The following is a 122,832-nucleotide window of genomic DNA, read 5'->3' on the forward strand; positions in this document are numbered from 1 at the left end:
ATACAAAAAATGTCTAAAAGGTGGAGCAATGGGCCAACTTACAATTACATCCACAAAAATATACAAATAATATAAAAAGTAACATTAAACTTAAAAAAAAAAATCTAATAACACCGAGGCTGGACAGCGATTAATCGGCGAGGAAATAGAAAGAACTGAAAAAGGAAAAAAATGCTGATTAGGACAGAAAGGAAAGAGTAGAGAATAAAAAAAGAAAAGAAAATCTTTCTATTGAAGCCACAAACCAAACTTGTGGCTCAGAATTAAAACAGATGCTGACATGGCAAAAAAAAAACGTAAAAACATAGACAAAAGCATCAAAGAGACACACACGTTGTCCGATTTCTCTCTCTATAAAGATTAAAAAAAGCTCCATGTCACACTCTTTATGTTTCTCTCTCTAAAAAGTTTACAGCTTTATAACAGTCAATTTCGTCAAATTTAAGTTAGTTTTATTATTATTATCCTCGGAGTAGCAGAAATGTTGGAGGCGAAAGACCCGGCAATTAAGCTGTTTGGGATGACGATTCCTCTGCAAGAGAATTCCACTGCAAGTACTCTTACTGCTACTTGTAGTGGAGTTGACGATTGTGGTCAAGATCATCCAGACCGTCCATCTTGTGGGAGCTCTACTGTTCTTGATGAAGATGAGGGCGGTGATGATTTTACTAAAGGAGATGATGGTGAAGAGAGAAACAGTGATGATAATATGGTAATAATTGTTTAGGTTTTTTTGATTGGTGAAATTTTTGGGGGTTTTTGTGTTTTAGAAATTGACCCAGTATTGAGAATCTGGGATTAATTAATGGGTTCATTTTAGTTTTTAGATTAATTTGAGTTTTAATATGGTCAATTTAACTAGCTTGGTAGTATTTGAGCTGTTGATTTGTTTGTTTTCTTGTTTTTAAATTTTAGTATTGAGCTTTTCTTTCGTGGTCTTTGAAGAGTCAAATTTAGTAGTACTTGATTATACTGAGCAATTTAGCTTTTGAACCCTTCATATCTGTTCAAGTTTCTTAGGGTCAATCTTTATTCATCTGGGTAATAAAATTTTAATGAATTTATAGGTATTTTTGAAGAAATAGAACCATATCTGATAAAAAAACAGTCTATTTGGTATGTTCTTACCAGTTGGAGTTAGATCTTAGGTTTTACTGTTTAAAAACCTCAATTATTCTTCTTTTGGCTGCTTTAGATTGTGTATTACTGTAGAGGTTTACTGGTATAGCTCAGATTGACTGTAATTGGCGTCTCCTTGATTTGTTTTCTTTGAAATAGTAATATTGGTTCTAGGTTTTTGTTTGTTGCTGCCTATGTTCTACCAAAACTTTTCTTGGTCTTACTTGTTAGCGTTTTGTTTCCAAGAATACTTTTGAAACTCCAAACTATATTTATAATTTATTCTTGTAAAACTGTTGTTTTGCCGTTTCGTGTTTCGCATTTGGGTGTTTCTATTTCCGTGCAACCCATGTTTTGCGTTTGGGCGTTTCCGTTCATTCTAAATACTGAAGATTCTATGTATCAGTTGATGTCTGTGTTTGGTTATTGTAGACTATGATCACCAACTGATTTGTTGATTCATTCGAACGTAGTGTCCTTTAAAATATGTGGACCTTAATCCTTACTCCTAATGTTGTGGTATATGTTAATTTAAATATGTAAGAAACCAGGATAAATTCTTACATGTTTTCCCTAATTTTTGATATGAATACAGGATGCAGAAGCAGAAAAAACAACAGAAAATAAACAGGAAAATGGAGCCCAAGCGGTGACTTCAGAAGAGTCTTCAAATCCAGAAGCAACTTCGGAGATAAGTGAAAACCGCAAAACATCTGCTGAGAACGACAAGGAATCAAAAACTGCAAAGACAGAGGAAGAACAGACTGATACAAGTAATTCACAAGAAAAGATTCTAAAAAAACCTGATAAGATCATCCCATGCCCTCGTTGTAATAGCATGGACACCAAGTTCTGCTACTACAATAATTACAATGTGAATCAGCCTCGACACTTCTGCAAGAATTGCCAGAGATATTGGACAGCTGGAGGGACTATGAGAAATGTTCCTGTTGGTGCCGGTCGTCGTAAAAACAAGAACTCTGCTTCACATTACCGTCACATAACTGTTTCTGAAGCTCTCCAGCATGTTGGAACAGAAATTTCAAATGGTGTTCATCATCCTGCACTAAAAAGTAATGGGACAGTCCTTACCTTTGGCTCGGAAGCTCCACTTCATGAATCAATGGCTTCCGTGTTGAGTCTTGCTGATAGAACAAAGCAGAACATCACAACAAATGGGTTTCATAAACCTGAAGCGTTGAGGATTCCCGTATCCTACGTAGGTATAGAAAATGGGGATACTCATTTGAAAGGAAATATATCCACAACATCAATTTCAAAAGACGAAGCTAGCAAAGATGGATCTCAAGATCCTGGAACACAAAATTGTCCGGCCTTTCCACCTCAAGTACCATGTTTTCACGGCACTCCTTGGCCTTATCCTTGGAATTCCGCTCAGTATAACTCACAATTACCACCAACTGCTTTTTGCCATCCTGCATTTCCTATGCCATTCTATCCTGCAGCGGCTTACTGGGGTTGCACTGTACCGGCCAATTGGAACATGCCATGGATACCTCAGCCACCGTCTCCCAACCAAACTGCACCAACTTCTGGCCCCAACTCTCCAACCTTGGGGAAACATTCAAGGGATGACAGTGTGCTCAAACCAAGCGACACTGAAGAAGAGCCAACAAAGGAAAAGATATGGATTCCAAAAACTTTGAGGATCGATGACCCTGGAGAAGCTGCAAAAAGTTCTATATGGAAGACACTGGGGATTAACAAGGACAAGCCTGACTCAATTGGCGGACGAGGACTATTTAAAGTCTTCGAATCAAAAGGCAATGATAAGAATCATGCAACCGAAACTTCTTCAGTACTACATGCCAATCCAGCAGCATTGTCTAGATCAGTCAAATTCCATGAAAGTTCGTAAATAGGCGGTAACTCGTACTTGTTCCTAATGGTGCATAAAAGGTCACAAGCATCATTTCCAAGAATTGGTAGTTGTTGCAGTCATGTTGAAAGGAAGAGTATCATAAATTAGAGGTAGCCAGTGAAACTAGCTATTTTGTGTTTTGATTGAGTGCTAGTCTAGGCAGCTGTTTTTTGTTCCAGTTAGATGGTTTGCTAGAGTTCATGTACATAGCTTAAATGTTACTATTATTATATAAATTGTTGAGAGATCGAGAGTTTAGGCATAAGACACTTGAATTTGTGTACCATAATCTCAATTGTTTAAAAATAAATTTGGGAAATGAAATCTACCTTCTTTTTGTTGGCATTTTTCTCTTGTATTTATTTATATTGCATAAAAATTTATCAAGTCTTACACCTCGGTATTTCATTTCTTTCTTTGGAAATGCTTTTGAAATTATAACCTATATTTACGGAAAAAAACTGTCAGCTTTCTATTTCGTTTATCTATTTCAGTATTTTTATTTTCGTGCTGTAGGTCTCGATCATCACGGAAAGATAAAAAGATGGGAGAATGAATGAACATAGATAGATTTTACTTGTTTTAGAAAATTTAAAGAAAATAAACATGAGATTGAAAATGTCAACTTCCATTGCCTATTATAAGCTCTTTGTAAAATAAATGCAGATGTTTGGCACAGTATGCAGGAATGGCAGGCCATAATGTTAAGTGTATTTCCATTTGCGCCTTTTAAAAGGAAAAAATGCAAAGAATGGAGATAAAGAAGTGGGGACTAAATTGAAAGACAGAAAAGTTGATGTATGACCTTTCTTTGACAGATATGTGTACTTGAATTCTTATCACAATAATTTGCATAAATAGTCCCTCAACTTATTTCTCTCTCCCATCACAATTCTTTTTCTTTAACTTCAAACAATATAATCTCTTAGCTTTACAGCGCCAATTTTGTTAACCCGATAGTTTGCTTTATATGACAGTCTTTTATTATCTTTTAAATTATTATTTCAACTTTAAAAAATATATCAGATAGTTTTTTTTTTGATAATTGGGGAGGGGAGAGCGTTTGTGGGAGGATTCAATCCCACGATCTAGCAGTTTGCTGCCAAGCGTTTATACAGTTTGAGCTATAGTTCATCAGTATATCAAATAGTTATTTTATTGATTTTTGATCACAGACTCCTAATATAGTTTTACAAAAGAATTTTAAATTTGCTAATTTATCATTTTGATTCTAGATAAACAAGTGCATCACACATATTATTATTATTATTATTACAAGAAAAACTAAATAATCATCCATTGGATCAGCTAGGTCTAATTTACTAACTCTAATGGTTAAATAAATTTAATTTCTTTTTTCAGTACATCTCCAACAAACAAACATTTTAGGTATTTTTTGCTATTGTGATCAAAGGTCGGCCAACATATTTTGTGGATTGCTGCAAATTGGACCCAATTGCATGTGATTCCATTCAACTTTCTTCCTCCGCTAGTGTCCTTTTCCTGCGTCCATGAACTAAAATTAATTTACTATTGATAACGAAATTAACATTTTTTACTTATGTATTCTTAAAATCCATATCATCAGATTTCAAATTTATATTTCATAAGTAAAATTGTATATAAAACAAATTGTAATTAGCTTTATGAGATATGTTTGAGATTTTTTAATATATAAATATTAATATTGCTATTTTTTTATAATTAAGATTACACATGTCCTGATTGAATATTATATTTGAATTTCCAATCGTGCATAATAAAACATGATATTGACTCAACACCAAAGTTGCTAGACCTACAGCTCTATCAATGAAAATATCAAAAATTTATTGTGGGTAATTTATTGAAAATCAGACTTATTAAAATAATCAAATATCTTTTCTTCCTTCCTCAAACTCTATAGATGGAGGCATTGTCTTAAAAACCTAACCAGTGGCTGAACCGCTGGCTACTGGTCCGTAGTTTAACCGGTTCTATTTGTGTATACACATAAATAATTCTTCAAAGCTCAAACACCTTTTCTTTTTTGAATTTTTATAATAGAACCTCGTCTCTTTTGTTACTTTCAAACACATCTTTAACTTTCGAAAATAATTTTTTTAGACCACAACTTGCCATTTTAGCAAATTCTTCTCTTCTGCATAATCAAATGTTTTATGGTTGAACCGGATGGTCCAAATGACTTAATCCATTCTATAAAATTCTGATTCTTTCGTTTTTTTAAGGTTCAAAAAGGTTTAACCGTTTTTCCAGTTCTAAAAGAGAATTGAGCTCTACTGACCTTTGATTCACGGTTGAACCATCCAGTACGATTTTTAAAGTCAAGGATGAAAGATTCTTCTTCTTTAGCGATTTGAAGGATCATTAGTATGATTTAGAAAATTAGAATTCCTCAAACTTAAGAAAGTTGAAAATTGTAATAATCTATATGGATTAATTTGTTTTTTTAGTATTTAGTCAACCGAGTCAAATGATTTAAAAGTAAATTAATTTTCAAACATGATAGACGAAGTCGTTGACAAAAATAAAACTGGAGACCATATCATTTTTCCGAAATTAATTTTTTTTAATTCAGTCCTTTCCATCGGTTGACTAACACCTAAAATGGACCTAAGGACTAAATCATTGACGGAAATAAATGTGAGATACTATATCATTTGATTTTTAAATAAAAATGACTGAAACTGTGAATTACTAGTAACATATATAGAAAGGCTCATAATAATTTGCTCTTCTGTTTTGCATTAAAAAAATACAATTGTAACTTTATAAACCTAACATTTCTATCTATTCGAGTAAGATAAGAATGCATGCAAAGCTAATGGCTTTTGATTAGATTCTACTAATATTCAAAAATAATTTGTTATTCTAAAATGCAAATTCTAAAGACTTCAATAAAGTTTAAAGTATAATGTCTCAATTTTAGTTGATGATTATTAAATCTATTAAACTGATCGCACTAAGTAAGATGCAGATGAGTTTATTCATTTATTAGCATCGAACAAGGATTTGGAGACGGATTAGGGAACAAGTAGGTGTTAATCTAACTACCAACGTTTGCTAATGGCTTGCACACGCTTTCATTAAATAAACTTTTGGTATCCTTGCAAAATACAGCTAAACCATTGGGATTGGAGATACAAAGTCAACCATTAATACATTTTTCCCAATAATTTTTACAATTTTTTCTTATCATAAATTGTGATGCAGACACCAACAATCTATAACCCAAATGCAGACACCAACAATCAAAGGTGTTTAATTACCATCGTCTGTTTTTAGGGTGGAGTTTGGGTGTTCATAGAGTTATTATAAAGATTGATAATAGAAAGATTATTAATAGGGCGTCTATAGCGGCACAATATTCTAATATTTTGTGCTATCCGTTTTCTTCTTAGACGGGATTGAAAAAAATAAAGTGGTGCATGTTTATAGAGAAGCTAATATGACTGTGATTCATTTGACGTCGATTGAAAATGAAAGTTAAATTAGAATCTTGATTCATGAATACCCTCCTAGGAGCGTTTTGCTATGGAAAAATACTTCTACAATAAAAAAAATTCCTGAATATCATGTAAAATTCATGGCAAAACGCTCCTGAAAGAGTATCCATAAATCGATATACCGAATTTCCATACACACCTCTTGGTTTCGCCTTTGTTAATGACTTTATTTCAATATTTTGTAGTTGAGCTGATTATTATATTTTGTAAAACTATATTCTGTAATATAATCAATGTAAGTTAATTTTTTGGATCAAACTGGAAATCTAGCTCTTAAGTTTTTTGAAACGTTGACTTTAATTCTATTCATGCGTCTTTTTTTTACAGAAATTTTGAAAAAAGTTGAGACTTTCTTTTAAAATTAGTCTTTAGTTTAAACTTTTAGTATTTGACTCGTTAAAGTGGTGACCTAAAATTAGGTTTATTGATAAGACTAGTCTATCCAAACTAATAAGTAAACAGAATAAAAAAAGTCTCAAATTAAAATAAAAACAAGAAAAAAAAGTCAACTCATTATACCAAATCTTTTCTTCCTACCTAAAAATAAATCCCTCAAAATAAAAGGAAAACCTTACTTGTAAAATGAGGCGACTATTCACTTTCATGTAAAGCAATAAAAGCATGCATCTGCGACGAATTGATATGTTTAAAATAAATTAAACTAAACAAGGAAAACTCAACTTATAATTAATGTGGCATCATTAGCTCCAAAACATTTCCATGGTTAGTTTAATTTCCACTCATGACATTTTGTTCGTTTAAATGTAATTATCAAATGACCTACTTTTATTTGTATTTTTTATATTTTTATTTCTCACATATTTTAATTGTAACCGATTCAAATGACTCATACGATCTTAAATATAAAAATGAGATACAAATAAAATTATACTGTAGTTTACGATTACAAACACATATTGTAATAATTTAGTGAAATGAACACCGAAAACGCCACACCTATTATCACGTTGAAATTTATAAATACACATCAAACATACCGTTTTACATTCAATTAAGATTACCTCGTCTTGATAATTCTAAAAATCTAAAACTAAAAATATATATACTTGAAAATGTTATGTATATTTAAAAGGATAAATTATGTCCTTTCAAAAAAGAGAGGATAAATTACATCAGTAATTAATTGGTATTTGACCTTTTCAAAATATAATATTTGAGTATTGATGATTTTTTTTTTGAAAGAGAAGACAGGCCAAGGCCATAAGAAAGCTAGAACGATCTACACATACGGGGCACAGAGACACCCGCTAAATCATCCATAGAGAATTATTATTTTTAGCAGTTTTTCAATCAACAGACTATTAATAAAACTAAAAATAGTTTTAGAATTTATTTATATAATTTGACATTTTAATTCATAGAAAAAAAATTCAAAATTTCAAACAAGACTAGTCTAATCTTACTTATCTTAAAGAATAACTATACAACATAATGAGTGCATCATGTGACGTTATTCGTGTAATAATTCAATGAAATGTTTATAATATTATAATATTTAATAATTAAAAAATAATAATTCTCTATAATTGATCATCCGCTTATTATAAGAATAATGTGTTACGACTGTTGTATGGATAGACACTACGCCCTCCGTTTTTTTAGTTGTCCATTTAGCCAATTTTATTTGTCTATAAATAGTTGTCCATTTAGAGATTAAAGGTGACTTTAATTTTTATCTTTCAAATTTATCCATACTTAATAAATAATTTTATGTTTTATTTTAAAAAACATTTATTAATTAATGAGTTTATATTAGTATTTCTTTTATGATTTAAAATAAAAGGAATATTATTTTAGTATGTACAATTCTTTTAACATGGACAACTAAAAAAATATGGATAGAGCATATTTTAAAATGAAAGAAAAGGTTATGACTTTCGGATCAAAGTGAATATGAAAGCACTACATAGCAAATCCCATAGTTGAGATAAGCCTAAAAAGACAAAGTCATGCTTGTAAGCTGTAACCACCCAAAAACTTGTGAAGAGAAAAGAAATGAATAAAGATGATCTTAAACAGATCCCCAATATATAAAAATTATACAACTTGATCCTTCAAATGCAACTACCAAGTAAAGTTAACCAACATAATAATTAACAAACCACTAATTTCTATTACATAATACTACAAGATTAGAACTAAACTAACATCTCTATACTTAAGTTTTAAACTAAACAAACCTCATTTCTTGAGTGTCAAAATATATAAATACCATCTCTCTTGGCTCTTTCATTTCCCAAAACTTACACTAAAGTGCCAAATTTTATTAAAAAAATCTCTTCCTTGGATCTATAACTTGGTCGGTTCAGAAACTCCAAAGCTGACTCTTTATAAATTCTAAAAGCTACCCAGTTCCCACAATTCTGCAGCAACTAATGGGCCGGTCTTGTTTTTTTAGAGTTCTTCTCTGTTTGATTATTCTGGCAGCTCTCTGTGTCTCTCATGGTATGTAGTTCTAAAGCTGTTCTCTCCTTTTTAACTTTGTTCTAATGAATCTTTTTTGTGTGGTTCTAACTCTATTCTGTTCTTTTTTGTGGATTTTAAGGATTTGGAAGACAATTGATGGAGACAGTTGAGGTTAAAGATTCCTTTGTTCAAACAGAGGTATTTAGTCCTTCTATTGTAATTGTATTGATATGATTTTGTTCTGTTTGAACTTTGAACATTAAAGATGCAATTTTTTTGTGGGATTATCAAGTTGAATTTTTCATTGTTTTGTACAGAAAATTGAAGAAAAATCAAGGGAGCTGATTGAAATTTTAGATTATCAATTGGATCCAGGGCCCAACACTAACAAAAATGCTGGGCAAGTTCCTCCTCCACAAGGCAGATAGAGAGATCAAATTAAATGACAAAAATGTTTTTGTTTTTTTGGATTTGTGTAACAAAATGGTTTGAGAAAGGTTGATTTTGGGGAAAATGTTGATTAGTGTTCTTAATTTTGTGAAATTGTAAAGTATGAATAAGGTGCTTGAATGTTTAATTCTCTTTCTTCTGACTATAATAAATTGTGATTTATAATTCATGGTCAATTAGTTCTAAATTCTTAAATCTGTTACTTTTGATGAATTTATCTAACTTTATTAATTTTAAAAATAGATTTAAGGCAAACTGAAAACATTTGGAGCTAATTAATTTTAGAATGCAAGTATTTGATGAGATCGTCCTTTTGGGTGTGTACAACTTATAGAAATAGATAATTATCTATCTCAGTTTATAGACGTTGAAGACAAATTTTTAGAGAAATTTTTAGTTTTTCATGTCATTTAAATTCATAAAAACATTAAAAATCAATTCCATACAATGAGTGTAGCCAATCAATTACTTTTGTAGATGTGCAAAGTTTTTAGGCTTAATTACTTAAAAACCACCCACCTTGAACTTTTTTTTCGTTTATACCCTGACCTAGAAAAAAGTTCATTTATACCTTGACGTATGTGTTTATGTTTCACCTCTACCCCAAATTTCAAAAAAAGAAGAATATTTATTGAAAACAACTAAATATAAAGATTATTTTATACTTTTTTCTATTAAAAAAAATACAAAGAAATACTTCATCTTTAAAAATGTTTAAAAATAAGGATTATTTAAAACTTTTTTCTAAATGAAAAGAGGTTAATTTAGTGACTCGGGGTAGAGGTGAAACATAAACACATACGTCAGGGTATAAATGAATTTTTTTCTAGGTCAGGGTATAAACGAAAAAAAAGTTCAAGGTTGGTGGTTTTTAAATAATTAAGCCAAGTTTTTGTTAGTTAAGTCCTAGTAAACCTACCAAAGAATTCTCTACTTCTTTGAAGAAAATTGAGAGCCACCTATTTTTTTTATTCATGAAAAATATAGTTAGGGGCAAAGCCACCTTAATTCAAAGGTGGATGATTACCCAACCTTTTAACTTTTTTTATTTAGTGTATAGTCTATTTTTCCAAGTGATGTAAACAAATTACCAATTTTTTTAAAATATATCTTACTTCATCCAGAATATACTCTATATAGTGAGAATGGAGACAATGGCTAAATAACATTTTTTTTGATACAAGATACATGAGGTGTTTTGGACGAGTTCTAACTATAAAATGACACATTTGTTCTTTCAATATCTACACTAATTTTCGCAGCCGAATACGTCTTTTACGGAAGGCAAAACTTTAATTTCAAATTTTAAAAGATTGTATACATGTGTATGGTTGGAACCCTCAACTTCACTTAAGTGAGGAGAATACTATATCAACTCACATAAATCTTAGAAATTATATGTGTACTTAATCTATTTTTTCGGAAGTAATATTGCATAACATATTACCAAATGCAAGGCATTTTTGGATGAGCTTACGACAGGAATGTTTTTGGATTGTTGGGCAATTCCATGGGCCAGTGAGGCATAAACTCTCAGGTAGCTGGATTGTCCATCGAATCAGGCCTTGCTAGTACTTTGAACTTAGTCCATAAATTCCATATGGGTCTGATAGCATAGGCCCAAAAGATCTTGGGTTAGAAGCATGTAGTATGCTTCAGGCCCTAAATAAATCCTGCAATTTTTTTAAAAAGTACTCTGTATTCGGTTTAAACAGAAAAATTAAACTACTGATAGAAAAATTAATGTGTTAAACAACATTTCCTTTTTTCTCTATTAATTTTTTTTCAGATATTCATTTTCTTTTTTACTAATTGATACGCATATTTTATATAGGGTCTTGGGTATGTGATACTGATTTTTTTGTCTAAAAAAAATAGCTGCATTTTTAACTATTTTTACAACAAGAAAGTCATTTCTCCGATTGAGATCTCATGATAAACTTAAATTAATTTAGTCATTCAATTAACGTAAACCGTAAATTCATCATCTTTGTCTCTCTATAATAAATCTTAAACAACCAAACAAACTAGAAAAGTATGTATTATATAAATAATTATTTGGAATATATATAATTGTTAAATTTTCTTGTCAACAAAGAAACATTTATCAGATTCTGGCATTATGATACTACTAATTAAACATTTTTTTTATAGAATTTGACATGAAAATATCTATGAATTTCCAGATATTTCTACATTTGAAAAAATAAAAAACTAGGATTTGAATGGAAACTAGTTATACAATATTTAATTACTCCATCCAAGACTACAAGTTAAAGTTTCCCTCTCTCAAGTTAGAAAGTTAAAAAAACGACTAGTGAAATTTTCTTCGAAAATAAATGAAAGCTGAACGTTTCCCATAAGTTTCCACAGATTGACTAAACTATTAATGACTTTTAACTTGTTTCTTGGTCTCAATTTTCACATCATATTATTATAGTTGAGGAAATTACACCCTATACATCAATTTCCCTAAATGTATACATTAGTGATTCAACATATTAAAAAGTGCAGAATTCTCTCATTTATTTTAAATACTTTTCATTTATACCTCATTATAATTTATATCCCCTTTTTACCCTTCATTGCCCATTAACTTTGCTCAGACCTTATACTCCAAGGTAATGACTGGATAAATGACGACCACCAAGCATACACCGAGGTCGCCGCCACCGGAGAAGAGACGACAGTCGCCATCCATCGCCTATGCTGCGATGACCTCCGTTTATGCTCTGATGACCGTCGTTTTAGTGAGGATTCGTGTAATTTCAATTCAGATCTGAAAGATTATTCATTTTGTAATGATAACAACGCTGAAGAAGGAGCTCCAGGGCGTTGCCAGTGGAGGAAGGAGACGGCGGTCGTTCAATTGTTATTTCTTTGTCGTCCACCGCTTAGCGGCTGAAAATCTCCAGTTACTCGCACAAGATTTTGTTTCTTGGATTATTCATAAAATTGAGGCTAGTTGGAGTACACTGTTGGTGGAGATTACATGAAATAATCACTGCAAATATGAATCTCACTTCTTTATTCTTAATACTCTTATTTAGGATTATAAATGTTGGAATGGGTTATAAGGCATTGAAGATTGTGGTTAGGATGAGGGACGTGGGTGTCAGGCCAAGTTCATATCAATTTCAATTTATTGTAGGCTGCTTCTTATAGTAGGTGATTATGGCAGCATTTTGAAGTTACTAAGGGGACTGATTCGTGAAGGTCCTTTTATTTTGCTTCATCTGGGTGATTATGGCAGTATAATTTTCTTGCTGTAAAACACTGTATGTTTTTTGCTTCATCTGGGTTTTCCTGATGTTGAGATTGAGTATGTTGAATTTATCGGATATATTATGGTATTATTTACGGAATAATAAAACGAAAGCAAAGCAGACATAGTCATTGTAACTTACATATTCAAATCAACTTTTAATTATTTAAAATTATTGATAATTAATAATTTTTTTTTATTCTTTTATTATACTTTAAGTGAAACTATAGTAAACTGATTTTAAATCGACTTTAGTTTTAGATTGAATTTTTTTATTAGCTTACCGATGTACTATTTAAATAATCATAAATCAACTCATGTCAATCTTAAATTTTAGATGTACATTTATTATTTTATCATGTGTTTATGTAACTATAAATCAACCTGTAGTCAATTTTATATTTTAAATATATATTTATTAGTTATCATGTATTTAAGTAACCATAGATCAACTCATTATCAACTTTAAATTTTAAATAAATATTTTATTATTTGAGCATGTGTTTATGTAAGAATAAATCAACTCGTTATCAACTTTATATTTTAAATATACGTTTATTAATTTGTTGAAATTTTTATGCAAAGTTCAAAATTATTATTATCATTTCTCCAACCTTAAGGTTGACAAGTGTCGATTTTAACTATATTAACGAATTATTTTTAATTTGTTGAAACTCTTTTTTTGTAATTTGTCAAAATTTTAAAGATCAACTAAATGTCAACCGAAAGTCAACTAAAGATCAACTGAATGTCAACTGAAAGTCAACAATATAATTCATTTTAAGTTATAATAGATTTACTTTTCATTTCTCTTACATGAAACAGTTCAAAATTATTATTACCATTTTCCCAACCTGATTATATTAACGAGTTCTATTTAATTTGTTGAAATTCTTTTTTTGTAGTTTGACAAAATTTTAAAGATCAACTAAATGTCAACTGAAAGTCAACTAAAAATCAACTGTATAATTCACTTTAAGTTATAATAGACTTACTTTTTATTTTTCTTACGCGAAACAGTTCAAAATTATTATTACCATTTTCCCAACCTGATTATATTAACGAGTTCTCTTTAATTTGTTAAAATTTGTTTTTGTAATTTGACAAAATTTTAAAAATCAACTAAATATCAACTGAAAATCAACTGAATGTCAACTGAAAATCAACTATGTATTTTACTTTAAGTTATAATAGATTTACTTTTAATCTCTCTTATGCGAAACAGTTCAAAATTATTATTACTATTTTTCCAACCTGATTATATTAACGAGTTCTCTTTAATTTGTTGATTTTTTTATATATAATTTGGCAAAAAATTTAAGATCAACTAAACGTCAACCGAAAGTCAACCAAAGATCAACTGAAAATCAATCAATGTCAATTTTTTTTCACCGATACAGAAGTGAGGACACAAACAGTTTCAATTTGAATTGTACGCAATTTTAATATTTTGAGAAAAAAATTAATAGTGCATATTAGATAATTTTAAGTTCAACGTGAAATCAACCTATAATCAACCTAATATCCCCAAATATTAAAATGAAGTAAGAAATTCTAACAACTCACACAACAAATATTAGAAAATATCAAATACTTAATCAATTATTAATTGAACTAACAATAAAATTTTATCAATTCCATCTATCATCAAGTTAATTTTCAAATTATATCAGCTAAACTTAAATTTAATTTTTAGTTTATACATATTAAAAAAAATTCTTACTATAATAATTTATTGTGTGTTTATAAAATCATGAATCTACTTATTATCAAATTTTAATTTTAAATATATATTTATTGATTTATTATTTATTTTTGTAATTATAAATCAACTTATTGTCAAATATCGAATACATTTTTTTAATTTATTATATGTTTATATAAACATAAATCAACTCATTATTAACTTTAGTATTTAAATATATATTTATTAATTTATAGTAACGATAAATCAACTTATTATCAACTCTATTTTAAATAATTATTAGTTTATCATGTGTTTACTATTTACTTTCTTTCTTTTCTTTTCTTTTTCGCTTTCAAGATTCATCATGTATATCAATCATGTCAAGATGGAAACTTATTAATTTTTGGGAAATAATTAAGTATCTGCATTCAAATTTATCAAATCTATTGAACTTAACATCTATTGACATTGACCTATTGATACTTCAGAGACGTAATAAACGCAAGGGAAAGAACAAAGGAAAAATATATGTTGTAGTAGCATATTGATACTTCAGAAGTTCATCATCACCATGTTCTTATAGCAGCAAAAATAATGGATTTTCATCTATACCAAATAAAACAATAGAAAAAATTCTCTCAATTGCCGATAAACTCTTCACTATAATTGATCATCCACTGGAATTCAGTAGTAGTGAATGTTAGTGTTATCCTCGCCATCGCCTACAAACTTCTCTCTGAAACTTCTCTTTCCAAATTTTTGCCGTCGTGGCTCCGCCATCATGATCGGAGATCCATTAAAAATAAATCATATTGCGATGTGATGCGGAACAACAGTAGCATGATTACTAAAATGACAACTTTCATTATTATATTCACCTTTAATAATTTTCAACAAAGCAACATCCTTAATTTTACTGTTACTACCGCCATTCTCCGCCACATCCTTATTAATCCCCTCCACAACAACCGCCGCCATATCCCAAACATCCGCCGCAACAAGATCCCATCACACATCTAACCAAATTCAACAAAATAGACATCCATTTTTGCTAATTCTCATACTAGAACCCATCGCCAGATCTAACAGACCAATTAAAATCGATATCCCGAAAAATCTCACAAACTCCGCCTCACTCTCCTCAGACCCCGCAATTAGCGCTATAACTGCCGTTGCATCCTCTACCATTCCAACCCTACCGTCTTTTAACAGCCGTCGCCGAAAAATTTTCCGTTTGATTGTTGCCGGTGATGGACCTCTCTCTGTGTAAAGTTTGCAGTTGTTAGAATTAAAAGATATTGAAGCAAGATATGATAATGTAAATAAAGGGTAAACTTGTCTTATTGTAATATTAAATTAGCTTATTTTAGGTTTTGAGGTATATGTGAAAAGTTTTATTTTATTTTGAGAGATTTCTGCATATTAATTATTCGCGAGGTATAAATGTTAATGAATTGCAATTTTGAGTCATCTATGTACTTAGCCCATTATAGTTTTGTACATGGAAAATATGTTGATTAAGACTAAAGGTGACCCAAAACAGAACAAAATTCACAAATTTAATTCACCCAATTTATGTAGAATACTAAGTTTATTCCGCGCGGTTCGATTTTAAGAATAAAAATTTACAGTTCAAATTTAGTGTAAAACGAACTGATTAATTCAATTCGATTTAGTTAAAAATAAATAAAACTGATTTGATATAATTAGTTCAGTTTTATTTTAAAAATTAGTTCAGTTTAATTTTAAAATTAGTTCAGTTTAATTTTAAAAAAGAATTCATAAACCTAATTAGGACATGGAAATTGCCAAGTAAGAGTAGAGGCAGCCACTATAATCAATCACTTCCAAGCAACTTCCTTAGTAAAATAAATTATTTATTTATGTCAATAAAATCCAAAGAGATGAGACAAAGCCAGCCTGACCCACCTTTTCCTATCAATAAAATTGAAAAAGACTCCCATTGTGCAGGATTTCAGAAATTTCCTTTACATTTCATAGAAAAATATTAGAAAATGACCATTTCTTGATTTTAATTAGACTTGGGCTGCTGTATGAAATATGAATGCACCATGGCAGCAATTTCCTTCACCGCCTTTGAAAGCTGACCAATCCTTATATAAATAAACTTCTTCTCCATTTAATTCATTCAAGTTCTTGAAAAAACATAACATTCTTTATTAATCAACAGAAATAAAAACTAATTCTTCAATTTTCGTTTCTTGATAATATACAGTTTAATCATGGCTTTATATCACATATTCTGCTTAATTAACTTGCAGAAGGGGTCATCCAACACAGATTTATTTTCTTGGTTATTGCTTCACATTGATATTTTATTATCTAAATTGTTTTTCAATAAGGTTAATGTTTGCATTATTCAGAAATTTTTCTCAAGATTTTGGTTCTCTCTGCAATCACAACTAGAGAGCAACAGCAAGAATCAAGATTCTGAGTTGTCCGATAACCAGCAGTGTTGCTTGGACAGCAAGAAAGATGACAGCAGCCTGATCTGCAGAGAAGAAGTGGAGATGGTGATGGGAGATTTAGGCCTTGTTTGCACTGTAGAAAGTGAGAAGCTTAAAGGTTCGATGGGTTTCGATGAGCTTTCGCAGGTGTTCGACGAAAAGGAGCCGAGTTTAGATGAAATTAAGGAAGCTTTTGATGTTTTTGATGTGAATAAAGATGGGTTTATTGATGCAGAGGAGTTGCAGAGAGTTCTTTGTATATTGGGATTAAAGGAAGGATTTGAGATTCAAAATTGCAGACATATGATCAGATCATTTGATGATAACAAAGATGGGAGAATTGACTTCAATGAGTTTGTGAAATTCATGGAGAATATCTTATCTTGATTGTATTATTTACTTATTTTTGTTTCTGGTGATTATCTTGATTAAAATCACTGGAAATTTGAAATTCTTCTTGCACTATCTCTTGACTTTGTTCTGCCTCTATGTAATTACTGTAGATAATGATTATTATAATAATATTACTAATTTTGAATTTATAAAGAACTTGAGACATAATGTCAAACAGTTTGTGCAATCTACATTCCAAACTAACCCGATAGGTTGCATCTTGAAACAAAAGAATTCCTCCTCCTTGAAATATTGCTTCGATCTAGATTGCATGAAAACCGAAACAATAAAACGTGGAGGAAATGACTACAGGGAACTTTGAACATGTTCTGATTTTGAAATAAGGATAACCAAATGAAATTCTTATACCTTATAGTATATGTTGTACGAAAACTAAAATGCTGAAATGAAAAATATTAAAATAGAAAATGACGAAATGATATTTTTTATAAGAGTATTTTACATATTAAATTTTAAAATTTCGGAGGCGTTCTAAAAATGAAAATAAAATGCTAAAACGTAAGATTTCAGAAGTTTGCAAACAACATAGCTCTTTGCTTTAGGCTTAAGCTTTTATCAGGATCTGTTCCATTTTGCCTCAACAATCTCACTGCTATGGCTCAGAATCAAAGTTTACATGAAATTATATCCCTTTCCAGCAATAATCTGGCAGGAGAAATTCCCAAAGAATTAGATAGTCCAGTCGAAATGATTGAACAGAACTTTCCAAGATATAAATCAGCCGGAACCATCCTCGGAGAATCAGACACGCTCAAAAGCATTGGTTTCAATAAAATTGTCCAATAATCAACTATCTGATAAAATATTAATGAAGCGTAAAATAGTAATTGTTAACATAAACTTTACTGACTGCAAACAAGGAGACATAAAACATAAGAATAAATGCTGAACGAAGCAAAGCAAAGGCAACACTCAGTTAACCAAATCAGACCTTAGAGCTTGTGTCAAAGTAGTATTTCGCTGTGAGCTTCTCTGTTATATTGCATGGAAACATTAAAAAGATACATTTTTTCAAGATTATGTTATAAATATGAAGTGTTCGAGTTCAAAAGTGTTTCCGACACTCACAACCTAAGGTAAAACAGGCAGCACATAACCACACTAATGAGAAAGTAAACACGAGTTTTACAAGAGGCACCAAAGGAGTTTCCCAAAAGAACAGGATACACAAAACAATGCGACCAAAGTTTAAAGAATTTATACAGCACAACCTGATCAGAATCGCAGCATTTGATCCGCCATGAGTATTTTGTACAAGGAACATATCTCACTTAAGAGAAAGGTAATTTGTGATAACTATCAAATCAAGCACGAGTTAACATGCAGCCATACTGTAACACGACTAAGGCAACTACATGAACTTGAGCAATACACTTCAAATATTCAGAGAGATCAAACTCATACCGTACTTAAACAGGGAGAACACACACGACTCTAAGCTCAACAATGCTTAACAATTGACAGTAAACTTTTAATTGTTTTTGTATACGTCTTCCTTTAAGGAAAAAACGTTCAATCGCAAGATAAAACAGGGAAGACAAATCAAGCAATCAAATGAACAAGAATCACAAGCATAAATAAGATAGGAAATCGAAAACAAACCTGGACATGGAAAAACAGCCAAATTAAATATGCTATCCAAAAAAGAAAGCCAATATAACATAACAGGCATTTCCACAAACATCACAAAGGCTGATCCTCTACTCATATATCAGTCAAATTCACTAGTAAAAAGATAACAAAGGAGACCAACTTTTCTTTGAGACATAACGCCAAACAGTTGGTGAGCAATCACAAATCTTTTTTTTTATTTTCATCGCTCATCAGGTCATCTGTTAAAACACTATAATTTCCGACTTCTTTGGATTAATAGTCTCAATGGTATATTTATCAGAGCACAGCCTTTGCCTCATGGTAGGACGAATCGGAACAAACGCAATGAAACCCGCGATAGCAACGGCATAACCTCCTCTAACTTTCTCAATCATAAACCCTTTCACCTTCGAATTCGTCCGCCAAATCTTGTTCAGTTCCAACCCAGCTCGCTTCTGCCTGAATTTCCGCGGAAGAAGCAGCAGCGGCTCACCGGGAACCACTGCATCAGTGGACCCCACCAAATCATTAAACCTTGCAGTCGCTCTTTCTTTAAAAACCGAATCACCGGCCACTAAATCGATAAACACTCTCTCCAGAATCTTCCCTCTGACGAGTGATTCGCCGGTTCTTACGCCCATGAATCCCACTTTATTCTCGAACCTGGAGGTGGCTCGACTGAGCGGCGGAACTCCGATGAGCTCGTCTTGCTTGCAGATTTTGGGGGTCCCCACTCCTGCGTTCACCAAGAAGAGATCTTCTCTTAAGCGCAAGACTTCAGATCGTAAGGCGTTTCCGCTGCATAAGTGGAAACTTGAATTAGACCTTTGGAATAATCGATTCATGTAGACGCTCATTTTAACGGACAGTTCTGTTGTTTCTTCCTCTTCCTATTGATGGACCGCAGCGCCGCGCTAGTATGTTCAGAGCTGAAATCTGTAGAAGAATGGTGCATAAAATGAGCTCTTTGATTGAGAAACATACGATGTCGTTTACTGGGCTGGCCTGACAACAAACATTATCGGTCTTTCAAGTAAACGGCGAGACGTTTCACTTCTTTGATAAAATGAACAAAGGATCAATTAACCCCTCAAGTTGGCATAAAGTATCAAAAAAATCAATCCTAAAAAGTTAGACAAAAAATTCAAATTTTTGACAAACCATTTCAAAAACACCCTTCTGAAAAAGAAAAAAAATCCTAATTAAACCCTAACTAACCCTTATAAAAATATCCTAATTATAAGATCAAATTAAATTTTAAATAAACTCATTAATCTAATTAACACCCGCTACTACAACTGCCATTTCCATTACAGTTGCCGATCTCCTCGTCTTTTATGCAGCAGACGACTCCTCGTCTCCTATAAAATGGCAAAATTGTAAGTAATAAATAAAATTACATAAACCCAAAAAACATAATAAAAAGATTAAATATAAAATGGACATAAAAGGTCACAAATAGGGTAGAAAAATAAAACAAATATGAACGGTATTATTAAATCTTTTTGTCTTTTGATTGAAGAGCGTGTTTCACTTTCAGAAGTGCGATTGTGCAAGGTTATTTTTGAAACGAAATGCCAATTTTAGGAGTTTGTTTGTTCGTTTAATACTTGAGGGGGTGAATTGATCCTTTATTCTTGATAAATCATAAAATAACCCAATTACTAAAGAATAGATCCTGGCTATTGAATGCCCAAAATAAAGAAACCAGATTGGTAATTTCTTCCTCCTCCGTCTGGTAAACTGTTTGAAACTTTGGATCTTTTCGCGTAGTATTCCAGTGTGTGTTTGAAGCATAAATTGAAGTGCCCAATTCAGTTCTCTCACTCAATGACCATGTCAAGAAAAGCAACAAACTTGGGGCTTCCATTGATGAATCTGGTAAGATTCAGAGGAGTACCCATTTTGGATCAACTTCATTTAGAGGAAAAGCTTCTCAGAACCTCTTCTGATAACTGGTGTATTATAAACGATGGAACAAATTCCCCTGCTATAGTCATGGGGATTTCTGGGTAAGCAACCAATTGATTGATTTTCCTTTTAATTATTAATTAATACTTGTATGTGATTTTGCTCTAGTTATTTATCTATACTGCATTTTGTTTGGATGTGTACTTATTAGAGTTGGATATTTTACATAGGAAGCCTTCAGAACTACTTGACTTAGGATCCGTGTTGCAAGATCATGTTCCTGTAATTAGAAGGTTTACTGGGGGTGGCACTGTAATTGTTGATAGAGGGACTATTTTTGTTACTCTCATATGCAACAAGGATGATGTTCCTGGAGTGCAACCATATCCTCGTCCTATCATGTCTTGGAGTGGTTTGTTGTATGATGAAGTGTTTCGGGGGATTGGTGACTTCCAGCTTCGTGAGAATGGTACATAGATCGAGGTTTGGTTTTAATGATATTTCCTGTCTGTGATTGTTTTTCTGTTTTCCGTTTTCATTGTTTTATATGAATGGATATGAGTTTCTATTTTCAATAGAAGAATAGAATCACTATAATTGAGATTTGTGAGTAAGTTTTTGTGAATGTAAACTCGCCAGAAATGGTTGCTAATTTTGTATGCTATATGATGGTGTAAAAGTTTCTCCAACTTAAATTGCCGAGGAAGATCAATGTTTCTAGATATATGCAACTTTCTGGAAACAATTACAAGTTTTTTAGCTGTTTTTTACCATTGTATGTAAATCTCATGGAACTGATGTGCAAATTAATGGTGTTTTCCCGTCAAAACAAGCATTTTAACTTCCCTCGTATCAGTAATTTTGTGGACTCGGATTTGGTTTTATCTAAGTAATGGGGCAAGGAACTGTAAACTTCAACTTGCTATTCCTATTTAGTATTTTTATTTCTCTTAAAACTTCTCCACTTTCTGGTCAGATTATGTGTTTGGTATTAAAAAGTTTGGCGGCAATGCTCAATCTATAATAAAAAACCGATGGATACATCACACTTCTTTTTTATGGGATTATGAGGGGAAGAATATGGCATACCTGAAGATGCCTGCTCGGGCTCCAAAATACAGATCGGTAAGTCCTGTTATTTCTTCTACACCATCAACTCTCTTTCAAGCTTATGTTTTGCCAATGTAATTTTTTTATGAACTCTGCACTGCATTGTTTTCAGTATACCTACTGAAAGCATGAACTACAGCTAACACCAGTATACGATGCTTACGTTACTGTTATGTGCTTTGCAGACAAGAGACCACACTGATTTTGTCTGTCGAATGAAGGAATATTTATCAAGATCAGAATTCATAGAGAGAACCGTGAAAGCTCTTGAAACACATTTCTTAATAGAACCCATAACCTTGGAGGGATTCAATGCATCCAACGAATCAGCATTCATTCCCTCCACAAGGCTTCTCACAAAGCAAGAACTCGAGGATGCATGTGAATCTCAGCTACTGACCATGGGTTGCACTGGTCAATAAGAGAATGTTTATACACTGGATACAGATTGATCCTAAATTATAATGTCGCATTTGAGTGTAATTCTTTCTATTGATATTTTGCAATTTGAAAATTTCATCATATGATTATTTCGGCATGCTTCAATAAAAAGATTTTTTTTGTGAAGAATTTATCTAGTTCCAGGTACTTGCTATTTTCTTGCTCTAATTGCTTGTATGAACTACACAATATCCTTAAAATTAAAGTTGCTAGTATCTGTGCTATGAACGGTCGAGATTTGCAGGCAATTTTTCAGCTTCAGTTACTGTGATATGCCTCCTTGTGTGTCCTAAGATTCTGTTTGGGGCATCTCACTTATGATTACTAAAACAACGGCTTAGCGAACAAGATTCCATTTCATCATTAAATTTAGCGAACAAGATTCCATTTCATCATTAAATACAGTTGATGTTATATGTTTCGACAATCGTCTATTCCTTAGGCATTTTCATTTTCACTTAAGGATGGTTGATGTTACATGTTCTTACTGAATCATTATTCTTTAGTAACATGATGTTCATAGTAAATTGTTTGGTTGTTGAATAGGTTGACAAATTAATCGTCAGAAAGACTTTAAGTTATAATCCAGTCGAGTCGAGTTAAGAAACTCTTAACTCGAGCTCGGCTCATTTTTAATTTGAAGTTTGAAAATTCAATTTGCCTGCAAATTCGTACACAATAGATACCTAATATTAAAATTAATTAATTTTATCAATTAGTTTCTCAATTAATTATTTTTTGTCGATTAGTTTAAATTTGGAACAGTTAATCCAAAATTTTGATTTGCTCCTTATATTATTTCAAAATTAACTATTTAGTTCTAATTGATAAACTTGACAAGTTTAAGATACTAATTAATTCAATTGATAAGCTTAAGACATTAATTGATACAAAACTAATTTTGACGTTAATTATCGATTTGCTTGCAAAGTTTAGGGGTCCGATGTACTCTTAAGTCTTAAACACTGAAACTATCTCAAACTCATCAAAAGCGACGGCGTTTGGAGAAAAAAAAAATCTGAGATTTTAAAGCCCCAAACTCCGATCCTCTCTATTGAAACTCTTTCTCTGCCAAATCAAGCATAAGAATTAATTAAGCAAAAAAACTTTGAGAGCTATGGCAGAAGATCTAGTGCTAGACACGGCGATTAGAGATTGGGTGTTGATTCCGCTGTCTGTAGTTATGGTCCTGATCGGAGTCCTTCGCTACTTCGTATCTAAGCTCATTCGTTCCCATCAGGCCCCCGATGCTAAGATTATCAAAGAAGGGTATAATCTATTTCTTTATACCCTAAAACCCCCAATTTATCTTAGTAATTGTATGACTGATTCGGTTTTATTGTTTGTTTGTTTCAGACAAGTAATCGTGAGGGCTCGGAATTTGAGAGCTGGAGCTAATTTTTTACCTCCCAAGTCTTTCCGTGCTAGAAGAATTTATTTCAGCAACGAGGTTCGGGTTGCTTTGTTTTTTCATCATAATTTCTAGTTATTTTTTTTTATAAGTTAATGCAGTTTAAGTATGCTTAGGTTAGTCTTCTGAAGCTGATCAGATTAGATTCTTCTTTAGCACAGACAACAATATTTAATCTTGGTTTCATGGTACAAAGTATCAGTATCTTTTCAATAACGGTGATATCCTGTGTCTTGTTTTCATGAATTCACATTTTATTGACAATTGTCATCCAACTGATTCTCCTGACTTCATTTGAAGTATTTTGTATTCTGAACGTAGAGCCTGAAGCTGCTGCCTCCTTGCTCTTGTAGAGCCTTGACACTTTTTCATAGACTATTATTTCCTCTTGGAAGAGTCTCTATGGAGAATAATGTTCTCTAAGGTTGCATGATCAATAGCTTGAATCAAATAGGTCTTGTCCTTGAAGTCTTTGAACCTAAAACTTTATATTTCAGCTTTCTGTGTTTCCGACACTGCTGTGACAATCTCTGGAATTCCTTGTAAAACAACCAGCCAATATTCCTTCGATCTGAGTTTTTTCCATGAACATTCTCTATTGTGACCAGCGAAACGAGGAATGGCAGGCTTTATAAAGTTTCCTATTGCCATGAAAAACCTTCTCTTGCATATCAAACTACTGGCCCTTTTCTTAGGCTTTGATACCATTGATACAAACAACACTGATACAGACAGCTGCAGCTAATTTATCTTTTAGAATAGTAGAACAGAGGCAAAAGAATAGAGAATAGAAAACTGATTCTTATTACTGCAGGATGAATTACATAACTGAGCTGTCTGCTCTTTAGATAGAGCTATTACTATTAGCTAAATATATTAAAATTGGATAGTGGTTTATAAAATCCTAATATTACTCAACTACTAAACATACCCAAAAAATCTCTACAAATTCTGCAACTTTCACGTAACAAATCATAAACTAAAGATTAGGACAACTTCAAATAGAACATGTAGAAATGTGGATAACAGCATTCAACTTATAAGTATGTATAAGTTATAACTTTGTTAATTGGATTTTTCTTAGGAAAATGGATTGCTACACGTTCCAAAGGGACAAGCGCAAAATCCACAAGCTCAAATGTTTTCTGATCCAAATATGGCCATGGATATGATGAAAAAAAACCTATCAATGATTATTCCTCAGGTATCACTAATTTTGAGTTAATAGCATACCCTTGTTTTTACTTTTATTTTGGGCTTTTCTATTTGCATGTATGACTGCCTTTAGGAGTGATCCCTTAATTTTCTTTGCTGAACAGACTCTTACTTTTGCCTGGGTCAACTTTTTCTTCTCTGGATTTGTTGCAGGTGTGTGTTTGTTTCTTTTCTCAATTTGTTTATTATCCACGTGCACCAATCGCTGCTTGTGGCTTTTAAGTACTGATATAATCTGTTTTCCACAAAATATCTATTTTTTATTTTGCTCCTCATTTTGTAACATTTTTTATCATCTTCATCTTTTGTTTTTATTTTTCAAGCCAAGATACCCTTTCCACTGACTCAGAGGTTCAGGTCAATGTTGCAAAATGGGATTGACTTGAGTACTGTTGATGTTAGTTATGTCAGTAGTCGCTCATGGTACTTCCTTACCTCTTAAATTGAAGCTATTTGTTGAAATATTTGTTTATTTTCCTCAAACTTTTGGCAATATGCTTGACTAACTACTTATCTACACTATGTTTGTCCAGGTATTTTCTTAATTTGTTTGGATTAAGAGGCTTATTCAGTCTTATTCTGGGCGAGGAAAATGGTCAGTTTTGAGTTTCCTTTTTGAACTGCGCATAGCTTTGTCTTAGACTTTAAGTTAGATACTTAGATCTTCATGCTAAAGTTTAATGCTTTTGATGCAGCTGTGGATGACACACAACGCATGATGCAAATGAGTGGTTTTGGTTTTGATCCATCTAAGGTATGATCTCAAGTGTTTCTTACTTGAGAGCATTTCAGGATTTAAATGCTTGAAATGCTTAATTTGTCAAGTGATGATAGTCATTGTTTGCTTTCCTCTTTGAGCATTTTCTCATCATATTTCCTGCTTCAGTAGTTTGCTTGAATAAATAAAATTTCATCCTAGGCATGTTTTCTGAATTTTTTTAACTATTATTTAATTGAACATGATGCTCTACATGGGCATCATGTGAACCACTTCCATGTCTCGTCTTGGTTATAACTTTCCCCATCTTCTGTCAAAAGCATGACTGGTTTGGTTCTGTAGATTGAATGCTAGAACTGTGTTCTCGTTTCCAGTTATGTAAACCTAAATGCTTCTACTTGCCTAAGCTAGTATTGATTGCATAAAGATGTTCTAAATAGGCAACAAATGCCAAAATCCATAGATATCAGGCTTATCCTAGAAGTATAAGAAGCCTAGGTGTGATGTGTAGAGCACAATTAAGAAAGTGTTTATGCTACCTTGTTCTCGATTTGTTCTCCAAGTGAAACACTGTGCGCTATATTTAGAGCTCAGCTGCTAGGATTTTTCATAATTATCAAAGCGACATTAATTATCTAACAAGATGTGCGGATAATCGAGTTTGAATGTAAATCAATTTGCGAAAAGGTCTCTTTTTTATCCTCTTAAACTTAGTTTACCTCTTGTGGGTATTACAATTACTTTTTTCTTGACATTTTGTTCTTTTTTGAAGATTTTGAAGCATGCCTTGAAAGTTAAATTGTTGGATTTTTTAGGTTTCTAAACCTAGTGCAACTCTTATCGACAATTGCATATGCTTATAGACGATTTGGTCCTTCACATTAAGATACCTTCTGTGTAGTGAATATAATATTGATTTGTAAGAAATCATGATCATGCTTCTGAGTTCTGAGTTAAATTATTTTCTCATATTGGTGAAGGGACTAGAATTTCTAGGAAGGAAACCATTAGTCTTAGCGAACCTTAATCTCTAATAACTTAGTAATAAAGCTCTTCTCTTGCAACCTTACTTATCATTGCTATTGTAATGCAATTTGTCAGAGTTTGAGCGCTGAGAAAGACGGTCTTGACATACTTCAGCATGACTGGGCCCTACCCAAGTTCGAACAGCGAGCAGAAGCAGTATTGAGAAAACTTGTGAGTTGAACGTTGGCAGCATTATTGGTATAGTCTCTGCCTGGTGTGATTTCCAGAGCTGCCAAGAGTCGATAAAGATGTGCTGCAGCTTGATGGCAGACTGCAGTTATAACAAATTTTATGAACTGGTAACTTTGCTATTGTAAGTTTCAGATTGGCCTCACTGTAACAATTGAAGAATTTTTGTAGATTGTGGGCTACGGTAAAGGTTTTTTTCGATTCTGAAATTATGTTAGACCCATATTCTTTTTAAGAGTAGGAGTTCACTCGGTGTATTTCACTTATGATTGCTAAAACAAAGTAAAACATGTCAAATTTTGACTATTTAATAGAGTTGCTCTTATGAACCCGCGATTGTTTATTGGGGCAGATTCACCCGACCACGAATTTGGTAAAATAATTGAGAATCAAGTTCAATGAATTTAAGTATATAAAAAGATAATTTCAGAGTACAATTAAGGATATTATTTTGAGCATGTATAATTGTAAAAAATGAAAAGAAACATATTAATCAAAATAAAATTCGATTGAGTCTGCTAAACTATTTTCTCAGATCTTGACGTTTGAGCTGGGTTCGACTATTGACTCGGACAATTGACTTGAGTAACAAGAATTTGTTACATCCCTATGTATAAAGGCCTGTTGTTTTGTTATTTATTGGGCAGCCCCACTTGTTTTCTCGTTTTGTGAATGGTTTAGCTGAGCTTCACATGATTTATCCCTTTCAGTTTCATGTTTTCAGACACATGGGAAACCGACAGTACTACCTTAACACAAATAATGCCAAACGTTATTGTTTCTTCTGTACCTTACTTCAATTAATCAGTTATTAATTATTACACACATGCAAAGCAGCAATGTCATAAAGTAAGAGAACAGTTACTAAAAACAAGAAATGAAAGATTGCTACTTCATATTTTAACAAAGATTAAGATGATCATGACTTGGAAAGGGCTAGTAACTCATCAATTCACGAACCGCCTACTCCCAGAAAATCTATAAATGGTAGAGATGATGATAGATTATTCTCAAAATGGCTGGTTGATTTGTTGTCTGCAAATGATAACGATGATGACGATGAAGATGGCTCACTGATCGAGAGTTGAGATTGTTGCTGTATTGCCATAGAGTACTCTGCAGAAAGGTGATGGTTGGTGGTGCGTACAGCAGTGAAAATATTACCATTTTTAGGCACATTCCAACTCTCCTCATTCATACTCTCTTCACAACTCTTGTTGCGCCCTGCATATAAATGATCATAAATGCTTCACTAAATAATACAAAATGATCTTAGTGAACTTCACTAAAATATGAATTAGTTTGAGCTCAAATGACTAGACATGGTCTAGCTACATTGTATGAAAATTTATGGAATTTCACTTTTTAACTTATCATTTCCGTTTTCGCGAAGTTTATAAAAAATGTATTTTGCTCGTTTTTCATTTCATTTCCGACTCGATATATTTGCCGAGTAAATTTTGGTAACTAAACTTTTATACATACAATAGCGGAAGATTATTATATTAATTTATCAGGTCAATAATTATTCATGTAGCGGTGAAATATTATGTGGTTATCCTGCCACATAAACAATTTTTGACCCTAATTGTTACAAAAACATCTCGTTCAAGTAAAAGTGAAAGTTTAATTATCAAAATATTCTTTAAAAAATCACATATTTCAGTAACAGCATCAAACTTTAACCTCATGAAGATGAAAAGCTCAAAAACCAAAATGCATGGATGACATGACAGAATGTAGACAAACCAGCAAAGAAATCAAAAGCTGTCTGCTGAGAAACCAAATTGCTGCTTCTAACAGACATAACTCTGCCATTATTAACACAACTACTTGAACTTTCAAATGCCAAGTTAGCTGCTGGTTTTAAAATGCGGCCATTGCAAAGATTGGGAACGCTACTGTCTCTGCATGCAGAATCACCACCATTAGCATGACTCAGTTTCTTCCTCCTATAATTAACAGACTGCTCTCTGTATTTTCGAGCCATTATAACATGCCAATGATTTTTCACTGCATTGTCAGTTCTTCCAGGGAAAACTCTCGCAATCAAAGCCCATTTGTTACCAAAAACCCTATGAGCTGCCATTAACTTCTCTTCCTCCTCGGAACTAAATGCACTTCTGTTGATTCTGGGGTCTAGTTGATTGAACCATCTCAATCTGCAACTCTTACCTGCAAAGAAACCATTTCTTTAAATTTACAGAAATGTTTTACGGTGAAAAAAAAAGGTGGTTACAAGGCTACTTGATTAATTTATTACCTGATCTTCCTTGCAACTTTGCTGCTATAAGATTCCAATTCTGAGGACCATAAAAAGAAACAAGTTCTTTAAGTTTAGCATCTTCAGCTGGCTTCCAATGGCCTCGAGCACAAATTTTCGAACTCTGCCCATCATCCATCGTCATTTCCTCTCCACTAACTAAACATTTATCATCACCACTATATTTATCATCATCCACCACCACCTCACTGTTTTGGTTATTCTCCAAGCAACTGCTGCAGCATTTGGCCAGTGGTGCTGAAATTCCCATATGGTGAGCATCATAAAATGTAGAGTTACAGTAACAAATATTCTTGGGTGGTACAGGTGATTGAGCACTGTTGAAGCTACTACCTGAAGAAACAGAAACAGAAACAGAAGCCATTTGCTTGAATTTCTCCATGGATGATGATGACATAAAGGAGGAAATAGGGGGGTAGTGGGAGTGTTGTAAAGTCATGGTTCGTAGGCTAAAAATAGAATAAGAAAGCTGAAGAGCAATGAAATTATGAGTGAGAGAGAGTGCAAGAAATTGAGTGAGAGTAAATGTAACAGAAAACCCACACGAATACTCATCGTCTTCTGCTTGCCAGTTTCAGTACTACTGACTTCTACTGACCTCTATTTTGACTCTTTCTCTGCATTATAACTCCACCCATTACCTTCTTTTTGGCGCGTGATTATACAGTATTTCAATTGTATACTCATTTCATACTAATAGTAGAATTATCTCTTCTAATTTCGCCCCACTAATGAATAAAATCATGGTTGTTGATGCTTGTAGGAATGGCATTTATGGAATATCAATCTTTTTTTAGTGATTTTCTTTTATAAATTTTGAAAAATGATGCATATTATATGTTCACAATGATGATACCTAGCTAGAGCAATTAAGTTTGTAAAGTATGTACTTATAGCTCAAATGATATATATGTTAGACGATGTGTTTTTTATAGCTGTAACTATTTATTACTCCCTCCGTCCCGTTTAAGAAGGGACAAATGAATTTTGCACAAATTTTAATAAAATAAGACAATATTTTATTTTGTCATGTCTACCCCTATTAATTAGTATGGTTTCTCCTAATAATAGAATAAATGTATTGTAAATTGAGTTGCATTTAATGCATATTGAAATAACTAAAGGGATAAAAGTGGAAGTTCAATATAAATTGGCACAGAAAACACGATATGGCCTTCTTAGATGGGACAAATAAAAATGGGATATGTCCCTTCTTAAACGGGACGGAGGGAGTATATTTTATAAAAACGGAACAATATAAAATACATATATCGTCAACAATAAAAATAAATTATAAACATTAGCAAAAAACAATAAATGCTTAGAATTTTATATTTTATTATTTTCACTTTTTTGTTTATGAATATTACTATTTTTTAATTTACTATCAAATAAACTATCCATTTGATTTAATTGGATTTAAGGATATCTCAAATATTTGATGCCACTTGTCAAGTTGGAGGTTGATTAATTAAATAATGAAAATTTATTTTGATTCCTTAATTTAAAAATAAAAAAGAGAGTTCTAATTTGTTGTTTAATAAAAAATCAAGATCAATTATTATATTTTATTATAAAAAATGTCAAGAATCCTAAATTAACAAGTTAAAAAGATTAGGACTTAGGTTATGGTGATTTCAAAAAAAAAGCTTAGGTTATGGTAAAGTACAAATATGAGGCACACGTGTGAAGGTCATATCAGAGTCAGAAATGATGTTGGAGACTTAAGTTATGTGTTGTACGGTACTTCAAATAATACACTACTGAGTGTGAGTGTGGCCCTTCCTCTTTCCAAAGAAGCACTCTTCTGTCGCTTTTTCTTTTGGACTAATATCACCCAATAGTATATTTTTTGCGTTTTATTCGATTAAATGTAAATTATAAAACGTCTCATTTAATAGTAAAAATTTAAAAATATAAAATATAAAATACATACCAGCTTATAAAATAAAAAAAATAAAAAAATTATGTTAAAGAATGGATAGATTATTGTGCTTCAAAATGAAATAAAATCGAAATATTGTGCTATATGATATTAATCTTTTTTTTATTATTGCCATCAAAGAAGGAGAAAGCAAGCGACCAGCAAATGGAAACTCTTTATTAAAAATGAGAATACTCCATCAAATTTTGAAACTCTTTAAATAAAAAAATTTAAATAAAAAAATAGTTTGCTACGATTATGTTAAAAAGAATGCATACTATGATAGTCATATCAAATATACTTCTTTAATTTTGAAACGAATAACTCAGTATGTGTGTTTATTGGGTTCTCATGATAGGGTAATCAGTGAGAATATTAAATCAATCAACATTCTGCAGATTAAGTCTTGTTTTTGGTATTCAACTTTTATTAGCAACTCCCACAAATTAAATAATAGAACATCAATAACAAAACAGAATTTAACTTTAATCTAAATGCTTAACATTTTAGAACCTTTAAAATCACTTATCGTTCATATATGTCATTCTTATTTATAAATTACTCTATTAGTGTGGTTTCAAACTTACAAAATAAAATTTATGTCTTTATACTCGGATTTTTGACGAATTTGTTCCTACGGAGCTTAAAAAATTATAATTTTATGCCTATTTAGAAAAAAATACCAATTTTTTGCCTGATCCCACGGAATCCGCATTGCGGATTCCTCACCCAATCCGCAATCTATGTTTGCGGATTGCTTCTAAATTGTTTGGCTCATTTACACTTTTGATACCTAATTTAATCTTTCCTTCTTATTTTTGTTTTTATTATTAATATGAAATATGATTAACGGTCTCCTCGATCCTTCATTTCTTTAACATATATAATGTTTCTTTTAAACTTTTCAAGAAAAATTAATGAACAACTACTCGCTTAAACTCGATTACTTGCGTATTATTTAAGTATAAATTTATTTATAAGTATCCTAGAAAATAGGTCGTAATTTTATTTATTTATAAGTGTCCTATAAATAAGAATGAATATGTGGGTCATATATTACGGTTAATTTGTTCAAGATGACCATTAGGATTAATTAGATTATAAGTTCTACACAGCTTAGGGTTAATTTGTTTGACACTGAGTGCTTTGTTATTTACTTTTTTTTAGGATTGTCCATCCGGTTTTCAGAGTGCCCTGACTAATCCAAATCCGAACCGCGTCGCACACACCTGGTATGATGAGTGAGTCTGTCAGCGGAAATTTTCTGCATTCACAAGGTTTGAACCTGAGACTTTGCTTAAATGATACCAAACCGCTTACCACTTGCACCAACCCTTACTTTTTTAAACGCATTACTCATTTTTCCTTCAAGATCTGACAATGACGTTACACAGAGTTGTATAATGGCTTTTAACTGGAAATCCTATAGACTCAAATTTATGGGCTTTCAGCGTACCCTAACCCAGCCCATCTGATTTGGTAAGGGTTGCTGAGTAAACATGAGGCCGCAAGTTTTAGTATCTCTCGGCTCGTCCCATATGCTACAAGTTAAATGTTGAAAAAACAAATATTTGAGCCAATCATTCCCTAAATAAATAGTACACTAATTTTAGCAAACCCATTTTAAGTTTCATTTATTTGTTTTATTTTTTATTTTTACATAGTTTCTATACTTAATTCTCATTTTAAATTTGTTTGGATATAAAAAGAGTATACATTACACTTATCGTAAAATGCGTGTAAATCTGGTTTAAATGTTCACCTAATTCGATAGAAAAAAAGGGCCAAATCATCAAATTCAGAAAAGAGTCATATAAGATAATTAAAAGTATATAAATAAACAGTTTCGATATATTGCAATTGTACTTGAAAAAAGTCCATCACTTCTATATTGTGTGTTATAAATAATCAACTTTAGCTCTTTAAGTTGTAGAGGCATTTAAATTCAAAAATATTAAATTTGATTATTTTTTAATAATTGAGGAAGGAGAGTGTTTGTGGAAAGAATTGAATCCACGACCTAGCATAGTTGTCTAACGCTTATATCATTTGTGCTATACGGTAATTTTACTTATTCTTAGAAATTAAAATCAGTTAGTAAAAGGTTACGTTGGAGCAATAACAACTTTGCAAAAATGAACTTCTCAAAGCTTAGGTGTTCCCTTCTAATGTTAAGGACCTACTTCTTTCATCGGGATCAAAATATTTTCGCTTCACCAATTCAATGTTCTAAAACTTTTTGGTAACTATTTTACAACGACAAATTTATGTATAATTAATTTTTTTTAATTATATTTTCATTTTTAGAAAAATTTACACGATCCCATATTTTCTGTTGAGAGTGTATCAAACCGGCCGGTTTGAATCGATTCTCGGAACTGCGCACTAATCAACAGTAGGTGGAAGGCAGTGGTAGTTAATGGAGGATCAATGGAAGTCGCTAAACTACTGATCGAGTTTGAGAGATGTGTAATCTTTTTGACATTCTTACGGGTGACATTAAATAATTGTGCTTCCTCAAATTTAGTTACATAAATGGATCGTAGTATAATTTGGTTCCAGCCAACTTTTGATGCTGATGCTATAACAACCTTCATAACTCATTTTATCATCTAACATGCTTCAATTCCACTTATCATCTTAATCTTCAAATTTTAAAGTCGGTTCATTATTTTATGTGGTTCCATTAATTAAGCTTCCTTTTATTTTGTATTTCATAAAGTTAAATATATTTAAACATAAATAATTGAAAATATGTTTTAACTTTTTATTTGGTCTGATTTTAAAAAATAAATTTTTTTAATTACCATAAACTTAAATTTTCAAAATGCTAATCATTTAAGATTTGAAGGAAACTCAAAATGCAATAATTATGAAAGCTAGTTATTTTTTACGGATTATTTGTGTATAATATTGCATAATTACTTTCATGAAGTATTGTAATCCGAAAAATAAATATAATCTAATTGAGATATTTTTAGTTAAACTTAATCTACCACGTTGTCTGTGAATTAGCCTATTACATAATAATACGTTATTTTACGGTTTTGGGAAGTAGGAGGTGGGGCCGTATATCACGTGTAAATTTGAAGGTAGGGATTTGGATTGGTGGGGCTAAGGTAAACGTGGAGATCAAATGCGTAAATTGCGGACAGGAGCGTGATTGAATGAATTGATGCCATGCAATATCTAAGTTTTGCATTCAATGGTTGGTATTTACCTGCCGACATTATTCTACGCATACCATCCTTTCCTACCCAACGGTTTTAGTTTCCAACTTCCGCCTGAAATAACGGACTTTTAAATCATATGAAAATCTAAATTAATTCTATACACCTTCTAATATATGGTATGAAAATCTTATGTCAACTTAGCTTCAAGGGGTAGGTTGTATACGTTACGTTTATCAAAGTATAAGGTCTAATACCTTAAAACACCCGACCTTTTAGTCTCTTTACTCTAACATTAAAAACTAGTCCTTTAAAACATTCCGCTATTTCATATTTTCTCGTTTAAATTGTATCTTTAAGCATTAAAATGATATTTTTTATTTAAAAAAGTTCGAAACGATTCTTTAAAAAGATTAATTTAATGCAAAGGTCAATTTAAAGAACTTTTTTGATTTTTTTTTAAATAAAAAAGTCAATTTAATGTTTAAGGGCACAATTAAAATGAAAAATGCAAAACAAGGTAAATTGATCAGTTTTCTACGTCAGAGTAGGCGAAAAGGGACTAAAATGTTGGATGTTTTTAAGATATTAAGCCAAAGTATAATTATAGCATATTTCTATTAGTATTGCGTCAATAAATAATTGTTATTTTTTTCACTTTTTTTCAATCGATAATTGTAATAAAATCAAATAAGTTTTCTTTTTGGAAATTAAGAATAAAAAGGAAATATTTGTTTATTTTTGTCTCCATTGGGAGAAAGTCATCGGTGTAAAATTAGTCTGAAAGTAATGATCACTTAAATCACTTTAAAGTATCAAATTCTTTTATTTAATCCCTTATTGATTCTTTTCACCAAACACTTATTCTAATGAGAATTTGGATTCAAAACCCCTGATCAAATTAGAAAGTCATGCGCAAGTTGATGCAAGCGTTTAGTTGTTGTTAGATTTTTATAATCATAGAATTTATTAAAAATTAAAGGAATGTCAAAATAAGTTGACAGATTGTGTTTCTGTTGCGTCGACCCATTTTGTCGATATGATAATATTCATCAAGAACATGGATCATTCATTAACTGTATAACACGAACACAACACGAAAATTACTTATTATACATGACAGTCTGTATAATCCAAATTAATATAGTGGGTCAATCATTAATCCTACAAACACAGTTCATTATATCCATTTATTGTGAATGAATCGAGTATAGACTACTCAACACGAGACATTAAACTCATTTATTATAAAGATGTTGAATATGAGGCCATATTAATTAGCATGATACATTTAATCGAACGGGCTCGCAGGTCAAACGACAACTCAATATGTTATAAGTCGTGCCACAAAGGTATCGATCCATTTATGACATGCACATATTTAATCTTAATCCTAATTTTTTTTTCGTATTAGGTGAATCGCATTAGCGTGTCATGACTTATTATAACATAAATCCATAATATGAATAATATCTTTATGTCATCAAATATCATGACAAGAAATGTAAACATACAATATGAGCAATCATTAGTTAATTAATATTAGAAATATAGTTATTAAATTAATGGAAGGACATTGAATAAGAATGATAAAAGCAAATCTACAATTCCTGCAACTTTTGTACAGACAAATCTAATGATATAAATTTGCATAAAAACTGTTAAAAAGCAAAACAGAACTCATATGTCTTAGTTATGTTACCTCTCTCTCACTATTTATTGCTTTCTGTGACTTACTTGTCATTGCTTTCACCTTCTAATTTTAATCAATAAATTCAACCTGAATTCATATGCTTTTCTGTACATTTAGAATTTAATTGTCCAAGCTTCAGTCATTATCAAACTATTAATTAATCAAAACAAAATCATGTTCTTCTGTTTTCTACATTAAATAACTAACTTCTTTGATAATGACTTTTATTATATTGTTTAAGGATTTTGGTGTTTTACATAGTGTAATAATTCTCTAAATCAAATTTTGATTATGTAGTAAAATTGGTAATCAAATATAACTTAATTATAAGATGCGTTTGGTTCGAGAAAAAACAAACTTTTAGTTTTCTTTTCTAATCAAACTGAACTAAATATGTAATTTAAAAAAAAAAATCAAATCAAGTTGTTCATTTAATTCTTTCAGTTTGTTTCGGTTTATACCAGAACTTAACTGAATTTTTTTACTTTTAAAATTGAACAAGGTTTAAAAACTAAATTATTTTATAATATGAAATCCAACCAAATCAAAATTTATTAGTTTCATTTAGTTGTTTCATCGATCTGGTTTGATTTTTATACACTGCATATATGAGGTTCTGGTAATATCTGTAATTTTAGTTTCAATGGAAATAATAATTTCGAAGAACATACAATCAAAAACCGAGTATCACATGATTTAGCATTGATTAGAAAACTGAAAAAGAGCATTACTTTTTGCATTCATTCAATTCAATTATGGCTTTCAACACTGAACAAAGGGCACAATTGAGCTAATTAAAACTTGATACCCAATACGGTAATATTAATTATACTGAAAACATACAAAATGCCATTTTCTTAGAAAAGCATTTGTAGTATATATAGAATGTAATGTAAAATAGCAAACTATTAATTAATCAAACTGACTTTACAAAATATTTTCTCTTTGTTTTTTCTCCTAGCCATGCACTTAAATTAAAACTCATCACCAAGGGCCAAATTCATGATAAAATAATCCTGACCCAAGATTAAAGTAACACAAACTAAAAACTCTTCCATCTATTCACCAAACATTTTAATCATAATTAGTAGCAATTTAGTCCATAATTTTGCTATATTATAGCATCTCGTGTGACCATAATAATATTGGCCTAAAAAGATTAATTTAATTTAATTTAATTAATACGATTTTTAATTACTCAATACCGGAATTGGCTTCCGGTATAAGTTTGACCAAAGGACCAACCGGCCGGTGCTGCGTTGTAAGAGACCACTCTCCGACCATCACTAGCAGTGACAAGAAATGAAAGAGCTTGTCCATTAAGGTAGGAGTTACTCTGCCAGTTTTGGCCCCAATTTCTGGACATAGGTTGCCATCTGGTTCTCGAGCCTTTGATGGAGACAGCATGAACATCACCAGCTCCACCTACATTTGTTATCAGTACTAAATTGAAGTATGAATGTCCATTTATGGTGAACCTGATTCCTCCTCTCCTCCTGCATCTTACCCTGTAATCACACGTTGCCAAGTTAAGAAAATTATTGAACAATGCCCAAAAATGAAATTAGGATATGTAGATTCAATATTAAATACATTTGTTGTTTGCTAGTAGGGGTGAAGTTAAAAATATTTTAAAGATATGTCGATTATAAAGGTGGGCAATACATTATTATAAAAATTAAATATGCAATTTATATTAATTAATATATTATGTTCGTTAGAACAAAAAAGACAAAGGCGAGTAATTATCCGCCTTTGACTAGACGTGACTTATCCATTGTCCGTTGGAATCTTTAAGTAAAGTGCAAGTTACGAATTATGAGTAAAATTAGCCAGTTCCAAATTTTGATGTTTCGTTTTAATTTCCGGAAATCATTCTTAAACCCCCAATTTTATATATATATATATATGTATAACCTATTTTAGAAAAAATATATATTGTTTTGTCTTAATGTCTTCCGTTTCGACATTTTTGTTTCCGTGCAATATATTTGTTTACAAGTTAAGAAATACTATATTATTCTGTGAATTCAATTATGCAAGTTAGGACGTACCTTCTGTAAGCTACGGGAACGATACCGGCTCTATATTGAGCAATGTGTTGGAAAATAGGTTGAGAGAGATCAAAATGATGGTTAGGAGGGTCGCACCATCCTCCGGGCGGGCAGAAGTTAGTAGCAGTGACTACAATGGTGCCAGACAAGCACCATTGTGGATCATTTACACACCTTAGCTCAAAACATGCTCCACAGCTCAATCCATTGTCAAATAATGCAGTACTTAGTGCTGCTGTGTTGGTCCCGTAACCTTGGCTGTATAAGTTCCCATATCCACAAGCTCCACCTATAACACAATCAAACTCATAAGCCTGTCGTACGGAAACAAAAATACTACAGCGAAACAACGAAAATAATGCGAAACGCTGAAATATAAAGTTCGAAAAAGTTACCCATTGTGCCAGAAGCATCGCCGCCGCCGTAGAAGGTGGCATGGGCATTAATCCAACCTCCATAGTATCCATGAACAGGTGAGACAATTGAGAGAAGTCCAGCTAGAAGAAAACCAAAAAGAACCATTTTTGTTTCCTGCACAAAAACCATATAGTTTAGACTATATATTAAGCATTTGTATTATATTATTAGATCATGTAGGTATATAATACTAATAATAATAATTACTAGTAGCTAGTAACACTCAATTGATGTACCTAAAAATGTAACTACCAACTATTTTTCTTTATTATGGTCCAAAGATTGAATAGTACTAATTAAAACAAGGGAGAAGAGAAAATGTGATTGGGTAGTTGCTATGGGAAGAAAAATGAACCTTGAAATTGAAATTGGGAAGGAAAATGTTAAATTATGAAGGAGAGATTGAAGGGAATAAATAGAAGTGAGTCAACATCAAACCGGACTGACAACCTGACAACCTCTTAGGTTTCTGGGACCATGCAAATTGTCTTAAGTGATTTCTTTAGGACAAACAATTACAATGTGTGAAACTTGAAGCTTCACAATTGTTTTGTAACTTCAACACCAATTTTTTACACCAATAATTATTGCTACTTCTTCTTAAGTTATACTGTCGCATTTAGTCATTTTAGATAAATTAAAAAAATTATAAATATATCTTAATTTGTATATATTTTTATTGAATTATTCATATTAATCGTTACTAATTTTACGTTTGACTAGTGTTTTTAATCTTATTAAATTATTTATTAATAGGGATATTTGAAAAAAATAGTAATTAATATTTTTTTAAAATTTTAATGTGATAAATATTATGTAACCAAAAAAAATTCAAATGCGACGAATACATTGACCGGAGGCCTGAGGGAGCAATTAAGAAAAAGAGGTGAGAAAAGAAAAAATTGATTGGTGACTGGAATGATTAAAGAGAGAAAATAACACTAATAAAAAGTAAAAAAACAATTAGAAATAGCAATGACTATGAATTAGAAGGAGAGTCGCCTACGGCAGCTTCCTAATTCCGGCCTGATGAGCTGAGATTAAAACAAAAAGTGGAGCGGCTCCACCACTGTAAATAAGTCCAATAAGCCTACTTCTGTTCTGAATGCAAGTCTTTTTGTGTCCCCTGCATTTTTGGTGGAGAGTTTTAGACTACTTCCGATTTGCTGCCTTTCATTTGTACAAATTACTTTTTAATAAACAATTATACTTTTTGAAGCAATTTTGTACATGGGCACATTAAAAATGTAATTAGGGGGAGCCACTAGATTAATCAAAGATTGTTTAATAAGAAATTAATAGTAGGTAGATTTTGTATTTTGTTTTCATACATGTGCTACGACTTTTGATGGTGACCATCCATGAACTCCCCCAATTCTGAATCTCATACTTTTCACCCCTAAATTAATAAAATAAACACTCCAATACATATTTTTGCCTTTTTAACTTTATCCTTTACATCACTTTCGCACTTCAACTTAAATCGATATTTTATGATGCACGGTAGTATTGATATAGCATCCAAATTTATATACTAAAAAAATATTCATTATTTATAGATGTTAAGCTTAATTGTTAAATAAATTATGAAATTTTATCGTATTTTACAATTTTAACACGAATTATCAATTTTGACTTTTAATTTTTGCTATTTTAAAACCAAGCAATTTTGCTTTAAAAAATTACTGATGTGAATTCGATTCTAATACTATTTTATCTTTTAAACCAACTTATACAGCCACATTAATGCTTGAAAAATTCTTTTGTATGCATATATAAACTAGATTCACTAGTTTTATATGTTTATTTTCAACAAATCTAAAAAGTTCAATCTTTCCGTCTTTTTTAATTTTAACCAAATCTTTTAAGTTTGTCAATTTTAATCTAATAATTTTAAACATTTTTAATATAGTATGCTACTCAATTAAAATGAAGAGTTGTGGAATTTGTCAAGTTGGAAACTAAATAAATTAATAGATGCGGAATACGTGTGATGATGTGGTGGTGAATTTGTTAACAAAATTCCAGTTAAATCCAATTTAATATCTCTCTGTACAACAATTGAAGCAATCAAAATCAGTAGGGCGGAGCTACCTTAGATGGTAAAGGGACAACCGCCCCCCAAACTTTGTTTGTTTTACAAAAATTCTTTTATAGTTAGTCCCCGAAAGTTCTCCTTTTTTGAAAACCTCCTTCAAGATTAATTTTTTTGTATAATCTTCCCTTCTAACTTCTAGTCCTAGTTACGCCCCTGTAAAATTCTTAATTAATCCTTAAAACTATTAATTCTGCAAGAAACATCATAAATTTGCTTTCGATATTCAAATTTTTAACGCCAATGCAAAATGTGTGATAAAGACATGACAACTCTATTGGGACGGAGGGGATAATGGAAGATATTTTAAAGTCGAGTTTGGCCTAAAACTCAAACATACAATAGGCTTAAAATAAATGAATAATTCCTGTAATTTAAGTTATGAAAGGAGGATAGCTAACAAGTAACAAGCATGTGGAGTAGCTTAGACCTAAAAAGAAGTTGCATTGTTTAGGAATGATTCCATGACAGAGCTTAACTTTAGTAATTAATGGAAATGTTGTTAAGTGAAGAAGAGAAAGAAAAACATATCTTGTGCCCTAGATTTAGTGGGCCGTAATGCCTTAATTTACTTATCTAATTCCTCATCCAACTTTATGGAAAATTTCAGTATTGAGTCTGTTAGGTTCAGAAAAATCTTATAAGTAGGGTATCAAAATGGATCATGGCCGGTGAACATTATTCGGGTTAAACAAGTTATATTTGAGGTTAAATGTGCATTTGATAATGCAATTGTAAAATATTCATGTTGACAAAATCATCCTCATTTATTGATAATATAGAAATGAATTTATTTTTGTCAAAATAAAAAATACTAGTTACTTTGTCCCTATTAAATGTTGCTCTGGAAATAGAGCCATCCTAAATGTGTTTGTATTATAAACGAGTCAATTCATATTTTAACGGTTTAAATCGTACTCCCTTTGTTCCCTTTTATTCGTCCATTTTCAACAAAACACACATATTAAGAAAGTCATTAATATTTCACGTAAATGACTAAATAACCTTATATTGATGTAGTAAAATTCCACATATTGATAAATGCTACCTCTACTCCACTAACTAAATTAAAAAGTAATAATGAAAACAAATTAAAATTTGTCATTGAAATTTATAATTGACAAATTTTTTGGATCAAAAAAGGGCAAATAAAAGAGAACAGAAAGACTATTTTTGTTGGATTTCTCCTTATAGATTGAAGGATATAAATTAAGTTAAATTAATCTACATAAAAAATAGTGTAATATACTAAGTACAAAGTTTGTATCTAAAATTTTCAAACTTAAAATATTACGTTTATTGACTAATTACGTAGAGATAAAAAGGAATCTATTAATGAAAAATTGTCGTGCAAATTGAATGATATTGTTACGATAAAATGTTTATACCTACCTACAACTTCAGTATTTATTTTTGACAAATATACCCATTTTTAAAAATTGCGTCATATATATAATTATCTTTTCGACATTTGTCAAATATATTTTCAATCAGTTTGGAGGTAATGTGACGCGAAGTTATTAAGTAATATTAATATTATATACAGAAGCATACTGCGTCACATCAGATCCAAACTGATTGTGTATATATTTGGCAAAAGTAGAAAAAAATGATGATGCATATACTATTTGAAAAACATAGTATATCTAGCAAACATGCTAAAATTATGAATGAATAAAAACATTTTGCCTATTGTAGATGCACTTCTACATAACATAAAATTTGATTTTATAATTGAGTTAAAAAGAGGAATCACACTAAAGTAAACAAAAAATGTACACAATATGCTAACTAAATTGATAGCTAGAAAGGCCTGAAATTGACTAGACATAGAATGAGTATGAATGGTATATGCATACAGCTAGTGTTTGATTAAGATGAAAAACATGTCACATGTCCCCAACTATGAAAATTGAGTGATTTGAAGTTAGTTTGTTCCTTATTTTGTTCATCATTTAATTTATGTTGCTTGAAAATGGCACCAATCAGTTAAATGCCTAAACCCCACAATTTTATCACATAGTCATCAGATATTGATATTTAAGATAGTGATCACAAAATCTAACATAATTTGATTCCACCATAGAAATTGCTGGATAACACATAACTCCCTTGTGGGTAGTGAAGTCTGCAGGGTCTTTAATCTGAAGGTCATATGTACCCATTTCATATGGTCTCTTCACCATCCAACATCAAGGGAACTAAATAAATATGATATTTATACATGCAACAAACGATATAAAGGTTGTAAAGCTAATTTAATTAAATAGGATGTGCATAATCAAATCGTATCGTATCTAACAAATTTAATTTTTGGATCAATTAATTAGTTGATATGGAATCATAGATCAAGAAATTTAGAGCTCAGTCTTTGGCAATTTCTGTTTGAATTTGGGTAAGATAAAGTAAATTTATATTTATTCATGCTTTAAATTTAATGATTATTTGCATTCATATGTGTTTATATTTTTAGATAGCAATAAAATTATAATGAAAGTCTCGCTAAAAAGTTAAAAAAAAATAGATGAATTATGTTGGAAAACAAATGTGATTAAATTAAATATAAAAAGATATAAATAACCAATAAGGTATACCTCAAATGGTATAAGCGCTAGGCAGCAAACTATTAGGTCATGAGTTCAATTCCTTCCACAAACGCTCCCCTTTCATTAATTATCAAAAAAAATTGATATAAATAAAATATGAATTACATAAGCAGAAATGACTGACTAAGTCATTATCTTAAGGTTTTAGGTTGTATGTAGTATCTGTGTAATTTTTATTATGGACTCATAAATGTATTTTTCCAACATTCGACTCTACATAATTTCAACAAGTGGTATCATAACCTGTTCCGGCTAGACGATAAAAAAAACTATATGAATATAATATGTAAAATATAAAAAGGAATGACTCACCTATAATTTTAAAATTTTAAGTTTAATGTATTATCTGATCCACGATTGTGATTGTCTATGAATGTATTTTCTTTATATTGTGCAACCTTCCTATTTCAACAAATTGATTATAAAATAAACTTTTTATTTTCCATGGTAGTTTGCAGTGTGGACAATGTACTTGCATAGAGAGACAGGTCATTGATTATCATATGGACTACAACAGAAGAAATGTTTATAACATGGTTTCATCACATGACTCCCTAAGCTGATCTGTTAAAGTATGTTACTTCAAAGATTAAATTAAATCCTTAGCTTGGAACAGGATATGCAAATATAGAGTGAATTGACAAATATAACACAACTTATAAGAAGGTAATGTGACAATGGAATTGAGAAGACCATATTTCATTTTTGATATTTCTCTTACAAGTTCAAATCATATTATCTCCAATTATCGATTGAAAAAATATACTCTAAACTTTTATAGGTTTGGTGAACACTCATTTCTCTTAATTTTATGTTTCAAAACACCCACGAAAAATGAATAGGCGCTTTCGGAACAGAATAAGCTGTTTTCGACGCTAACTCGAAATGGAATAAATAAGATCGGACGATTCTTTACCTTCAGCTTATATTCCCATGAGGACGATTTCCGCCTCTAGTAAGAAGGAGATCGGACATGATCAATAGTAGAAGGAAGCGACGGAAGAAGGAAAGGAAAGAAGTACAAAATCAACAGCTCAGAAAGCTTTACCTTGACAAACCTGCACTTTGACAGCAAAAATCGCCTCCTACTCACGGAGAACAGAGATAAGAAGGATATGAAGGCTCGCTCGCGCTTAAAATTTTTAACATGTATGCAGGTCCCAACACTGTAGGAACCACTTCTATTTACTGACCATAAGACAATTCAATAAGGACTGGACTCAGCGATAGCCCTTAGTCCTGATTCACTGCTTTATTCGCCGCTTCTGCTGCTTTTTGAGGTTCAATGGACAGCTGCTTGATTTGGTTCATGAAAGTAAGAAGTCAGACTGGCATCTTAGAATAAAGGAAGATCCGGTTCTTCAAATGCAAGACTAGCTCTCTCTCCTAAGCGCTAAGAGCTGGTCGGCACGTACCTTTTTCTCTTCTTAGATCCATTCCCGACATTAGTCTGAGGTCGAATTGGTCAGATGTAACGAGATTGGCTGATTAAGTAAGTAGGGTCTTTCCGTCGTCAATCCATTGCTTGCTTTGCTTGTTCGCTTCATCATTGGTATGCCTGCGACTTATTGGGTCAGATCTTTAGTTAGTGTGCTCACTCCTTCTCTTGGAATTGAATATCTATTTTTTCTTTTTTTGTTATCTTATACGCTCGAACTCTTTTTGGAGTCCTTGCTAACCGTAGGCTTACTAGAATAATCATTCTCAATGAAACTCTTATTCATTTCATTTTATGGAATAATTCTCTATAACCAACCAATAAGCAAAGACCAATTCGAACTAATAGATTAAATTAGCGGTGATTCCCAGATAAGAGAAATGACCGGAATATCCCTACAAGCCACTTCTTCTTATATCGATCGCGTGAAGACTCCTTCTTTTATATGATGATCGATGAGCGGCAGACATGTCCGATGGAGCTCGAGGGAGAATCGAAGGAGAATGGCTGGAACTCGCGAAAGAAAGAAGAGGGGTGACCCCAGCGGATTCCTATCCCAACGATTTCCCTGCTGTTGACCTGCGTATGCCCGCTGATTTGACCTTCCGACCAGCCTGGCAAACTGCTCTTTAGTCTTAATAAAGATGGGGATCATAGCAAAGGATATCTCATATCGTACAGATTGGCCAAGCCTTTCCCAGCAGCCCAATCAACAAACGAAAGAAAGATTGAAAGCGAAGCACGGGGACCAATTCTTCCTTTCACTCCGGGCAGGGACTAAAGGAAAAGAAAAAGGGATTGGGGGGGCGAGTCGGGCGAGAGAGAGAAAGTCCTCCTTCTCACTCGACTTGCGCGAGTCACTGCCACTCCGTGCGCCATAAGCACCACCCCAATTCTTTTTTGAATCAAATTTTTCAACTTCTTATAGTATATCCAATAAGTGGATTTATCATTTTTTTTTTGTTATATGACTATTAAAATTGCTGAAAATAAATTTTTTTTTTGATGAAAAATAAATTTAAAATGTTAAGAGTATAATTTATCATTTTAATTTTATATAGGTAAGTGCGTTATCCATAAAAAAAATACAAATTATATTTCTTAAAACTGTATGTTGGGGCGAGCCCTTTGAGCGGGGGGGGGGACCACCGAAAGTTTTTTTTCTTTTATATATAAATTAGAACTTCAATTTTTTATTAAATATGATTAGTAAGTTTTTTTTGATACCATTAGCTCCCCAAGAGTCTTTCTGTAAAAACCAGCTCCCTCGCACTAAAATTTATAGTCCCTCACTGATTGCTGCTTTCTTTAAAATGACACCGTTGAAGTAGTTAGATTCGTACTTGGAGAGTATGTTTGAAGAAATCAGCAACGGAACTTCAAGGAGTTAGGCCATAGGCTTGATTCTTTCCCAATGAATGTTGTTATGATTGATATAGTACTACTTACTAAAATTATATTTGCTCAACTCATAAGATAAAAGAGCATCATGATCAGCGACGTGGCTACATAGAAAAGTCTGACCATGAATGTGGAATAGCTATAGAAATTGAGCATTCATATAAACCTGTATGTCGAACTAAATTCATATATGTAGTTAGAATACATACATGAATTGTTCGCCACATAAAATTATGAACCGTTATTAATTGCACTTAGCATCACATACTCAACCAAAATGTTGCAGGTGATTCCAGAAGAAAATAGTAGTAGAATCATGGATTGGCCTTTAATTAAAGAAGAGTCATGTTTAGCCTTGGACAAAAATATGCATTCAATCGGGTCCTGCAGTTCATAACTTTAATGAATAATAAAAAAAATGCAACTGATGGACAGCCTCAAAAGATCACGTCAATAAAATGATGTTACATCCTCAAAAGATCGTGTCAAATCCGGAAGATTTTATACCATAAACAAATGTCCCAACAGAGTGTAATAAGAGTAACATACAACATCAATGTCCGTAATAACGAGAAAGATCTGGGGGTGATGCACCACCGTTTCGAACATTTGGCTGAACCCCTTGCTGATTCATTTGCATCGAAGCTGAACCGCTTCCTTGTTGAAGGGGAGGCATTGCCGCAGAGACATATGTCCGTATTGGGGTTGTTGACCCTTGATATGATTGGACTGGAAATGTGCCTGGAGGACCTGATGGAAAGTTAGGACCCCAAGTGGGCGCTTGGCCGGCGGGGATGGAAGCTGAAGAGGCATAACTGTTGACGGGGTACATTGAAGAAGCCTGAGGATTCTGCCACGCCGTTGGAGCAGAAGAAACTCCGGGAGCCTGTCCTGCCGCAAGCAAACTTGCATCTGGTATCGTATAATCTCTACTTTTATCACTGTAAGCCTGAAACAGGAAGACGGAATATCCAAAAAATATTAACTACTTATCTCTGATGAACTTGCTGAACAAGTAGTCATGTTTCATGAAATAAAGGACAAAAGTGTCAGGAAGCATACGTTTCAAAGAATCAAATATTTTTTCGATCAACTGATGTACTTTTTGCTTTAACACGGCATCTTTTAAATTTTTCCTCGCATTATTCTCATGAATAATAACTCAAAATCACATTTTTTTTATACCTTTACATTGAGATCAGTATGACGAGAGTATGATAGATGAAGCTTACAATAGCCACCATCATAAATGCAGTGTCCCTCCAAAGTTTCTTTGGCTGCAGCTGCAGTTGCAACATCTGAAAAGAAAAAAGAAATTGACAAAAATATATTCATCATACAGTGAATTCTTGCACAACAAAGGCAACCATCTTTAAAAGAAGAGATTATTCAAAGAAACAAACAAAAGCCAGGCAAGAGACAAAAGTAAGTCTTATACTAATGCCAGTTTTACGACTCCAGTAGAAATGCCAATGGCCAACTGGCCATTTATACGAACAAATGCAAAATAAACCAAAAGATAAAAGGTAAAAAGTACACAAACAAAGAAATGGATAAATTTTGCATCTTCCAGTGTCGACAGTCACAAATTTTATCCTCGTCCTATATTACCTTGACTCTTTAATTTTACCCAGGAATACCCAGGTGGACATGATATGACACATGATACGACATGAGGATATGGGTAAGATTCTTTTATTTGCAGTTGGACACTTCAAGAAATAAAAGAAGGGAACTGGATTGCTAAGAAGGAGGAGAGTAATGAAAGGACATAGAAACTTAAGGAAGAAGAATGGATTGCCTGGTTGGATGCTTCAAGAGATAAAAGAAAAGAATTGGACAAGTTATGATTAGAAATGTAAGAACGAAGAATGGACTGCTTAGCTGTCAATTACACAAGTCTTAGCAATAAAACAGATTAGCCTTGTTTATCTCAATTTGACCATTTGTCTTACAAGCACATCATTTGCTAGAATAAACCAACATTTTGAGTAATAATTTTTTAAGCTACCATTTATCATATTACATTCAACATGCCAACAATTATTGTCCAACCTCGATTTGTTTATCGGAAGTTAGATGCAGTGTAAGGGTATAATTACTTCCATAATTATTTCCAATTTCGAGTATTATTATATGTATATAGCCTAGGTTGCACTGACACGGATACAAATACGGACACGGGAAACGGGACACTTGGACACGGAGAAACGGTGTTACTTTAAGGTTTCCTATGTAGAAAATGAAGTTTTGCGTATGAAACGTCAAGTGTCTGAAACGTGTTCGGGACACGTCGATTGAATGAAGTGCCGTGCTACATATAGCTTTATTACGATATCCTATTTTAGTTTTATACTTTTAATTTATCTTTTGATTCAACATATCCAAGTACTAGTGTATATACATCTGGATCTATACCTAAGAACGTGAGTTATATTTTAGAGTATTTTCAGTTTTGGAAATTGGCAAGTCTAATGGGTGGAAATGTATCCAATTTGGACACCGTACCATAGTCCATGTAACATTGTCCTCATCAAAAGGAAAACTAAGCCATGTCTCAAAGAAATTTAAGCTTTTTTTATTGCTTCTAATCTTCATGAGTTACTATGGACATCTAAAATTCAAATTCCTGAGCAATTAATCATGCAACAAGAGGGCATACCAGGGTACTGGATTAATGCCTGCGTTCCACCATTTTTCTCAAAAATAGCAATCTTCTGGACAGTACCAAATGCAGAAAACACCTAACAGGTAAACAGATAGGTTTCATGTCAGTACACTTTATTAAAGATAAACTCTATGAAATTGCAACAACAACTAGATGCAGTCAATCACCATGTGGATAATATCAACTGTTACAGCATACTGCATATTTTCTATTGATGCAAGAAGTACATTACTCTCAGGTTCTTTCTTCTTTCCGTCAGGACCTACAGTAGGCTGAAGAAGACGGCAAGCTTGTCAGCAACTACAAAGTACATAAATGTATGAAAAATGTGAGTGCTCTAAAATGACGAGTTCAAGATAGAACCTGAACAGGTCCCTCAATAGCAGTAGGATTCACAGGCAGATAAGGATTTGTATAGTCCCTGCAAAATTGGTAAGTAAATTAGATATATGACTATAGACACATATGATGTTCTTGTCAATACACAAGTAAGCACACACAGGTAGTCAGGAATAAATGATGATAATCATGCAGGGAAGATGCGGAGACACAAAGAAGGGACAAAAAAAAACAGCATTTCAACATAAAACTAATGTTTGAAATTATGACTGAAACAACCAATTAAAGATCCTTCATATTCTTCTGCTAGATTCATAATTTAGTAGCAACAAGAAAACAAGAACATAAACAGACGTATTGCTGAAAAAATGAAACATCAAGAGGAGGTCCATTGAGATGCATTCATTAAGAAATGTGCAATTTTCATTAAAACCATATTTTTGTAGTCAAATGTTTTCTAAGTTGCTGCAACAAAAGCATCCATATAGAATGTTCACTGCTAATTAGAAATCAGATGCAGTTTTCAAATTTCAAATTTGAGCACAATTAAATATGCACAGCAATCTCAGTCAAAAAGAGGTTTTCAGGGTGCAGGAACTCAAAGCACACACCTCTGAAAGGTTAAGCGCAAAACAGAAGAAAAAACAAATCATCTTTCCAGCACAATCAAACAGGTATACAAAAACTAAAGTTAAACATAAAAGATCAGCATCCGTGAAAGAGAGAACTCAAATTTTGAATTCACAACTAGTTTTTAAAAAAGCAATGGTCACTTTCATAATAGCATAAATGGTCGGGTTGTCATGGTGAAGGAAAACAGCTCATGCACACTGCAAAGGAAAGACTTATGACCTTCTGTTAGGTTGAGAATCCACCTGAAGCTTTGCATTTAAATTATATAGTTATCATGATGACTTGTATGCTCTTTGAAAGCTATTCTACTTCAATTACCGAATATGTGAGTCATGCTATTAAAAGGAAAAATGAGAGGATACAGTAGACTGAACAAGAGAAACAAAGGAGACACCGAGGATAACAATAGAGGAAGATACTAAAGAGACGTTTAAAATGAAGGAGAGAATGCTATTGACTGCATGCAATTCTGCAGTAGAAATCCCCTCAGATCATGGTGCCAATGGAATTTCAGCAACTTTTCAGCATGCCAACACCAAAATAGTAGATCGCGAGCTTAATAAATGGTAATAATGGTCTTTGCCGGTGAGGGATCCAGACAACAATAGAATTTTGAGGCATGTCTTTGACACACTTTAGGCAATGAGACCCATCTCCATGACATCATCTCACCTATTCTCACACTAGTGAAGAACTTGTTATAGAGTTTAGTAACTTGCACCCTACATGTGCCTTTAACTAAGTAGTTTATGTAATTTACAAACATATTATTGATAAAAAATTGTCATTTTAAAACTTCTGCCACTCAACATTTTACTCATATCTTCCAAGTCCTCAAGTTAACTCACATTTAAAGTCTACAGCTTTCTCACACAATTTTTTTAAAAAAAGTGTTAAATGCAGCTTTTTCCAATTAATTCAGCACGAAAAGGGTGACAATCAAGTTTATATTTCCATGTCCAAATTAACAAATTCATACTCAACATATATTTGCATAAACTTATAGCCTAGGAATAAAACATACATGCTCAGAGTTCTCTAGCAATCACCAGAAATCATTTTTATGAAGACGCTGCAGTTTCATTCAGTAGAATTTGACAATGGGTAGGTAAAGAACAGCACAAACATCAATCAATAGTTCATTGAATGAGATTAAGAATACTGAAAACTATAGAGACTTTCTGCCTCATATCAAAAAGCAACCACTTCATTCAATGCACTTCAACAAAGTATGAGCAAGGAACTATAATCACAGCATGTCAAAATGCAATAGAGCTCTGTTTAAAAGATAAAGGAAATTACTAAGCGGCCATGATAACAATTCTGTGTTCTGGCTACCAGGCTTCACTTACTCCCTAAATGACAGAAGCATGTATACCAATTAGCCAAACTCAAATGACAGCATTAATAATGCACAAGAAGAAAGTTCTGAGCAATACAAATAATTGAACATAAAACCATTATAATACATTTATTATAGAAATCTTAGGTTGTTTACCTGCTCCTATGTGACTGGAACTTGATATTTAGATCAGTATGTGCAGAATATGAAATGCGCAGATGACAGGAATTGACATGATCGGGAAGCAAGTACCTGAAATTATTTAAACATGGATTGGAAATTAGACATCCTTAGGACTTGCGAGACTAACTAAATGTAAAATAAAAATGAAGAGAATTTAGGAGAGGTGGAGAATAGAGGAAGAGAAAATAAGCTGTACTTTGGTATGCTTCTTCCATCTAAGGCATTTCTTGCAGAAGATGCAGTCTCCGAGTCGGTGAATTGGATAAGTGCCTGCTAGGATATTCCTTAAATTAATTAAGCTATAGAAAAACATGGCAATATCATGAGACCAAACAAATTTTGACAGCTAACCTGGAAACCTGCAGCCTTTTCAAAAGTAGCAATTTTGTGGACAAAGCCAAAAGCTGAAAATACCTGAAAAAAGGTTCAACAATTTATGATCACATACCATACTGATTATACAGTGATTGATTAAATTATACACCAGTAGAGGTGTTTAAAGCATCAACATAAAGCAATAAAGTCCAAACGCCAAATATTTGAGAAATAAGTGCAGAATAACACCTGTACATGTATGCGTCAAGATAGACCTTAGAAAGGAGTATGACGTACATGACAATATTTCCAAACTGTCTCCAACAAAAGATTTTAAATAAGAGCCATCACCATCTGTATTCAACTAATGCGAATTAAATTGACTTAATGGATACTACCTCTGCATGAAGTAAAAGAACTAATCTTTCTCCCAAAGATTGTTTCTTACTTTTTATTTTGGAAAAAAAAAAGGAATAAGTTCAAGTTCAAGTAAACTGTAGAGAAAAGAAACTATGAGAAACATAAAAGTTCGAAGGAAACTAAAATAAGGTTTTCAGACAGGTTACCCTCATACTGCACAGTTAGCATGCCACATTCACATAGCAAACATGATAACAATGACAGCATCAACGTTAGACTCCTTGAATCACTCTTGTAAAAGAAAAAATGCAAAGAAATATATCAGTTATATCAATCATATCTTTTCCTATGCAGTATTTGAAGGAACGGTTCTACTGGGTGACGTATGACCCAAGTGCAAAAGTCCATCAATGCAGAATTTGCATAAGCATATCCAAACTTGAAATGCGTCGAAGACAAGTGGGACAAGGTAGTGCCATAGTGATGAAATAGATGAAGCCATAAAAAGAAAACAAAAGATTCATTTCTATTGGGAATAGGACAGCAGGAATGGCACAAATATGCATTCTGTACAGTGTTACATCTCAACTATGGAGATGCCTACCTATAGTAACCAAAAATACTTGTTCTGCATTACATACGCTTACAAGCCTGGTCCAATTTTACTGCATTTAATCCAAGTGCCTAACAGGCTAACCCGATGTGAACTATCTTATAATGTATGGTAGCTCAACTACTAGCCAATACTAAAACCACCTTAGACTAATTGAGGTTAGATAAGAACTTCCTTCACTTCCCTTCACCATTTCAGCCATCTTATGAATGGAACTTTTGTGCTCTTTATTCCACAAAAAAGCACTCATAGCAGGAAATGCAAGGACACCAGTGATAATATACTAGATATCGCGACTTAGAAACAAGACCCTCAACATACTTTTTTGGGCTTCGAACTAGTGCAAAAAATATTTTTTTGTGCAATTAACCTCTTCATCTTGGTGACTTGTAATAAAAAAAATATCATTTTCAGGAATTTTATCAATAATTAACTTATCCTAAAATCTTGTTCAATGAAAGAAATATAGCATACTAGTGCAACATCAAGATAAATGGCCATCTGATGGCTGAAGCATTAAAACGCAGATGAACATACTGTCTAATATTCTATCTATGCTTACCAAGTGGATGACATCGATGGTGACGTCACCGGCTTCTACACCTTCAATAGTGACCAGCAATACATTTCCAGGAACATCACCCGGGCTCTTGTTGTTGACAATTTCATGTCTATTTGAGTACTGAATGTAAACCGTTTTACCACGTACTTGTGCCGGCTCAGACGATGATGCATAGTAGGAAACCATTTGAATGGCTTGATTTAAATCAGACTGCAAAAAGAAGTTACTCCCTTAATACGCACTTTCGACAAATAATACTGAACAGAATAATTGTTGCAAAATCACATCAGTTTCAACATGAGTTCCGTCCTCAAAATTTTATTTCTTTTGAGTTTAAATAAATGAATTCTATACTATTCAATTATAATTTTCCAAACATTAAAACTAACTTAAATTTAGACAATCAATAACCTAAATTACAAAATTCAACATTAATTAAGAAACAAAATAGATGTTCACTTTACAGTGATAAAAACCCTAACAGAAAATAATTGTACAGTTGTGCGGGTCAAAATTGAAAACATAGAGCTTACATATTCAACAAAAGCTTGATTGCGATTGGCGCCGACATTACACTTAGTGTTAACGATCTTTCCGAAGGGTTTACAGAGCTCAACTAGCTCTTCTTCTGTGCATTCCCATGGAAGATTTCGCAGATGCAATACCTTCGATGGTGTTTGTGTGTATCGAAATTGAGGCTGTCCTGATGATGACATCGATAAAGTTTTCTGTTGTATATGGAAATGGAAAGAGATGGAGAAAGGAATTGAGAAAGGAGTGTTTGGGTATGTAGAAAGTGGTGAGAATTTTCCAGGAAAATTTTATTTATATAGAAGATAGGTGAAGATAACACTCATTGTGTTCGATAATCAATCTAAAATTGGCATAATACACTTTTGGTCCTGTATTTATAAGTTTTTGGCATTTGAATCCTAAATTTTAATGTATCAAAATTAATTTTTATATTTGAATGTAGTTGGTGCAAGCTCATCGGCTTGGTTTTGCAGGCTGTTTTGATCCGAGGACGGCGGAGTTGATAGGTATCCGGGAGGCTCTTAGTTGGCTTAAACGGTGGAGTAATTTAGTCATTGAATCTGATATTATGAAAGTCATTCTTGATATCAAAAACTCGAAGCAGTTAGAGGAAGATTTATTGATGGATGATTGTGTTTTACTAGCGAAACAGTTCAATAATTTAATTTTTATTTTTATAAGACAAATTGCGAATCAGACTGTGCACTTGTTACCACGTGATGTCTGTTTCTTATCAGGTCATCAGAATTGATTTTCGAACTCTCCTGAATTCCTTACGACTACAACTGTTTTGTTTTTCTCTTAGTGAAGATTTTGGTTTTCAAAAAAGCAAATATTTGAATGTTATCAAATCATTGTTAAATTTTAACAATATACTTCACGAGTACTAATTAAATTAAGATGATTTAATTACTACTTTTACACTTTAATTTATCAAAATCTTTCTATCTAAATTTGATACATATACTGTCCTGTCACGACACTCGCTCATTTTATTGAGATGGGAGTCAATTTTGACAGTCACGTCAGCATATTATACACTCGTGTAACGAACTAAGAAGAAAATGTAACTTTCCGCATGAGATTAATGCATTTCAAAATTCATGATTAAATTGAAAAAGTATATATAATTTATTAATTTATTAATTTACTAATTTTATTTTAAATAATAAAGTATTTAAACTTAGTTTTTTTATTGAAAATTAATTTTTTTCTCAGTTTTTTACCTATCAACTAAAGCTTATATAATCATTTATAAAAATAAATCTCTATAAAACATTTTTTTAAAACAAAACTAACAAATTTATAGAAAAAAAACTATTATTGTTGTAGTTAATTACAAATAAGTTAGTTTAAATAAAATAAAATATTAATAATTTTTAAATAACTAATAATGATTAAATAATATAAGTTTTTATAATAAAATAATAAAATTAAATAAACCAGAGTAAGATATAACTTGTCTTTAATAAAATTAATGTGATTCACTTATAAATATGCCTTACAATCACTCATGGCTCTTGATTTAAGGTACCTCTTATAAAAAAACCTTAAACTTCAAAAACAATAAAAAAAAAACTTAAACTTAAAAAACAATAAAAAAAACTCCCTAAAAATTATGTTGGTGCTTGCAAAACTCCTTCCACCCAAAAAAATCGTTAATTTTGTTGAGCTGTCATTTTAAAAAATAAATTAAACACCTTTATATCGCCTGCTACCTCATAAAAAAAAACCTAAAACTTTAAAAAAAATTCAAAAATACACCTAAAACTAGGGAAAAAGTGTACAAATGACCCTCATATTTATCTCGTGTCTTTTATGGGCACTTCATGTATTTTAGATTTCAAATATGGCGAATCGTGGCGGGGATAAGTCCGGAAAAGTCGGTAACAGATTTGAGGGAGGTGGCGATTGGTCGGAATTTAATTATTTTAATTAAATAATTTTTTATTATTATTAATCTTTAAATGTGGAGAAGAGAGTTTTTGTAGTATTTATAACATTAAATATTATTTAGAATATGTGGTAAATATAAAAGACTTATTTTAGATTTTATGTAAATGAAAAAAGTTCAATTTAATGCTTTAGGTGCTATTAAAATGTAAAAATATATAATAGAGTGCTATTGAGGTTTTTACAAGTTGAGGGTGTTATTGAAAAAGAATTGAAAAGTAAGTAGTTTTACGGCGATTAGTCTTTTTTTATATATATAGTGACAGCTCAGCAAAGTTAACAATGTAATCTTTTTTTTTTTTGACGAAAGAAATTTTGCGAGCGCTGACATAAATTTTGGGGGAATTATTGACCATTTTTTAAGACTACGAGTTTTTTTAATAACAGGTCTCTAAAATAGGGGCATAATGGGCGATTATAAGCTAACAAATATAGAAGGGGCAGCTTACGTAATGTTTAGAGACACGAGCACAGAACCAAAAAAATAAGCCACGAACTATTCACTACAGAATAAAAAAAGAAACAATATTCGGTCAAAACCCTAGACATCGCGAACAAGAAAAAGATCGCTCATCAACTCCATTTCCCATTTCTAATTCTCTAAATTTTGTTTGTGAATCATTCAATTCAGAGGTAACAATCTCTCACTATTATCTCTTCAATTTTAATTTTTGTTCAAAACTTATTATTTCGTGCTTACCAGATCTAGGGTTTATAACAAAAATATCAGATTTCATTTTTTTGACGTGAGAGTTTTGGGTTCATGTGTTACACATTTGGTCTGCACTTTTATTCATACTTGCCCCATCCTTTTAAATAGAATGGCCGTTTTGTAGCTTTGCCAATTAAGACTGTAATTATAAGAAAGCGGTTGAAGACAATTGTTGTATATTGGGGTTCACTTTGTAGCAACATCATCATCAGATTCATATACATTGTTGTTTGCAGATTCATGCTAAATTATCGCTTCTTTCTCTTGCTCGCTATCTTTCATCATTCATTTTATTGATCAGAAACCAACCTTGGCAAGTAGCTCATAAGGTGTTTGTTAATTTGCCTCAACGAACTTTTCTATTTCTTTCAATTAGTACATATGTAAGTTAGCTCAACTCTTAAACTTTTTACTTCCCGTTTGTCAACTTTGCCTGCCCCCTTACCCCTTTAATATGTATTATATTTTTGTTGATTAATCTCTTTGATTCTTCATATTTGATACATGTTTTTCATATTTTGTTCTGGTTGAAAGGTTGAGTGCAGAGTAAAACATAAAAGAGCTTTACAGAGACCTCTCAAAGTTGAATATATGAGAAATTGCAGGCATTTTTTGCTGTTATTTGATTGGGATCCATATCTTCTTTACAAGTATTTTCCATTAGTTGGAAATTCCTTGTCTTTATTAGAATGGCCCTGTTTTGAACAGTTCTGTGTTCAAGTGGCTTTGGAAACAAATGATAGAACAAATGCTACTAACTGTCAGAGCCACTTTTAGTCACATCTTCCCTTGACATGTTTATTTTCTGTGTCCTGCATTTTGGCATTAACCTCAAGGTTATAAATTGAAGCAACGTTAGAAATCTTTATTTGGTTATGCTAGTAGTTTGTTTTTATATTTTCGCTGCAATAGCTTTATTATAGGATAATGATATTATATCTCATATTCATTGATCTAACCAAAATTTAGCTAAACTATTTGGTCTCAACTTAGATGGCTAGGAATAATACTAGTTAATTATATTGATGAATACAAAACTTGATGTATGCTAGCACATAAGTAAAAGTTAGATTTGAAAAAAGAAAAGAGAATAAGTTCAAGAAACTTTCTTCTTTCATGAAGATACAAATTGGGGAAGAGCTATTCATGTTCTCAGTAAACCAACGAACTTCACCATAATCAGCTTTGAACTTTAGATTTTTAATAGGTTTGTCAGGTCTTTATAGCTACGTTGTGCTCCCGGAGACTTTGTGAATTAATTTTTTGCTCTATCAGTTTGTATGGCTGGGTTTTACTAAGAATACACTGTTATATACTTTAATAGTGGGGTTTCTTACTATTTCTTGTCTTTTAACCATCTTCCTATGCACGTTGAGGCTAACAATTTACCTCACTGCACATTATACCAGGTTTGAGTTGGTAACCTCTGGCACTTCACTTTAAAGGTTTTACATCAGCAGCTTGATTGGGTTGGTTTCTGCTATCAACCTCAAATTACAAAAGGAGAGCATTCAGCAAAAGTTTCAAGCACGCAATGTCTCTTAGAAGACCACCACTTCCTCGTATCCTCCTTGATAACGTCTCGTGCATGAGAAACGCTCAACAGATCTTACGCCATGTCAATGTTTCCATGCACGACGGCGGGGCACTTGTTCTGACAGGCAGCAATGGGTCAGGCAAGACCACCTTCTTACGAATGTTAGCTGGATTCTCTAAGCCTTCTGCCGGTCAGATCCTTTGGAACGGTCATGACGTGACGGAATCTGGAGTCTTCCACCAGTATAAGCTTCAGTTAAACTGGCTCTCTCTGAAAGATGCCATCAAGGATAGGTTCACGGTCCTTGAAAATGTCCAGTGGTACGAGGTTCTTGAAAGCAAGGAAGGGAATTCAATGCGGGCTATCGAGTTGATGGGGCTTGGAAGATTGGCCAAAGATAAGGCGAAAATGCTGTCGATGGGTCAGCGTAAGAGGCTTCAGCTTGCGAGGTTGCTGGCTATAGACCGGCCGATATGGTTGCTAGATGAGCCTTCTGTTGCCTTAGATGATGATGGGGTGAAGTTATTGGAGTACATAATCGCAGAGCATAGAAAGAAGGGAGGGATTGTATTTGCGGCTACACATCTGCCTATAGAGATTGAGGATGCTATGCGTTTGAGACTACCACCTCGGTTCCCTCGAAGAATGACTCTGGTCGATATGCTCGATCGAGCCGACATCTCCTGAAACAAGAGATTGAATCTCAGTGCTGTGCACATAGAATTAGTCTTATTTTAGCATCATCTGGTGTAAAGCCAGTAGAATGAATCACTAGTCTCCGTCAATTTCATGGAAGTCCCTTGTTGATTGAAACCTTTATACCTTATTTTAAAAAGGCCTAATCACTCAAAAACCCCTCACCTTTAAACTTTTTTTCAATTCCACCCTGACATTGAAAATTTGTCAATTTTACCCACTTTTGAATTTTCCGTTTTCAATTGTACCCCAATATTTTAATTTTTGTTAATTTTTTTACTTAAATGATGAAATCATTCAATTAATTAAGTCTAAACATGAAATTAAATTCTTTTTTATTCAAAAAAGTACAAATAAGTCCTTTATTTTTAAAAAAACTAAAAATCATAATCAAATTAACACTAATTTAAATTCTTAATTAATTTAACTAAATTTAAATAAATTTTAAAAATATACAATTAATATATATGAGACATGGAGAATATTTTAAACAAATTTCCAAACGCAAAAGACGTTAATTTAATTTTTCAGGGTACAATTGAAACACAAAAATGCAAAATAGGGTAAAATTGACAAATTTTCAACGTCGGGGTATGATTGAAAAGGGGCTAAAAGGTCGGGGGTTTTTAAGACATTAGGCCTTTTAAAAATAATTAAAGTTTGACATTGGTTAATAAATAACTATGTCCACTTATTTATATTTTTAACTTAAAGAGGTAATGTTTATGTGAAAAACATATCGCTGTTAGATTTTATATGAATACTTGAAAAGTTACATATATAATATATATATATGCACACTACTTATTAAACATTTATTAAAAAAAGAAGTGCATTTAACTTAGATAAAAATGAACAAATTTTGGTTGAATTATTTTAATATTAATTGTAAAAATATTAGGATTTAATTGGCTAATGTTCTGAAAAAGATAGAGAATTTGGGGATAGCGTTTATATAAGAAGTGAACATTAAACGTGCACCGCAAACTCAACAGTTGAGACTTAAGAACATCGTATTGATTAAAAGACAATGGATAATGCCACCTAATAATAATGACATTTTTACCAATCATTTTCATGTCACTTTCACTTCTAAATTATAATCTTTGTCTGCACATTATAGACATTTTTATTCTTCTTTTGATTTTATAATAACCATAATTAAATAATTAATTTAATTTTATTAATAATATCTTTAAAAATAATAAGATAGAAATTTAAATAATAATATATTGACCAAATACAGTATTTTAATTTTGTAGTTCAATCAAACTAAAAGATAGGTATTTCTACTAATTTGGAGATAATTTAGTTATTTTTTACATACCAAAAACTAAATTGAAGATAATTTAGCTACCTATTCTAATTAGGACTTTAATTACAACAGTGATTAATTAAATAACTAATTAGTTAATGACTATAAAACCTTTATTTAGTAGTAAATGAAAAAGGATTATTCAGTAAATTTGCCTGTCCCCCCATCCGTGCTTTTATATATAGTATAGATATAGTGACAGCTCAGCAAAGTTAAAGTGTCAACTTCATTTTTTTGACGAAAGAAATTTTGCGAGCGCTGACATAAATTCTGGGGGAATTATTGACCATTTTTTAAGATTACGAGTTTTTTTTATAACAGGTCTCTAAAGTAGGGGCATAATGGGCGATTATAAGCCAACAAATATAGAAGGGGCAGCTTACGTAATGTTTAGAGACACGGGCACAGAACCAAAAAAAATAAGCCACGAACTATTCACTACAGAATAAAAAAACAATATTCGGTCAAAACCCTAGACATCACGAACAAGAAAAAGATCGCTCATCAACTCCATTTCCCATTTCTAATTCTCTAAATTCTGTTTGTGAATCATTCAATTCAGAGGTAACAATCTCTCACTATTATCTCTTCAATTTTAATTTTTGTTCAAAACTTATTATTTCGTGCTTACCAGATCTAGGGTTTACCAAGTATTAACATGTTGTTTATGCACAATTAAGATCAAATGTTTATTGTCTGAACCTTCTTGTAAGTGTTAGTTTTAATGTCTGAAGTTAGATAATCTACTCTTGATCACAGATAAATTTGGTTAGTCAACCATAATGGCGGGTCATAGGAATAGTTATGGAAAGCGCTCTCATTCTTCACTATCTGATTATGACAATAATGGGTCTAGTAAGAGAAGACATTCTAGCGGCGGCGGGGGTGGTGATGATAGAGAAAGTTTTGCCATTGATTCGAAAGATACTGTGTATAGATATTTGTGCCCGCTCAAGAAGATCGGAAGTATTATAGGACGTGGCGGTGAAATTGTTAAGCAATTGAGGATCGATACAAAGTCAAAGATTAGAATTGGTGAGACGGTCCCTAATTGTGATGATCGTGTTGTTACGATTTATAGTGCTAGTGATGAAACTAATTTGTATGAAGATACGGAGAATTATATTTGTCCTTCTCAGGATGCGCTCTTTCGAGTGCATGATAGAGTTATTGCAGAAGATATGCACAGTGATGATGAATCTGATGATGGTCATCAAGTGGTTGCTAGGCTTATTGTACCATCTGATCAGATTGGATGTATCATAGGGAAAGGTGGTCAGATAGTTCAAAACATTAGGAGCGAGACTGGCGCACAGATTCGCATTCTCAAGGATGAACATGTGCCTCCTTGTGCATTGAGCACTGATGAACTTGTCCAGGTACCATGAATGACATTTAAACTGTTCCTTTTGTAATCTTTGTGTCTATTTGGATGTGGAGCTATGAGAACATTTTATCTTCTTTTTATTTGGACTCTGACTTGTGATAATCTAACTTCAGTTTGTAGTTTCTCTCATTCACGTAATTCATTCCTTTATTACGTCTTTAGTGCAAATCTTCATATTGGATAGGTTTACAGTCTTTTGAGAGTTAATTTTAGCTGGTTTGTTTTCTGATAACTCTCTCATAGAAATTTAGCTTTTTAGTTAACTGTTATTGCTGTTGGGTCCCATGTCAACTACGCATTTATATTCATTGAAAATTAAGGTGATAATTTTTGCATGGAAGAATGATTTTTTCTGATCATAGTCTTGTCTTGAGACAGATCTCCGGAGAAATTGCAGTTGTCAAAAAGGCTTTATATCAGATTGCCACACGCCTTCATGAGAATCCATCACGCACTCAGCACTTACTTTTTTCTGCCATCCCTAGTGCATATGCTGCTACTGGTTCGCTGATGGGTCCAACAGGCGCACCAATAGTTGGAATAGCTCCATTGATGAGTCCTTATGGCGGATACAAAAGTGACACTGGTGATTGGTCTCGTTCACTGTATTCAGCTCCACGAGATGAGCTTTCTTCGAAAGATTTTTCACTACGTATGGTTTGTCCAACTGCAAATATTGGTGGGGTAATCGGCAAAGGTGGTACCATAATTAACCAGATTCGACAGGAATCTGGAGCTGGTATTAAAGTTGATAGTTCAACAGCTGGAGATGATTGCTTGATAACTGTTTCAGCTAAGGAGGTAACTGAAAAAATGTTAATTTATGTATGGTTGTATGCTTATCTGTCTATAATGTGCAGCTCTGATGTTTCTCCAATCTGTTCTTTTTCAGTTTTTTGATGACCAATTTTCTCCAACTATTGAGGCAGCTCTGCGTTTGCAACCTAGATGCAGTGAAAAAATTGAAAGAGACTCAGGGCTCATCTCATTCACTACTCGTCTACTTGTGCCCACCTCACGAATTGGTTGCCTTCTTGGTAAAGGTGGAGTGATTATAAATGATATGAGGAAACTTACCAAAGCTAATATTCGCATACTTGGAAAAGAAAACCTTCCCAAAGTTGCATCTGAAGATGATGAAATGGTGCAGGTAAAGTCATTGCTACACATTTTTTATCTTTGTTGATCACTTTACTGTGTTCTGTTTGCAGTACTATCTTCATTATGTTTGATCTAGTTAAAAGTGGAATTGTGATTTTATATTTTAACTGTTCATCACCAGATATCCGGAGACCTTGATGTAGCCAAAGAAGCTCTCACGCATATAAGTCGCCGACTGAGAGCAAATGTTTTTGATAGGGAAAGTGCTGTGTCCACTTTTCTGCCAGTTCTGCCGTACCTTCCTGTCCCAACTGATTCTGGAGATAGCTTAAACTATGATAGCAGGGATAGTAAAAGGCATGGACGGGGGCATACTTATTCTAGTGGCTATGGCTCTAGTGACTATACTCCTAGTGATAACTATGGTACTTATGGTAGTTCACAGGTATTTTTACTCAAGTATGCTTTAGTTACTTTTGCTTTATTGACATACATTTCCTCTTGGTTTGGGATGCTCTCTTACATTATTTCAGTTAGTTTTTTATTCTTTAATGTTCATATATGATTTTCTTTTATTTGTTATTTGGTTTCTGAGTAATAGTTATTTGCATTATTTGTAGATGGGTAGTAGTGGAGGTCCGTATGGAGCTTATGGAAGCTATTCTTCTGGACGTTCTAGTAGTTCTGGGTGAGAATTATCTCTCTGTTTCCTTGTTTTTGACATTTTTGTCATTATATGATTGTTTGTAGTCCATTTAATGCATAAGTTGGCTGGTGTGTGAAATAACCTGATAGATCTAATATTTGATGTCTTCTAACGAGATGGTGTAGCATAAGTGTAATTGTGCTGCATTCAGTAAAAACTAAAAAGTACCGTGTTCTACATTACTGTGTGTTAGCCTATCTTTTCGGTCAATTATTTTGCCTAAGAGAATATGAGGGTTTTGTATGGATGAAAGTGCCATAGAACTTATAAATCTTCGGTCCTGACTAGTAGCTATATTATCAGGTTATCCAGCCAGAACCCTGGTTCTCGACGCAAAAGCTACTACTAGATTTGGCAATGGCTGTTTGCAGGTAGACTCTGGTTTTCCCTTGTACTCTTTCTTGTCTATGGAGCGGAGTGTTAATTTCCTCTGATATAGGCCTGCCGTGCAGAAACATGATAGTTTCATATCCTAACCTGTCCAAATCTCCCACTATATAAGACACTGATGCTCTACTTATACCATGTTGCCTTTTCCCTTCCCATTAAAACAGCTGAGTTCCATGAAGCCTGAAGCCAGCCTTACTGCCTCTTTTGACGAAGCCTACTGCCTAAACCGGAAGACCAGATGTACCAGGGTTTGACATCCTCATGGCCCACCTTCATGATCTCACCTAGAAGAACCAAATCTATTTGGAGATTTTGATTGTCGACTATTGAAATTTGTCATGTCCCTGTGAATAAATTACCAAGCTAGACATTGTGTTATCCTAAGAACCTCTCTAGCTATCATGCCTTTATTACTCTGTTTCAGTTGAACATTTCTTCAAAAGTGCAAAACCTTGTTGCTTCCATCCTTTACAATTGTATTAAAAGTGTCTGTTTTATTAATCTACTTTTTTTTTGTTTGCTTTAATTTAGTTTCTTGTTTGAGTTTATAGAAAGTTTTTGCACTTAAAAATTGCTATTTTCTGTGAAAGTGGAGCTGCATTCTGATGTTGTCCAAGTTGCCGGTCCGATACTCCTCTTTTACCATCAAATCAGGTAGTAGGATCTTTCCTTCTTGTACTTCTTTTCAGCTCTCGATTGCACTATTTCTTTTTTGACCATCATGTTTGATTAATTGTGAGAAAGGTTATATGTGTTTTCCTTATATCATCAACCTTGTGATTAACAAATTTGACGGAAGTCCCAGAAACAACAATCTCTCAGCATTATTCTGATGCATCATGCTGGGCAGGGGATTTATGTCCCGCATAGAACAAAGTTTATATCTTAAGCAGGTAAAACAGAAGTGGGCTATTTTTATGCAGAGAGTGAGCAGATCCAGCTAATTTGCTACAGTGAGTTAATGTATTTCGTACTAAAGTTTGTGCTGACTTGAGTATTGCTTTCAAAGATGAAATAAAATGGCTAGTTAGTGTTGGGTTCATGCAGTTTCCTTTCTGCATTTCTTGAATGGAATGCATTGTATTATATTTCTGGTGTTCTATTTTTTGCTTTTGATAATTTGCTACTCTATCAATATTAATCAGTTATCTAAATAAGGCAATTTTTATAAATATTAGGGATGTACAAGAAGAAATTTTATTCTATCAAATGGGTAAGAGTATTATTTATGAATTTTATTTGTAGAACATTATTGAGAAACATTGAAGTAATTTATTATTTTTGTGAAGAAAAAACTTCCACGGTAAAATGCTAATTTAGTAAAATTCAAAGGGAGAGGCCGGTGGCAAATTTGAGTAAATTGATCCACCTAACTCTAACCCCCTCCAGACAAGTACTATATACAGACCTTCATTTACTATAAAGTCAAAAAATAAATGCAATGTCTTCAATGACATCAATTAAAGTAAGAGCAGTGCAAGTTTTTTGCAGTTTTTCTTAGAGCAAATTACTTTAAATTTTTGAAATATATTATAATTAACAGTTTGGTATCTCTTTTTTCTAAAGTCTGTTTAATGGTCTTTCAGCTTTAATTCCGTTAATTATTAGGCCCCTCCGTTAATTTTGAAAATTACTTTCAAACGATTTGGTACCCCATTTTTAATTTTGTGAATGTTTGGTCTCTCACTTTTAATTTTACTAAACGGTTTGATATTTTACTTTTAAACGATTTGATCCCTTAGTTTTATTTCAGTTAAACGATTTAGTCCCTCAAATTAACGAAAGGATTTCTTAGTTAACAGAATTAAAACTGAGGGACTACTAAGTAGACTTTTGAAATAAAAGATAACAAACTGTCAATTATGGTATTACTCAGGGATCTCAATGTAATTTGCTCTTTTTTTATTCATCTGGGCATTATTTTAAAAACCGAACAAACATATTTATGGTTTAACTACTAGTTCAACCAAATAAATAATAAATAAATAAAGTATATACCATTAGTAGTATATGTCAATGTTGTAACTGTAATAATATTTTTTTTATGAATAACTGTAATAATATTACATCTTGTATATCTATTTCTGTTAAAAAAAAATTGGTTTAATGATTTTACAATATTTACAGTTTTTTTTATGTTGAATCATATTATTGATTTTTAGAAAATAGTCAAACCAAACTGATCTCTGATTTTTGGCTGAACCAGTTGAATCAACAGCTCGGTTCCTAACACCATTCATTGGATGCATTATGATTCTCTCTGAGTTATATAATAAGGAATAGCTCGCGCTCTTTATATTCTGTTATAAACGTGATCTAACTATTATCTAAATGGACCAATATTATGTGTGAAAGTTCAAACTCAACTTCTCATAAAATAAGAATACGAGTTATACCATTAGTCCGTTGGTAAAAATAATTGAATTCTTAATTACATGTGTGCAGGGGCGAAACTATCCTAAGGTTAGGGTATGCTCCAGTCTTGCCGGGCATCGCTTTTTATAAACAAGGAACAGGGTTTGTAGTAAGTTCAAAACTAGAGAGACATTAAGTCCGAACTGCCGGAAGATAAGCGATAAACTAAAAATCAAATTCGGGCCGGAAAAATCATGGATCTGCCAGTGTGTACACTTTCTCTTGGTGTATGCACCAATGCAAAGTCACATCCATTAGCATGAAAAAGTGATATTAAATTAGCTCTTCCAATTTCTGGTAGCCTAGTAGCTAGATAAGGACACTTATCTTTAGAGTACTATTAGATGTGTCCTCTCTGGTGCTATCATTAATACTTGTAAATGTTAGCCAACGGCACTGTTTTTCCATTTCAGTGTTTATAAAACACAAACCCATTCTTGATTCGTTCATGCCCTGCCAATATTTCCCTTCTACTCCAATCTCTTCTTCTGCATCTCTTAACAATATCTTAATTGCTGTTGATTTTCATCTTAGGTCTTGCATGGAATAAGGAGGTTCATGTAGTGCAGCCAAGGATGACTTGCCGGCTACGGTATCTCTAGCTACATATCTACATCTACACATGCATTTATATACATCATTTAAATCTAAAATAAGATGAAAGAATAATCATCATATAAATATAAAGTATAACACAAAAACTATAGAACAATATACAAGAAAATATGTATATTTATATACATCCATTAGCTATATATGCAGTTAATTGATCGGCAAGTCATCTCTGGCTACTCAACTGCCTCCTCTTTTCATGCTAGATTTCTGATGATGTTGGATCCAATGGTTGCCCCTCTAAGGTTTGAGCCAATTTATGTATTGTTTAGCAATTTTTTTAACCTAATTTTTCAGATATATCAGATACTGAAGGCATCAATCAAGCATTTCTAAAGTGGAAGCAATGGAGCTAGCTAGCTAGCAATCTTGGCCAGTTGCTTTCATAAGGAAAGGGTGCTAATTAAAGAGCTTGTTAATAATCTTTAAGTAGGTATATTTTTGGTTAGGTTTCAATTTCTGCACCCACTTGATATTAGCTATAATAGGCTGGGCCATTTCAACTTGCAAGGCTATATTTGAAAGAAAAAAAATACATTTGCTTCTATCAACTATAGTGTTGTGTCCATAAATAATATATTTTGTTAATTGTTGTTGTACTGTATATTTAGTTATTTAATTAATTTAATTTTATCCCATAGTTTGTTATGAACCTTTATGATTAAACACCATGATAAATGTTTTCTTTTTCCATTTTGATTAAAATTAGACTCATCTAAGATTTGAATCTCGTACATAATTTTAGAAACGACTCAAATATTTTTGATCTAATAAAATAAAAAAAATTAAAAATTAAAAAATATAACATGTTTTGCAATTTCAATACAATTATTTTTTTACAAGTTGAGATATACTTTTTATTTTATTTTTAGGCAATTTGAATCGCTGATTTAAAATTTGATCTTTCAGTCGAAATCCATTTTACCGTACCAATTTTTTTCTTCAGTGACGGAACTAGGGTGGGGCAGCTGCGCCATCCCGGTTCTGAGAAATTGACGAGTACCTAATAATTAGTTTAAATATGATCGAATAATTTATTTTTAAAAAAAATTAAGCCAAACGACAATATTATTTGGTCTATTTTTTTAAAAACAATTAAACAACATGCCGTTCGGTAAAAATAATAATAACCAAACGACGTATAGTTTGATCATGAGAAAATTCCGCTCCACCTGAATAAATTTCTTGGTTCTGCCACTGGTTTTAATATGTTCTACATCAATAATGGTTGATCACATTTTTAATTGGAGATTTAAATTTTTAAAAATTATAAGCTCGTGTTGAAATTACAATAAAATGCTAGTATTATTTATGATTTTATTTGCATTGAAGTCTATTAATTATCTGATTCAAATAGCATTCATAGTCATAGGTAAGACATTTAATTCTCATTTTTATCGGCAGATCTTTTAATTTATATTATGCACATGGCATTCTTCTTAGCACTGAGATATCCAGATGGATTGGACAATTCAAGAAATGAAAAATGAATGAACAAATTGTACTAATTATACATATAAATATTAGTAGTTTGTTCCAAGTTTACTTGAGCAAGTTGGCATGCAAAAACATGATCAGTTGCAGAGATTAATCAATTTGCGGGACACTTGAAAATGGGATGCTTATATGTATGTACTCTCTCTTTAATCATCAATGCAAGGTACTGCCTAACTGTTAGCTGTTTTATCCGATTACTAAACATAGCAATTTTTTCCATTTTAAGCTAAATGATTGTACTTTAACCATCATATGTTTTTTTTTATCACAGAAATGCACATGCTCCTTTGATTCTTTGCTTTAAATCTTTGATTTCTATCTATTTCACGAATTCTCTACTAATTGATTTTAAAATTTTGAGCTATTTCTATTCCATCAATATTACTTCAATTTTGACCAAACACAATAATATGATTGCTATTCTCATTTAACAAGAACTCATGGAGATTTCGAGTTTGAGTACATATACTATGTAGCTTACACATGCTCTTTGGAGCTCCAATGAATAATACAAAATAAGTTTAATGATGTCAAAAAGTGAAGTTTTTTCTTGACTTTTTAGACATTTATCAAAAAAATTCGAAAGTTGTAAATTTATCTTAATTTCATTAATTCGTCAGAACATCTTTCCAATTGGTAACTCTTCCTTTTTTCAATTTTTTCAAGGAAAAAAAAAACATAGTCAATTGTCACCAGGGCACAATTAAATTAATTTTGTCAAATTGGCTAGATTTTCAGCGAATTGGTCAAATTGAGATAAATTTACAACTTTCAAAAAAATTGGATAGATTTTGAATTTTTTTGTAGATATTTGGCACCATCAAACCTAAAAAAAATCACTTTAATTTATACAAGTTATAATAGTTTAGAAAAATAATATCAAATATGGTAACTCGTGATTCTCATATATCTTTCGTAGAAAAATATTACCAGTGCTATAAACTATTAGATTTACTGACTATAGTTTTTTCAGTGTCGTCTTGTTTTAATGTACATTTTCTCATTTAATATTGTGAGTATAAATAATTGTAGTATAGTCAAAAATGGTATTTGTCTTTTCTAGGTAGGCATATTACTAAATTGATCAAAAGTAAACTTATATAGATTCATTTAGAGGAGAATTGAAATTAATATAGTCTTCTCTTTCCCAGAAACTTGATGATAGAAAAACATAACTAAATTATTAATTAGCTATAAATTTATGTTCATGGATTCTTAACCTATATCATCTAATGTGGTTGCAATCACTGTGATGCATACATATAGATCAAATACATAAAAAATTCAATAGAAACAAGATAATCTCAAATAATATAGATAATTAACCTCCTCAATAAATCCCAATTGCTTAAGAAGCAAGAAATTAGTTTTCAGAATAACAACAAAAATTGAAATTACTTACGAAACAAAATGATGAAGACTAGCTAAATCAAATACGACATACTAAATCATATCTCTTTCATGTAAAACCTGTTTTATTTAGATCGGGAAAGTCATACGCTTTGATACAATCATGTGCTCCGGCTCGAATCCGAGTTTGTCCGTTGATGAGACTAGAAAGAGATAAAACCTTCAGCAACAAGTAAGCCAAACATGAGAACAAAAAGGCCAATAGTAATACATTGAGTTGGAGACATAGCAGTTTGTGAATAGGCTGACAAGGTGATGGCTGCTCCTACCAATCCTATTGAAAGTGCCTTCAGATTCTGATTCATTTTTTTACCTTCTGCTCTACAAATTTTTAGGGTTTTGAGGATTCAAGATTCAAGATTGAATGATTTTATGAAAGAATGGTAAGAGTTAGCTACATGTATAAGAGTTAGGTTTATGTCCTTTAAGGTCAGGTTTTGGCCAAAGTGATAGTAACATATAAAGTCAACTCTTTTGGAACAGATCTAAAAATTAATTTAATTTGGTTTGGCTCTTAAGGCATTGAAAACATCACTAATGATATTATATGCTGATGTATAATGAATATTTTTCTCGTACTAATTAGTAAGTTACAAATGGTGTTCATTACTAAAATGTTGGTTTATGAGAAAATGTTAAAAAAAAACTAGGAAAATCAATGATTAATTGACAAGTGCTGAAAGAGACGACTTATGTATTTTCTTTATTATTGAAATGGAAATTTTCCGAAAAAAAAAAGAAATAGCAATTTACTCCTCTAAACTTATAAATTAAGAAAATTAACCCAAAATTTAACTGTGAATCTACTTTAAATTATAAAAATAGAAACAAGGTTCTCACGATTAGTTTTAAAATACATATAATTGGGTAATTTTCACCCAAAATCCGTAAAATGACATCTTTTGCCACTAGAGTCCCTTTATTGTTATAACTAAACCTTTGAATGATAGTATAACGAGAAACATCATTGTCGTTCATTTTACAACTTTACCATCAGAAAATATTGATAGAACTCCTACAATTCAATTGACTTAGTAAATGAAAGCCATAAATGCAAAAAGAGTACACATTAGTGCTGCACTAATAATATTTAATTTTTTTTTTATCAAATATCGCTCATGTGTCGACATAAATATATTTTCTACATTAATGATTTCTATTTGACTTAGTAAATGAAAGCCATAAATGCATGTGTATTTTTTTGGTTAAAAAACTACAAAATGGACGACAAGTAATTTTTTCGTTATACCGTTTCAAACATTTTAAAGTTACGATAGAAAGAAATAAAAGTTTAGGGACTTCGGTAAAATTAGCCTATAAAATCAAAATAATGCTAATGTAATTTTTTTAAAATCTGCATAGAAATCAAACGACAGAACCTTTAGACGACATGGAGCTATCGTTTATCAATCAAATGACTAGCGGTATACTGGGCTGATGTTAATGGAATTGGAGGATCATGAGCAGAAACCACCACTGTCTCAACAAAAATTACTACAATTCTTTGCTACACTACCAGTCACATGCTCCGCTTTCTCTTCTCCCTCAACAACGAAAAGACCCATTTCAAAAAGGTCAGTTTTTTATTTTCCAGTAAACTCCATTTTTATAGCACCATCGCTAAACACCCTTCAAAAACTATCAATTTTGATGTAAAATTCAGTGGTATAGCTCAATCATTTATTTCTAAATATCCCCACTTCTTTAACCATACAAAAGAAACCCAAAGATTGAATCTTTATGGGGATAATTCTACCTCTTTAAAGCAATTTCTTTTAGATATATCTGACGTGGTTCCTCATTTGACACGTCCTTTTAGTAGAATTTTGAGGTTGAAGCCTGAAGATGTGCTTGCATTATTACTTGGTTTCCAATTACAATGTGGAAAAGTTGATGTTAGTAGTTCAAAAGTTGAGTCTTTATGGGGGATTTTTAAGTGTGTTAGTGATCAAGACAAGGGTTTCAAGCATTTGCCCAAGTCATGTGAGGTTATGGGATTGGTTCTTATTAGATATGGGATGTTTAGAGAGGTTCAGCTACTGCTTTTGGGAATGGAAAAGCAAGGAATTTCGTTGGATAACAATGAAATATATTCTAAGTTGATTGAAGGGTATGTTGGTGCTAGTGATTTGGAGAGAGCTGTGCTTATGTATGATCGAATGAGAGAGATGAATTCGGCTCCATCGTTGTTGTGTTATCATGTTCTGATTGATCTCATTGTGAGAATGAGGAGAACTAGATTGGCATTTCGAGTTTGTTTTGATATGGTGGATAGTGGGAGTAATTTGGGTGATAGGGAGATAGCTAGCGTTGAGAAAGTTGTTAGATTACTCTGCGAGGATGAAATGGTTCAAGAAGCAAGGAAGGTTATGAGGAAGGTTATGGCTTTAGGTTTTGGGTCCCGCGGCATTTTTATTGATGAGATTGCTTCTGGGTATTGTTCGAAGAAGGATTTTGAAGATTTGCATAGTTTTCTAGTTGAAATGAAGTGTTCGCCAAATGTGTTGGTTGGTAATAAGATTATAAATGGCTTCTGCCGCAATTATGGTGTAGAGAGAGCTGACATTTTCCGGTTAGAACTGGAGGATTTAGGTTTTAGGTCTGATGAAATAACGTTTGGTATCTTGCTGGGTTGGTGTTGCTTTGATGGAAATTTGAGGAGTGCCTTCATTTATCTGTCAGATGTTTTATCACGAGGCTTAAAGCCAAGTATATGGTCGTACAATGCCTTAATCGGTGCAATGTTTAGGGAGGGAATGTGGAAACATGCCCGAGATGTTCTCGATGAAGTGGTTAATATGGGAATGACCCCAAATTTATCAGTTTTCAGAACTCTCGTGGCAGGATTCTGCAAAGTTAGACAATTTGAAGAAGTGAAGATGATGGTACATGAGATGGTGAACTGTAATTTGATTGAATCCTCTTCTCTGGAGAATCCACTTTCCGAGGCATTCAAGGTCTTGGGGTTTAGTCCATTATCTATAAGGTTGAAAAGGGATAATAATGTGGGATTTTCTAAGACAGAGTTTTATGATAGCCTTGGAAATGGGCTCTATTTGGATACAGATCTAGATGAGTATGAAGAAAGATTAAATGGGATTCTTCAAGGTTCTGTGATACCTGATTTTAATTTGCTTATAAGCACGGAATGCAATGAAGGGAATTATAAGGCCACATTACCTTTGATAGATGAAATGGTCCAATGGGGTCAAGAACTGTCTGTGTCTATCCTATCAGCATTAGTGAAGCAGCTTTGTGCATCCCGATCACATATCAGGGCATCCATCCATCTTATTGAGAAAATGCCAAAGTTGGCTAACCAACTAGATGATGATGTTCTTAATTTGCTTGTCCGAGCATACTGCAAGAGTGGATTGGTATACAAGGGGAGGTTGATTTTTAATCAGATGCTTCTTAGGGATGCAAGAATTGAGAATGAGATTTACACTGATTTATTAGGTGGATTATGTAAGAAGGGAAAATTGAGAGATTTTCATGATTGCTGGGATATTGCTCGAAATAGAAAATGGTTACCAGGGTTAGAGGATTATAAATCTCTTGTTGATTGTCTATGCAATTGTAGGATGCCAAGGGAAGCACTGGAGCTTTTTGAAAGCATGATGGTATTCCATCCTCACTCTAGAGTTGAAATTTGTCATTGGTATCTTGAAAAGCTCTCTATCACAGGCTTTACGAGCATTGCACACAAGTTGGTGGATGAACTGCAATATCAGGGTTTCTTCGTTGATGAAATTTCTTATAACCACATATTAAGAGGGTTATGCAAGGAGAAAAATTATACTGCAGCCTTCACAATATTGGAAGAAATGTTGGCTAGGAACTGGATTCCATGCTTGGATGTTTCTCTTTTTCTGATTCCTCAGTATTGTAGTGCTAATAGACTAGATAAAGCCATTTCTTTAAGAGACATTAGTTTGATAAAGCAACCAGAATCTGAGTTTTCTGTCAATTATGCTCTAGTTAGAGGATTTTTCCAGACCGGCAAGGTTGGAGAAGCAGCTAGTCTAGTGCAGGATATATTGTTGAAGGGGGAATTTACTAATCCTGAAATTTATAACAATTTGTTGCAAGGATATTGCCAAGCTAATGACTTAAGGATCGTAAGACAGCTGCTTAGTGTTCTGATACGAAATTTTTTAAGCCTCTCAATCTCAAATTACGAGAATTTAGTACGCTTGATGTGTACGCATGGTAGTTTTACTTCTGCTTTAAGTCTGAAGGCGCTGATGCTAGCAAACAACAGGTATGATAGCCTCATCATTTACAACATTTTGATGTTCTATCTTCTCTCAGCTGGGCGCAGTGTGCATGTGATTAAAGTTCTGGATGAGATTCAGGAGAAGGGATTACTTCTTAATGAGGTTTCTTATAATTTTCTCATTTACGGGTTTTCAAAATGTAAAGATGTGGCTAGTGTGCAACACTATCTATCTACAATGATTTCTAAGGGGTATAGGTCAAACAATCGCAGCTTACGAACAGCAGTGACGTGTTTATGTGATCTTGGACGACTTAGTGATGCCTTGGAGTTGAGTCGAGAAATGGAAAAGAGAGGTTGGGTTCATGGATCGGTTGTTCAGAATGCAATTATCGAAGGCCTTCTTTCTCATAATAAGCTTCAAGAAGCTGAATATTTTCTGGACCGCATGGAAGAAAAAGATCTAATTCCTAATACAATCAATTATGATAATCTAATTAAGCGGTTTTGTTTCTACGGAAGATTGAATAAGGCGGTTGATCTTCTGAACATAATGCTGAGAAGAGGAAATCTCCCCAACTCTGCTAGCTATGATGCTGTTATTCATGGTCTCTGCTTAAGGAATCAACTAAGTGAAGCAATGGATTTCCATTCCGAGATGTTGCATAAGGATCTTAAACCAAGCATGAAGAATTGCGACATGCTTGTCCGCAAACTTTGCCAATTCGGACAAACTGGAGAAGCAGAAAAGCTCCTTATTTCCATGTCTCAGTTAGGTGAAACTCCAACAAAAGAAATGTACTCAGCTGTCATTAATAGATATCGTGCTGAAAATAATTCGAGTAAGGAATCTGAGCTCATACGAGTAATGCAACAGAGTGGTTATGAGCCAGATTTTGACACTCACTGGTCTCTCATAAGCAAGTTACAGCATTTTAAAGACAAAGGTATTCATAAAGACGACGATAATAGCAACAGCAGCGAAGGTTTCCTGTCTAGGCTTCTTTCTGCAAGTGGATTTTCTGATAAAAAGGATTCCAAATTCAAAATGGGATGATACACCCCGTAAAGATAACTCTTCTTAGCTTCATTCATTGATATATTACATTATTTCATTTGTCGATACAATGTTATGTGGATAGTCGATGGCCTGTATGTATATGGCTATGTTGCGCAATTTTTATTTTTATTTTTTTGAGTTTTATGTTTTAGCGTTTCTGTTTCTAGAAACGCTTTTGAAACTTCATCCCCTAACTCTATATTAATAAAATGTTCTTATAACAAATATCATTTAGCAGTTTTTTGTTTCTTGCTAATCCTATGAAGTCGAGATGGATTGGTCGGTTGGTTTGTTGCTATTTTGTACAAACTGCATAATGCATTGATATATCTGTTCTTCAACTCCATTTGAATCATCTGCAAATTTTCTTTGTGCTCAAGAAGAAAGAGAATTTAGTTGCAAGACTTTATCATTGTAATTGTTGTTTAATTTGATTCCCGGCATAAGTGAATGTGGGAACGCAAAAGACAGATTAAAAAAAATAAAAGTTGTGGTTCAAATTGTAAATATTAAGAGTTTGTATTAAAATTATAAAATACAATAAATTTAGTCCTTATTGCAATAAAATCTGTATTAAAACTACTAGGCTGAAACTAGAAAACATGAAAATGATGGTAAGTTTAAACAATTACATCAATTTTTAATTAGGTTCTTAGACTACTTTTTTTTTCCAAAAAAAAAGTTTAATTAAAAAAAATAGGCATTATTAAAGGCGAATTGGATTGGTTTAAAGATTAAAAATAATGAAAAAAGTGAAAGCAACTCCAATCAGGTGCCAACTAAATCCCTTCTGTCATAGTGAATCTAACTGCTCCCACATTCTTGGTTGGTATTAAATTAACTGCCACATGGACGAATGATGCATCTACACCTAGGAATCTAGTTTACTCCTAACTTTCAATTATGGATCTTCATTTAGTGAGTTTTTTTTTTAACCCCGAGCATCTATTTAAATAAAGTTTCATTATAAGTTTTATCTCAACACCCCGATAGCTGATTTAATTTTATTAAATATTAAAAAAACTATCAATACTAACATATTCAATATTAAGAAAACTATCAATACTAAATTTAATAATATATAAATTTATTCAATTCAAACAATTTAATTATTAATAAATTTTATAAAATTAAAATGATTATGTTGTAGTTATATAATTATTCTTTTTATTTAATACGATTCAAATGATTTATAATATAAATAATAATAAACATTAAAAAGACATTTTTTTTTTGTCATTTAATAATATCAAAAATTACAAGTAATCAAATTTCACAAAATCATAACAAGTAGTATGTCTAAGTTAACAACAGTTATCGACTATATATCAACAAAAACTAGCACATTGCAGCAACAACTTAATTATCAACAACAATTAATGAGTAATCAAACAGATCCCAAAACTAAGTATGAAGAGTTTTGGGCTTTTTACAAAAATACATATTTTCAACTAAAAGTTAGCTAAAATACTTCCTGATTTTTCTGTTTTGTAAAAATACGCTTTTTGGTATTATTATTGGTAGCTTATTTGGAAAAGAGGTTTTTTTTTAAAAAGAAAAAGTTAAAAAAATATTTTTACAACAGCACTAAATTTAAGTATTCTTTTTGCAAGAAATTCAAAAAAAAAATGCATGGTGTAATTTTTTCAAGAGTTTTTCCACCCATGCGATCGTGTAAGATTAGAATCTGAATTAATTAATCGACATTGATATAACAACCGAAATGAAAAAAGTAAATTCGTTTACAAATATGATAAGCAAAGGATATCCATTCTCTTGCCGAAACATATATTATAATCTAAGCTAAGAAAATTCGAGAATTGCAACCACTTTCCAAATTAGGGTTGTATTTAGGATTAGTTGGGTTCCTATAATAAGTCATTTCATACTTTCCTTAAAATTAAGAAAAAGCATTCATTAAATAATAAGAGTCAGTACGGCAGGTGTTAACATATATTAACATTAAATTTTGTAGCAAAAGTTATACATTCAAATATATAAGAAGAGTTATTATTTATTTGGGAAAAGGTTCAAAAATGATCCTAAGGTTGCCACTCAGGCTCTTATAGCCCCTTCATGTTTTCGAGTTTCAATTATGACCCTCATGTTACTAAAATTTAAAATTTGCACCCCTCTCATTTTAATATTTTAAGTAACAGTGTTGTAGAGAGGATTGCAAATTTTAGGTTTTAATAACATGGAGGTCATAATTGAGCCTAAAAAAACATGAAGCGGCTACAAGAGCTTGGGTGGCAATATTAGGGTCATTTTTTAGCCTTCTCCCTTATTATTTTATATAGCATATAGACAATCTTGCTCATTGTTATTAGATTATTTTTGTAAAATATTTAACGGAGTCAATAGTTAATTAGAATAATGTCAAATATTATCATGGTAAAATTACTACAAACAATCAAATATGTATAGTTAATGAAAATACATTTTCATCAGTTGGGGATTTCCTTACATTCAAATAGATGACCAGATAAGAGTTTAATCGTGTAGACTCGGGCCATCTCTTTAACCACTACCCATAGTTTGTAAAAATTGAAACAAATTGAATAACCAAATCAAAATTTGATTTGTTTGTTTTGAAATTATATATAAAAAATTAAATTTGTAGTCTAGTGTTCACTTTTGGTACAAATTAAATCAAAATAACAATCTGAATCAGCTTGATTCAAACAATTTAAAAAAATATAATTAAAATTTCAATTTGATTCGGTTCGGTTAGGTTTAAATGAATTGCACGCATCTAAACAACATTGCTTAATTTTGGTGCTTGTGCATGCAGGGTCGATGGACTGTCCCTAAGACCAAAGTGGGCCATGGCCCCCTCAAAAAAACCTTTGTTAGGTCTGTAAATTTTTTAGTTGAAATTTATAATTATCTCAATTTTTTTATATATATTTATGTCTATAGGCCGTTTAAATTTAAATTGAGAGCTATTAAAATATTTAGATTTAAAATCACAATAACATATCAATTAGAAATAACATTCTCTCTATCAATTGTTAAGCTCAATATATGATCACTATCATAAATAAGTCAAATTATATAATAATCTTCATTAACATCTCAATTCAAAAAAATCAATATTTAGCATTAGTTATTAATTATTGAAAATAAATAAAATATTATGAAGATTTTATCTAAAATTATAGTGGCCGAAGAAATAAGTTTTGTAAAATTGATTGCAAATAACTTAAAATTTAATTTTAATTGAGTTGAATTTAAGATTTAAAATAATTAGTTTTGAGTCAACTTTTAGGAGAGTGAATTAGCCTATTAGGTTCAAATCGAACCTAATTAATTTAATTTTTAATTTTTTTTACAATTAAATCAAACTAACTTACAAAAAAAATCATTATTCTAAACCGAATCGTACTAAACTAATAGGTTCATATGAATTTTTTACTTCAGATATTTTTTTTTTCATTAGTTAGTTGGAAACTAAACTGGATTTTTTTACTTTGAAAATCGAATTGAATATGATAAATACACAAAAAAATTATATACATAAATTAATAATAAACTTAGGTTGGCCACTTTGTGCATGTGCATGTAGATGGAAATTCTTACGGATTTACATGCATGATCACTTGTTAATGATTAATAATGTACATTTAACTAGTAATAAAAATGAATACTCATTATTTTAAGCAACACTTAAAATTAAACCGTTTGGTGTAGTATACTTGATTAAGATAATAAATGTCTTCTATATAAACTAGCTCCTTGATCTTCTTCTTGAACTCAACTTTTCTAGCAAAAACTTTCCCTTGAAAAACTCATCCTTGGCTCATAACCCTAACCCTAAGCTACCAAAATGAAAACTGATGCAAATGAGGTTGGTGTGACTTCTTCCCAAAAAGGAGTTAAGAGAGGAGTCTCTATATTAGACTTCATCTTGAGACTTGTTGCTTTAGTTTCCACTCTAGCCAGTGCAATTATCATGGCAACTACTAATGAAACCCTCCCTTTCACTACGCAATTTATCCGGTTCAGGGCCGAATATGACGATCTTCCAACTTTCACGTATGTTAATGTTTGTTTATTTCTATATTTTTAATAAAGATTACATAGAAATTGGAAAATTAGAATTACATAGTAATTTCGAGGTTCGGATTTGATTAATTTTTGTTGATCGAACAGGTTTTTTGTTGTTGCCAATATTGTTGTGAGCGGCTATCTACTCCTATCTCTTCCACTTTCTATCTTCAACATTGTGAGAAGTAGTACAAAAAATAGTAGAATTCTCTTGGTCATCTTCGATACGGTAAATAAATAATTGATTCTATTTAATCTTTTGTTGTCTATAATTATGCTAGACAGCATTCTGCTATAATTGCGAGTTTTATTTCTCCCACAAGCTTTTCCCTCTCCGATTAACCCAAAAAAAAAAATATTGATTCTATTTGATATTTTGTTGTCTATAATGATGCTAGCTCGCGAAATAATGTTGTCGTCCTTGATATGCACCTGTAGGTGATGCTGGCTCTCTTAACTGCCGGAGCATCTGCAGCAGCAGCTATTGTTTACTTGGCACACAAGGGAAATACTAAAACAAACTGGTTTGCTATCTGTCGACAATACAACTCTTTCTGCGAGAGAATCTCTGGTTCCTTGATCGGATCATTTGTCGGTGTTGCTGTGTTCATACTGCTTATCTTGTTGTCTGCATTCGCCATTTCTCGGCGAAACTGATTAATCTGTTCCTCCAGCATCAACCAAACTTATAATTAATGATCACGGTGTGCCCAGATTCTTGTGTGATGCTAGTCGGTTTGTTCATGTGATATTTTATCATCTGATTTCTTTGGTTTGTTGTATATGTGTGATGCAATGTATTGATGTTATGGTGTAATATGAATGCTGATTTGAGTATAAATTTATTTGTTGCTTGTTCATCATGTAAACTGTTTTCTTTATATTGGTTGTTCATCAGAAATTCTAGCGGAGAATGCCCCTTAATGCTTCAGTTTCAAAAGCACCTCTAAATGGAAAATTTTAAAATTATTTTCACCTAAATTGGGAATAGCCTAGGAAAGAATCTTTCAGCCCAAAAGTAGTAAAGTTTAAGTTGTTAGTTAGTATACAAAAATGGGTAAAAAATTTAAGACTAACAAAAGAATATTCCACTATTTTTTTTTTTAATTCTTCCCACTTCCAAGGGAGGCAGGTAGATTAAAGCATCAAAAAGATTAAATTTTTTATTGACATACTGATACTGCTCTTATAAACTCCTGATTGGCAGTATTATAGTATACAAGATACTGAAGGATGACAGTTTTAACAAAATTATAGGTAAATGATGTAAAATAATTAGGAAGAGGTCCATCAATGCCAGATAAGTAAACGCTGAGAAAGAAAATTGTAGAGAATATCATATAGATTAATATATTTTGCAACACACTCTTAACTACATATGAAAAACAGAAAATGCAAAGTGCCATCTAAATTTCAGTATTCTAACTAAGTTTGCTTAATCTAAGCATGCCTAATTACTAGCAGTATACTTCATATCGCCAGGTTAAAATGTTTTGAAGTTATCGAATTATAGACCATTTACATTTCGGTAACCAAAGTTTCATTTGTTACATTTTAATAATCCAATTTTTATTTTCGTTTCAATAAGTAGAGACGGAGTTAGAAATTTTAACTTGGGGGTCAAATTGCAATATATATATTATATATGGGGAGGTTGATTTTGAAACTTGTTGGGGGCCAAATTATAATGTAGTTTTAACATACTAGTTTCGCATTACGTGCTATGCACGTGGCTCGTAACGTAACTCCTCAATGAACAAATTAGTAAATTTATTGTAATTATATTAATTTTTTTATTTATAATTAATATTAAATTAGTTAAGGATTTTTATAAAAGTAAATATAATATATTCAGTTATTAATTTTTTTTATACTGAATTTATTCTTCCTTTGATTTTATAATAACCATAATTAAATAATTAACTTAATTTTATTAATAATATTTTTAAAAATAATAAAATGAAAATTAAAATAATAATATATCGACCAAATGCAGTATTTTAATTTTGTAATTCAATTAAACTAAAAGATAGATATTCCTACTAATTTGGAGAAAATTTAGTTATTCTCTACATACTAAAAACTAAATTAGAGATAATTTAGCTACCTATTCTAATTAGGACTTTAATTACAATAATGATTAATTAAATAACTAATTAGTTAATGACTATAAAACCTAAAAATGTCACTAAAAATATAGCAGTAAACTGAAAAGGACTATTCAGTAAATTTGTCTGCCCCCCCCCATCCGTGCTTTTATATGTATTTTAACATATATATACCAATTCTAATAATTTTTAAAAGTTGGAGGGCCATCCAATGCCTCCCTCTGCCAGTGACAATAAAATGATACTCATTCATTTCAGGTGAAATTTTAATGACATGGACATGGTTACTCATTGGACGCGTTTCGATTTTGTTTTGATATGATGGATAGTGGGAGTAATTTGAGTGATCGTGAGATCGTTAGCATCTACAACGAAAGCACGGAAACTTGATAAAGTTGCATTTCCCGTTTCGGAATGCAACTACCAAAGGCTTTTTTTTCTCATAATAAGCTTCACAAAGCTGAATAGTTTCTGGACGGCATGGAAGATAAAGATCTAACTCTAATACAATCAATTATGATAATCTAATTAAGCGGTTTTCTTTCTACGGAAGACTGCATAAGGCGGTTGATCTTGTGAACATAGAGGAAATACCAAATTCTGCTGGCTATGATGCTGTTATCCTTGATCTCTGCTTAAGGATTCAACTTGATGAATCAATGGATTTCCATTGTGAGCATGAAGACAATCGACATGCTTGTCCGCAACTTTGCCAATTCGAACAAACTGCAGAAGCAGAAAAGCTCCTAGTTCTATGTCTCATTTAGGTGAAACTCCAACAAAAGAAATGTACTCCTGTCATTAATAGATATCGTGTTCAAAATAACTGAGGAAGGAATCTAAGCTCATAGAAAAATGCAAGAGTGGTTATGAGCCAGATTTTGACACTCACTAGTCTCTAGACCTACCTGTTCATGGGTATGGGTAAGGCCGGGCTTGGCGGGCTTTACTAATTTTTTGTAAGCCCGAGCCCGTTCAGGGCTTTATTTTTGCTATCTAAGTCCAGCTCTTATACTCTATATATGCAGACTCGAACCGGGTTTATATGAAAATTGCGAAAAACAAAAAGTCCAGCCCACCTATAAAATAGATGGCGTTTTGGTCTTGGGCCCGGGTCGGGTTTGGAATGAAAATTTATTGTCCAAACCCGACCCTAGAGGGATGGGACTGGGCCGGCGGACCGGGTACCCAAACCTATGAACATGTGCAGTCTGTAACAAGTTAAATCATTTTAAAGACAAAGGGATCCATAATCACGAGGATAAAAGCAAAGATTTCCTGTAAAGCTTCTTTCTGTAAGTGGATTTTCTGATGAAAGGGATAACAAGTTCAAATTGGGATGATACAGCCCGTAAAAATAGGTCCTCTTAGCTTCACTAATTGATATGTTACATCGTTTCATATGTTGGTATAGCGTGACATGGATTGTAGATGGTTCGAATGAAGAATTATGTTGCTCAGTTTTGTTTCCACAAACGCTTATAATGAAACTCTAAAATTTTATGTTTAAAACTAGATGTTTTTACGATTTTTTCGTTTCGGCATTTCTATTTCCGTGTTACATAGATGTTCAGTTTAGCTGCTTTGATTTCCTAAGGGCATTTACAGATATGAGAGCTTGATATGATGCCAAAAGCTTAACTACAAATTGATGAGAGTTGATTCTTGGATCTCACTCAGATCCTTTACTTTGTTTCTTGGTAATCTTACAGGGTTGAGGTGGATTAGTTGGTTTTGTACTACCAACTGCATTTTGATTTATTTGTTGTTTAACTCATTTCCATGACACTGGGCAACCTTTGATTTGTATCATTTGCAAATTTTCTTTTCTGCTCAAGAATTTATAATTGTTAGATACCAGGTTTCCATGACACTGCTTGCCCTACTCCATTCAATCATTTATAATTGTTTTTTCAAGGGCTCAAGAAATTTTTGATACAAGTTTTATAGGATGAAGTCATTTAACATCATACTTCCAAGTTTAATTGAAAAATTGCCGTTTATAAAGATGAATTGGATTGGATTGGATTAAAGATGGAATCCAATTATATGCCAATTGAATCCCTAGTGTCGTAGTGAATCTAACTACTCCATGATTAATTAGAATAGGTTTCCAATATCACTGGGGTAGGAAATATTACAATTATGTATACTTAGTCCGGTCCATTTTCATCAGTCTCGGCTAGACTAGATGGGGTTAATTGAGTAAAGTCGGGCTATTGTACCTCCAAACGGGTGTGCATATATTATAACAAATCAATAAATTCGTTTTTAAATTATATGTAAAAAAATTGGTTTAAGAAATTAAGGTCTAATCACCCAACGATTCCTCAAATTTTCAACTTTCAAAATAACCTACAAGTTCGATACTAACAGGGCTGTGAATGAACCTAGCCAAGCCGAACTTTGAAGCTTTCATATTCGGCTTGTTACATGAACGTGACCGTTCGTTCGAGTTTTGAATATGGTGTTTACAGTGTTTATATTCGGTTTGTTTCAGCTCGTGTTTGTTCGTTTAACTGCTAAATAAACGAGCTCATGAACAAGCTCGGGAACATACTAAAGGAGCTCATTCGTTTAACAGCTAAATGAACAACAAGAATAACCGAAACTACATAGTTTTGTTTTGTTTTTATCAAAACTATATAATTTTGTTTAAAACAAAATACTTTTAATGTTTAAAAAAATATTTTATATTTATTTAGATACGACTAGCTAGTTTGCAATACTTTTATTGAGTTGCTATATGAGCCAATTCACGAACTCTTTATCGAGCAAGCTCGTTCACAAACTCTTAATCGAACTTGTCCACAAACAGTTAAACGAGTTATGCGTGAACTTTAACGAACCAAATACCACTATGTTCATATTCAGCTCGTTTCAATAAATGAACATAAAATCAAGCTCAAACTCGATTCGTTTATGATACAAACGAACACGAACGAAGCTCTTATCAAGCCGAACACCGAATTGCTCACGAGCAGCTCGGTTCGTTTACAGCCTTAGATACTACATATTGTTATAAATTTAAATTCACAATACCCACTCCTAAACGATATTGCATAATTTTGGTGCTGGTGCTTGTGCATGTATAAGGGAAATTATTACGGATTTACATGCATGGTCACTTTTAACAATCAAACTTTAATTAAAAAATTAATATTTATCATTAAAATTATACTACTATGCTTGGTTTAGAAAATAAATGTCCCCTATATAATACCCATTCCTATATCTTGTTCTTGAAGTGGCATTAATTTGATATCTCAACTTTTCTTTCAAAATCTTTGCCTTCCAAAACTATATTTTGAGTCCAAAATGAAAAGTGAGGCTATTGAGGTTGGTGTGACCAAGGCCAAGGATTCTTCAACCCAAAAAGGAGTAAAGAGAGGAGTGTATATACCAGACTTCATCTTGAGGGTTGTTGCTTTAGTTACTACTCTAGCCAGTGCAATTATCATGGCAACTACTAATGAAACACTTCCTTTCGCTACACGATTTATCCGATTCAGGGCCGTGTACTACGATCTTCCAACTTTGACGTATGTTAATATTCTTTTATTTATATATTATTAATAAAGATTACATTTAAATTGACACAATCGTAATCATGCAGTAATTCTGCGGTTTAACTTTTGTTGATCCAACAGGTTTTTTGTTGTTGCCAATTTCGTTGTTAGCGGCTATCTACTCCTATCTCTTCCACTTTCTATTTTCAACGTTGTGAGAAGCAGGGCAAAAAATAGTAGAATTCTCTTGATCATCTTCGATACGGTAATAATTGATTTTATTAAATATTTTTTAGTCTGATAATGATTCTAAAACTCAAGTTTGCTGTCTCTGGTACATACCTGTAGGTGATGCTGGATCTCTTAATGGCTGGAGCATCAGCAGCAGCCGCTATTGTATACTTGGCACACAACGGAAATACTATAACAAACTGGTTTGCTATCTGTCGACAATTCTATTCTTTCTGCAGGCGAATCTCCGGTTCCTTGATCGGATCCTTTGTTGGTGTAGCTGTGCTCATACTGCTAATCTTGATGTCTGCATCAGCCCTTTCTCGACGAAACTGATTGATCTGTTCCTCCTGCATCAACGGAACTTATAATTATAACGATCATAGGGTGCATGATTTCTTGTGTAACGCTTGTCAGTTTGTGTGTGATTGTTTAGAAGAGTATGATTTATGAGATATTTACTCGAGTGATTTCTTTGTTTGTATGTGTGATGTAATGTATTGATGTAATGGTGTATTCTGAATCCTGATGTGATTATAATTAATTGATCTGTTGCTTGTTCATGATGTAGGCAGGTTTAATTTTTCACAACTTTTCTTTATTTATGTCGTACTCTTATTTAGTTAAGGAGATTTGGGGGATTGAATTTCTGAACATCCTATGCACTACAAGGCAAACATTAATGTCTTTCCAAGAATTAGTGCTTTTGTAGGGTTAACAAACAAATTATTCAACTCAAAAAATTTAAGCATGAATAAATCTTTTTAATTTGTGCTGAAAAGACTAACTTAAAGCAAAATGTCCTTCAATCCAAAAGGTTAAACTTGTGTAAGCAAAAGCCTACCTTTGGCTTTTGTATTGAATAAGTTACTTAAACTAAATTGTTGATCGTCCAATGATAGAGGAGTTCTTCTATACCAGATGAAAAGGGTTATTAAGAAACTATTGTTTATGTTATACTGTTTTGATTTCAGTCTACCAATTAAAATGACAGCATGATTTTTTTCTCTTACCGTCTATAGATAACTAAAGACCAAATGAATATTAATTCAGAGGGATAGAGAAAAAGTAATCTTTTGACTACTATGTTCATATTTAAAACTAGCAACATAATATTCCACTAATGATTTTTGTAAGTACAAAATCCTCCCATTTTCAAGGAAGGCAGTTAGATAAAGCATCATTAAAGATATATTTTTTTAATCTATGTGTTATTGACATTACTGCTCTTTAACAGTCATTATTAATTTCATGAAAGTTTTGTTGGACAGGTCAAGTAATGAATATAATATACGCTTGAGGATCTCAGCAATCATGTGAAGGTAAAAACTTATAACAAAATTCCAAAGATAAAGAATGTAAAATAAGGAAGAGGTTCTATCAATGCCAGATAAGTAAACACTTAGAAAGACGATTGTATAGATCAATATATTCTGCAAGACTGCAACACACTCTTAACCACATATGATAAGCAGAAAGTGCAAAGTGCCATCTCAACTTCAGTATTTAACTAAGTTTGCTTAATCTAAGCACGCCTAAACTAGCAGTATTCTTCATTATCCCCTAGTATTAAAGAAGCAATCAGCAAAATGCAACTTCTTTATAGGTGTAAAGTATGATCAAGCCAAACTACCAGCGACAAAATAATTTTTAGTTTGTTTATGTTTTGTATTATGGTTATTTTTCTGAAAGTTAGACTGGGGTGGACTTTGTAGTTTCTAGATATTTATTCTTCGAAATTTTGATCAATTAAATCATGGAATTCCTAATCTAGTTTCGGTCCATACTTTCACACCAATCAATCAGAAATTAACACATTTTACACATTTTTCTCTACTTATTTTTTTATTTTAAAAATATGTGAGCTTTTGATTGGTTGGGTCATGAATGAAGTATGGACAGGGCTAAGTATGAATCTCTTGAACAGCCTTTATGTTTTCGTGGCATTATAGTCTCACCAGTGGTTGTGTTCCTCAAGCCAGCATTCTTACTTCAGAATCCTCCACCCATACTCAGAGTTTGCTAATCCAATTTCAAAGCCAATCCTTAACATTCTTGTTGGTCAGCAAGCATTAGTTCACTAAAGAAGTTTCAAAGAAATGGAAAAAGGATAAATATACAATCCCAAGATAAATAACTGTAGTCTGTATTCAAACAAATGGAAAAAGGATATGATATCATTGCTCACCAACTTGCTGATCATGATTGTATGTTTCTTGAATTTAACTTGTGTTTTGAATCAAATAAGAATTCCATTAGAGCTTTTTCATCTCCTTCAATTAGGCTATATCCAGTCTCCTTCCTCGCTCCACTATCGTCCAATAATTTCCTTACCTTCTCAGCCCCATCCCATTCACCTATTGATGCATATATGTTAGACAATAACACATAATCCCCACTTTCATCCCTTCTCAATCCAAGTAGTTTTTCATTTGCACACCTACCCAACTCGACATTTCCATGTACTCTACAAGCCCCCAGCAGAGTCCTCCAAATGATAGCATTAGGTTCAATCTTCATCTTATCTATGAATTCAAATGCCTCATTTAATAGCCCCGCCCTCCCTAACAAATCAACCATGCACCCGTAGTGCTTTACATTTGGATCTATATGATATTTTTCTTTCATAAGATTAAAATATTTACGACCCTCTTCAACTTTGCCAACATGACTACAAGCAACTAGCACCCCGACAAAAGTTATTTCATCTGGCATAGTATTTTTTAGCCTCTGCATCACTGTAAACACATCAATTGACTCCTTGGCATGGCCATGCAAAGCCAATCCTACTATAACTGAATTCCATGTTGAAACATCTTTCGTCCTCATCCCGCTGAAAACTTCAAGTGCCCTTTCAACACTCCCACATTTAGCATACATGTGTATAATTGCATTCCCTAATAAGACACTTAAATCTCCCAAGCTCATCTCTAATATTGAACAATGCACTTTTCTACCAACCTCCAGATCTCCCAAATCTGCACAAGCTGATAAAAGGCTCAACATTGTAACCTCATCTGGCTGCTCTCCAACACTTCTCATCTCTTCAAACATTTCTAATGCTTTCTTAGTCTCCCCACAGAGCACATACCCTGAAATCATTGCATTCCAAGTCACAACATCTCTTTTAGAAACCTCGTTAAAGAGTTCCCTAGCGCAACCCATCTCCCCTCTTTTAACATAAGCAGTAATCATCACATTCCAAGCGACCAAATCTTTCATAGGCATCTCATCAAACAACCTCCTAGCCACACATAATTCTCCTCTCCTTGCATATCCAGCAGTCAAAGCAGACCAAGCAACAACATCATTTTCCGCTGAGCCATCAAAAATGGTCCGAGCTATCCTTAAATCCCCAAATTTAGCATGATAATAAATAAGGGTATTTCTCACAAATGTATTTTCTTGAAACCCAAATTTCAAAACCTTCCCATGGATACAAAACCCCATGATTTTCCATTCAAGCCTAGTACACGCCTTAAGCAAGAACGAAAATGTATATTTATCGGGCTTTATACCACGATTCTCCATCTGGGTATAGAGTGAAATTGCTTTTAAAGGTTTTTGACTTTGAGCTGAGCCTCTCATCATGGTGTTCCACATGAAGATATCTGGTTCAGTAATTTGATCAAACAGTTGGTGGGCATAGTCCATAGTGCCGGAAATGACAATCGCACTTGCGAAAATGAGCTCTCTTAAAGCATATGAGGTTGAATTGAAACCTTTTATAATAAGGGTAGCGTGAATTTGCTGTAATGATCGAAGATTTTTGCAATTCTGCCATAGGCTCGAAGGTTGCTGGCGTTGGGTACTCCTGTCGTTCGGTCTTTTCCTTATCATGACACGAAAACGACTCCGTTTTAAATCCTCCCCCGCTTTTCTCGTTTTTTCTAGCGGGAATTCCATTTATGATTAAATCATTTAACGGGCCGTGCTGGACTCTGGCCTGAGATTTTCTTAGCTCTGGCCCAAGTAGAAGGAATGTTTAGATTACTAGCCTGTTTATATTTTTATTTTATGACTTCTTTGGTGTAATTAAAAAAAAGGTTTATATTTTTACTTTATAATCCAAAGAAAATTCAATTTTAATTAATATAAGGTTGACTTTAATTGACATCAAATCTATTTAACATTACAATCATGAAAGGACTCGAAGAAGAAATCTCGGCTAACTTCGTCTGTACCAGCAGTAGCGGTAAGTGTAAAGGACACATAGGCGCTGAATCGGGTTGAACTTTTTTTTCACATCAAATCATGAGGTTTAAAATGTAAATTTCAAAGACATGAGTCATAAACTATAATTCTATACAAAAATGAGTCATAAAATATAATTTTCTAGTTAGCATTACTCTTACTTTACCAAAATACTACATTATATAGTGATTTTAAAATTGAACATATCACAACAACAAACAAAGATTTGATTTTTTTTTCTGGTATTTGATTTATGTATAGAGATATAAAGCACTGAATGAATGTCACTTGGACGGATCAGATCCTTCTACAAATCAATTAATTAAACAAAATCAGGTTATTCATAATATTATAGCTACAATGGAAATATAATAATTGTAATGACAATTAATTAGTATTTAAAACAATATTAAAATCAAAATTAGGAATAGTATGGACCCCTGGTTGTTGAAAAATAATGAACCAACTAGAATCTATATCATCTTCTTCAGATCATTGCATATCTTACAGCAGTTGGTTGCAACTCCCACCTTATTAATTATGTCCTTGTAAATCTTGGATTAATTTAATACAGGACATCTTAAACAATATACTTAATCATTTTTATATAAGCAATGAGTCAATAGTAAGAGATTGAGTAGTATCAAAATATAATAATTTATCAATCCAAATAAAAATTATATGTTTTTATATACATTATCCTTATTATATATTTTCTATTCAAGTGCTTCCATTGACCTACACACTATTTGCTTCTCAGCATATTCTTTAGAGCAAAGAGATTCACATAAAATATTTGTTCTTGGGAAATATATAATTTTCATTCATTTAGAGAGAAATTTGATAATGTGATATATTTTAATTATAAAAAAAAAATCAAAAATATATAGTCAAGTTTTGTATTTTTTTTTTAATCCACTGGATGTCGTTAAATTAGTATTTTGAGTTTTTTAGTTCTCTTTGATAACGTTAATCAATTGAATTACACACTAAATTTATGAAATGACAAGGTCATGCATTTATTCCAAAATCAATAAACTACAATTTGAATGATTCAATAGAAATAATAATAAAATAGCACACATATTAGTGGCGGAATAAAAATAAAAAATTGATAATAATTAAAAATGAGAGACATAATGTTATGATCAATTAACACGGGACTCGTGGGCAGAACCATGCATGGGGAGGGTTCGGAGGGTCGGCCGGCCCTCTTCGTCGGAAAAAGTAAAAAAAAAAAAAAACATATATATAAGGATATTTTTCTTGTATAACCGCCCCTACAAAGTGTTGGGAGGGGGGGTTGTTTAAAACTGCCTCTACGTGTGAAATTTATCACTTTTCACCATGTTTATTGTTGTTTGGTTTTTTTAAATAGTCGAAAGTGAAATTTCATCCTCCTAAATTGGAGTCCTGGTTCCGTCCCTGACAGGAGTACTACATAATACCTGGCGGTTGGAGAAATGATAGTCTATTCTATTCTCTTAGTTCTGTCAGAATTACAGACACAGTTCATATTAGAGTTGATGTACATTCTGGCTAATTTTGGTTCAATTTATGATGATCTTAAAACTGTTATGAGAAAAATACAAGTAAATTAACTTCTAAATTTAGATAACATTATACAAGATAAGGGATTACGCATTTATACTGTTTCCCACATTATAACCATTATGCATATTGCACGAGTGATTTTAATTTATATTATATAGTATAATATTGTTTTTCAATATAATTACGCAATTGGACGGCCTAACTTTAAAAAATTGTCATACTATTTCCACCCAATTACATCTAACCACCTACGTGTCCCGTTCCTGGCCTTGTGTTCCTCTGTGAGAAGAAACATTGGCCCACAATGCACACTCATCACTTAAAAGAAAATTGATCAGTGTACTGTGTACCCCTTCTCAAAAAATTATAGTAATATATTCTCATTATTAACAGCACACCAAGAACTCATATGCATGAAAAACGAGTGACTTCTTTGGGGGGATTTTTGTTTCATATTTAAGAATAATTATCAAATGCATTAAGATTATGTATTTTCTGAAAGACTAAAACCTATTACATATCATTTTGCGAGTTATTAACTTATTATATACTATATATTATTACTGTTACAATTATATTGATTAAACAATTTTAAATTTTTATTTTTATTAATATAGAATTATGGTGAACTATTAAATTTTAAAATTAGAAAAAAACAACACTTACACAAAATAACCCGTTGGTTAATCCATGAATAAGATAATTTTTTAACTTAAGAATAAGATTTTTTTTTTAAAAAAAACTACAACTCGTTGGTTAATCCATATGTCTAAGAATTGATGACCAATTCATCAAGGAGCTCAACAAAGAAAAAAAAATCAAATGTTAGATTAATCAAAATCATTATGTTTAAATAAATTAGAATACACAAAGAAAATTGTTCGTTGTTTTAGAATTGAAATCTCTCATGGACTTTAAAAAGTTTGTATAAGATATTTGAATATTTATGGAAATTAAAGTATTTAACATTAAAAGATTAAAAATAATTATGTATAATTTATTTTTTATATTGTAGTATTATAGTGTGTTTTACTCTGTTTTTGTCTTATTTAGTGCGAGTGGCTAGAGAGTTGGTACTACATTTTCTTTAATTTTGAAAGATTTGGTATTATCTTTTAACTTAGCCAATCACAACTCCCCAAGTGGATAAGTTCGATGATATTTCGTAGGTACTGGCGGCACTGTCCATTCGCCATGAAATAATGTTTTCTCGTATCTTACGTGGCAGATGATGACGTTGAGTGTGTGCTGGAATAGTAACCGTTAGATGTACAAAGTTGCGGAGATGATTGAAATTCCTGCAAATAGAAAGGCTGACACGCGTATCATTCGCATTATTTATTGTTATACAGAAAAGGAAAGGAGGCGACTTTAGCCATTATGGACCTTAACTACAAAAACTTAATTCTTCAAATCATGAATTTATAATTAACAAATCACCTCTTTATTTCTCCCTTTGTAATTGCTCATCACATCAAACTAATTTTATAGAATAGTGTCAAAAAGTTAAAAAAAGTTAAATTTTATTAAAATTCTAAAATTATATTACAATTTGACCAATTTTCTGAAAAGTTAACTATTTTTTTGTTTACGCGTACGTGACAATTAATTGCATGTGTAGCTTAAAAAAAAAGTTATCAAATTGGAACGACACATAATTCGAATAAATTAATTTTAAAAAATATTATACCAATTTAAAAAAATTAAAATTTTCAAATATTAGTCAGATGGACAGTTTGCAGTGGTTCGTAATGCTAGTAATTTGTTTGAAAATTAGAGAGAAGCTAGAAGTGTTAAGAATGATCCAGCTTTTATTTGCAATAATAAGCCAGTTGAGGGTCATTTCACATGCAATGTAGATGCAGGCGATGGCTAACAGTACTGGTTTTAGCTCTTATGGCTTTTTGGTGCGTGATCATAATGATTCGTGCAGGGTAGCAAAACATGTTGGTTTGGTTGGAAGATTGGAGCCTAGAGTTGCTGAAGCAGTTGGTTTTCGAGAAGCTTTAAATTGTCTCAAAGACAATGGCTATGCACATGTTCCAATGGAATCAGATTGTCAAGAATTGATTAGTGCCCTAAACCATCCTTGGAATGATCTTTCCAACTTTTCTGATATAATTTGGATTCCAATTCTTGGTTAAGCTCTATGGGAGCTATATCTTGTGCTTTTATAAAACGCTTAGCGGACTCAGCTGCTCACTGCTTAGCTAAAATGTGGTTCTATGTCTGTATGTAGGGAATGGAATTCTATTCCCGCTAAAATCAATATGAATGAAAAATCACTATTTCAAATTAAATCGAAACGATTGTATCAACTCGATAAATTTAATTTAATTTAATTTTGCATACCCTGATTTAATTACACAAACTAAAGGGCAATTTTCATTTATCATTAAGCTTTGAAACGTCAATAATTTTGATCATAAAAGGGGTGAAATGTAATTAAAAATCAACAAGTTAACCTTATAGTAGTAATTGTTAGGTCATAAAGTATAGTACGAAAGGATAAGTGATGAATAAGTGTGAACAAAACAAATGAAAGTGAAGTGAATCTAGAAGTCTAAAGAAGTTAAATACATGTGTTTTTAGTACCTTAAAATGTTTACCTAAACAAGTTAATAGTACAATTTGTGTTGTTTTTTCAGAAGAGGCCACAAATTGCAATTACGTGCATCTACACGTCTTTAAGACGCAAATAATTATTAGAAATTGTGAATCCTAATTATATAATTAGATGTGGCTGGAAGCATTTCATTTAGTTCACATTATGTGTTTTTTCATCATCCTTTCCTTTTTCTCATCTGTAATTCATTGCTAATTATATGTCTTATAATGCAAATACAGAACTCTTTTATATAAAACTATTAATGCCAAAATTTCATAAACTTTTTTTCCAAAAACAAAAATTATCCATTCCTACTGTATTACAACCAATGTTACAATTTAAATAAGATATAATTTAAATATTGAAATTCACATTCAATTTTTATTAGCAAAATATAAATATTAAGAGTACGTGTCAGTAATCCAATTAGTGTATTTAATGTATAGTTTACATGAATTTATATGTATATCACTGCTAGAATTTATCGAATTTCCGATGAAAAATAGAACAATTCCACCAAGAAATATCCTTGTTAACAGATTCCAACTGTTGATTAAATAGTGGACGAGTTTCTTTGCATAACTAAATTATCATAAAGAAAATTAGAAACAATTTATACTCTTATTTTATTGCTAATGTTGTCGCAACTGGCTGATAATACTGATAGATTTCGATCTATCGGTAAAATCAATCGACCGAAATCATATGTTTTCTAGCTAGTAGCATTTTCTTTTATCATTTTTATTATCCTAATAGCTAAATTTAGATAATATGGATTAAGTCCATTCTACAAGGGTTTGAGTAATGGAATTCAAATTTCAAAGGCATTAAATAAAAGTTTCATTCAACAATATTATGATAGCTATGGATTTGGTAAAATTGCAATAACAAAGCTATTCTTCTTCTTTTTCTTCTTACTTACAATAGTAAAAAGAAGGGACACTCAGTTGCCCAACTTCTTTATATCTCTACAAAAAATAAAAATAAATAGGATTAGTTGCAAATTAAATCACGAACTTTATCCTAATTTGCAATTAAAATACAAACTTTGATATTTGACAATGTCAGTAACCAACTTTTATTTTTTTGACAAATTGATACACCGACCAATCATGCAATAAAACGTGGCGGTACATTACAATGTCCACATCAGTGTTTTTTTAGATCGGTTTACCAATTCGCCAAAAAATATTACCAAATTTTAAAGTTGTTTTGTAATTGTAAATTAGGATAAAATTCGTGATTTAATTTGCAATTAATCCAAAAAAAAATGTTATGATCATGAAAATAGAGAGTCAGTAAGTGGTTGGTCAATCAAAGGTCCAGACAGTAGATAAGTGAAGGTAGGATTTTAACATTTTAGAAGGATGGTCCCCCAAAGGGAAGTTAATTGTATCAAAGTGCATGTGCAGACTGATTGGTTTTAAAGAACTAAAATGTCAATCTGTCTGGTTCTATCAAGGTTAACCTAATGCATGCATGTAAAGATTTGCTTTTCATGAACATGACTGCCACCCAAATCCAAAACCTAATCTCTTACTTCAGTTAATTACCATTGAGAAAATTAATTTATAATACTTTTCAAAATAATTTGAAGTTACTGAACCATAGATTTCTATATTTCGATTGTCATCGTTTTATTTTTATATTTTGACAATTCAACTTTTAATTTTTTTCATCAACGAGAGGTTATTGATTTGTGATTTAGGTGAATTATCATTTATATGGCCGACGAAAGTTTATGTGGTACCAAACTTTTATACTATCATATAAGAATTTATTTATGATAATCTTTCTCTTAAAGAAACATAAATCAAATATATAAAATATAGCATATGAAAGTCGAAGTGTAAAAGTCTATAGTTCAATAACCATAGCAAACTTTAACCCTATAAATGTATTACTACATTACATATGAATAATTAAAGGCGACTATTCAAATAAGCTATTGTTATTTTCTATAATATGGTTCAGTAATAAGTTGCTTCTTTCAAACTACGTGTAGTGTATTTTGTTAGTAATGATCTAATTAATCATTTGTAGTGTATTATACTCCTGGTTGTTTTATTTTCTGCTGATTTTGAAAGATGGGATATGTTATTTTGTGATTTTATTGTTATACTCTTTCAAACAGCTAGAATAATAGCATTAAAAATTATAATAATTATTTAATATCAAATGCTTGTATAAATAATATTATTGCAAGAAATAGCTAGCTTTGGTTAAACAGAAAACAACTAACATAAAGACTTTGAATAAAGACAAAAGGGGCTGCTACCTCAGTTACATGCTGACAATATAAAAAAGATTATATTTTATATCATTGTAGATATATATCTCATTTTACTTATTTATTTAATAATAATCTATCCAAAATAATAAGAGAAGGTGACTGCCATTTCTCCAAATAAAAATTTATTCCATTTAGCTAAGAACTTAAAATGGTTATAAAATTAGACATTCACAACAGATTAATTCTAAAACTTTTAATTTCTATTCTCACCACTCCTAAGAATAATAATAATAGAGACAACTAATTCAAAACGGGCCTGATAATGACATAATATGTTCTTGGTCAAATTCAAGTAGAAAAAAATATAAAAGAATTAACCAAACATTACATGAAAGTTTAAAAAACAGAGCTAAAAATCTTGGAAAATTACACATCAAAGTTGCCTTAGGAGCCACGTCTTCTTTTGTTTCTAGAAATCCACTATTTATGCAATTCTTTTGTTCATAACACAGTTTGTTTCCAATTTTCAAAAAAAAAAAAAAAACACAGTTTGTTTTCCTTAATACCACCTTTCTGTCAAGAATCCATAAATCTTAATTTCTGATTAGTTTATTTGATTTAGTTTTTGTGTGGGTATTTTTGGAATTTGGAAAAGATTTTAAAGTATGGAGAACAATTCTAATCATGATATCAAAGATGATGAACAGTTGGAATTGCCACCTGGATTTCGATTTCACCCAACTGATGAAGAACTTATTACTCACTATCTATCCCAAAAAGTTCTTGATAATTGTTTCTGTGCTAGAGCTATTGGTGAGGTTGATTTGAACAAATGTGAACCGTGGGATTTGCCTTGTATGTATTTTTATCTTCTTTTCTTTTGTTTTTACCAATTTTGATGGTTTATTGATTATGTTCTAACTTGGTAAATTTTGTTTGATGAAGGGAGAGCTAAAATGGGTGAAAAAGAGTGGTATTTCTTCTGCGTAAGAGATCGAAAGTACCCGACTGGATTACGAACAAATCGAGCTACTGATGCGGGTTATTGGAAAGCTACGGGCAAAGATAGGGAAATTTATCGGGCTAAATCGCTCGTCGGAATGAAGAAGACTTTGGTTTTCTACAAAGGCAGAGCACCTAAAGGAGCAAAAACTAATTGGGTTATGCATGAATTTAGATTAGAAGGCAAATATTCTGTTTACAATCTCCCTAAAACAGCTAAGGTTTTACTTCTTCTCTAGCTTCCTCTGTTTTTGCTCTGTTGTACTCTGTTCTTATCTGTTTTATTGGTGTTGAAATTGAGTATCCTGCACAAAAACTTTTCGACTCTTATATTTACGGAAACACTTCTGAAATCCTGAAATTCTATATTCATAATCTGTACTTAGAAAACAGTATGACTTTACTATTTTCCGTCGTGCTAGATAGATGGTTTGATTAATATTTGTTTTTATTTTTTTGGCAGAATGAATGGGTGATTTGTAGAGTTTTTCAAAAGAGTTCTGGAGGAAAGAAAACACATATTTCAGGTTTGGCGCGATCAACTTCATCATTGCCTCCATTAATGGATTCTTCTTCTCCAAACAGCAATGAGACAAGGATTTATGAAGGACGGAATATGTCTCACGTGACCTGCTTCTCCGAATCAATGGAGGACATCAAACCTCAAGAAAGCATAACTAACACTAATAATTTTACTAACTTTAATAATTCTATCTTCTTTGCCCCTTCTTCAAATATTTCCCCTGTTTCAGCTCTGTTTTCAAAATCCTCTGTTCCAAACTCTCTCTTTGCCTCTCAAATTCAACCAACTTTTGCAAATATACAATACCAAGATTCTGTTCTGATACCTGAACAGCAATCAATCTTAAGGATGTTGTTTGAAAATCAAAGTCGGAACACTAAACAAAACTCAAAAACAGAGACCGGATTCGATTCTGATAATATGACTGCGGTCGTAATCAATCCTGAAATTGTTCATAGGTCTTTTAATGATCAAGAAGCTCCTTCAAGTTCTGCTGGACCAATTGACCTTGATTGTCTATGGAGTTACTGAATTTAAAATTACCACAAAAAGATAAAAAAAAAAATGAAGACCTAATAGCAAGTAGGATTTTTAGGTGTACAATCATTATTGTTATATGAATGTGGTGTGTGTATAGATTACTTGCATTCAAATAACATGGAAGTGAAGGATTTGCCTATAGGATTAGCTATTAATTTCTTTTTTCTTGTTTTGGATTTTGTTACCCATTTCCTGAAGCCATGTGTGGAAACTCTGCTTGTAAATAGAATTTGTGCATGAGGGAAATTAATATATCTAATTGGTGTTGGTTTTGCAATTATTTTGTATGATTCCATTTGATATTAATGGAAGTTTTGATTGATTAACATAATTATGAAGATTTGGATCTGTCTTTTTGTAATACATTATAGATTTTACTATAATATTTAGTTTTATCATCCAATATTAGATCACCGTATTCAAAACATCTATTTCCATTGGTCACCACATAAAAAATGGCACATTACATTCATATATTTATGATTCATGTGAAAATATTGATAATTTTAAACAAAATCTATGTATTCATAACCGTCGATTCAAATTCAGATAAAACAAGTTTCGATTTTCATTTCATGGATCTGAGAGGAAAAACATTAGCGTCAACTAATTCGAATTCAAACTGAACATGAATTGTTACTATCAAGATTTAATATTGTTATAAAATCAGAATTCGAACTTGGGATCTCTAATTGCATAATTTTTTCTTCAAAAAAAGAGAAGAAAAGGTCACCCAAAAAGGATACTCGGCAAAGTCTATATATTTTATGCAAAAATAGTTGGGTCTGAGTTTTATGTTTTGACATTTAATCAAATATCATGTTTCATGTGGAAGAAACACACATCAGTTTTAAATATATATATATATATATATGTATATAATTAAGAGGCAAAATAACATTAAAAAGATTATCATACACATCAACTAATTATTAATCTTTATGAATCTAATTGATTTATAAAAAGATTTATCAGTGCAACTATAGAATTAGTCTGACAGTAAATTAAAATCTCCATTTGATAAAGGAAAAGGAAAAGAATATTCAATTTATACTGAATAATAACTGGTTTTTAATTACTCAGCATCCCTTTCTCCAATTTTCTTGGAACTATGTTGTTCTTTATCATAATTTTTGGCTTTTATGCAAGCAGGCAAGTAATAATTGTATTCTTTATTCATCTCCTTTTCTTTTTCATTCTTATTGGTTACAGAACCAGAGTTAGTTTTTTAAATAAAAGGGTGGATAGAACTCTGTAATGATATTAATAATAGAATCTTTCTAGAAAATAATTATAATCTAATATATCATCATTTATAGAGAAATTTTATAATAAACTCAGTCCACCACATCATCCGTAAATTAAGCCTAATCATATAATGACATGTTACTAAAATGATGCCGATTTTATAATATTACTATTTAAATGTGAAAATAAATATAAACAAATTAATAAGATTGTCATCATTTTAATGACGTGTCATTATATGATAGATTTAGTCCACGTGGTGTACTGATTCTATCTAAAAAAATTCATTTTATAATAATAATGTGCACGTGTAAAACTACTTTAAATTGTTTGTTGGTTATCTACAAGTTCTTAAAATAACATCACATATATCCACTTATAGATGGTGCACTAGTATTTACTAAACCAATAAGGCAATTTTATTTCAGTCCGACTTTCCACAAATCATATATACTTGGAAGGTAACAAATTAAAATTAATTTTGATACACAAAAAATATAATTATGGATAAGCAAACCACGAGTAAGAATTTTGGGTAATTGATTTCGGAGGTCACTGTACTTTTCAAAAATTACAAAATGGTGACCGAACTTCAAAACGTAATATTTTAGTTACTGTACTATTTGGTTATGTTAAGATAGAAGGATTTTTGGTCACCGAAAAAAATTATTTCGAGTCGATTTTTTGTTGATTGTGTGTATATATGAAATATAAGATATTATTTGTTATAAATAATCAAAATTTGATTACTACATATGTATTATTTGACCGTAAAACACTTAAAAACCTTCCAAAATCTCATATTTGAAAGTTTAGTAACCATTTTGTTACGTTTTGAAGTTCGGTCACCATTTTTCAATTCTTAAAAAGTACAGTGACCCCTAGAATCAATTACCCAAGAATTTTAGCATAAATTACAATATATATATATATATATATATATATATATATATATATATATATTATATAATTAGAAGTAAGCAAATGAGGCAATATCGGAGTCAGAATTTGAGCATAAGAATACCCTCTCCTCCCTCTGCCACCAGAACCAAGGGTCGAACTACCTTAAACCTGGAATAGGTTAAAGTCTGAATTGCCATTGGAAATTATTAATTTTTTTGAGAAAAAAGATGAAGTTTAAAAATTAAATTTAGATGGAAGTTAATCCCATACTAACGGAATAATGAAAATTAACTAAATGGTCAATTAAAATTTAATTGGGAGTGGGAAAAAATTATAGCTTTACCACTGAAGCAAATAATGATTCACTTGATAACAAGTCAATCAAATTATTTAATTTTTTTGCCAAACCGACCGAATTAGCCAAATTAACTAAGTGTTAAATTAATTTAAATAATTTAAAATACAAAATCGAACTGGAAGAATTAGTTCGTTTATTTGGACAAACTAATAAAAACTTAATAGTAAATAATAACGAAATTGGCTAATTCAATTCATCGAATTTTTAAAACAATAAATTTATCAGCCGGCTAAACCGACTGAATTAACTAAAAAATTAATTAAAATCGATTGGTTAATTCGGTTTAGTTAAATGTTTACTTATCTATGTAAGAAGTTCTCCATCATTGTCTAAACTTTAAGCCAAAAATCAGAATGCTAATAACGACACAAGACTACTTCTACATGAATATATGTTTGATATAATGTTTATGACTTCCTCGTTGTTGGGCATGTGGGTCGACTTAGCTCAACGGACAAATCACAAACTAGCTAGATACACATACATGCCTTCCTCTCATTATCTTCAAACATACACTTCATATTATGCTAACACATTTAATATTAATACTCAAATTTGTACAGCCAAACTCAATTAAAACATACTCTAAAGTCTAATTTTATATAGTAAGCAATTATGTGATTCTCTTAAGGGTTAATTGCAAATGCATACACGAATTCTGCCCTAATTTACAATTACAACATAAACTTTAAAACTTGGCAATGTCAGTAACTAACTTTCATTTTTTGGCAAATTGGTACACCAACCAATCACGCAACGACACATGGCGGTATATTACAATGTCCACGTTAGTGTTTTTCGTGTTTGGTGTATCGATTTGCCAAAAGTGTAAAGTTGGTTACTAACATTGCCAAGTTTCAAAGTTTATGTTGTAATTGCAAATTAGGGTAAAGTTCGTGTATGAATTTGCAATTAACCCTTCTCTTAATCTATTACAAACGCTGTGTTTTTTGATTTTTTTTTAAATCCAGTTACCGATTCGATTAAAAAAATTAGTTCAAAATTGAAACACTAAATTGATATATTTCAAAACATTCAGACGCTACTCGTATAATCACTCCAAAAATAATAATATAATTTTATGCTTCAGGATACAAAAATATAAAATAGGATAAAATTTACTAATTTTCAACGTCAGGGTATGATTGAAAAAAAATAAAAAGTCGGAACTTTTTAAGACATTACACCCAAATATGCATATGTCGGCCTCTTAAATATTGGTGAGATCGAGTATAATTAGCACAGTCCGAATAGAATTGAGATTCCTATTTTGTAGATGATGTTGAATAGAATTCTTTAATAATATTTTCTAATAAGACACTTGTTAGATGTGTATGAGTTTTAGTCTCATTTTAGATAAGATAAGCTTTTTCCGATTGTGCTAATTAGTCGAAGAATACTATAAGTGAATCCTTTGAGAATGGATCATTTCAAGTTCAAAATTCTCTTCATTTTTCTCAAGTCCACTTAGATATTTGACACCTAACCAAAATAACAAAAATAGAGGGAATTAAATGTTATTTTACTTAAGTGTTAAAAATTCAAGTGAACTTGAAGAAAATTGAGAGAATTTGAACTTGCGGAGAGCCATTCCCGAATCCTACAGGGCTCGGTCTGAGTGGTTCACGAGAATCGATATTTTATTATACAGTATGTGATAGGATTTGGAGCTATGAATCAAATAACACAACAGATATTATTTATTTTCTAATTTGTTAAAGCAAAGAGCATATCGACGAGTAAGCTGAATATATGGTGAATTGGTGTGATGATGTGGCGCAATAAATGCCTCGTATTACTTCTACTAGTGGACAAGAAGAGAGTGAGGAAGTTAGCAGCTGATGTGGCGGTCCAGTAGGCAACAAAACATCAATAGACAGCTCAATTGGGTCCTGCCACGTCAAGTTTGTAGTTAAAAAAAGAAAGAAAACAAGTGGAGGTAGGACACATGGCAGCTAAATGAAGCAAGAATGATGATGGGATTGTGGCAGTGACCCACTACCCAGCGGATTCTAGTTGAGGATAAGATGGTCATGAATAAGATTGCTTCTTTTCTTCTTTTCATTTCATTTCTTCACTTCATCTTTTGGCTTATTATGCATAGCTAAATATCTTTGGAAAGCCCCTACTCAAAAAATTGAATTCCTAATGTGGATTCAACAAAAAATAACAATAAATATGATAAAATCAGAGACTAAGACAGGACAATAAAATATTATCAGTATAAGCAGTAATAAACTTACAATTAAAAAAGAAAAAACACTTAAAAATGATCCTCATGTTTCCACCCAGAGGGGCCTTCGTGTTTTTCGAGGCTCGGTTATAACCTTCATATTAACGAAATCTAAAATTCGCACCCCCTAAACTCAATTATGACCCTTCATGTTTTCAAAAAAGGGTGCAAACTTTAAATTCCATTAACACGACGGTCATAATATATCCTTGAAAACATGAAAGGGTTTCAAGAGCCTGAATAGAAACATGAGAGTCAATTATTAGCCTTTTGCCATTAAAAAAAGGATAAATTATTGAAACCCTTTTATATTTTGGTGAAATATACCAACTTATCCTTTGATTTTGTAAATCCATCATGAGACTTCTCATATTTTGATATATTATACTATTACACTCATTTATTAACTTTCTCATTAGTCGATTCGGTCAGAGGGTTAAATTTAATTCTTAAACTTCCTTTTTCTCAGCTTTCATCCTAAAATTATCAAAAAGAAGTATAAAACATTTTTTTCTAAATTAAAAATAAATTTAACTAATTACACAAGTGTAATGATATAACATATCTAAACATAGAGTGTCATAGTAAAAAGAGCGAGTTAATATATTTCACTAAAACACGAGGGAATTTCAGTAACTTACCCTCAAATACAACCACTATATCTTATCACTGGCTAGATTTGAATGGGTTAAGATTAAAGCGGAATGGGTTTGACTCTTTTACATGGATATACAAACCCAGTTCGAGGCTTTTTGAGACTAACATTTAGTCTTCGGACAAAAAATTGAATTTTGTGGGTATAAATTGAACTTTTCTTAATTTATATAAAATTAGAATAAAATCCAATTTCATACAAGTAGCGGATCTATAAGAGGTCTAATTCAGTCCAAACTTGAATAAAAATTAAACACAAGTCCAGTCCAAGCAAGCCGGGCTTAGGCAAGTTGGATAAACAGCTATAACGACCATCTACACTCTCCTCAATTCCTCACTTGACACATTTGGCCTGGCAATTTTAACCACGTTTATCACCCGCAGACATGAATTGCCAGGTCTCGACACATGGCTAAGAACTAAGATTTATGAGATTGCAAAGTGTAAGATGGAGGTACTGTAAAGCCTAAAGAAACAAATCTTTCAACTTTCAAATTGTTAATTGTAAAGAAAAGGATGGTTGAGATTTGTCATTTGCCAAATTTCTGGAGGGATAGGCCCAGAAAAGAAACTGTTTTGAGCTATGAAAAGTGAAATATCCAGTGTGAAGAACTTGTCAGATACAGTGTATCATACACATAAATGAACTCATTTCTCAGTATCAAAAGGGAAAATTCGGGTAGAACTGTTTATTTTAAGGTATGATTTTTTGTTTTCCGCCAAAGTCAGATCTGGATTGCTCACCCGGAGACAACCCTGTCTCATACATATTAAACCAACCTATATAACGTAGCAAAGGTCAGGCTAAAACCACTAACCTCGGGAAGAAGGGCGAGGGGCCTAGCTAGGTCCTCTGTTAATTGTGAGATCGAGTGATGCTAAATTTCTTAATGGACAAGTCACTTTGCCAACAGCTTTATAAATACCAAAGAAACAACATGCTTCAACAAAGTGGGATTAAACAGAGTGTGAACTCAAATCTACTATCGTTAACTTGTGCAATAAAAACACTCTAAATTCACCAAAAACCTATTGATAATTCTAGGTAGACGAGATTGTTCGTGCCAAAATGGCGCATACCAGCAAGTACAACAACGCAAAGAATATTGACAACATGAAATTTATTAATCCTTGAACAATAACAAGAGTAATAGTAATTATATTCTAAATCAACCAAAACATTAAAAGACCCGAGGAACTAAATACTTTTGTATCAGAAATCATAGTCTGTTCAGGAAACTTGGCTTTGACATATAAAATACTCATAATCAAGATAATCATTAACATCTTTATGTAATTGTCTAGATACTATTTCCAAATCCTAATGGAATTGAACAAATGCCACAGTAAAAGACACTAGCAACTAGACATACAAGAAAACAAAGATTTTCCATTAAAGCTCTTTTTTTCTTTTCCCTTCCAATTATTGTTCAACATATTACACGTTTCAGAAGATTCAACACTCAGCATTGCACAACTGAAAACTGTAACAGAACTCGAAAATTAAGTAACCTAGAGGGTAAAGATGATATTGTAAGAACCAAATTAAGTAACCTAGAGGGTAAAGATGATATAGTAAGAACTAAATTAAGTTACGTAGAGGGTAGAAATTATATAGTAAGAACTAAATTTGCAAAAAATAAAACAAGATTTCAATAGAGCAATCCCATAATTAGATAACAAACGTCAAATATATAGATTAAGGTCTATCGTTATAGCTAACAAAATTCAACAGGAGAAGTAAAAGATAAATCTCAGAACAAAACCAACATTATCTATGTCGAGACCATTAATCCTTGGAAAGAAGTCTACTAACAATTACCAAGAAACATATCTCCTTCAATCGCCCTTCCTCCTGAAAGAGCAACCTTCGGTAAGCCTCGCACGCCCACCGGTAGGCTGGCACAACACGGTCTGGCAGTTGCCACACACAACAACAGTTTGCGAGTGACTGAACACAGTTGTTCTGCAACATCCACAAAATTCATCTTATAAACCCTAAATCTAAAATATTCAAATTACATAAGCTAAAAACACAGCAGAATTATCAAGTGAAAGTCATAGAAATTAAAGAAAAACTTACATGATAAAGCAACCCTGACATTTAACATCCTACACAAAAACGAACACAAATAAGTATAAGCAGATCAAACATTTAAAAAATAATGACGATGGAAGGAATTGAATATAAATAATACCATGAAAAATGAGTTAGGAGATTGCACGAGACGCTTGAGCTTGTGCTTCCTCTTCTCAAGCTCAGCCGGAGGATTGAGTAAATCGATGTCGTTTTGGAGAACCTTCAACAAAATCACAAAAAACGATTATAAAATTAATCCACAGATATACAATAAAATTCATCGAATCTAAAGTTTTATAAACAGATATAGATAAAATGAAAGAGGAGGACTCACCATTTTTTCAGAGAAGCTCGCGTTTCAGTGAAAATCAGAAAGGTAAAGAGATGGCGGTGCTGTTCGGAAAAGGTATATAGAATAACAGAGGGAGCGGCTAAAAGAAACTGGGTTTATAGAATTGTGTAGAATATATAAGTCGGTTTCTAGGGCAACAATGAGAACAAGGGTAGAATCGTCTCTTTAGCTAGTGTTTATTTTAGGATTCTTTCGTAAATTTATAGTTTAAATGTTCTCCTCTATTTAATATTTTAAAATAATAATATAATCCTATTATAAATTGGTTTATTAATAATTTAATATTAGTGATTCGAGTAATAACATCTTTAACTTTACAGCAAATTACTCTAAGACCTCTCATATTTGTCATAATATACAGTTTGGTATCCCTTGTTCAAAAATCAAACGATTTGGTATTTCGATTTTGATTTATAAACTAAAATGCTCTTTTGTTAAATATAGGTGATAAATCGTTAACGGAATGAAATGTGAAGTACCGAAACGTTTGAAAATGAGGTACCAAATCATTTATATAGTTGAAACTGACGTACCAAATCGTTTATATAATTGAAATTGAGGTACCAAATTATTTAAAAGTAAATTTTAAATTATTAACGGAACTTATAGAAGGGTCTTATAGTTTATAAAATCAAAACTGAAATGCTAAATTGTTTGATTTTCAAATAAAGGATACCAAACTGTAAATTATAACAAACACGGGGGATCTTAAAGTAATATGTTCTTTATTTGATTATATAATATTTTACAGATAATAAAATTTTAATTCAGTTTTTATTCATTCAAATTATAACTAAGAAACATGTTTTTTTATCTCTCTCTATCTCTTGTACTCTTTAAAAAACCCTAGCCACTAATAGTTTTTTATTATTTTTCCTTCGATTGTCGTCAATGGTTTAACTATATCTTTGACGGTAGTCATATCTTTTTCTATATTGCTTTAATTTCATAAAAAATAGTAAACTCCTTTTTATATTTATTTTTAATTGATTAAAGTTTATCGATAAAGCGCGAATCAAATTTAACCTATCGCAAATGAATAATCGAATTTAGATTGAAAATCTTTCAATAAAGACGGAAATGTTTATGGGTTATAATAATTTTTTTATTATTGTTTTTCATTGTTTATTCTTTTTATGTGAAATGTTTGTTGTCCTTTTTCATGAACATGAAAGGTTTGTCGGCCCTTTTCTTAAAAGGTTTGACGGATGGTAGTTAATCGAATGTTATGAAAGGTTTGTCGTCCCTTTTCTTAAAATATTTAATATCAAAAATCAATTAGCGGGCGTTGAAAAAGTTTGCTCGATGGCTGCACTTTGGCGAAACAATTGATAATTTATTTTTTATTTTAGCAAGTAGATTCGCGAATCAGATAATACATGTTAGCGTAGTAGTCTAGTTCATGTCAGGTCATCAGATTTATTTTAGCAAGTAGATTCGCGAATCAGATAATACATGTTAGCGTAGTAGTCTAGTTCATGTCAGGTCATCAGATTTAATTTTTGAATTTCTCAATTTTCTACAAATGTAACTGTTTCGAATTCAATTTAATGAAATTTGATAAATTAAAAAAAAAAAAAAATTCTAACTATTTCTTAACTTGTTTTTTATTGAATGTTACTTTCGAATCTTTTAAAAATTGGAATTTATTTTATATGAAAATCAAATCTTTAAATATCTAAATGTCATTTAACTAAAATCTTAATTTTTAGTGGTAAAACCAACAGTTGCAGTTTTTCCTTTTTTACGTATAATTATTGTATAAAAATATTAAATGAAATAAAATTATAATTAACAGTTTAAGGCTAATTATTAAACTAGAAAAATACTGAAAAAAATCTAAAAATACATAAAAAAAACAATAAAAGATGTACTTTCATAAAAGTTTACATTTAATACCCAAAAGTTTTTAAAAATACGTAATAGATTTTTATTTTTTACGTATCGTATTAGAGATGTATTGATAATGTATCTAATATGTATCAAAGACATATTTTTGAATAGTAAAAAAGTACGTAAAAATATGTAAAGTTTTTTTATTTTTGTAGGTTTATTTTCTTTTACTAAATACATATTTTAAAAATTAAGTGATTTTTTTGATAGTTTTATAGTTATCCTTATTAAACCCATATGAAACTATAAATTTTGTTTTGCCATTGTTTGTATTCCTCTTTCTCTATAGTGAAACTCCCTTATTGTATTTGGTAATTTTTCCTATTTTCCTCACTATCGGATGGAAATTTTGGGATGGTGAAAAAATGAACTTATAATTTTAACAAAATATTTTTCCACACTTATACCATTTAAACTACAACCCATTAATTCATATTTGGTCTCTTATTCATAGCTATTATTATCAAACACGATCCGGTCCGGCCAATTTAACCATAAAACCTAGAAATTAGTGCTTCGATCAGGCTTGAATGTTATTAAACTCCTACCTTTTTATAAGGGTTTTGCTATTCGCCGCCCCTTTTTACTTAGCACCGCACAGGCGAAAGACATTTTTACCCCTTTAGCAAAATTTCAAAAAAAAAAGTTCTCTCAACTCATTCGAACACACTCGAACAACTACGTAAAAAGTCGAGTAAAATGACGGATAACGAGTATAATTCGTCGGAAAACGAGTACCGACAGTCGGAAACAATATGTTCCGGCTTTTTCGAGATAAAAAATAATTTTTAATTTATTTTTTCTGTTATTCCGGCGTCCCCTCCGCCTGAAAAGGGGACGTCCGGCGTCCCCTCCAGAGGAGAGGACGCCGGAAAGCGGCGTCCCCTCCTCTGGAGAGGACGTGGATTGCCCACGTCCTCTCCTGAAGAGGGGACGTCGTTCGTCCCCTCCTCAGGAGAGGACGTGGGAAATCCACGTCCCCTCCAGAGGACGCCGGAAAGCAGCGTCCCCTCCTCTGGAGAGGACGTGGATTCCCACGTCCTCTCCTGAAGAGGGGACGTCGTTCGTCCCCTCTTCAGGAGAGGACGTGGAAAATCCACGTCCTCTCCAGAGGAGGGGACGTGGATTTCCCACGTCCTCTCCTGAGGAGGGGACGAACGACGTCCCCTCTTCAGGAGAGGACGTGGGCAATCCACGTCCTCTCCAGAGGAGGGGACGCCGCTTTCCGGCGTCCACTCCTCTGGAGGGGACGTGAAATGTAAACGTCCCTCCTTAAAAAAAATTAAAAAAATTATTTATTTCGAGTTTTTTTAAAAAAAAATATTTATCGGGGGTTGTTTCCGAACGTCGATACTCGTTATCCGATGAATTGTACTCGTTGTTCGTCATTTTAATCGATTTTTTACGTATTTGTTCGAATGTATTCGAATGAGTTGAGAGAACTTTTTTTTCAAAATTTTGCTAAAAGGGCAGAAATGTCTTTTGCCTGTGCGGTGGTAAGTAAAACCGGGCGGTGTTTAGCAATCCAGTTTTATAAAACTGGTTGAGCAATGCGGATACCCACTGATCCACACAACACGGTCTGAATACAATGGGTTGAAAGCTTTATTTCTTTGATTCATGCTAAAATACTCTCACGTTGCTGATTGTCACGACCCGATTCTCGGCATCGAGACCGGCGCTAGGGAATGGGAGTGGTTGCTCCGAAACCCGTAGCAAGCCTTAAAAATACATTAAAATCACTTAAATTTTTTTTCGCGGAATTCAAATCATTTTCGAACATTTTAAAATCGCAGTTTAAAACGTTCTCATACAAATTACCATTTAAAACATGCACATAATTTTTTTCTTTAATTATTGCATTTTAGTTTTTAAAACCATTTCATTATGGTTTATCGTGCATCTCAAGTGCATACCATCTTACTATGGTAATTACTGCATTTCACTATGCAGGCCATTTCTCTATGGACTTAACCGCATTTCATTATGCAGACCATTTCATTATGGATTTAACTGCATTTCATTATGCAGATGCGCTCGCCGCATTTTATACTCGTGCAGTCGCTCGGACTTTCGCACAGCATTCACATATTACATTATATCAGAGTTTAAGCGTTATGAAATATAAAGCATAAATAAGTCCAACGACTACTAAGGTATCACCGTTCATTATTCTAGCTACTGCAACTCTAGACACATAAAGGAAAGGTCATTCTCACTTTATTCAAGCCAGGGATTTCCGGAACAAGAAATTGGAAATCCACACGTCAAACTACTCGCCTGTAAAAATATTAAATTCAACGGGGTCAGTTATAAAAACTGGTGAATGCGTACAACATGTACTAATAAACATTAATATGAAAGCAATGCATTCCAGATTACCGATTCATATGAAACCCTAAACCATGATTCATGTTCCTATATGCTTTCAAAACAGGAAACATAAATATTACACATCATTTCATCATATTCGGGTTAACCTTTTTATGGCCGTATTTATTCATTTCTTTTTGTACTCTAGCCCGTCAAATCTGATCATTCATATTTTACGTATGTGAAGGTCTTTAGACTCTTTTCACCATACAACAGATTTCGGCAGTACATATATACCGTCGCCATTTTCACTTTTTTAAAAGGTTCAACCTCTCAGATCTCGGCAGTTTCTCTTTACTGCCTTTGGTCGTCTATATTCCGTTGCCTCTGAAGATCTGTTCACACAGAGTCTAGGCCGTCGCCTGACTTTCCAGGCCGTCGCCAGGATTCACACAGTATATTCACATGCAACCCATTCTAAATGCAATACCGGTGATCACACAGCACTATTGCCGCCCAATAGTAAGCACGTTTCAATGAATCTAAATCGGTTTCAACACTATGAATAGTTCATGCGATTTAAATTCAAAATAAAATAAAGCATTTGCAAATCATGTAAAGCAGTTCGCAATATTTTTAATACTAATATTTAGCAGTATAAGTTGTAAACACACTCACAGTACTCGCTTATTCCAAATATAAAAATACCACCCGTCGAATATCGAAACCTTTGCTCGCCGGTTTCCGCGACAAAATTCGCTGGATCTAATTTAGAGATTAAACATTAATAAATGTAATAACTCTAAATTCTAGGATATACTCTAGACCGACTCAACCATATAACCACATAATCACAAACCAAAATTGATTCCGACTATCTATATCCGCGTCATCGTATTTCTATACGATACACCACGTAGTTTATTTATTTCAATAAATAAACATAGAATTATAATTCCATTATAATTCTAACACACATTCAATAATATCCAAAAATATTTTTGCGTAAAATATTTTTTGACCCGGGGCTCGGCCCCCCCCTTATTTTCTGCCAAAAACATTTCGGCACTAACTGCTGCCAAATGAGTTTAGGACTGAGCCAACATGCTCTATCCCCTCTACTCATACTCCGGTCACCGTATTCCGGTGGTTTTGGCCGGAAAACTCAAAAACGCTAAAAACGCTTAAAAATCCATTTTAAGCCATTTTAACACCGAAATTCACCAAAAATAATTTCAAATACATTTTTAATTTTTATCTTGTAAAAACAGCAGCCCAATATTTTTAAAATAATATTTTCCATTATTTTAACCATTAAAACCGAAATAACAATTAATAATCAAAACCGATTATTAATCCTTCAAAACACTACACAAAAATCATTTAAACTCCACACATAATTATCAAACACATTTCATAAATTTTTCATAAATATTTTCTGCCCAGAATTTAAAATGACAGTTTTACCCTTTTTCCATAAATTTTAGCCGAATAGAGTTATTAAAAATTAAACTTGATTATTAAACCGCTAAAAATTAACCATCAACCATTTAATTAACATCAACCACAAATATAACTCATACATGAACCAATTTATTTCCAGAAATTAAAAATCATTTTATTTACCCTTTTTAAGCTATTTTTAAGCTTTAAAACAATTAAAAACCGAAACCCAATTAATTAAATTAACACCCGAATAAATTAACATTTTTAATCCACAAAAATTTAACTTTAAAGCATATATAAATATCATCATTTAGATCAGCCCAGAAATTTAAATAAATAATTTAATTTTCACGGAAAAATTATTTTAAAACCGAAACCCACATAAATAACAACCAAAACTAGTTAATCAATCATCAAACACCATATTTAAACCATCCTAAGCATGTTTCTAAGACTCATCAACTTCAGAAAATAAAAACTAAGATTTGAGCTTGAAATTATACCTCAAACGAACATGCAAGTATAGATTAATGATCTACGTAAGCTCCTCGCCAATTTCCGTTAAGAAAATTTTGAGAGAAAATCAAAGGATAAATTTTTGTGTTTTGAGCTTGAATGGTTCGGCACCCACACTCAAATGGAGAAGATGAAATAGAGACTTGGGCACCAAGTTTAGCTTAGGAAAATATCTAGATATTATTTGAAGTTTCAATTATTTACAAGTTTGCCATTATGGCATTCTTGTAAATAATTCGAACTCTAGGGGCAAAATAATTTCAACTTTACCAAATATTCAAAATCATTAAATCATATCATATGGGCTGTTTTTAAAATATTTTTGGGCTTTTAAAAATATTTAAAATAATTATTTTTACGGTTTTTAGTGAAAAATCACAAAATTCACTTTTAATACGTAAAATTGCCAAAAATCACATTTAAGGCAAACACAAAGCAAATCACATTTTTACCCTTATAAATTCATCACGTGAATTTATTTACTATTTTCGAGGTCCTAATCAATTAAAATCGGACACACACGAAAATAAACGCTAATAATTCTACGGGGAATTACATTCACCCCTCCTTATAAGAAATTCGTCCTCGAATTTCAAAACAACCTATTACCTTGAGCAAACAAGTGGGGATATCGTTTCCGCATATCCGCCTCCGTTTCCCACGTACATTCCTCAATTGTACGGCTCCTCCAGAGCACTTTTACCATAGGTATCTCCTTACTACGGAGTTTCCTAATCTGGGTATCTACAATTTCTACAGGTTCCTCCTCATAAGATAGTTCCTCGTCTATCTCAACCTCCTGAGGTTGAATAAGTCTATGAGGGTCAGGAATATACTTCCTAAGCATCGACACGTGAAACACTGGATGTACTTGCGACATCTCAGACGGTAATGCTAACTTATAAGCTACCGCTCCTATTCGCTCAACTACCTCATAAGGTCCTGCATACCTCGGCGCTAGCTTTCCTTTCTTTCCAAATCGGATTACACCTTTCATAGGTGATATTTTAAGAAACACAAAATCTCCGACTTGAAATTCTATATCCTTTCTCCTCACATCAGCATAGCTCTTTTGCCGACTAAATGCAGTTTCTAAACGTTGCTTAATCAACGGCACTTTCTCAGACGTAATCTGAACTATTTCAGCTCCTGTCAACTTTCTTTCTCCAACTTCTTCCCAACAAATTGGAGATCTACACTTACGTCCATACAACGCCTCATACGGTGCCATCTCAATACTGGAATGATAACTATTGTTATATGAGAACTCTACTAACGGTAGATACTCATCCCAATGGCCTCCAAAATCTAAAACACACATTCTTAACATATCCTCCAAAGTCTGGATAGTCCTTTCAGACTGTCCATCCGTTTGGGGATGAAACGCCGTACTAAAATCTAAACGCGTTCCTAAAGCCTCTTGCAGACTTTGCCAAAATCGGGATGTAAAAACTGATCCTCGATCTGACACAATTGACACAGGAACTCCATGTAAACTGACCACTTTGTCAATATAAATCTGTGCCAACTTCGCTGCCGTATAGGTAACCTTGATCGGAATGAAATGAGCCGACTTTGTCATTCGATCAACGATAACCCATATCGAATCAAAACCATGTTGCGACTTAGGCAATCCAACGACAAAATCCATGGTTATTCTTTCCCATTTCCATTCTGGTATTGGTAATTGTTGCAAAAATCCAAATGGTCTCTGATGTTCCAACTTCACCTGTTGGCATATCGGACATTTAGCAACAAATTCTGCTATATCCCTTTTCATACCATACCACCAATACATCTCCTTAACATCGTGATACATCTTGGTAGAACCAGGATGAACACTATACTTAGATCCATGTGCTTCCATCATAATCCTCTGTTTCAATTCCTCTACATTTGGTACGCACACCCTTGTACCAAATTTCAGAATACCACCTTTCCAATTATACTCAGAGTTCATTCCCTTTTGAACTTCTGCAATAACATGCTTTAGTTGAGGATCCGTTGTCTGAAGTTCCTTAATCTGATCATTCAATGTAGGTCTAATCGTCATTTGAGCTAACAAACTTCCCAAATACGAAACCTCTAATTGAACTCCTTGATCAAACAACGAATGCACTTCTCTAATCATTCGTCTCTTCTCAACTAAAGTAACATGAGCTAAACTTCCTGCTGATTTTCTGCTCAACGCATCAGCTACTACGTTAGCTTTGCCAGGATGATACTGTATCGTACAGTCATAATCCTTTAGCAACTCCATCCACCCTCTCTGTCTGAGATTCAACTCTCTCTGATCAAATATGTATTTCAGACTCTTGTGATCAGTGAATATTTCGCATTTTGCTCCATATAGGTAATGTCTCCAAATCTTTAATGCGAAAATCACTGCTGCTAATTCTAGATCATGGGTTGGATAATTAACTTCATGCTTTTTCAACTGGCGAGAAGCATAAGCTATAACTCGACCATGTTGCATCAGTACACATCCTAACCCGATCCTAGAAGCATCACAATAGACTGTAAGTCCATCACTACCTTCTGGATATCTCGTACCAGAGCTAAAAATCCTTGACATCCTTTACTTAACATCTTTCTCGCTTTCAAAGCCGAGACTAAACTCTTTGGGGTTTCCAATTTCTCTCCCCGAATAGAGATAAGTTCAGTTCCAGGTGCATGGAACGTCACTATCTTCTCTCTACAATCCACATTCGCATAATGTCGCGACAACCAATCCATTCCTAGGATGACGTCGAATTCTAAAACATTAAGCAACAACAAATCCGCAAGCAATTCTCGCTCTCCAATTAACACAGGACACGACGGATAAACTACAGTAACGTCTATGCTTTCGCCTACAGGTGTAGCTACTAACAATGGGTTTTGCAAAATCACAGGTTGAATTCCTAATTTTAATGCAAAACTCGACGATACAAATGAATGCGTAGCACCGGGATCAAATAAAATTGATGCATCATGCGAAGATATTGAAAATATACCTTGCACTACCGCATTCGACGCATTCGCCTCTTGAGGATTGATCGCAAAAACTCTAGCCTGTCCTCCGCTAGCAGTTGCTCCAGATCCTCGTCCGCCTATGGTCCTTCCTCCACCACGATTACCAAAACCATATCCTCTTCCACGTTGTCCATTAAACACATTCTGGTTCTGTGCCTGCCCAGACACTGCAGGATATACAGGTCTAGGTTGTTGAAACACTGGTTGAACAACACTAGCACTTGAACCTTGTGGTCCAGACATAGGACATTCTCTTGAGAAATGACCTTGCTGTCCACATGTGTAACAACCTCTAGTTCCCCAATAGCATGCTCCAAAATGCTTCTTCCCACAAGTATTACATAGTGGTACTGTTCCTCCTGAACTTCGTCCACTAGAACTTGATCCAGACATACTGAACCTCCTATCTTTCTTTCCCTTCTTAAATCCTTTACGATATGGTCCAGTAAACCTATTCGTATTCGAACTAGCAGTTCCTTCTCTTACGAGCTCACTAGTAACATTGATCTTTCCAAATTGGATCAAAGTACTTTCCATCTGACGTGCACTATCGATGATTTGCACCAAATCCTTACTAACATCAGATAGCAATCCAATATATTCGGGTCCTAGCCCCTTAATAAACCTTGAATTCACCCTATCTCTATCCAACATCAGATCAGGTGTGAATCGACTCAATCTTGTGAACTCCGTCACATACTCCTGCACCGTCTTTCCTATCTTGTTCAAATTCAACAACTTCTCTCGATGATTCTCCGTTACTGAAAACGGCAGAAAGAAATTCTTAAATCGAGTGACAAATTCATTCCAAGTCATCTCTCCCATACTTGGTTGAATATGCCTTTGAAACCAATCCTTCGCAGATCCTTTTACTGACATCTCCACCATCAGTATAGACTGTCTTTCACTAGCATTAAGACGTCTAGCATTCATCTCTACTTCCTCTAAGAAATCTAACGCATCGTTCGATCCATCAAACTTCATGGGCTTGAGCCTCATGTAAGCCATAACGAGATCACGATCAACATTAGCACCAACTCTCTGCTGTTGGTAATCCAACTGCTCTCTGTGCATATTCTGCACTTCCGCTTGATTCGTTTGCATGGCTGCTATGCCAGCTAAAAATTGTTTGAAATCAAAGCCCGGAATATTAAAATTAGGCCCACGGCCTCTACCACGACCTCGACCACGTCCACGTCCACGACCACGACCTTCGCCTGCTGCGGGTATCGCATCGTTATGAACGGACTCCTCATCATGAACATTCTCCTCTTGAATGTTTTCCTCATGCTGATCAGCCATTCTGATCAAAGCACGTCATCTATTAAAATCTATCTAAGCGTTCTAATCGTATACTATCAGGCTCTACTTACTCCTAACAAGCATACAGACTCGATCCTAGAGCACAGCTGGGAATATTTAAAAACAAATGATGACTTAACGAATGACATGACCGAAAATCCTATATGTTGCAGTAGACTCTATACCAATTTCCTAGGTTCACATTCCATACGGTATATTACAATGATACCACCTTTACTATCAACCACTTTTCGACTATCACTCAGTCAGTGGAAATGATACCAACTTTCATTACTCCTTTCATATATTAGTAATGGTTTAAGACTATAAACCATCACTTTGATATCAAACTCGACAATGGCCCGTTTTTCGACCATTGCTCTGATACCACCTTTGTCACGACACGATTCTCGGCATCGAGACCGGCGCTAGGGAATGGGAGTGGTTGCTCCGAAACCCGTAGCAAGCCTTAAAAATACATTAAAATCACTTAAAATTTTTTTCGCGGAATTCAAATCATTTTCGAACATTTTAAAATCGCAGTTTAAAACGTTCTCATACAAATTACCATTTAAAACATGCACATAATTTTTTTCTTTAATTATTGCATTTTAGTTTTTAAAACCATTTCATTATGGTTTATCGTGCATCTCAAGTGCATACCATCTTACTATGGTAATTACTGCATTTCACTATGCAGGCCATTTCTCTATGGACTTAACCGCATTTCATTATGCAGACCATTTCATTATGGATTTAACTGCATTTCATTATGCAGATGCGCTCGCCGCATTTTATACTCGTGCAGTCGCTCGGACTTTCGCACAGCATTCACATATTACATTATATCAGAGTTTAAGCGTTATGAAATATAAAGCATAAATAAGTCCAACGACTACTAAGGTATCACCGTTCATTATTCTAGCTACTGCAACTCTAGACACATAAAGGAAAGGTCATTCTCACTTTATTCAAGCCAGGGATTTCCGGAACAAGAAATTGGAAATCCACACGTCAAACTACTCGCCTGTAAAAATATTAAATTCAACGGGGTCAGTTATAAAAACTGGTGAATGCGTACAACATGTACTAATAAACATTAATATGAAAGCAATGCATTCCAGATTACCGATTCATATGAAACCCTAAACCATGATTCATGTTCCTATATGCTTTCAAAACAGGAAACATAAATATTACACATCATTTCATCATATTCGGGTTAACCTTTTTATGGCCGTATTTATTCATTTCTTTTTGTACTCTAGCCCGTCAAATCTGATCATTCATATTTTACGTATGTGAAGGTCTTTAGACTCTTTTCACCATACAACAGATTTCGGCAGTACATATATACCGTCGCCATTTTCACTTTTTTAAAAGGTTCAACCTCTCAGATCTCGGCAGTTTCTCTTTACTGCCTTTGGTCGTCTATATTCCGTTGCCTCTGAAGATCTGTTCACACAGAGTCTAGGCCGTCGCCTGACTTTCCAGGCCGTCGCCAGGATTCACACAGTATATTCACATGCAACCCATTCTAAATGCAATACCGGTGATCACACAGCACTATTGCCGCCCAATAGTAAGCACGTTTCAATGAATCTAAATCGGTTTCAACACTATGAATAGTTCATGCGATTTAAATTCAAAATAAAATAAAGCATTTGCAAATCATGTAAAGCAGTTCGCAATATTTTTAATACTAATATTTAGCAGTATAAGTTGTAAACACACTCACAGTACTCGCTTATTCCAAATATAAAAATACCACCCGTCGAATATCGAAACCTTTGCTCGCCGGTTTCCGCGACAAAATTCGCTGGATCTAATTTAGAGATTAAACATTAATAAATGTAATAACTCTAAATTCTAGGATATACTCTAGACCGACTCAACCATATAACCACATAATCACAAACCAAAATTGATTCCGACTATCTATATCCGCGTCATCGTATTTCTATACGATACACCACGTAGTTTATTTATTTCAATAAATAAACATAGAATTATAATTCCATTATAATTCTAACACACATTCAATAATATCCAAAAATATTTTTGCGTAAAATATTTTTTGACCCGGGGCTCGGCCCCCCTCTTATTTTCTGCCAAAAACATTTCGGCACTAACTGCTGCCAAATGAGTTTAGGACTGAGCCAACATGCTCTATCCCCTCTACTCATACTCCGGTCACCGTATTCCGGTGGTTTTGGCCGGAAAACTCAAAAACGCTAAAAACGCTTAAAAATCCATTTTAAGCCATTTTAACACCGAAATTCACCAAAAATAATTTCAAATACATTTTTAATTTTTATCTTGTAAAAACAGCAGCCCAATATTTTTAAAATAATATTTTCCATTATTTTAACCATTAAAACCGAAATAACAATTAATAATCAAAACCGATTATTAATCCTTCAAAACACTACACAAAAATCATTTAAACTCCACACATAATTATCAAACACATTTCATAAATTTTTCATAAATATTTTCTGCCCAGAATTTAAAATGACAGTTTTACCCTTTTTCCATAAATTTTAGCCGAATAGAGTTATTAAAAATTAAACTTGATTATTAAACCGCTAAAAATTAACCATCAACCATTTAATTAACATCAACCACAAATATAACTCATACATGAACCAATTTATTTCCAGAAATTAAAAATCATTTTATTTACCCTTTTTAAGCTATTTTTAAGCTTTAAAACAATTAAAAACCGAAACCCAATTAATTAAATTAACACCCGAATAAATTAACATTTTTAATCCACAAAAATTTAACTTTAAAGCATATATAAATATCATCATTTAGATCAGCCCAGAAATTTAAATAAATAATTTAATTTTCACGGAAAAATTATTTTAAAACCGAAACCCACATAAATAACAACCAAAACTAGTTAATCAATCATCAAACACCATATTTAAACCATCCTAAGCATGTTTCTAAGACTCATCAACTTCAGAAAATAAAAACTAAGATTTGAGCTTGAAATTATACCTCAAACGAACATGCAAGTATAGATTAATGATCTACGTAAGCTCCTCGTCAATTTCCGTTAAGAAAATTTTGAGAGAAAATCAAAGGATAAATTTTTGTGTTTTGAGCTTGAATGGTTCGGCACCCACACTCAAATGGAGAAGATGAAATAGAGACTTGGGCACCAAGTTTAGCTTAGGAAAATATCTAGATATTATTTGAAGTTTCAATTATTTACAAGTTTGCCATTATGGCATTCTTGTAAATAATTCGAACTCTAGGGGCAAAATAATTTCAACTTTACCAAATATTCAAAATCATTAAATCATATCATATGGGCTGTTTTTAAAATATTTTTGGGCTTTTAAAAATATTTAAAATAATTATTTTTACGGTTTTTAGTGAAAAATCACAAAATTCACTTTTAATACGTAAAATTGCCAAAAATCACATTTAAGGCAAACACAAAGCAAATCACATTTTTACCCTTATAAATTCATCACGTGAATTTATTTACTATTTTCGAGGTCCTAATCAATTAAAATCGGACACACACGAAAATAAACGCTAATAATTCTACGGGGTATTACACTGATGTAATACAAATATAAAAGAATTTATAAGTGTGAGGGTTTAATCATCTATTAAACCAGTACTATATAAAATTATGATTTAACCTAAGTATATTTTTTCATATGTATGTGGATTATTATATTCTAACTCATGTGTAATCAAATACTCCCACCTATTAATCAATAATAATTCAAATATGAGCCTATTTATAATCTTTAAGAGGTCAAGTGGGAGAGTTCCAAGGCGGCGTCAAGTAGAACGTATCAGTTCTTGTCTTACTTGCTGCATCGTGAATTTATGATAATGATTAGCATAGATATTGCAAAGATCTTGGTTGATATGATGTTTGTGTTATGCTTTACTTTGAATTCTTTGTATGTTTATGCTAACGTGAATGATGATGCTTTTACATTTAAGTTAGAATACTATAGGTCGTAAATTATTAAGGCATTTGATTGTTGCCACCTTTTTATGATCTTTAGTGTTTACTAGCATTTGTCCCGTGCGTTGCACGTTTTCTATTTAATTTTATTAATTTTTAAACTGTTATTAAAATTTATTATATCAATTTATTTTATTAGTTATTAAATTATAAATTAAAATTCGAAAAACAAATACTGACATACTACACAATTGATAATTAATTATTATTCTAAAAAAAGGATAATTAATTATTATTTTCATATTTTTAAACTGTCAACTGTTACCAAATTCAAAGAATATTATTAAAATCAAAGTTATAGTTCTAAGCTTTTAAAACTAACTAAACTATAAATTCGCCAATTTACCTTATCAATTAAAAATTATGTCATTGCAATTTTGTTTCAATAAAATGATATTGCAATTTTAAGAAAAAAATGCTATAAAATTAATTAAACAAGTCAATTAAATCTTACTATACCAATTAAAAAGGAATGTTGTAAAAATTAAAAAAATTAATACGAGTATGATTATTCTCTATTTTTAATTTTAATCATTTTTCCTTTGTCAAATACAAATAAAACAAAATAGCTCAACAAACCAATACATGCATTAAATTTGACCAAATTTATAATAACAAATAAAATGAAGTAATTTAACAATTTAGAAGATAAAAATGTTATTAAATTATATTAGAAAACTAAGTAATATTTCAACTTCACAGATTTTGCCATACCAATTAAAAAGAATCATTTTTCAATTTTAAAGAAAAAAATGCTACCAAATTTGAATAGAAAATAAATTGATGTATTAAATTCTTCAATATTACCATGTAGATTAAACAAAAATATGGAGAAATTTAAAAAAAATGATATTGCCAAATTATATTAATAAATTAATTTATTTTTACCACACCTATTTAGAAATAAAGATTGAAAAGAAGTATATATGAGATGATCGTGAGGGTGTCAACTATCAACTAAAAAAAATGTTGATCTTGCCATAAATTAGATTAGAAAATCAAGTACTTCACTGATTTTGCCATACCAATTAAAAAAATTACTCCCTCCGTTCCAATAGAATTGTCCACTTTGAGAAAAAAATTTGTCCCAAAACTCTTTCCGCTTTCAAAAAGTAACCAACTTTTACACTCAATATTTCTATATTACCCCTATTTAGAATCCACTAATGAATAAAGTAAAAGTAAATTACAAGTAGTTTCTATATTAAATAGGGGTATGACAAGAAAAGTAAGAAAAAATTTACAAAACCTATAAACAATAATTACTTTTCTTAAACTGTGTGATAAAGTTAAAGTGGACAATTCTATTGGGACGGAGAGAGTATTTTTTAATTTTAAAAAAAAATGTTACCAAATACCAAATTTGAATAGAAAATGAATTGATGTATTGTATTCTCCAATATTACCATATAATTTAAAAAGAAATATGGAAAAATTTAAAAATAAATAAATATTATTTATAACTTGCTAAGCTGATATAGAAACAACAATAATGGCAATTGATTTATTATTGAACAAAGAATCACTTTACCCCCTGAACTTGGCACAAAGTATCAAAAACGTCCAAATTAGCAAAACGGGATCACTTTTACCCTGAACTTGTAAAAAATGTTACAAAACCCCCCCTCTCCACTCTCACCAAAGAGAATGAGATACACTCTCCGGTTTTGATGGTGATTTCGGTTTTCTAAGGTGGTTTTTGATAAAAAAAAAAGTTTAAAATGATCCTTATTGTTTTTAAACATTTTAAATTAATACCTAATAATTAAAAAAAATAAAAATTAATCCCTTTAATTTAAAACTTTATATCACAAATTGACCCACAAATTTCATTACATACAACAAATTAACCCTCAAATTAATATTTTTAACAAAAATAAATTAATTTTTTTTGAAAAAAAAAACAGACCCGGGTTTTGTTCTTCTTCCTCAAGAACAGACCCGGGGTTTGTTCTTCTTCCTCAAGAACAGACCCCATGGATCTGTTCTTCCAAGAACAGACCCCATGGATCTGTTCTTCCAAGAACAGACCCTGAGTCTGTTCTGAAGAACAGACGCCGGCGTCTGTTCTTTGAAGAACATACGTGGGTCTGTTCTTCAAAGAACAGACGCCGGAGCTGCTGCTCCTCAGGAGCAGCAGCTTCTCTTCTCCGGCGAGGAGCTCTTCCTCGCCGAAAATTTAAAAAAATTGATTTTTTTTGAAAAAAAATTCAAAAAGGCCCCTGGACTAATTAGGAGTTAATTATGATTAATTGGTATTTTGGAATCTCACTCTCCAATTTAATGCCACATCAGCATTAGGGGGTTTTTTGAACCAGTTTTGCCAAGTTCGGGGTAAAAGTGATCCGGTTTTGCGAATTTGGACGTTTTTGATACTTTACGCCAAGTTCGTGGGGTAAAATGATCCTTCGTTCATTTATTATTTATTTGGTAACTTTGCTTTTTATTCTTTTCTAAATCACATCGTCATTATTAAGGCAGTTTAGGAGAAATTCTTATGTAGACTCGGTCTACCACGTCATCCGTAAACTAACCTATCACATTATGACACGTCATTAAAATGATGGCAATCTTGTAAATTCGTTTTTTACTTATTTACACCTTTAAATAGTAATATTACAAGATTGCCATCATTTTAATGACGTGTCATAATGTGATAGGTTTGGTCTACGGATGACGTGGTAGACCGAGTCTACCTAAGAATTTCTCGCAGTTTAGTGATCTACAAACTATTGTTGAAGCCAACAATTTGACTTTAATTATTTATTTTTGCTGAATTTTTAAAATTAATTTAGATTGTTAAGAGTTTTGGATATTAAAATCTGTCAATTTTTTGTAATCTTAATTTAGTTAATGGACATATTTTTGTGTGGCTCATGAACATAATTGTTTAACAAAAAAAAAACAAATATGAGAATGATTATAACAGCGCTAGATATGAATAAAAAAAGATAAATGAGAACAAAAAATTTAAAAATTTAAAGACAAAGATGGTGATAAAACCTGTTGATTTATTCTCTATTCACCAAGTCTTTTTAATATCTGCATAAAAAATTATTAGTTAGGGCATAGTATTTGAATAATAGAACAAAGAATAAGAAATTAGAACAACTAAAGAATTGTAAAGCAAAAAAATCTAGTGAATAAGAGAAAGTATAAAAAACTTACCAATAGTATGGATATATATAATGGTAATATAAGAGTATATCAAAAGATTTTTTTAATGTTAATGAGTATATTAAATTTTGTAACTGTAAAATTAATTTTGATAATTACTCTTAGGTTTTTTTTATCAAAGGCATACTTATTCTTAGATTATTTGACCAAAGTTTATGAGCTATACAATTTATTGACCTTTAAGATTTTTTCGTTTAAAATCATAGGTCACTGAGAAATTATTGATACTTTTATTAGCAATTTAATACATTTGTTACTACCTTAGTAATTAGCCTATTATAGTTAATAAATAATTTAAATATGACAAATATTTT

General features: G+C 32.1%; 17 protein-coding genes and 2 long non-coding RNA genes across 25 annotated transcripts; 10 read left to right on the forward strand and 9 right to left on the reverse strand.

Annotated features, from left to right (window-relative positions):
- The first annotated feature begins 337 nt into the window (after positions 1–337).
- Positions 338–3,346, forward strand: LOC126677773 (cyclic dof factor 2). Its single transcript, XM_050372550.2, has 2 exons — positions 338–712; positions 1,715–3,346. The coding sequence occupies exons 1-2, from the start codon at positions 482–484 to the stop codon at positions 2,996–2,998; spliced, it is 1,515 nt and encodes a 504-aa protein (XP_050228507.1). The 5' UTR covers positions 338–481; the 3' UTR covers positions 2,999–3,346.
- A 13,055-nt stretch (positions 3,347–16,401) lies between these two features.
- On the forward strand, positions 16,402–17,269 carry LOC126676534 (probable calcium-binding protein CML46). Its single transcript, XM_050370755.2, has one exon. The coding sequence runs from the start codon at positions 16,580–16,582 to the stop codon at positions 17,189–17,191; it is 612 nt and encodes a 203-aa protein (XP_050226712.1). The 5' UTR covers positions 16,402–16,579; the 3' UTR covers positions 17,192–17,269.
- Positions 17,270–18,773: 1,504 nt separating this feature from the next.
- Positions 18,774–19,795, reverse strand: LOC126679519 (ribosomal protein S1, mitochondrial-like). Its single transcript, XM_050374567.2, has one exon. The coding sequence runs from the start codon at positions 19,666–19,668 to the stop codon at positions 19,054–19,056; it is 615 nt and encodes a 204-aa protein (XP_050230524.1). The 5' UTR covers positions 19,669–19,795; the 3' UTR covers positions 18,774–19,053.
- Positions 19,796–20,484: 689 nt separating this feature from the next.
- LOC126676565 (uncharacterized) lies at positions 20,485–22,354 on the forward strand. Its single transcript, XM_050370793.2, has 4 exons — positions 20,485–20,823; positions 20,953–21,191; positions 21,699–21,847; positions 22,018–22,354. Exons 1-4 carry the CDS (start codon positions 20,642–20,644, stop codon positions 22,252–22,254), a joined length of 807 nt encoding a protein of 268 aa, XP_050226750.1. The 5' UTR covers positions 20,485–20,641; the 3' UTR covers positions 22,255–22,354.
- Positions 22,355–23,246: 892 nt separating this feature from the next.
- LOC126679063 (uncharacterized) lies at positions 23,247–27,161 on the forward strand. The gene is made up of 8 exons (XM_050374000.2): positions 23,247–23,542; positions 23,630–23,723; positions 24,769–24,888; positions 25,004–25,052; positions 25,223–25,322; positions 25,433–25,494; positions 25,595–25,653; positions 26,719–27,161. The coding sequence occupies exons 1-8, from the start codon at positions 23,391–23,393 to the stop codon at positions 26,821–26,823; spliced, it is 741 nt and encodes a 246-aa protein (XP_050229957.1). The 5' UTR covers positions 23,247–23,390; the 3' UTR covers positions 26,824–27,161.
- A 466-nt stretch (positions 27,162–27,627) lies between these two features.
- LOC126678029 (transcription factor MYB54) lies at positions 27,628–29,718 on the reverse strand. The gene is made up of 3 exons (XM_050372888.2): positions 29,096–29,718; positions 28,582–29,007; positions 27,628–28,056 (listed from the first exon to the last, which is right to left on the reverse strand). The coding sequence occupies exons 1-3, from the start codon at positions 29,553–29,555 to the stop codon at positions 27,785–27,787; spliced, it is 1,158 nt and encodes a 385-aa protein (XP_050228845.1). The 5' UTR covers positions 29,556–29,718; the 3' UTR covers positions 27,628–27,784.
- Positions 29,719–36,936: 7,218 nt separating this feature from the next.
- LOC126679485 (expansin-A10) lies at positions 36,937–38,811 on the reverse strand. Of its 2 annotated transcripts, none has more exons than XM_050374527.2 (4): positions 38,730–38,811; positions 38,353–38,488; positions 37,958–38,246; positions 36,937–37,411 (listed from the first exon to the last, which is right to left on the reverse strand). In XM_050374527.2, exons 2-4 carry the CDS (start codon positions 38,477–38,479, stop codon positions 37,102–37,104), a joined length of 726 nt encoding a protein of 241 aa, XP_050230484.1. In that variant the 5' UTR covers positions 38,480–38,488; positions 38,730–38,811; the 3' UTR covers positions 36,937–37,101. The 2 variants fall into 2 exon arrangements, with proteins under 2 accessions (XP_050230484.1, XP_050230483.1); XM_050374526.2 differs by lacking the exon at positions 38,730–38,811 and adding an exon at positions 38,611–38,714.
- Positions 38,812–46,397: 7,586 nt separating this feature from the next.
- Positions 46,398–53,776, reverse strand: LOC126677423 (polypyrimidine tract-binding protein homolog 1). Of its 2 annotated transcripts, none has more exons than XM_050372027.2 (10): positions 53,463–53,771; positions 52,930–53,139; positions 51,431–51,493; positions 51,276–51,349; positions 51,053–51,148; positions 48,946–49,003; positions 48,750–48,854; positions 48,577–48,658; positions 47,100–47,212; positions 46,398–46,863 (listed from the first exon to the last, which is right to left on the reverse strand). In XM_050372027.2, exons 1-10 carry the CDS (start codon positions 53,643–53,645, stop codon positions 46,468–46,470), a joined length of 1,380 nt encoding a protein of 459 aa, XP_050227984.1. In that variant the 5' UTR covers positions 53,646–53,771; the 3' UTR covers positions 46,398–46,467. The 2 variants fall into 2 exon arrangements, with proteins under 2 accessions (XP_050227984.1, XP_050227985.1); XM_050372028.2 differs by having other exon boundaries at positions 46,720–46,863; positions 47,147–47,212; positions 53,463–53,776.
- A 2,135-nt stretch (positions 53,777–55,911) lies between these two features.
- LOC126676361 (ABC transporter I family member 1) lies at positions 55,912–59,096 on the forward strand. 3 transcript variants are annotated; one of them, XM_050370547.2, is made up of 3 exons: positions 55,957–56,049; positions 56,365–56,511; positions 57,538–59,096. In XM_050370547.2, exon 3 carries the CDS (start codon positions 57,663–57,665, stop codon positions 58,350–58,352), a length of 690 nt encoding a protein of 229 aa, XP_050226504.1. In that variant the 5' UTR covers positions 55,957–56,049; positions 56,365–56,511; positions 57,538–57,662; the 3' UTR covers positions 58,353–59,096. The 3 variants fall into 3 exon arrangements, with proteins under 3 accessions (XP_050226502.1, XP_050226504.1, XP_050226505.1); XM_050370548.2 differs by having other exon boundaries at positions 56,365–56,457; XM_050370545.2 differs by lacking the exon at positions 56,365–56,511 and having other exon boundaries at positions 55,912–56,049.
- On the forward strand, positions 55,959–64,302 carry LOC126676359 (RNA-binding KH domain-containing protein RCF3). 3 transcript variants are annotated; one of them, XM_050370542.2, is made up of 8 exons: positions 55,959–56,049; positions 60,436–61,055; positions 61,442–61,864; positions 61,956–62,213; positions 62,346–62,609; positions 62,785–62,852; positions 63,174–63,241; positions 63,425–63,786. In XM_050370542.2, exons 2-7 carry the CDS (start codon positions 60,459–60,461, stop codon positions 63,217–63,219), a joined length of 1,656 nt encoding a protein of 551 aa, XP_050226499.1. In that variant the 5' UTR covers positions 55,959–56,049; positions 60,436–60,458; the 3' UTR covers positions 63,220–63,241; positions 63,425–63,786. The 3 variants fall into 3 exon arrangements, with proteins under 3 accessions (XP_050226499.1, XP_055961540.1, XP_050226500.1); XM_056105565.1 differs by lacking the exons at positions 55,959–56,049; positions 63,425–63,786 and adding exons at positions 60,056–60,240; positions 63,851–64,302; XM_050370543.2 differs by lacking the exon at positions 55,959–56,049 and adding an exon at positions 60,056–60,240.
- Positions 64,303–69,067: 4,765 nt separating this feature from the next.
- On the reverse strand, positions 69,068–69,669 carry LOC126678128 (uncharacterized). Its single transcript, XM_050373010.2, has one exon. The coding sequence runs from the start codon at positions 69,497–69,499 to the stop codon at positions 69,338–69,340; it is 162 nt and encodes a 53-aa protein (XP_050228967.1). The 5' UTR covers positions 69,500–69,669; the 3' UTR covers positions 69,068–69,337.
- Positions 69,670–70,575: 906 nt separating this feature from the next.
- Positions 70,576–74,698, forward strand: LOC126678733 (pentatricopeptide repeat-containing protein At5g15280, mitochondrial). Its single transcript, XM_056105462.1, has 2 exons — positions 70,576–70,768; positions 70,974–74,698. The coding sequence occupies exons 1-2, from the start codon at positions 70,654–70,656 to the stop codon at positions 74,468–74,470; spliced, it is 3,612 nt and encodes a 1,203-aa protein (XP_055961437.1). The 5' UTR covers positions 70,576–70,653; the 3' UTR covers positions 74,471–74,698.
- Positions 74,699–78,221: 3,523 nt separating this feature from the next.
- LOC126678801 (casparian strip membrane protein 5-like) lies at positions 78,222–79,383 on the forward strand. Its single transcript, XM_050373707.2, has 3 exons — positions 78,222–78,511; positions 78,629–78,752; positions 78,962–79,383. The coding sequence occupies exons 1-3, from the start codon at positions 78,303–78,305 to the stop codon at positions 79,178–79,180; spliced, it is 552 nt and encodes a 183-aa protein (XP_050229664.1). The 5' UTR covers positions 78,222–78,302; the 3' UTR covers positions 79,181–79,383.
- Positions 79,384–83,949: 4,566 nt separating this feature from the next.
- On the forward strand, positions 83,950–84,934 carry LOC126679548 (casparian strip membrane protein 5-like). Its single transcript, XM_050374595.2, has 3 exons — positions 83,950–84,173; positions 84,282–84,405; positions 84,489–84,934. The coding sequence occupies exons 1-3, from the start codon at positions 83,950–83,952 to the stop codon at positions 84,705–84,707; spliced, it is 567 nt and encodes a 188-aa protein (XP_050230552.1). The 3' UTR covers positions 84,708–84,934.
- LOC126679547 (pentatricopeptide repeat-containing protein At5g15300) lies at positions 84,402–88,253 on the reverse strand. The gene is made up of 3 exons (XM_050374594.1): positions 86,560–88,253; positions 86,330–86,451; positions 84,402–84,721 (listed from the first exon to the last, which is right to left on the reverse strand). Exon 1 carries the CDS (start codon positions 88,209–88,211, stop codon positions 86,571–86,573), a length of 1,641 nt encoding a protein of 546 aa, XP_050230551.1. The 5' UTR covers positions 88,212–88,253; the 3' UTR covers positions 84,402–84,721; positions 86,330–86,451; positions 86,560–86,570.
- Positions 88,254–95,481: 7,228 nt separating this feature from the next.
- On the forward strand, positions 95,482–97,302 carry LOC126676327 (NAC domain-containing protein 100). The gene is made up of 3 exons (XM_050370506.2): positions 95,482–95,815; positions 95,906–96,183; positions 96,426–97,302. The coding sequence occupies exons 1-3, from the start codon at positions 95,626–95,628 to the stop codon at positions 97,014–97,016; spliced, it is 1,059 nt and encodes a 352-aa protein (XP_050226463.1). The 5' UTR covers positions 95,482–95,625; the 3' UTR covers positions 97,017–97,302.
- Positions 97,303–104,093: 6,791 nt separating this feature from the next.
- On the reverse strand, positions 104,094–104,978 carry LOC126676203 (40S ribosomal protein S27-2-like). Its single transcript, XM_050370357.2, has 4 exons — positions 104,836–104,978; positions 104,620–104,721; positions 104,505–104,533; positions 104,094–104,387 (listed from the first exon to the last, which is right to left on the reverse strand). Exons 1-4 carry the CDS (start codon positions 104,836–104,838, stop codon positions 104,261–104,263), a joined length of 261 nt encoding a protein of 86 aa, XP_050226314.1. The 5' UTR covers positions 104,839–104,978; the 3' UTR covers positions 104,094–104,260.
- Positions 104,979–108,713: 3,735 nt separating this feature from the next.
- LOC126676519 (uncharacterized) lies at positions 108,714–109,967 on the reverse strand. The gene is made up of 2 exons (XR_007640318.2): positions 109,738–109,967; positions 108,714–109,026 (listed from the first exon to the last, which is right to left on the reverse strand). It is a non-coding gene; the product is annotated as an uncharacterized LOC126676519 (long non-coding RNA).
- Positions 109,968–116,052: 6,085 nt separating this feature from the next.
- Positions 116,053–117,301, reverse strand: LOC126676518 (uncharacterized). Its single transcript, XR_007640317.2, has 2 exons — positions 117,077–117,301; positions 116,053–116,365 (listed from the first exon to the last, which is right to left on the reverse strand). It is a non-coding gene; the product is annotated as an uncharacterized LOC126676518 (long non-coding RNA).
- Positions 117,302–122,832: the final 5,531 nt, after the last annotated feature.

Source organism: Mercurialis annua, linkage group LG4 (genome assembly GCF_937616625.2).
Source record: "Mercurialis annua linkage group LG4, ddMerAnnu1.2, whole genome shotgun sequence".
Classification (NCBI taxonomy): domain Eukaryota; kingdom Viridiplantae; phylum Streptophyta; class Magnoliopsida; order Malpighiales; family Euphorbiaceae; genus Mercurialis; species Mercurialis annua.

Bases quoted from the DNA above. Each gene is read 5' to 3' on its own strand.
- LOC126677773 (XM_050372550.2), top strand. From the start codon at position 482: ATGTTGGAGGCGAAAGACCCGGCAATTAAGCTGTTTGGGATGACGATT. The intron at 713-1,714 runs GTAATAATTGTT...ATATGAATACAG, and splicing joins GAAACAGTGATGATAATATG to GATGCAGAAGCAGAAAAAAC.
- LOC126679547 (XM_050374594.1), bottom strand. From the start codon at position 88,211: ATGATAAGGAAAAGACCGAACGACAGGAGTACCCAACGCCAGCAACCT.
- LOC126679548 (XM_050374595.2), top strand. From the start codon at position 83,950: ATGAAAAGTGAGGCTATTGAGGTTGGTGTGACCAAGGCCAAGGATTCT. The intron at 84,174-84,281 runs GTATGTTAATAT...TTGATCCAACAG, and splicing joins TACGATCTTCCAACTTTGAC to GTTTTTTGTTGTTGCCAATT. The intron at 84,406-84,488 runs GTAATAATTGAT...ACATACCTGTAG, and splicing joins TCTTGATCATCTTCGATACG to GTGATGCTGGATCTCTTAAT.
- LOC126679063 (XM_050374000.2), top strand. From the start codon at position 23,391: ATGGCAGAAGATCTAGTGCTAGACACGGCGATTAGAGATTGGGTGTTG. The intron at 23,724-24,768 runs GTTCGGGTTGCT...GATTTTTCTTAG, and splicing joins GAATTTATTTCAGCAACGAG to GAAAATGGATTGCTACACGT. The intron at 24,889-25,003 runs GTATCACTAATT...TTTGCTGAACAG, and splicing joins TATCAATGATTATTCCTCAG to ACTCTTACTTTTGCCTGGGT.
- LOC126678128 (XM_050373010.2), bottom strand. From the start codon at position 69,499: ATGAATCAGAATCTGAAGGCACTTTCAATAGGATTGGTAGGAGCAGCC.
- LOC126677423 (XM_050372027.2), bottom strand. From the start codon at position 53,645: ATGTCATCATCAGGACAGCCTCAATTTCGATACACACAAACACCATCG. The intron at 49,004-51,052 runs GTAAACAACCTA...CCAATTTTGCAG, and splicing joins TTCCAGTCACATAGGAGCAG to GGACTATACAAATCCTTATC. The intron at 48,855-48,945 runs GTTCTATCTTGA...CGTCTTCTTCAG, and splicing joins CTATTGAGGGACCTGTTCAG to CCTACTGTAGGTCCTGACGG.
- LOC126679485 (XM_050374527.2), bottom strand. From the start codon at position 38,479: ATGGTTCTTTTTGGTTTTCTTCTAGCTGGACTTCTCTCAATTGTCTCA. The intron at 38,247-38,352 runs GTAACTTTTTCG...ATTGTGTTATAG, and splicing joins CGATGCTTCTGGCACAATGG to GTGGAGCTTGTGGATATGGG. The intron at 37,412-37,957 runs GTACGTCCTAAC...GTGTGATTACAG, and splicing joins GTTCCCGTAGCTTACAGAAG to GGTAAGATGCAGGAGGAGAG.
- LOC126678801 (XM_050373707.2), top strand. From the start codon at position 78,303: ATGAAAACTGATGCAAATGAGGTTGGTGTGACTTCTTCCCAAAAAGGA. The intron at 78,512-78,628 runs GTATGTTAATGT...TTGATCGAACAG, and splicing joins GACGATCTTCCAACTTTCAC to GTTTTTTGTTGTTGCCAATA. The intron at 78,753-78,961 runs GTAAATAAATAA...ATGCACCTGTAG, and splicing joins TCTTGGTCATCTTCGATACG to GTGATGCTGGCTCTCTTAAC.
- LOC126678733 (XM_056105462.1), top strand. From the start codon at position 70,654: ATGAGCAGAAACCACCACTGTCTCAACAAAAATTACTACAATTCTTTG. The intron at 70,769-70,973 runs GTCAGTTTTTTA...AATTTCTTTTAG, and splicing joins AAAAGACCCATTTCAAAAAG to ATATATCTGACGTGGTTCCT.
- LOC126679519 (XM_050374567.2), bottom strand. From the start codon at position 19,668: ATGAGCGTCTACATGAATCGATTATTCCAAAGGTCTAATTCAAGTTTC.
- LOC126676359 (XM_050370542.2), top strand. From the start codon at position 60,459: ATGGCGGGTCATAGGAATAGTTATGGAAAGCGCTCTCATTCTTCACTA. The intron at 62,214-62,345 runs GTAAAGTCATTG...GTTCATCACCAG, and splicing joins AAGATGATGAAATGGTGCAG to ATATCCGGAGACCTTGATGT. The intron at 62,610-62,784 runs GTATTTTTACTC...CATTATTTGTAG, and splicing joins GTACTTATGGTAGTTCACAG to ATGGGTAGTAGTGGAGGTCC.
- LOC126676361 (XM_050370545.2), top strand. From the start codon at position 57,663: ATGTCTCTTAGAAGACCACCACTTCCTCGTATCCTCCTTGATAACGTC.
- LOC126676327 (XM_050370506.2), top strand. From the start codon at position 95,626: ATGGAGAACAATTCTAATCATGATATCAAAGATGATGAACAGTTGGAA. The intron at 95,816-95,905 runs GTATGTATTTTT...TGTTTGATGAAG, and splicing joins TGAACCGTGGGATTTGCCTT to GGAGAGCTAAAATGGGTGAA. The intron at 96,184-96,425 runs GTTTTACTTCTT...TTTTTTTGGCAG, and splicing joins ATCTCCCTAAAACAGCTAAG to AATGAATGGGTGATTTGTAG.
- LOC126676534 (XM_050370755.2), top strand. From the start codon at position 16,580: ATGGCTTTATATCACATATTCTGCTTAATTAACTTGCAGAAGGGGTCA.
- LOC126676565 (XM_050370793.2), top strand. From the start codon at position 20,642: ATGACCATGTCAAGAAAAGCAACAAACTTGGGGCTTCCATTGATGAAT. The intron at 21,192-21,698 runs GTACATAGATCG...CTTTCTGGTCAG, and splicing joins CTTCCAGCTTCGTGAGAATG to ATTATGTGTTTGGTATTAAA. The intron at 21,848-22,017 runs GTAAGTCCTGTT...TGTGCTTTGCAG, and splicing joins GGGCTCCAAAATACAGATCG to ACAAGAGACCACACTGATTT.
- LOC126678029 (XM_050372888.2), bottom strand. From the start codon at position 29,555: ATGACTTTACAACACTCCCACTACCCCCCTATTTCCTCCTTTATGTCA. The intron at 29,008-29,095 runs GTAATAAATTAA...GTTTCTTTGCAG, and splicing joins AAAGTTGCAAGGAAGATCAG to GTAAGAGTTGCAGATTGAGA. The intron at 28,057-28,581 runs GTTTGTCTACAT...ATTTATATGCAG, and splicing joins AGCTTTTGATTTCTTTGCTG to GGCGCAACAAGAGTTGTGAA.
- LOC126676203 (XM_050370357.2), bottom strand. The intron at 104,534-104,619 runs GTATTATTTATA...GTTTTTGTGTAG, and splicing joins CTCCTAACTCATTTTTCATG to GATGTTAAATGTCAGGGTTG. The intron at 104,388-104,504 runs GTAAGTTTTTCT...TGGATGTTGCAG, and splicing joins TGTCAGGGTTGCTTTATCAT to AACAACTGTGTTCAGTCACT.